Raw genomic sequence first — 137,973 nt, 5'->3', positions numbered from 1 at the left:
TTAGGGCTGATCAGAGCCCTTTCCTCTTTGTCCCCTACCGCTCTGGCTTGCATGGTCCCCCACCCTCACATCCTTCTCTTGCATGGTATTCTGCCCTCTGTCTCCTCATTACAATGAATGGTAAACTTGCACACTTGCTTCACTGTCTGGCTCCCCATTAGAATGTCAGTTCCTTAAGAGCAGGGACCTTCTCTGTTGGCTATTCTTGTGTCCCCAGTGCCCAGCACAGTACCCTCCCTTACTGGGCACACGATCAATACCGACAAAATAAATGAACAGCTCGGCGCCCTGCCCTCAGAGCTGCAGGGCTGATGGCAGGACACTGTGGTCCCCTTCCCTTCTCACCCTCCTTCCCTCCCTTCCTCTCCCCTGTCCAGGCTGAAGAAGGTTCTGAAGTGTCACATCCCAGACCCCTCGGAGTTCTTTTCCCAGCTGAGCTCCGAGCATGGAGGAGATTTCCAGGTAGGAGTCTGGAGGTGGAGGATAGAGTAGGCAGTTGGCACGGGCTGGCCGGAGGGTGGGCAGTGGTGTGGAATGGACGGGGAGGAGGTGCAGGAACAGCGGGTTTTTGCCCTTTGTGGAAGAAGAAATGTAAAGTGAGCTGCCTCGCGGATGGACACGGGCCCCTTTCCCCAGTGTTCTCAGGCTGAATGGCAGCTCCCATCTAAGCCAGAATGCCTGGGCTCTAACCCCGGCTCCACCACTTCCTGGCTGTGTGGCCTTGGGCAAGTTATAGAACCTCTCGGTGTCTCAATGTCCTCACCTGTAAAATGGTGGGTGGTGGGGGGATAATGTTACTATGTGTACGGTCCCAAGGACATTGCCTGGCACACAGCAAGTGCTCACGAAGCTCTAGCCAGAATTACTGGCACCAGGCTGTTGATGGAGCAGGATTTGCCAGGTGCAAGTTCTCTCCACCCCGCTCCCTGTGCAGACCTGCCCCGTGGGGCTAGTGCTTTCCCTGCTCTTGCAAAAACTCCCTGGCCAGGCTCCGTGACTTATCACAGACGTAAGCAAGGCCTCTAGGCATTTCTAGTTACAAAACACAGATTCATTTTAAAAGTGCACACCCACATGTCAGAACACTCAGCGCCATTTAAAGTTTAGTCGTCTCCCCTCCCTCAGCCCACACATGCTTCAGGAAGGAAGTTTCAAGGGGGTAGGGGGATGTGGTGGGCTGCTTCTACCACCCCACCCCCGCTCTAGGCTCCCTGGATTGGTGTTGGTGGAGGGGGGGTGAGGTGGGGGCGGAGAGAAGTCAGGAGGAATGTTGAGGGGCTGGAAAGCCATGCTGGACCAGAGCTGTCAGGAGCTGGCTTTGGTGTTCTCTATCAGGGCTGATCAGAGCCCCTTCTGGAATTCTTCGGAAAACTCCCATGACTGGGGGTAGCTTACCTACAGCACTCTTGATGAGGGGGAATGTATCTCCTTAAAATTCCTCCTTCAGCCCTAAATGTAGTGAGCTCCCCATCAACAGAGGTATTCAAGTCAGCCTTGGCTGACTATGTGTCAGCCACATGGCAGAAGGGATTCCTACATTGGAACCGGCTGGAGGCAGGACTAGATGCATCCTCAGACCTCTTCTGCCTTGAAGTCCTTCTCATTCTATGGGCTTAGGACATTTTGAGGTGGGACTGGGGTCCTTTCTAGAGAGTTGCAAGCCACTCCATCTTCCCACGAGGTCATCCCCAGGTCTAGATGCCTGGCCCAGGCCTGCTGTGTGGAGGGGGTATCCTGAGGAGGCCCTGGGGATGCATGATGTGACTGGGGGCTGGCCAAGAGGGACCCCACCCTCTCCTCTGCATGTGGGTGACAGGCCAGCTGCTCTCTCTCTCTCTGCCCCAGAACCCCCGGCTCCAAGACTGCAAGGCCCACTGCCCTGCCTGTGGGACCTGGGAATGCGTGTGCCAGTGTATATGAAGGGGGATGAGTTTCTTCCTGTGCCCCCCACCCATCTGCGCTTCAGGGCATTGTGGATGGAGGCCTAGGCCCAGGAAGTGCCTGACCACACACACCTCTGAGGGCGGCCCAGCGAGGCCCAGCACACCAGTGCTGGCCCCAGGCCTGCCCTCTTTTTCTTCTGGCCCCTGCTCAGCACTGCTGCCTGGTCCTGCCCTCTGCTGCTGCTTCTAGCGTTGGAGCCACACCTGACCCGGCTCTTTCCCTGCCTCCCTAGCCTGCTATCCCTCTTTGCCATCCTTAGCTTGCCCTCGCTCTCCCTCTCTCTCGGCCTTTTCTCCTGTAACATGAACTCCTGGTTTGGGGGAGGGTGTATATTTTGTCGAGTGGCTCAGCCCCGGGAACTCACTCCGGGAACGGAGAACCAGGATGTTTCTCTTCTGGTCCATTAATTCATCTGCAGAACATCAACTGGGCCCCTAGGCCCTGTGCTGGGCACAAGAGTGCAGGGGGCCTGGTCCCATCAGGCCTGGTCCCTGTGCTGGGGGGACCACAGTCCAGCTGCAGAGGGCTCCCAGGACAGAAGGCTGTTGGGGGTTCTCAAGGGCACCCTCTTGAGGCCCCATCACCCTGACCTGAGGGGTGAACACTCCCCTACACTTCTGCTGGGTAGTGTGCATTTTACCTGTGCCAGGTGTTTCCACCTTCATTTTCTTCTTTAACATCTCTCTGCTGGCCCATAGTGAGGAAGTCAGGAAAGAGGCAGCTAAATGTGGAATTGAGGCTCAGAGAGGTGCAGTGACCTGCCCAGGGTCACACAGCTAGAGAGTGCCAGCGCCAGGGCTGGAACCCAGGTCTCCCTGTTCCTTGCCAGGGCTCTGTGGACTCCAGAGCAACTGAGAAGTGCTCTGATGGGTGCTTTCCTCTCTCTGTGCATGGGGGGTGGAGGGCTGCAGGGCACCAGGAGGGAGTGGTCAACTGGGGGACAATTAGCTCCCCACTGGAGATGGTTCCATGGCAGTGTGAGTGGGGAACCTGGGACCCAGCTCTTCCACCTGCTGGCTGTGTGATCAGGGCCCGGGCACAGGCCCTCTCTGGGCAGCTGTATGGTGACTGTGATGTGCTCTCGGGACCCTTTCTGCTTCAGCAGTGGTTGGTTGGTTCACACACTCTCACTGGTCCCCACCAGACACTCTGAGGATTCTACCAATTGCTATGTTCCCGGGACCGAGAGCGGCACCAGGCTCACAGGAGCTGCTTGATAAACAGTCACACATTGAACCAAGACATCCCCTGGGCACCTACAGCGAGCCAGGAAGGCCTGTGCTGGGCCTGGGAAACAGCCACACCCCTTGGGCTGATGCAGAGGGTTCCCCAAACCAGTGGGCAGGGTTTGTGTGTGTGTGTGTGTGTGTGTTTGGGAGGTGGGGGCTACAGTCAAGGAGGGCTTCCCGGAGGGGGCAGCCCTGAGCGGACTGCTGAAGGAGGACAAGTTAGGGGATGTTGCTGAGTCTGGAAGAGGTGGCCACTCACCCTCCCGCTGCTCTTTCTCCTGGCAGAAGTGGCTCTCCTCGCCCTTCCCCTCATCCTCCTTCAGCCCCAGCGGCCCACTGCCCGAGATCTCCCCACTGGAGGTGCTGGACAGGGACTCCAAGGCCACGCAGCTGCTCCTTCTGCAGCAGCAGGACAAGGGCTCGTCATCCTCAACCGAGACCAGCGGCCACTCGGTGACCAGCTGCTTCACCAACCAGGGCTACTTCTTCTTCCACCTCCCAAACGCCCTGGAGATTGAGGCCTGTCAGGTGTACTTTGCCTACGACCCCTTCATGGAGGAGCCCGATGAGGGTGGGCCCGGGGTGCCGGAGGGGGCTCTTCTCCCACCCTTGCCACCTCCGCCAGGGGAAGAGGATGCCTACTGCACCTTCCCCCCTGGGGACGACCTGCTGCTCTTCTCCCCCAGTCTCCTCGGTGGCCCAGGCCCCCCGAACACTGCCCTGGGGGGCATTGGGGCTGGTGAAGAGAGGCTGCCCTCTGCCCCGCAGGAGGGAGTCCCTGGAGACTGGGCCCCCCAGCCCCTGGGGCCTCCCACCCTGGAAGCCCCTGACCTGGTGGATTTGCAGTCACCCCCGGAGCCTGCGCTGGGAGAAGCAGGAGTGGAGGTGTCTGTCCCCAGCCCGAGGGAGGGGGCCGGCTTCCCCTGGGCCAGCTCTCCTGGGCAAGGCCAAGTCCGGGCCCCCATCTCCTGCCTGACCCTGAACACCGATGTCTACCTGTCCCTCCAAGAGCTCCAGGATCAGGACCCGGCTCACGCAGTGTAGACAGACGGCCAGGGCGGGGAGGCAGGTGGCCTTCCGCTGCTGCACCAAGCCCAGCTGAGGACTCTCTGTCTGTGAGGCTTGTCCACTGCTGATACGCGGTGTCCAGTTGCCCCCGGTCATCTCTGGCCAGAGGGCCCTCACCCAGCCCTGCACACTCGGCTGTTCACTTCCACACCTCATTTGCTGCTCCCTGGTCCTACGGCCCAAGCCAAGAACTTTGCAGGGAGAGGCACTTTGACTCCCCACTCCCTCATCAATCGTGGAGTCCTGCGGGTTTTGCCTCTGAAGCGTCCCTCCTCTCCAGCCCTGCAGCTACTCTTCAGGGAGAATTCGTGGTTCTCCACGGGCCTTCACCCTGGGCTCCTCACAGGGCTTCCTGCCCCAGTCACACCCCCTCACACCCACCCACCACACGACAACCAGAGTGCTCTTTCCAGAACGCAAATAGGGCTATGCTACTCCGGGTTTAAAACCCTGCCTTGGCTCCCACTGCCCTCAGCACCACTTCTTGGCCCTCCCCTTGCCCCTCCAGCATCGTGTTGGGACATTCCCTTCTGGTAGCCTCCCAAGAGTCCTACTGAGCCACTCGGAGCTCCCTCATTCCCCCACACCTTTACACATGCTCTTCCCTGTGCCTGGGGTGCCCTCTCCTCCCTCATCTAGGTGACAAGCTCCCTTTATCCTGCAAGTGTCAGTTCTGCTTCCCTGGGAGGGAAACACCACCTCCTTCAATGTGCCCAAACTTTGAGATTTGGTGCTGGAGGGACAGGCTCTCAGGGTGGCTGGACAAAGTGGCCCTGTCACTTCCCCTTTGGGATCTCTTGTGACCTTTGAATGCTTGGCTACAGCATCCTTAACGCTGTGGCCCAAGTATGGACACAAATGCCCCAGCAAATTGGACACCGGCTGGATCTTTCCACAATGGCTTCACAGTAGCATGCGGCTGGAAAGTAAACCCCTCCTAGTGGCAGGTCCTGATGCTGTCACAGGGAGCCCTCCCTTGGGCCCCTCCTGCTCCACCCTCCACTGGTCTTTTCTGCAGCTCAGGGGCTGGCACACCGCCTCCAGATGGCAGCTCCACTCACTACACTTGGCACAGTGCACTTGGCACTCCATCATATTCCCTGGGTGAATTGATGAACTATCTGGCATCACCTTGCCTGGGCTCCCTGCGCCCAGCTGCCTTCATGCAGGGGGTACCATCCATCTCACAGGAGCACCCCTGGCGCCTTGACATTTCTGAGGTCAAGACTTGGAGAGGTTGCGATCCAGGCCCATTATATTCCAGCATGCCTGCTTCAGCGAGAGGCTCATCCCCTCACGTGGCAGACTCCCCCGCCACACACAGCTAGCCCCTTCCTTCTCGGTGCTCCCCACCACCCATCCACTTCTCTTCCCTCTGTCCCTGGCACTGATCACACCTGTGATGCCTATCACAACCTCCCTTCTTGACTGGAGTTCTTTGGAAGGCAGGGACCCCAGCAGGTCCCAGCTAACCCCAAGGTGTGAAAACACAGTGCCTGCACTTATAGGCCATGCTTGCAGCTGATTGGGCACCTGACACAAGCCCACCCATAGGTTCATCAGCAGCCTATGAGATGGCTTAGAACAGAAGCTCTGTCCAATCAGGGAGGCTGGGCCTGAGCTGGCCAATCAGGTTTCTCTCATTCTTGGGCATTTGAACACAGGGCGGGAGGGTGGCCCCAAGGAGCAGGTGCATGTGGAGAAGAGCCCCAAAAGGCTAGAGAGGAGTTAGCAGAGGGGCCTGGGCTCCTATTACTAATACTCCTGCTCTCCAGGGGGTTACTGCATTTCACTCAGGATTCCTGTTTCTTCTATGTCCAAAATAAACTCCCTTTTCCTGAGGTTGTCTGAGTCTTGGATCCTTACCATGGAATAGCTTAATTACCGGGCCATCCCACTTCCCACCTCCTGCCATATGATGCTGTGTGTTCTGGGCCATAAGTCTCCTCAGTCCTGAGCAGAGCATCAGACCCAAGCTCAGTGCCCACAGCTTTGCTGTGTGTCCTCGGGCAAACCAGGAAATCTCTCTGCAAGTGAATTTCCACTTTGTAGAATTCTTGGGAGAGTTACATTTCTCAGGCTTTGGTCATGTGTGTGTGTGTGTGTATATATATATATATATATATTTTTTTAATGATCTGTGTGTACCATCTTTGTTATTGTTTACTTAATATTTTTCTTTAAATCAATTCACTTTTTGTTTAATACTTTTATTTAAAGAAAAAATTTTATATTGGTTCTGTAAATGGGAAAACTGATATTCACTGTAAATAAAAGGTAATGATACAAAGTAAGTACAGTAAATCAAAATGTTTCAATATATTGCCTCCTGGAAATCTGCTCTATCTCTTAGTTTAAAGGGGAGATAAGCAAGTGCTGGGAAGCTGATGAAGACATGCCAGAACCAAACAGAGACTTCTTCCTTGAGAAAATGCAGAAGGATTGTAAGGGAAATATCTTTTTCACTAAAAGGAGTCAGATTTATCTTATTCGGTGTCCAGGCACCATCTGATATGGTCTCATGGGAAAATATTGCTCTTGATTTTATATCTATCTATCTCAAGTATCCTTGACTCTGAAAAGTTGGACCAGATCATGAATAGCAATATCTGGCATTCATAAATCTGCACTCACGGCAGACATTGCTAATCAATTGCAGTGGTGCCTGGCAGACATTGCTAATTGACCATACTCCTCCTTTCTCTGGAGCTTGGATGCAGCCTTAGTTTCTGTAGGCAGGCCAGATTGATCACAGCTGGTACCTGGTGACATGTCTAGGCCAGATAATCCCTCAGGTTCTTTCCACAACAGAAACTATTGTTCCTGACTCCGATTTTCTAGGCAGGGAAAACTGAGGCTGATATGGTGGAGGCTGGAAAGCTGAGAGGGCCCTATGAGCAGGTACACCCAGGGAATCCAGCTGTCCTTATTGTGTCTGATGGGAGACCTGAGCTGGTAGTGAGTGGCATAAGGGACTGCCTTACACCAAGTGGAGATGGACTGATGGGCCAGAAGCCACAATGTGAATGTCCAGTGTGGATTAGAGTATGGGCCTTGGGAGATGGAGCAAGGAGGGAGCAGCTGGCAGGGGTGGAAGGAATGAAGGAGAGACAGGCTTGCCTGGGTCAGATTGCAGGAGAGAAGAGTGGCACCAGCTGGGGACCAGGCAGCCTAGGGCCTTGGAGAGCTGTCAGATGCAGAGCAGGAAGCAGGAGGCAGTCAGGGCAGATCGGGGTATAAAAGAAAAGGGAGGAGAGGTGGGAGGGCCTTCCAGCCCCTCAGGTCTCCAATTTCTTGAGCTGTATTTGTTCCTTCACTTCCTCAGTCCCCCACTATCTCTGCTCTCCTCCTACCTCTCAATTCCCATTCTAAGCAACTTCCAATGTCTGCAGTTACCAAGCAAATTACGGTGAACCAGTTCATAGCTAGGATGAATAATTTACCACTGGCCTCCTAATTATTGGGGACAACCAGGATAACTTCAAAGATCATCAAGAAGCACATTTAAAAAGTGGGAAGAAAGCTAATATTTATGTTCCAGACACTTTTCAAGCATCATTTCATCACCTGACAAGGACCTTGTGAGGCAGGTGTTATACTCCCCATTTTGCAGATTAGGAAACTGAGGCTCAGGGAAGTTAAGAAATGTAGCTGATTGTTGGTGGATCCAGGATTCAAGACATGGTCACATCTGGCCATGCCACACCCTTGCCTACATCCCCAGGGAAACCCCCAGTGACTCCCTAAACCCTCAGGACACTGGCTGAACTCCTTAATGAAATAGTCAGTGCCGCGGGGACCTCAGGCAGGTCTCATCTGCTTTCATGCCTCAGTCGCTCCATCAGTGAATGGGGTAGTCAGACTGGGTGATTTCTAAGTGCTCTCCTAGCCCTGATAGTCTGTGGTTTCAGGTGCCACATGGAATGTGGCTTGTGGCCATATTTCACTTCAAGAGTGGGAGGCTGGGCCTGCGGGGGGTGGGCATGAGAGCAGGGACCGCAACTGACTCATTTGCTTTGGCACATGCTGCTCCCTGGGTTTGAAACAGTCCTGCCACCCAAACAATCCACTCCTGGACTCTTACACATCCCTCAAGACCTTCAAGCATCCCCACTTGTCGGAGGCCCTCTAATTCATTCCAATTAGGGTTAATTACTTCCTACTACTGTCTCCTCCTGAGACTGCTCTTTTCGAACCATCTTTTGTGCTATGGGCCAGATCCTGTGCTAGATTCTGGGGATACAGGGGTGATAATAATGGCTATGTAAGAAAATCAGCCAGAGCCCCATTAGCACAAGCTTTATTTGGGAATACCAGGCGTAAGAAGACTCTGAAGGAGCTTCTAACTTGGGGAAGGAAGACAAAATTTTGTGCAGGGCTGTAGTAAGGGGCAGCCAGAGTTCAGCTTGTATTGGAAATAATTGTTTGAGGATGGTTCTTGGAAGAGAGAGAAATTGTTCTTACAGATCAGTAGCCACCGTTTGGCAATTTGGATTTTATCAACAGGCAGTGGGGGAGGGACAGCTATGGGGACGAGGACCTGTGAAGGCCACAGTAGAATGTTCTCCATCCTTCAGAGTCTCTTCAAGAGGGGCATTTGAGCACTTAGCAGGCATCCGGCTCTGCTCTAAGTGCATTGTGTTATTAACTCACTTGATCCTTACAACAATGCCACAAGGGAGGGGCTCTTCTTACCCATTTTACAGATGAGGAGACTAAGGCACAGAGTGGTTAATGACTTGCCCAAGGCCACACAGATGGAACACAGTGGAGCAAGGATTTGAACCCAGACAGTCTTTAGCACTCACGGGGGCAAGCTCTTTACTGCTTTAAAGTGTGGTCATTCAGGGATCTCATACAATCTCTCAGCGACCTGGCAAGACAGGAATGACCAAGATTCTGGGTTCTGCGTCACAGATCTGGACAGGCAGCCCTGAGAGGACGGCGCCCTGTACAAGGCAACACAGTAAGTGTGGGTGGAGGGATGACTAGAAACTTGGGGTCTCACCCCTACATCTTGCTGTCTCATGGCCACTGTCTTTGGGGGCAGGGAGGGGGGGTTGGGTTGTTGATTAAACTTGAGCTCAGCACCAGCAGCCTGGGCCTGGCCCCTGTGACAGCCCCGGGACATCCCCTTGGCTGGCTCTGAGACATTTTCCACCACCGCAGATATGACACACATCCCATCGCAGAGCCCAGGAGGGAGGGTGTCGGACAAAGCTGTGAGAAAGCAAGGCCGGAAGTGCTGAGTGGGGGGAGAGTTGCTTGTGGGGAAAAAAGGTACCCAGTCTACAATTCCAGGAAGTCAGGATGCAGAGGGGAGGGAGGAGCTGGCGGGAGATGCATCATCTTCCATTCCTCTGTGCACCTGGCTACACGCCAAGCCCTGGCCACAGAGAGGAGGCTGGCAGCTGCCTGGTCTGCAAAGAGCCCCCAGCCCTGTGGGGGAGGGCATGACCACGGAGGACACAGATAAGCCAACTGACCGTCACAGCCTCCTGCCGCGGAAGGCAGTCAATCAGAGCCTCTATTGAAAATGGTCGACCTGGGAAGGCTCTGGAGTCTCCTAACTCAGGCACGGAGGGTGGAACGTTGTACGGGGCTTTAGCAAGAGGGGCTCAGCCGCATTCGACTAGTTTCAGATACACACATAGTAGTCTCTGCTTATCCGAGAGGGACACAGTCCAGACCCCTAATGGATGCCTGCAACCGAGGATAGTACTGAATCCCGTATATACTATGTTTTTTTCCTATACCTACATATCTATGGTAGATTTTAATTTATAAATGAGGCACAGTAAGAGAATATCTGAACTGCCAGCGTCAATAGTCTTGAGTTTTGGGGCCATTACTTAGTAATATAAGGGTTACTGGACCACAGCTCTGAGATACCGCGACAGTCCATCTGATAACCAAGGTGGCTATGAAGTGACTGACAGGCAGGATATGCTGGACAAAGGAATAATTCACGGCCTGGGTGGGGCAGAGCACAATTGGAAATTTAGGAATTGTTTATTTCTGGAATTTCCCGTTTCATATTTTTGGACGGAGGTTGACCGCGGGTAACTTAAACCTCAGATAAGGGGGGATTTCTGAAGTTGGTCGAGGTTGGCTCTTGGAAGAGGGAGGAATTGTTCTGAGATTCATTCATTCACTCATTGTGCATTTACTGAGAGCTTATTATGGGCAGGGCACGGTGCCAGTTGCCTGGGATGCAGCAGTGGAAGAAACACCATCCAGCCTGTCCTGAGGCCCCTGCAGCCCCTTTGGGACAACCGGGGTGGTGGTTAAAGCACTAACTCTAGACCTAGTGGCCTGGATTAAATCCTGTTTCTGCCACCTACCAGCTGTGACCTTGGGCAAGTGCCTAAACTTCTCTGTGCCTCAGTTTTCTCATCTGTAAAAAGGGAGGAGTACCAGGACTATGGTGAGGATTAAAGAAGTGAGTGCCTATAAAGTACTTAGGAGAGACGAGCTGGCTTCAGGGGAGATGGGACAGGGACAGGGCTGTGACCAGGGGAAACCCAAGGGCCGCAGGTGTGAAGGCAGCTGGCTTGCTGGGCAGCGTCTCAGATGTTCTCTGCTGTCTTGGTGGTGCTGTTCGGGGCGGGGCTGAGCTGGATGCCGCTGCAGTGTCTATCTCCCCCCAAGCACCTGCGTAGGTCTCAGGGGATAGTGGTCTAAAGCGTGACCCTCCCTATGGGTACTCAAATGCCCAAAGGGATGAATCTCTGACAGGGGGATTCCGGGAGGTGTGAGAAAGGCAGAAGGAAAGCTACTGCATCTTCTGCCTGCCTCTCAAATCCATCCATGTGAGCTGCCACCAGCCTAGTCCAGAGCCAAGGGCACTCAGGCTGTCCCACTTGTCCCAACTCTGAGCCACTTGTCCCCTTTGAGGCTCAGTCTCTTCGTCTGTAAATTGGGGTGAAAGGTGTGGGCGAGGGGAAACTGTCTTACCTTGAAGCTTCCTTCTGGCTGAACCAGTCTGTTCTGTGGCCTCCGGAAGGATTGGGATGGGGTCCCCACTCACTCGGCTAAGATGACCCAGAAAATCTGCCATTGCAATTTTCCTCCCCGATCCCCACCTCAATTTTAAATGCCTGGCGGAGCTACTAATTAGGTAAACCTCATGTGACATGATTGGTAGCCCACTCTGCAGCAGGCAACCCATGCCTCATGCATTCTGATAAACTCGTTGAGCTCCTCCTGTGTGCACGGCATTGTTCAAAGTAGACATTTGGATTGGAGGGAGTTGCGCTTGCTTGGGTCAGGGCTTGCTGTTGGTCAACCCCAGTGTTTGAGAGGGTGCCCCTGGCCGAGGGTCCAGTGACTCTTGTAAAGATAGGTGCAGGAGAGCGCCAGATGCGGCAGTCAGAGCAAGCAGCCAGGAGCTAAGTCAGCAAGTGAAGTCTGTTGCTTGTGATTTATGCAAATGTGAAACTAACAATGAAACCCATTACCGCTAGGATCCCAACCCAGATGCTGATGTTGATGTGAGAAGGAGAGGGGGGCAGATAATAGCAACAGTATAGAAGATGATGCCAGCAAAGTGCAGTGAGCACTTAGTAGGTGCAGGCACTGTTCTAAGTTCCCCAAGTAGGTTATCTCTTTCAATTTTCACACCACTATGGTTATTGTCTCATTTTATGTATGAGGAACCAGAGGCACAATAAGATCCAATAACTTGTAACTCAAGGTCATGTGGCTTATAATAAGAGTCAGAGTCAGGACTTGAACCCAGGCTGCTGACTTCAGTACCTGTGTTTTTAGCCCATACAGTGGAGACAGTTGAGAGTGGTGGGGTCTGTGCTGTACTGAAATCACTCAGGGCAGCCACCGCTGATGGCTGCCACGTTGGGAGGTCGACCAGATCTTCGAAACATTTAAGGGAAGCTGGAAATTCAGCTTTTTATGTGTAGTGTCCTGATTTTTAAATATTGGCAACTAACTTTAAAAAAAATTTAAAACACAAGCAGGCCAAGCAAAATGTGTCTGCGTAGGAGGAAGAAAGGAAAGCCATCCTCTGGGATTTATGGCAAAAGGTCGCTTCCCCCTGATCTCGACCGGGCTGGGTGCTCCATCCTCCTGCCCCTGTGCTCTGAGCCACTCTGTGAGCCTTTGCTGGCCCTGATCCTCAAGATCCCATCCATCACGCATCCCAGCACCTGCCACAGGATGTTCATTGAGTGAAGGTGTAGACTGTGAAGGGGAGAGGGGAGGGAGGGGCAGTTACATAGAGGTTCCAAGAACTTGGACTTGCATAGAAATCAGAAACCAACGTGGATGGCCAAAGGGACAGAGCCCACAGGCATTAGGACCTCACGCAGCCCCACCAGCACGAACAGCTGCCCTGATGACATGGAGTATCAGAAGAGAGGCACCATCCAAGGCCGGAGCCAGTGCTGGGGCTGCCTCTGAAGGGCAGCAGGAAAGGGGCTCCTTGGAGAGCAAGGTCCGGACCCTCAAACTCAACTGCCTGTAGGGAGGAGCTCCAGCTGCAACAACATTTGAGGCAAAAAAAAAAAAAAAATATATATATATATATATACACACATACACACACAGAAAAATATATACACAGAAATATATATATAATATATATATAATTGGAATTCTGTGTGCCTTGGCACTTTTTGTTAATTCTCCACCTAAGGACATGCATGTTCAGTAATGATATTGCCCTTCGACCTTATTTTTAAACGTTTAGTTTTGGACAGGATTCAGGGAGGAGCACAGGACTGGGAACCTGGTGATGTGGGTTCCAGCCCCACCCCTGCCTCAGCCTTGCCACATGACCTTGGGTAGTTCCCCACAACCCCCTGCCTGGAACCCCTCCTGCGGGGACCCCACGGTGGAGGAGGCCAGGCTGAATGACACATGGAGAGTTTCCATTCTGGGTCCCCAGCGGCCTGGCTTGAGGCGGCGCTTCTCAAACCTCAAACCCCCGATCAGAAGCCACTCCCCTGATGGCCCGCTGCGAAAGCAGCGAGAGGGCAGGCCAGGGGCCTGTGAGTTCTCCGCCAGCAGACAGAGGCCAGAGGCCAGGGCCCAGGAGGGCCGGGAGGGCCAGGAGGGCCAGGAGGGGAGGGGTGGCAAGCAGGGAGGGACACACACCCAGAGGGGATGACGTCAGAGGGCTCTGAAGTCAGGGGGTCCTGGCTGTGTGACCAAGAGCAAATGACAATTGCTTTCTGAGCCCCACTTTCTCACCCGTCAAATGGGGTAAATGGGACCATTTTTCTTATTAGGGGACGAGACCAGCCCTGTGTCTGGTTAGCAGTAGCATAAAGTCACAGAGTCTTAGCCTCTGTAAGGGTCTCGGAGGCCCTTAGGACCTTGAATCCTTCTGCAGGTGAGGGACCTCAGGCCACCGAGGCGGTGACTCCTGAGAGGTCTCGCATTTGAATAGATGGTAGCCCATCCTGACGGATTCTCCTTCCCTGAGGCACTAAGGAGCGTCCCTAAGTCTACCGAGGACCCTGTCCTCCGTCTACTGCTGTGATGACAGAGTGTCTGCCGTGTGTCCCACTGCCTGTGTCCCCCCGGGCTGGGCTGCATCCCTCATGGGCAGACACTGAGACTTGCTTGTTATCATGGCCTTGGGGTCCACATAGGCCAGCACCGCGTAGGTGCTTGACACCTGTTTAAAGAAGGAGCAAGCGAGTGGACAGAGGTGACAGAGGGTCCCTGGAGGGACCTGCCTGGGCAGCCTCTGAAGGCTTGGTCAAGGCAACGGGAAAGGTGTGTGCAGCTCACGGGGTTTCCTTTCCTCCCAGCCACATGGAGTCTCCAGAGGTCGCACCTGTGTCTGTGTAGGAGAAGGGCGAGGAGGGTAGGAGCTCAGGCGTAGAGAGAGAATAGGCTTCGGAAGTGACGTGAGGACTCAGGGTGACTCGGACCTTTGGAACAGCAGCCCACAGCATTGTCAGTAGCCAGCTGGCTCCCACCCTCTCACCCTGCCTGTAACAGGCTGAACTGTGTCCCCCAAAAGATATGTGGAAATCCCAAGCCCCAGTAGCTCTGGATGTGACCTTATTTGGATATAAGGATCTTTGCCGCTGTGACTAGATGAGGTCACTAGCGTGTGCCCTGATCCAATATGACCGGTGTCCTTGCAGGAAGAGAAGAGACACTGAGAAAGATACACAGGGAGAAGCCCACGCAGTAAAGGAGGCAGAGGTTGAAGTTACGTGGCCACAACCCAAAGCAACACCAAGGAGACCAGCAGTCACCACAGCTGGAAGAGGCAGGAAGGGTCCTCCCTTAGAGCCTTGGGAGCGAGCGTGTTCCTGCCAGCACCTTGATCTTGGACTTGTAGCCTCCAGAACCGTGAGAGAATGAATTTCTGTTGTTTTCAGCCACCCCGTTGGTGGTACTGTGTTAGGACAGTCCTAGGAAACAACTACTCCACCTCGGGGCCTAGAAGAGCTTGGTTTTCCTAGACACTGTCTAGACGGCGTCTGGCAGGGGCACCCGGAGCCCGCCCCTCACCCCTCACCGCAGCCCCAGGGCTGTGAGCCCTGTGCTTCCTCAGAGGGTTTCAGGGGAGGCTCAGCTGGCTGAGATCCTTCTCCAGGGTGGGACCAGAAGGGGAGCTCTCCCGCTGTCTCCCAGCCTGACCCCCCTGGAACAGCACCATCACCCCTGTGCTGGATTGAACAGTGTCCCCAGAACCCATGTCCACCGGGAACCTGTGAACATGACCTTGTTTGGACGCATGGTCTTTGCAGATGTAAGCCAGTGAAGATGAGGTCATCCTGGATTAGAGGGGGCCCTAAGTCCTCTATGACTGGTGTCCATATCTGAAGAAGGAAATTTGGACCCAGAGACACTGACACACAGGAAAGAAGCCACATGACGATAAAGGCAGAGTTTGGAAGGATGCTTCTCCAAGCCAAGAAACGCTAAGGATTGCTGGCAACAGCCAGAAGCTAGGAAGAGGCAAGGGAGGATTCTTTCTTCCTTCAGAGAGAGAATGGACAGACATTTGATTTTGGCCTCCCCTCCTGAATTGTGAGAGAAGAGATGCCTGTTGTTTTAGACCACCCAGTTTATGGTAATTTGTTATGGCAGCCTAGGAAACCGATACACTTCCCATCAAAAAGACCAGTTCCACCCGCCCTGGGCGGTGCATCCTGGGGCAGGCCAACCTCCCCTCTCAGAACCTTGGTCTCTTCTTCTGCTGAGTGGAGACACATAGTCCCACTTCCAAGCCTGGACCTGAGGCTTCACTGTGAAGGGCCCAACTGGGGGCCCAGAGCTCAAAATACTGTGTTATCATCAATGGAGTAGACAGGAACTGTTACTTGTTCACTCAACAAATGTTTGCTTGTCCTGTGTGCTAGGCGGTGTTCTAGGCTGGGATCCAGCAGGGGACCAGACAGACGAACGCTTTGTCTTCACGGGCCTCACGGTCTAGGGGTGGAGAGAGCAGGGGGAGATAATGTCAGAGACACGTTGTGACGCGAGCTGCATCTGGGCTGCTGGAGTTCTCTCTGCGGGGCTTTCCTGAGTTCAGACCAGGTCAGCTTCCCCAGCCTCCTCCACCATGACTGAGCTCAAGACACTGCTAAAAATGCAGATATTTGCCTCTTCAGCCTCTCTGGTGGCCAGCTGTGAGCACTTGCTGTGTTCACACAGCACAAACAGAGTTGCTGTGGCATTTGCCCAGCACCTTGTGTTAGTTTGCCTGGGCTGTGTAACAAAATACCCAAACCAGGCAGCTTTTCCGGCCTCGTGGCATGTGGGATCTTAGTTCCCCAACCAGGTATTGAACCCATGCCCCCTGCAATGGAAGCGCGGAATCCTAACCACTGGACCGCCAGGAAATTCCCGGAACTGAGCAGCTTAAACAATGGCAATGTAATGTCTCACGGTTCTGGAGGTGAGAAGTCCAAGATCAGTTCGCAGGGTTGGTTCTTTCTGGGGGCTGTGAGGAAGAATCCATTCCACGGCTCTTCCCTACTTTCTGCTAGTTTGCTGGCGATCTTTGGCTTGCCTTGGCCAGAAGAAACATCATCCTGATCTCTGCCCTCATGTTCACGTGGAATTCTCTGTGTGTGTGTGTCTGTCTCCAAATTTCCCCTTTTCATAAGGGCATGAATCATATTGCACGAGGGACCCACCCTTCTCCAGTGTGACCTCATCTTAACTGATTACATCTGTGACAACCCTATTTGTAAATAAGGTCATATCCGGAGGTACAGGGGCTTCCATATATGAATTGGGGGGGAGGGCAACACATCACAAGCATCTTCTCTGGACTACCAGGAAGGCAGGCAACACCCATCCCTCTGGGAGGCACCCATCCCGCTGGGAAGCACCCAGGGCTGAGGTCAGGGTTGTGACTTGCCGCCCCCTCGCCTCCCTCTTGGAGTGTCAACTCATCTTCAGAATGTCTTATGAAGGGGGATGCTGATGTCCAACTGTCTTCCTTTCCAACCGAGGACTTTTACCTAACATCCAGCTCTGTTGAGCAGACGTCAGACGTGTCTCCTTCATGTCCCTGTCCCCAGTACCCAGCACAGCCTGACACTTTGTAAGTGCTTAATACATTTGCGTGATTAACAAACCAGGAGTCGTGAGTTCAAATTTCACCAGGGCCTCGTCAGTTTCTGCAAATTGGGGCTAAAAATGGTATCGACAAAAGGGTGGTTGTGAGAAGTAAATGATATAATGCAAGAAGTGCTGGGCACAACGCCTGGTCCATAGTGAGCCCTCCTCACAGCATCGGCCAGGACCTGGAGGGTGAGGGAGGGTGTAGCTGCCTGCCCCTGCCCCTGACTCCACCCTAAGCTTGGATGGAAAGAAAGGCAGCTAATGTTTTTTAAGGGCCTCCCGCATGCCAGGCACAGCGTCTGCCGTTCACATCCAGTTCCGTCTTTCTGCCTTCCACAACCCAGCCTTATCATCCCCGTTCCACAGGTGACAAGACGGCAGCTTGGGGAGGTGATGTGCCTTGCCAGGTCACAGCAGGTGGAAGAACTGAGATTCGGGCCAGGTCCTCTGTTCTCCAGCCCCCAGCTGGATCCTTGTCGCCTGAGTGTGGTGCACATGCTTAAGCCTGTCTCTCCCTGTCCTGCTGGGTCAGCCTGCTGTGCCCCGTGGCCTCCAAGCCTCACCAGCCAGGCCTCCAGGTGGTTTCTCTGTCCCTGCAGACCAAGGGGAGCCAGTGTTAGTGTGAAATGCAGATTCCCAGGGAGCAGAAAGGCCTTCATCTCCTGTTTGTGACCGTGTCCTGCTGCCTCAGGGACGAGAGTCTCCAGGCCATATGGTTGCCCCGTTGACAGAGGGCAGCCTGTCTCAGTGGCAGTCTCCACCCACAGCTCTCTGAGCAACGGGGGAGTTGGCACCCTTGCCCCTGCTTTCAAACGCCTCCCTTAACCCTTTGCTGCCCCCCCCATGCCAGCCCTCCCCCCCAGGCTGTGGCCAATCGATGGCTGGGCGGCAGATAAGTACAGAGGACGTGATTGCACAAGATCTTCTGCTTTTCAAAGACTGTCCAGCTACCAGCCTGCCTGGTCCGGGGGCCTGGGCTGCTTTGGAGGTGGACAGAGGCAAGGCTTGTGGGTGTCTCTACCTGCCCCCCAATGCTCCTTGCTCCCCTCCTAACCACCCGTCCCTTGGAACGTTTGCAGGGGGGCGGGGCCAGGGCCTGAGAGGAGGGGAGACTGGAGGCAGTAGGGAGAATTGTACAGGGCTGCGGGCAATGGAGGGGGGGCAAGGCTGGGGTCCTTGGTCTCAGGTCAGGGTTAGGCCCTGGGCAGAGCTGAGGGGTAGTAGAAGAGGGGGAAGGTGTTCCCACCCACCGAATCTCTAAGGTGTTCCCCACCCAGCCCCTCAGTGTGCCCCCTACCTGAGCCTGAGCCCAGCCATTCCCCTGCCTGGAGGTGGCCATCAGTCTGTACACACCCAGAAAACCCTGGTTCCCAACACATACTTTGGAGCACGGTCATGTCTAAACCCACCAACTCTGCTGCAGCTCCGTTCAATACCACACTTGTGATCCCAGTGTTCTGTTTTGGACAAATGTGATATTTTTTAAAAATTTTATTGAAGTATCCAATGTTCTTGTAGTCACATTAAAAAACATAAAAATAAGCAGGTGAAATGAATTTCAATAATATATTTTATTAACCGTATATAGCTAACATGTTATCATTTCAACATGTGATCAACATAAAAAATGCTTCTTGAGCTTATATTACATTCTTTGCGCTCAGTCTTCGAAACCTGGTATATATCTTGCCCGTGTGGCATGTCTCAGTTCAGACTGGCCACATCCCAGGGGCTCAGAAGCTGCATGTGGCCAGAGGCCACCAAAATGGACAGTACAGCTCTCTAGAATCAGGTAGAAATTCAACTAATTTCCAGTTAAACAGAAAATAGCACCAACGTCACCCCAACTCCATTTTTCTCCCCTCCCGTCCCCAGAGCACAGGGGCCCAGCCTCCTTGTCTCTCTCGGAGGCACTGGCTTCTCTGGTCTCACCTGTCCAGGTAAGGAGACCCGCGTGAGCCCCTGCCCACCCTGCACGGGCCCCCGCACAGCCCCCAGTCCTTGGTCACCCCACTTCATGCTCTAGGGGACCAGGGGCTGTAACCAGGCAACGGGCCTCGGGGGAGAGCTCAGATCTCCTGCACCTGCCCGCCAGCCTCCGGGGTGCCCATGGGGCGGGGTGAGGCGGGGCGGGGCACTGCCTGCCTCCTGCCTCCGGCCTGTTTACGTGCTCAGTCGCAGCGCTGTCCCCAGCCCAACAGGAGGCCCGTGGAGCCTGGGGCCACAGGCCACAGGGGACAAGGGCCAGACACCCCGGCCATGGCTGTGGGCCATTGATCCAGCCCAGGCTGGCTGGGTAGGGGGTGGGGAGACCTTGGTCTGGACAAACAGAGGCTCCGAGGTCTGCGTGCAGCAGGCCCGGCACCCACCTGCCACTCCCAAAGGTAAGCGGGGACCTCCAGGCCAGGGGACCAGGATCTATGAATGACCCGGTGACAGCGTCTACCCGGAGAGCCAGGCCTGGCTCCCTGGGGCTTAAGCCAACTGCCCTGCTCCGAGGCCTGGTCTGCTGGGCCTCACGGGCCAGAGAGTGACCCAGTGCGCAGAAGGCGAGGGGTCCACAGGGCTGGGGTCAGAGGCCAGGTGTGTGGACAGGCGCGGGGCAGTGGAGGGGCTGCAGGTTCCGGGGGCTGGGACGCCTGGGGCTCAGCTGGGGCTGGTGGACTCTGGGGCAGGGACGGGGCAGGGGGGAGGCCTGGTCTGCCAGTCTGAGCACCCCATCCTGATTCTGGGCTGGACAAGCTGCCCCTCTGTACGCAGGTACCCCACCTGGGCTTTCCGGTGCAGGAGGCCGGCCCAGAGCCCCCGGCCACTGCACTATACAGGGGGCAGGCTCAGAGTTGAATGCGGCTGTGTGTGTGTGTGTGTGTGTGTGTGTGTGTGTGTGTGTGTGTGTGAGCAAGCATGCATCTAGCAGTTTGTATGTCACAGATAGCTGCGCGTGTACTTCAGCATGTTTCCATCTATGTACATCTGTGTGTGAGTTTATGAGTTTGTGTACGGCAGGGACTTTCACCCGTTCCCCCCAAGCCTGGGGACTCAGAGTCAAAGCAGCTCATGGTAGGGATTGACTCTAGGCCCGAATGGCCTCCCTGGTAGGTCCTAGATAAGAATCTCAGCTCTACCCCACTCTGCTCTGCCTTACCCTGGCTGAGTGACCTCGAGTACGTCCTTTTCTCTCTCTGTACCTCAGTTTCCCCAACCATTAAGTAGAGACAGCAAGGCTGCTGGAGGTTGACATGGAATTCAGCTGTGGCGACAGCCAGCACGGGCTGGCACGCGGGAGGAGGAACGGCTCTGCCCCAGTGAGCTCAGCCTCCTGCGCACAGACCGAGCACCCACCAATGGTCAGAAGGGCAGGAGGGGGTGAGGAGCAGGTGCCAGGCTGGGGTCCAGGTTCTTGGATCAGGCGAGAAGCCTCAGGCCCCTGTGGAAATTGGGGGTACACCCAGTCCCTCCCTCCAGGCGCTCACCTTCAGGGGGACACGGGGGACAGAAAGAATACCCCCAAGATGAGCTGTGCATTGATAGGCGTGGCCCAGGATGCTTCAGAGAAGCAGCCACCCCTCCAGAGGCACTCTGGGAGGGCTGCCAGGAGGAGGTGAGAGCTGAGCTGAGGTGTGAAGGGGCCAGGTCAGGAGGTGGGCGGGCCGGGTCAGGAGGTGGGCAGCCCAGGCAGAAGGAAGAAAGCAGGTGGTAAGCAAGAACTTTCAGGGTTCAAGAAACAATTGTGTGATGCTCTTCATCTAGCGCAGGCTAAGAACCCTAGATCTGTTAAAGGTTTCTACCATCTTCATTTTTAGAATCAGTCACCGGGAAGTCCAATGTTGCTGGGGTGCAGCAAGAGAAGAGCGGGAGAGGGGAGAAGGAGGCAGAAAAAGTTGGCCAGGCCACACGTGCACCCAGCGCCCCGGCCCAGCAGGAAGGAACCACTCTCTGCTCTCAGTGCAGGGCACACAGGGCAAACAGAAGAAAGCCCCTACTCTGGTGCAGCTTCCAGCCGGGGAGGACACAGACCAAGGACACGGAAGCATATCCTGCCATTTTAGTCTTGAAAAGAGCGATAAAGAAAAATGTAGCAGAGAGAGGGGAGTGGTCAGCGCAGGTCTCACTGAAGAGGTAACATTTGAGCAAAGACTTGAAGGAGGTAAAGGAGCAGGTCATGAGGCAAGACTGAAGGAAAAGCATTTCTGGCAGAGGGAACAGCAAGTGCCAAGGCCCTGAGGTGACCTGTACTCCATCTGTTGAAGGTCAGGAGCTGGGTGTGGCTACAGTAGAAGGAGGGAGAGGACAGAAAGGCGCACAAGGGCCATATCACGGAGTCCCTGGTGGGCTGTGACGAGGGCTTTGGGTTCTGGTCTAGGCGGGGCTTGTGAGCAGGGCACGTGGTGAAGACCCCTCTGGCGGTCACGTGGGAATTGGCTAGTGAGGGTGGCCGGACCGGAGTCAAGGCGACAGATGATATTGACTTGGATGATGGTGGGAGCCACTGAGGTGTCAAGAAGAGGTTGGGTTCTGTGGGTAGTTGGAAGGTAGAGGCACAGACTTTTCTGGTGACTAGACCCTCAAAACAATGGGGGGACCATTATATAATAAGAATAAAAGACAGGAGCTTGGGGTCATCTTCACAACTGTCAGTTGTCACAACTGTCCACCTCCTGCTGGGCTATCAGCCACAAGAGGATGGGAATGAGGTCTCTTATATTCACCAGTGTGACCCTCGTGCCCAGCACAGAGCCTTGGCACCAAGCAGGTGCTCAATAAAAATGGAGGGGCCTGGTGACTGAATCTAGGACCCCAGAGACCAGCACCGTCTTCCATGCCCTTGCTCCTGAAGGCAGCAAGATGTAGGAGAGAACACTGCACTGGGAGTCTGGGGCCCTGGGGGCTCTACTCACCCATTCTTTTTTTTTTTTCTAATTGTATGTTTTTCAATTTTAATTCAGTTTTTAAAGGTGACTTTCTACTCATCCACCCTTTCCCGGAGGATTCGTTCACGTGGCAGGCCCTGTGCTGGGTTCTATGGGGATCCAGAGGTGAATAAGACACAGCCCCGCCTTTTTTGTGGGGGAGAGAAATGAAGCCAAAAGCCAGTCAGATTGTTGATCTGACCAAGGGCTGCCTAGGGGAGGAGGTGGCTTACTCTCCAGGGCCCAGAGCCCCATCGCTAGGCAGGTGGCCTTGGAGCTGGCCTTTAAGGGTCCCACCGTCCTTTAGGCAGAGGGTGTGTCTGTACAAAGGTGCATCTGGTGGACCTGCAGGGTGATGTGCGTGACGGAAGGTAGGGCTCCAGGGGCGAGGGCAGCAGCCTGGCCATGGAGGGTCTTGGGTGCCACGGCAAGGGGTTTGGAGGTGGCTGGGAACTTTGAGGGGATTCTGAGCAGGTGAATGGCTGGAGGTGGGCAGGGAGAGCTCTCTGGTGACAGCGTGGAGGAGGGGCTGGAGGAGGAGCTGGGAGGCAGGAAAGCAGTTGGGAGGCTGCCCCAGGAGTCCAGGTGGGAGGCAATGGGAACCCCAGGTGTATGGTCCCCCAACCAATTTGGGCTGTGTCTAATCTTAGGTTTTCTGAAAATGGGACCTTCTGTATGTAATACTCAAAGTTCTCCCAGATGGATGTGAGAGCCATTTATGAGGGAGGCAAAATCCATGGAGTGAAAGCCTGGCTTGGGGGATGGGGAGAGGAAGGGTGAGGCGTACTGAGCATCCTACCTGGGACTGCTCTCCTAGATGCCTCCTCTAATGGACCTATGACCTTCTCTGAGCCTCAGTTTCCCCTCGTACCCTGTGAGGCAGTAGAGCATAGTGGTCAAGGCGTTATTCTGGAGACAAACTGCTTGCGTTTGCAGCCTGGCTCTGCTGCTAACCAACTGTGGGATCTTGGCCAAGTTGCTCAATCTCTCTGTGCCTCAACTTTCTCATCTGTAAAATGGGGATAATAAGAGAACCTATCCCCCCCCCCCCCCAGGTCTGTGGAAGGCTTACATGAGACAGTGCGTATAAAGCAAGGGAAACAATTCAAATAAATGTCAGCTGTGATCACCTCTGTGCTCCCCGAGTCCCCAGTATCTCCTTGGTGATCCAGACTCAGAGTAAAATAAGGATGTGCCTCTCTGGCAGAGGGAGTGGACCTGGGGCTGAGAGAAGGCAGAAGCCGGCCCGTCACTGGGATCTCCCGGCTCTAGCCACCCACTCAGCTCACGGGGGACAGCCAGTTTCACCAGGGGTGCCCTGGACACTCTGGACAGTGGGCGGGGATGGTGGGGCTGCCTTACCCATCGCAGGATCTTTCCCATCCGTGGCCCTGGCCCCGTGAAAGCCAGCAGGGCCTGATACAGATGTCCAGATGTCCTCTGGTTGGGGTGGAGGGGAGTCCTATACCCAGGTGAGAATCACCAGCAGTCGCCTCCCTTCCTTGCATCCATGGGGGCCACTCAGGAGATCCCTGTGGCTGGAGCCAGAGATCCTTGACTGAGAACCTTTGAGCATCACAAAAGATCCCCGTTTTCAGAAACCCTCTGTGTGAAAATCCAAGACTCAAAGCAAAGGACACCCCACCCACCCACCCACGCACACCTGGTGATGTATTTTAAAGCCGCAGTGGCCTTTTGGGATGTGGTAAGAGGAGGCTAATTTCCCACTTGCTCTGCTGGTGGGTGGGCGAGTGAAGGACCTTCTCTGGACTGTGGGAAAACCTGCCAGAGAAGCCAAATAGCACTCAGAAGTTTGCCTGAGGGTCTAGAGACACAGCCGCAGGTCTGGGGCACTGACCAGGGTGGCATTCAGGTATTATTTCATCATGATTTGTTAATTAACAGCTCATTTACAGGAAGTAGCCCAGAGTAGTGGAAAGAGCAGGGAGTCAGACACCTGGGCTCGACCCCCACTTACCTGCTGTGTGATCTTTGGCGAGTGGCTTAGCTTCTCTGGGCTTCAGTTTTTCCATCTGCAAAATGGGGCTGGTTGTCAATGCCAGACATTCAAATCACATTGGGAAAATGAGGCTAGGAAAACCCTGGACTGAGTTGCTGCTAAAACATCCTGGGTCTTAGTTTCCTCATCTGTTCAATGGGTGCAGAACCTTGAAAGGCTTTTGGAGGTTAAGCAAGATAATACATGTAAAGTGTCTACACAGAGTGGGCTGAGGAAGAGCACGGGGACAATGGTCCCCACATCCTGGTGACCAGAGGATTAAATGGGGTGATATCCGTAAAATGTCTTGCACAGACACTAAATAAATATAGTTTTTGTCTCCTTCTCCTTCCTCTGCCCCTAAGAGACTTTGGGGCAGTGGGGAGACAAGAGGGGCGGCGCCCCTTGGAAGGCAGTCCCTGGCTCAGCACAGAGCCGGCTCAGGGCTTCTGGGGGAGGGCGAAGTGAATGGATTGAATCGATGTCGTGGAAGCTTTGCTGTTGAGAAACAGGAGGAAGGAAAAAACATCCCCTGAATGGGAGGGAAGCTGAGGGCAAGAGGAGCTGGTTTACAGAAACGTGTGCTCCATGTATGCACCCCAGTTCCATCTGCGGGTACCTTGGGGGGTGGGGTTCAGGCAGTGAAACCTCCATCTCTCCTCTGACCGCAGATGCAAAGGTGGGGATTCTGGAGCCAGACCAGGTCCAGCTGGTCATCTGGGCGAGTTGCTCCGAGACGTGCTTCGCTCCTCTGTGAGATGGCTCAGTGCTCACTTTCAATTACTGCTACCTGGCGTTATTCTCCTCCTCCTCCTCCAAAAGGCAGGGGTGCCGTCTTACTTCTGTGCAAGGTCGGCGTTCAGTAAAGGCTCCCTTGCAAATGCCAGGCTGTTTCCAACCCTGGTCTGTTTCCTTGCCAGGATGCCCATGGCCGAGGCCCCCCAGGCGGCTGGCGGGCAGGGCGATGGAGGTGATGGCGAAGAGGCAGAGCCGGAGGGGATGTTTAAGGCCCCTGAGGACTCCAAGAGAAAAGTCCGCGACTACCTCCGCCTGGCTCCCCTGTGGCTGGCCCTGGTCGTGTTGGCTTCAGTGGGGGTCCTGCTCTGGTACTTCCTAGGTAAGTGCAGGGCCCTTGGGAGAGGTACCTGGGGAGGACTTGGGGTGGTCGAGGGGGCACAGCAGGACAGATCAGGATTCCAGGCTCAGCAATGCCTAGAAACCACTGTGCGACCTTGGACATGCACTTCTCTCTGAGTCTCCCTTCCTGTCCTGTGAGATGGGAGTGCAAGTTCCTTGCTGGGGCCCAGTGCCCCCAGTTCCCAGCAGCTGCGGAAGGAGTGCTCTCCCAGTACCCAGTTCTTGTCAAGTGACAAGCTGAAGGAGTGTAAACATTGCCTCCCCTTGCCTGCAGCCCTCCTGGGTTGCCCCTGGGGCTTGGAGCCACCTGGCTCAGCTGGAGGAGGCCCAGTGGTGCCGGTGGTGCTTGGCACCAATTAGTGCTTCTGTTCACTTGAGCCCGACCTGGGAGCTCTTCTAGGGTGGGGACCATAGTTCTATCACCTCTGGGTCTCCAGGGCCCAGCATGAGTGGGAATGAAGGGGAGGGAGTCACAGAACTCAGGTGTCCAAGGGGGTGTCCATGCACACAGATGGCTTTATACCCCAGCATGGGCACATGTGGAATTCAACCCAGAGGGAATGTGGGCGCGGGGGGCAGGGGAGGGCAAGAATGTCCAGGGCAGGTAGCTCAGGCGTCTCCCATGTCCTGAATTTTGGCCCTCCCTCTCTGGTATCACAGCCCTCAACCAGTCCCCTGGAACCCCAGGAGCAACTGGCCCATGTTCTGGATCCATTCGTCCATCCTTCTATTCATTCATTCAGTACTGAGGACCTCCTATATGCCAGCTCTGTGCCAGGTTGTAGAGATAGTTCTGCTCTCACCATAAAGCTTGGCATGTGCTAGGACAGAGAAAGCTGATGGGGCCCCAGTGGAACCCTAGCAGGGACAGCCCACCTTGCCCAAGTGATCAGAGACCTCCCATTAAGCACTCTGCAAAAGTTAGATCATTTTCTTACTGACTGCATCTCCTGGTGGAATTTCAGGTCCACTGAAAGGAATGGGGACCCATTTTGGAGCAGCCACTGGGGAGATCAGCCTCGGCCCAGCTCTAAAGGGGGTCGAGGTGGGGGGTTATTCTGGAACCCCCGGGTCGAAGCTGTTAGGAAGCCTGGGTCTGATGAGGACCCACCTGCCGTGATGCCGGATGGATTGTGATTCCGTTCAGAGCCAAGCAACACAGGCCGGGAGTGGAAGCTGTGTGTATTTCACTACCGGCAGGAAGCCAGTGCCCCAGATAACACGGGGCTGCCGAGGCCTCCTTAGGCTGCGAGATAATTAGTCTTCAGGGGAAACCATAGAGAGTCAGGCTGGAGGCCCAGGAACTCACCTGCCAATTGTCTTTCTTCTCAGAGTCTGATTTCTCCTGATTACACTCCTAGAGTGAATCACTCCCCTGGGGGTGGGTGCTCCGCGGGGCTGAGGACCCAGGGGGTGAGTGCCCCAAAGCCTCCACTGGGGGAAGCCAACCCCTTCCCCAAAGGGATGAGGACAGAGGAGGCACTTTAGGAGATATCTGAACGATTCCTCCCGCGCTGGGCCAGGCTGGGCTCCGGGTACCGGGCACTGGGTGAGGAGATGGATCAGAGACACGCCGTGTCTGGTCTGGAAGGGGAGCTGGACAAGAGGCCTGTTACACTGGAACAGGATAAGCCTGAAGGAGCGAATGACTGGTTAAGTGGCAGCCTGACCCAGAAAGTGGCCCAGGAGAGGAGAGGGTGGGGGCCGGCTTCCCAAGGCCGGTGGGCCCTGGGCTGGTCCACTTGGAGCCCTGTAGTGGGGCCCTTCATGCCGCCCAGCTGTATTTCCCTGGTCTTCTCCTTCTCCTGCTCTCCTGGGCCAGTTTTATGCTTTCTTCTCAAACCTCCCTCACCCCCCCACCCACTTTGCCCCCTGCTTCAATGAGAAAACGGAACCACTCCGAAGAGAAGCCCCATAGATGCCCTCCCAGCTGTACCCACATGCTCGGCGCTCCGCCCATCCCCACGTGTGAACCAACCCTGCCCCATCTAAAGTCAGCTGTCCTCCTGGCCCAGATCCCACTCCCTTTGTCCTCGTGGTGGCCGGGCTCCAGCCATGTCCCCTCTCTCCTCCGGTGGCATCATCCGTCACTGTACAGCGCTTCTCATTGCTCCTGTACCGAATCCCTCTCGTGCCTACACACACACACACACACACACACACACACACACACACACACAGAGCCATTTCTCTACTCCCCTCTGCAGCAAATCCCTGTTGTTTGAAAACGCTTTGGTCTCCCGTTCCACGCCTCTTTCGGGCACCCTTTCCGATCTGACTCCCTGCCCCTCACCCCCGAAACTCCAACAGTGCTTGTCAGGGTCACTAGTCCTCACGTTGCAGAATCCAGCGGTCAGTCCTCGTTGCATTTGTCCCATCGGCAGCACATGACCGGGTGCCTCCCTGCCTCCTCCTTGACACGTTATCCTTACTTGGCTTCCAGGGCGCCCACACTTTCTTTTCCCTCAGTTCATGGTGGCTTCTCCTCCATGTCCTTTCCTGGTGGAGGGACCCTCCTCCTCCCTGCTTCCCCACCCCCGACATTCCCTTATCCCCTGAAGATTCCCAAATTTTCATTTCCAGTCTGGGCCTCTCCCTTGAGCGCCACTGTATCACCGGGGCCTGCCCCTCCTCCAGGATGTCTAAGTTCATCTCAGACCCCACTGACAGTTAACTCTCTTGTGAATTGTCAGTCTACCTTTTGAGTATATTTTAAAGGGGCTTTCATTTTTAATTGATGTTTACCAGTTGTTAATATAAAATGATATTGAGCTATTGATTTTCCATGTTTCAGAGGCAATGTGTGTTTATATATAAGATTTTTAGAAGTTCGAGATGTTGAGAAAATGGTATATAACTTTAGGGTATCATCAATAGTGACCTAAGAAAATCCTTTAAAATTGAAAAAAAAATGGAGAGAACATCCCAGGTGGTGGCCGTTCCATCCTTCCCGTTGCTCCCCTAACTGCTCTCCTTCTTTTACTCCCCAGCCCCAATTTTCCACCAGCACACCTGGTCCTCTCTAACCCCAAAATATACCCTGACTCCAATCACTTCTCTCCCTCTTCACTGTGCAGCCTGGTCCAGTCTCCCCTGGACCACTCTCACTCGGACGACTGCAGGAGCCTCCTGTAGGTCTCTCTGCTTCTGCCCTTGCCTCCTTAGGGCCTGTTCTCAACACAAAGGCAGAGGGATATTTTTACAAAGCAAATGAAATCATCTGACTTCTCTGCTTAGAGCCTCCCAGGGCTCCCGTCTCACTCAGAGCAAAAATCAAAGTCCTCCCAGGGCCGCAAGGCCCTACGTGACCTCCCCCTCGCCCATGTCATCTCCTCCTGCTCTCCCCTAGCCCACTCCTTGCTGTTCCTCAAACATCCAGACAAGCTCCTGCCTCAGGGCCTTTGCACATGCCGGTCTGCTGCCTGAAATGCTCGTCCCATAGATTGACATCCACATGGCTGATACCATCTCCCTCTTCTCTGGCCTCCAAGTTGCAGCCCGCACCTGCCCTTGATTTCCACGCCACTTACACCTCTAACGTGTCATGTCCTATGTTTGTTGTTTATTGTCTGTCTTTCTTGTTAGACTACAAGCTCTGAAGGACAGGCTTGTTTTTTCTTTATTATTTTGTTCATTGTTATACTGGTATATTCCCAAGTGCTCTAGGCCAGTCCCTAAACATAGCAGGTTCTCAATAAATATTTATTGAATGAATGAATAAATGACTGAATAGGGGTATAAACCCTGGGCTGTGAATCTATTGTCTTCACATCAGCCGAAACAATCTTTGCAAAACGGAAATCTGATGACATCATCCCTGATTTTAAACCTTTCATGGTTTCCCTTGCTCATTAGGGAAAGACCAAAATCTTGCCCTGCTGATGTCTCAGTCTCTTATTACCCCTCCCCGCTAACTGATTGCTCCAGCCAAACAAGCTTTTGGCCGTGGTCTTTACCATGATCCCTCTGTCGCAGGGCCTTTGCACATGCTATTCCTGCTGCCCTGAAGGCACTTCCCTCTTTCCCCTCTTCCCAGTTTACTCTCCACTCCTCCCATCTCAGATGGAGGGTCACCCCGGCCCAGGTTTTCTTTGTCATGTCCCCCCCTCAATAGCACCTTGTGCTTCTTCAAGATGCTGCTGGCAGATGAATCCCACAGGTTGTATGGTTACCGGGGGAACATCTGCCTTACCCACTACTGTCAGCTCCACACAGGGAGACCCATCTGTCTTGGTTTATTAGTGTACCCCACATAGTAGGTGCAACCTGAACAACCCGCTGGACAACACAGAGGTGCTAAACCAAGAACTTGACCTTCTGGGCCCATGTGGGTTCCTTGGCATCTATGTCCTGGACTGATCACTGGGTCAGCTTCTGCCTGGGAGCCTCTGGGACACCATTCATCAGTGGGCCTCTCTCCTCCCTGGCGTTGTGGGGCCAGTTTGCACAAACTACACAAACTCTGAATGACAATGACAAAGATGATGATGATGATGATGGTGGTGGTGCCTTGGAGGCCCAAGATGCTGGAGGCTGAGCTGGGGGTTCAGGGTGGCAGAAGAAGGTGTGGGGGACACAGGAGCCGTCCCCATCTGCTCCCTTGCTTAACTTTGCTGGTTTCTTCCTGGGTAGGGTACAAGGCGGAGGTGACGGTCAGCCAGGTGTACTCAGGCAGCCTCCGCGTGGTCAATCGCCACTTCTCCCAGGACCTTGCCCGCCGGGAGTCCAGTGCCTTCCGCAGTGAAACCACCAAAGCTCAGACGATGGTAGGAAGGATTGCGGGGATGGGAGGGAAGGATGGTGGGGACAACAAGGGAGAGGGGAGGGGCCTGATCACGTCAAGCCAGTGGGTTAGTCCATCCAGAATATTCACTGGGATCAGAGCCCTGTTCCAGGCACGATGGAATGGAGGTGATGTAGGGTGGTGGGAAAGTTAATGGGCTCTGGGGTCAAATGCACTTGGACTAAATCCTGATTGTGCCACTTAGTAGAAGCATGACCTTAGGAAATTAGGGCAGTGCAGGGATGCTGCCAGGACCCACCCACACACCCTCTCTTGCCGGGCAATGGCTTACTTCACTGGGATGGTCTCCCACGGCCAGCACCTGCCACTCTTAGGCCGCAGGACAGCACCCTGAAGGGCGGGCCGGAAGTGCTGAGGAGTTATTCCCAGCAGCAACCCTCAGACTTTGAGAGATGGAGAAGGTGGATAAATACCCCGGCTCCCTTGGCCCTTGGCGGGAGCAGTTCTGAAGATGCCCCCGCAGTCACTCAGAGGTCCCTGTCGGATGGCACCTCAGTTGCCCACAGCTCTGGCCGGCGCCTTCACAGCCGTGAACGGCTGCCTCCCTGCCCATCTGTCTTCCCCACTGGTGTTCCTTGGAATCACCTCCAAATAAACCACCTGCCTCAAGACCCGCTTCTGGGAGACCCACCCAAGGCTCTCTTTCCTTTCGTGTAAAGTGGAGTGATAACAACAGTGCCTGTCTGCAGGGTTGTCGTGGGGTTGAAATGAGAGAGGAGAGAGTGTGGACATTACCTCTGTGCCGTTCAGAGTGCTTTAAGAACCCATGGTCCTGCCATTCCACCCTGCCAGCGGCACTGCCACTGAACACGTGCAAAGACCAACCAGCTGAGCTCCCATGGCTGGTGGCTGGGGCTGAGGAGGGGAGCCCAGTGGGGCTTCTCAGAGTCGAGGAGTGACTTTTGATGAGGGGGAGAGGCCACTGGTGGTCTGACTGAGGTCAGAGCTGGTAGACGTGGAGGTGTCAGGGGCAGCGCCCGGGTGTAGGGGGAGGGGTAAAAAGATGGAATGAGGTTTGTTTCCCGGCGTGGCCACTGCCCACCGTGTGACCACGGGCAAGCCTCTCTACCCCGTAGGCTCCTCTGTCAAGCAGGGCTGCTGGGAGGGGCAAAGGGCATCCCAGGGCAGGAGGGGGTTTCTACAGAGGGTCACCAGGAGGCTCTGCTTGTTTCCCCTCCTTTTAGCTCAAGGAGCTCATTGCCAGCACCTGCCTGGGTACTTACTACAACTCCAGCTCCGTCTACTCCTTTGGGTGAGTCTCCCGGGCCCCACGACCGGCCCCTGCTAGAACCTTAGACTCAAAGAATGAGAGACACTGTAGGCTTCTGAGGCAATGGCTTCATGTTTTAAAATGGGGAAACTGAGGCACGGAGAGGAAACTTGGCTTCCTGTGTGTGACCTCCCTTCACCCAGCTTGGCTTTCTCATCTGGAGAATAGGCACAATGGTGTGGTAGGGATTACCCTAGACAGTGGCTGTGGGGCCCTTAGCAACAGCCTGACGGGTATCAGGTGAGGACATGGAGGAGTGGTAGGCAGCTGTCCCATTCACTTATGACAGAGTCTGCAGCACACAACCTAACCTCTCGTGCCTCAGTTTTCTCATCTGTGAAATGGGGCTGTTGACAGCCCCTCCCTCAGAGGTTGTTAGGAGGCTTCCACGTGATAGTGGAGAGCAGAGCCTGGCAAGTAGTAAGCGCTCAATGCGCATGAGCCGCAGTTGGTGTCCTCCCCCAGCTCCCATCAGGAGCAGGGGTCTGGGAGGGGCCCGCACTCCAGGCTCTGCCCCCAGCCCCTCTCACTGCTGCCACATCAGGGAGGGACCGCTCACCTGTTTCTTCTGGTTCATCCTCCAAATCCCCGAGCACCGCCGGCCGATGCTGAGCTCCGAGGTGGTGCGGGCCCTGCTGGTGGAGGAGCTGCTGTCCACGGCCAACAGCTCGGCCCCTGTTCCCTACAGGGCCGAGTATGAGGTGGACCCCGAGGGCCTGGTGATCCTGGGTCAGTACTGGGGACGGGGAACGTGGGACGGTGTGGCAAGGCCTGGGAAGGCTGCCGCCAGGGCTGGGATGCTCTCGGGGATGGGCCCCCCACCGAGTGGCCAGGAGCCAGGACTGAGGGGCGGGGCATGGGGGAGGGTGGGCAGTCAGGGTCAATGTCAGACAGGCTGGCTCTGATAGTCTCTTCTATTTTTATTTTCATTTTGTATTTCATTTTATTTATTTATTTTTGATCTCTGTTTATTTGTTTGTTCGTTTCCTTTTAACAGAAGCCAGTGTGAAAGACATAGTTGCACTGAATTCCACGCTGGGTACGCGACTTTGGTTTTTCCTCCCCACTTTCCTTTTGAGTTGGTGTTTTCCTTGGTTTGGTTGAGTGTCAGGGGTCCACATGGCTTCTATGGGTGCAGGGGGCATGGTCTGGGGTTACCCAGGGGGCACCACGGTGGCCTCAGTGATGGGTCCTGAGCAAGACTGGGAGCTTGTGGGGGGAGGGGAGGAGGTGTTGTGCACGTGTGAACACGTGTGTGTGTGTCTCTTGTACAAAAGTGTGTGTGTGTTGCGTGTGGGGGCTGTGAGCGAGTAGCAGATTCATTTGCACATCAATGTGACCCTACTTTTCTATCATGGAATTCCATTTGCCCACAATCTACCATTTCCACTGATGATAGAAAATAATCTTGCCAATTCGAGGTATATCAATCACCTTGGCTTTAAAACTTGGTCTTTGGGAGATATTTCTGTCACATTCAAGGATACTCCCTCCACCTTTTCCTTCCCTTTCTCAGCCAGCCAGGCTAATCTGCCCTTTCCTCCCACCCCGCCCCCATGCCCTATTGCTAGAGTCACCTTGCTTTTCTCCAAGGGGCTCCAGTCTTCCCACTGAACCCTGGGAAGCAAAGCACCAGCAGGGCCACCATGCTGCACCTCACCACGGAGCACTGCCCACATTATGGTCTGTGTGACTGGAGACTGCTGCACTTGTGCAGTGTATCACCTAGGCTACTGTACCCTGTGGCTCTGAGCGTGAGCTCCAAAATTCCCAGATTCTTCCTAGACTACCTAGGGAGGCAGAGTTGAAATTCAGGTTATACCTTTTCTGACCTTCCTCTCCTCCCATGTGGCTGCTCACATGCTTATTTCCTTGGTGAATGGAGGTGATGGAGTCAAAGGACAATTTTCAAATACTGAAAGTCATGATTCTCATACAAAGATATGAGCACACGTCAAAGATTTATTTAACTCACTGATGAACGGACCAGTAGGATGTTCCCTCCTTGTGTCCAAAGGAGAGCACAAGAAACAGATCTTGTGCTTGTCTATCATCTGTCTATCATCTAACACTGCATTGGTGCACATGTTGCCCTGACCCTTGGTCTGGAATGGGCCTTTCCATTGCCCTTGCCTGTGCTGGGTGTCCACGTGTCCCCAAGTTTCTGGCAGTTGCTTTATAATGATCCTTATTTAGTTCAGTGCATGTCCAGAGCCCCTGCCCTCCTGGAGCGCAATGTCTAATGGGGCGAGGATGACAATTCAAGTCCTCTAAACGGGCTTTTGGGGCAGTTTGTCCATGCCAGGCCCCACGCCTGCTCTGAAGACACCAGTTGACCGTGTCCTCACCCCTGCCCTCGGAGGAGCTCTGAGCCCCATGAGGGAGACAGACACGTAAACAGAATCTCACATCACCAAGTGCCAGGGTTAGAATAGAGGTCCCGGAGGCAGTGCAGGAAGGGAATCGTTCTGCCCTGGGGACAGAGGTGGACCCTGGGGGCTGTGACCCAAAGCGGAGGAAGGGACGTGCCTCTAGAGGGAGGAAGGAGTTGCTCCTGATCGGGGGGTCCTGGAAGCCTTCATGGAGGAGGGGGCAACAGACTCAGGATTGGGGGATAGGTAGGAGTCTGTCAGGTCCAGCGGGGAGGGGGCACTCTGGGCAGAGGCAGGAGCATGAGCAAAGGCCAGGTGAGGAGAACACAGAAGGCAGGTTCATTTACTTTCTCCCAGGCTCCCCAAAGATGTTTCTGATTATCAACAGAGACCAGCACATCCCTCTCCACTTAATTTGCTTCACAAAAAAAGTAATTATTAAAATGGAAAAAGCAAAGCATCAGCTTGGAGCAAGATTTAAAGAACATAAACACCTAGGAACAGCCAAGCACCTTTCCCCAGGGGTCCTGACCCTTCCCCTTGCAGATGTCAGAGGTCTCTCCCTGGGGAGGTCAGCTCCCCAGCTGGAGTCAGGATGGCCAGGGAAGAGGGAGTTGAGCAAGAGGCCGCAGTATCAGAGCAAAGCCTGTTCATTCACCTCCATTCCCTTCCTGGTCCTCAGAACCTCACAGAGAAGGAGGTGGGACAGGGGTTAGTACTGTGTCCATTTGACAGAACTCAGGGTGGCTGAGTGACTGGCCCAGAGTTACATAGCTGATAAGAGGTGGTGCCGGGACGACCACGCAGAGTCTGGACTCCCCGCATACCGGGCTGCCTCCCACATCCGGGGCTTACTCCGGAATCCTTACTGCTTCCTGGCAGAGCACCCATCCTCCCTGCTTCACAGGCTCATGATGAGGTTTAAACGACATACTTAATGGCAGCATACTAGCTTGAGCTCACTTCCTCTACCCGGGCTGCCTCCCAGCCCCACTGGAACACACTCCCTTCTCTCCACCTGACATGAAGCCCTCAGCCCGCTCCCCTTATTGCTTGGCCATCCCACTGGTCTCCCGGCCTCCTCAGCTTTGCTCCCAGTAGCCAGAGGAGTCTGTGATCCAAGCCCGACCGTGTCCCAGCCCTGCCTAACCTTCCATGGCTCCCACGGCCACAGGAGGAAAAGGCTTCTCTCCTGGGTGTGATCTGGGCCCTGCCTCCCTCCTCCCACTTGCCCTCCTGACTCAAAGTCCCCTGTCCGCCCCGGCCTGCGGCCCTTTCCTCACTCTGTGACCTCCCAGGACTTCCCTGGGAGCCCTCCCTTCCGAGCTATTCCGCCCAGTACCTGCATCTTTCCCTGCTACTCTCGTTGCTCCCGGGAAGTGACGGGACCTTTCTCTGGCACTCGCCTGGCATGGAGAGCTCAGTGAGTGCTAAGGGAACGAATGAATGAACCAATGAATGAGTGCATGGTTGAGGAGGCTGGGGATGGAAGCAGGAGGGAAACAGAAAGCTGGGATAGAGCATATCTGGGCTGATCGCCATCCAGCTGCTCTCCCCACCCCACCCCTGCTTGCGTGAGGACCTGACAGGGCTGGGCCCACCGCGGGTCTCTCCTCCCAGCTAACAGGGGTCAGGGGGCCTGTCCCTCTCCCCACTCCAGGCTGCTACCGCTACAGCTACGTGGGCCAGGGCCAGGTCCTCCGGCTGAAGGGGCCCGACCCCCTGGCCTCCAGCTGCCTGTGGCACCTGCAGGGCCCCGAGGATCTCATGCTCAAACTCCGGCTCGAGTGGATGCTGGCTGACTGCCGGGACCGGCTGGCCATGTATGATGTGGCTGGGCCCCTCGAGAGGAGGCTTATCACCTCGTGAGTCCCTGGGAGGGCAGTGGGGGGAAGGTTGGGAAGGGGGTGACGGAGTGGGGTCAAAGCCACACCCAGTGTTCTGAGACAAGGGGCTGTGTGACCCCAGGCCCTGGTATTTGGTATCCGGGAGACAGGCCAGCCCAGAGGGAGATGGTGAGGGGAGACTGGAAATGGCTATGTGCTGTGAGCAATCCCCTTCCCCTCCCCCAGCCTCAGTTTCCCCATTTGTAACAAAACAGGTGTGCTAGATGACCCCTAAGGTCAGCTCTGGGAGGCGACGTGATCTTGTTAGAATGCTCCAGAGTCTGGCAGCCCCAGACTTCCAACCATACTCTACTGCTTTCTAGCAGTGTGCCCTAAGCCAAGTTACTTTGCCTCTCTGCACCTCAGTTTCCTCACCTGTAAAATGGGTGCACAGCCATGCCTACCTTGCAGGGTTATTGTGAGGAGTTAAATCAGACCTGCTGGGCCAGGCTCCTCACACATAGTAATGCTGTCCATTATTACTATACATTAAATGTATCCATTAAACATTCAGTAACTGCTATCCATTACTACTATCAATATATATAGTCGAGTTGGGGCTGGGTCGCGAAGGGCATGGAATGCCAGGAGCAATCTGAACTTTAATACTTGCTAAGTGAGGAACTAACAGAAAGTTCTTGAGCAGAGGAGAAGGGCTTTAGGATATGACATGGAATGCAGAAGGCGGGCAGGTGGTGGGCCGTGGGGAGACCATGAAGGGGCTGGAAATGGCCTTGGCCTCCAGGAGCCTGATCACACCCCCACGGGGTGGGAGAGGGGTGTAGGTCTGTAGGAGGTCAGGCGAGACCCTGGTGCACCGGGTTGCTGCCTTCTCTGTCTTTCTCAGGCACCCAGCTTTCAGCTTTCGGGATGGGGGTGGGACCTGCATGTTCAGATCAAGGGCAGTCCTGAAGGGCGAGCTGGGTGAAGATTCTCCCTGGCCCCCTCCCCCGGGGCCTCTCTGACTCTCCAGGGTCTGAGGCTGCGCTCTCATCTGCAGCCACCCCCACGCCCGCCCCGCCCTGCCACGTGCTGACCGCAATCTGGCATGTGCGTGTGCGTGGGCTGGGTTCCTGGAGGGCTCTGGGGAGCGCAGAGAAGCTAGACACAGCTCATTTCCAGGCCTGATGAGGGTGGGGACGCTTCAGCCCTTTTCCTGGGGCTTCTCCAAGTGCCCCCTGCAGCCTGCTGTTGCAGAGGGGACCTGAGCCGGCTCAGCTCTGTCCCTACTCACTGTGGCACCAAGTGGCTCACTCCGTCTCAGACCCTTGGAGAAGGTGTAAAAATGATGGGTCAGACAAGACTAGGGGGTCCTCAGACTTGCACCCCAGACCATGAAGGGGGAACTTCGGTGGTAATGGGAAGACGGGGGGCGGGGGTGGAGGCTAAGTAAATAAAAGGAATCCCCAATATTAAAAGCAACCATTAAAGGCCACCTCAGGTCCCTCTTAATCCGAATATCTTACCTACCACCTGCTGGAGGAGAGGCGCAGTGGAGGCGGGGAGGGCCTGGTACCGGAGGGTGGACCCCTCCCCTCGCCCCCCACAGTGAGATCAAGCCAGCGGTGGTCGAAGCAGGAGGACGAGGAAGTGGGGACCAGTGCCTGGGCAGGCGGAGGCCAGGGGAAATGCCCCTTCGCAGGCCCCTGGGGCACCAGGACCCTCGTGGGGAAATTCCTGGGATTGCTCAGTCTTCCCTCCACAGCAGCCGAGGTTGCCAGGGCTGCTGTGGGTGGTGTTTTCGAGGCTGTGCTTGGACTTCTCGCACTTCGCTGGGTGCCTGCAGTCCCCCGCATGGCCGCCCACTCCCACTGGTCAGGGCCAGAGCCTCAGAGCCGGCACCCGGCCAGGCAGTACCTTGCAGCTGGATGATAGCGTGCCCCCTGCGGGGGAAGCAGGGTTATTAGCTTTCTGGGAACTGGTCTACCGATTAGCAAGGGCTCCAGAGAATTCTGTCGGAGGCAGGGGGAAGTCTGGCAGAGGCTGGCAAAGAGTGAGGGAGAGGGAAGCCAGGAGCACCCCGCCTGAGATGGGCCGACCATGGGCATGGACACAGCAGGGGTGCCAGGCGCTGTCACAGGCGGTGCCTAGCGTGGGTCTGTCTCTGCTGTGGACCCAGGGTGGGGCCTTGGCACGTTCATGAGCCTGGGTTTCCCCACCTGGAAACCAAGCTGTTGACCTTGACAATCTCTGAAAAGCCTTTTCAGGGCTGACATTCCTCTAAGAGTCTAGAATTCTAAGATACTGCTATTTCCTCTGTGCCTTCCCCATGGCAAGCTCTGGGTAGAATCCTGGGGTGCGCAAGGGATCACCAGATGGCACACCTGTCTTCTCTCTATTCCAGCCCAGAACAGGGCCAGGGGTCAGGTGTGGCCAGCCAGCAGGCATAGTGCCAGTCTGGTCTGCCTGCTGGGCACTCAGGGGTCACAGGGATTCTGAGGGGGTGGAGGGGTGCTATGGGACTGGAATCAGCCATCATAGTCGAATTGTAAGCTCCAGAAGTCTGGGTAACCTCTTGGCTTCTCTCCCCTGAGGAGCTGGCCTGACCCTTACAGGGCCTCCAGTCAGCCCCCTGGGCCAGAGACGGTCAGACACCTGCCTGAGGACACACAGCGGACTAACCGAAGACCCAGATATATAGGCTGCCAGTCCCTCCTCCTCTGCTCCTCCCAGAAACCCGCTGCCCTCCCTGATGCCTGTCTCAGACCCCGCCACCCCCCTCGCCACCTTTCTCTGTCCCACCAGGGTCTATGGCTGCAGTCGCCAGGAGCCCGTGGTGGAGGTCCTGGCATCGGGCGCCATCATGGCGGTGGTCTGGAAGAAGGGCCTGCACAGCTACTATGACCCCTTCGTGCTCTCCGTGCAGCCCGTGGCCTTCCAGGGTGAGGGGTCAGGGGTCCCTAGGGGATGGGAGGGGCACAGTGGCAGAAGCCAGGGGTGCTCCTCGGGCTTGCCTTCACCCTCTTTGCTCTGGTTGGGGATGGGATGGGGGAGGGAAGATTCTGCAAGCGCCTCTGCTCTCCAACCTCACCCCCACCCGTGGACCCCCTTTATCTCTCTCTATTCTCGCTCCATTTCCCCCACCTTCTCCCTCCCCCCCTCCCCTGCCCCTCTCTCCCTCCCTCACTCATCACCCCTCATTCTCTCTCCTGCCCTCTTTCTGATTCTCTTTCCTGAGTTTACTGTCTGTCTTCCCTCCTCTCTCTGTCCTCCCCTGCCCCTCTTCCCTCTGCACCCACCCTGGCTGAGCCTGGAGCGTGGGGTCCGCCAGACAACCCTCTCACACCAAAGGTCAGCCACACAGTCGTCCCTGGAGATGGTGTAGGATGCTCAGGGGAGGGCGGTTCACAGCATTCCTTGGGAAAGGGTCCCCCAGGCTGCCCCACTGAGACTTCCCCACTCTCCTCCTGCTTCCCGATTCCCCCTCCTCCACCGCCTTTCTCAGGAAGAGCACGTCCCACCCTTCACACCCGATGGCTGGCTGCCCTGGGCTGTCCTGGGCTGTCCTGGGCTCAGTGGAAGGGAGGGTTACAAACAGGAGCTACACAAAGAGCCTCTCCCCGCCTCTGCCGTCAGTCTACCTCTTCCCACCGGCTTTCCCCTCCCTCCCCTGGTGTCCACCCCATTGGTCTCCTGCTAGTGACTCAGGTCCACAGGTGACCCCCCCTGGGAGTCCCTGGAGCTAAAGAGGTGCCAGAGCTGCCCGTTCTCATGGGCGTCTCTGACATAGCTCTACGGGGAGGGAATGGGGGGCTTTAGGGCCCCTGACTTCCATAGAAGGTGTTGTGGTAGCTGGGAACACACCTGCTCCCCATGCCTCGCCCTCTCACTGTGTGACCTCAGCCAAGCTGCTCCTCTTCCCCAAACCTCATCTTTGAAAAGGGGAACGATTCTCCCTCCCCAACCCCCATAACTGTGAGGCTGGCGCAGCAGTGAACACATTCAGTAAACCGTGAAGGGTTGCACAGCTGATGTCAGTAGTGAACATTTATTGAGCACTAACTACATACCACGTCTGTTTAATCCACTCAACTACCCTATGAGGTATGTACTATTATTGTCCCTGTTTCACAGATGAGGAAACTGAGGCCCAAGGTCACACATTCACACTCAGTCATCAGGCTGTACTGTTTAGTTGTAGTAGGGGGCGTGGGCTTCAGCTGCCCCCCACCTGCTGGCAGGTGCAGCGGGGTGGGTCCAAGGCACCCTGTGTAACTTCTGTTCTCCGGGCCAAGCCTGTGAGGTGAATCTGACCCTGGAGGGCCGGCTGGAGCTGCAGGGCGTCCTCGGCACGCCATACTTCCCCAGCTACTACTCACCCAGCACCCACTGCTCCTGGCACCTCACGGTGAGCCCACCTACCCTCTTCCCAGAGCACCCTGTAGACCTCCGGGGATCCCAGCTGGGAGGGGAGCACTGTCCTGCCTCTGCTGAAGCACCCACAGGCTGAGCTCTGGGTACCACTCCTTCCAGGGTGGGTGGGATGGCTCTGTTGCCATGGCGATGCCTGTTTGCTGAGTGACTGACAGACCTCAGCCCCAGCTGGCACTGTGTGTTGGCAGGCCTCTTCCCCGCTTTGTTGTCCTGGGGGGCGGGACCACCGCCTGGCCGCAGCCCATGGGCCACCTGGTGACTAGCTCCTCTGTCCCAGGTGCCCTCCCTGGACTACGGCTTGGCCCTCTGGTTTGATGCTTACACCCTGCGGAGGCAGAAATACGACGTGCCGTGCACCCAGGGCCAGTGGACCATCCAGAACCGGAGGTACCCGCCCGGAACCCCCTTCCTGTCCCTGCAGGTAACCCCCCTTGGGAGCCCAAGTCTGGGACCTCAGAGGGGCATCATGAGAAGAGAGCAGAGGTCAGGCCTGTTGCCTCACCCTTGACCCAGTCCCTGTCCCGGCCCCCAACCCAGGCCTCAGCCTCCCCTCCTGCCACCCAGAAGTCTCAGGCACACATTTGTCATCAGCCACCTTAGATGTTGATCCTAGTTAGCGTGAAATGGTTTCACTTCCTTGGGTGCTGTCACCCCAAATGCTTAAATGAGATGATGCAGAGCCACAGGACTCAGCAGCGCTAGGGTGCCTTTCCCAAAACCCACCCAAGTGCAAATGGAGGCATCTCTTGCCTGCTCCCTGCTGTTGGCCAGATTCAAGCGGCTTCCCGACTGTGAAGCTGCAGAGCCGGTGTCCGTGCCGCTTTTGCTAACCTGACCGCTTCGCAGGGCCACCCTGCATCACCCGTGCCCCCTGTGGGGCGCCAGCCCTTGCTATCTGTCCTGCCCTTGGCCCCCCGGTGACAAAGTTCCTGAGGAAGAATTGAGTCCCTTGGGGAGGTGGGCAGGACACAGCGTGCCCAGGCCATCCTCTGGTCAGCGTGCCTGCATTTTGATCAGTAGGATGAAGGCTGGGAAATGCCCACTGCGGCTGGCACTCTGCGGGCCACTGGTGGTCCTGACGGCTGCAGAGGAGTGGGGTGGGCAGGGAAGCAGGGAATGGGGGCAGTGCAGACGAGCTTTCCCTGGTCTGGGGAGTGAAGGAGAGAACTAGGGCATTCAAGGGAGGGGATATTTACAATGGGAGGGGCTCTGTGTCTAAATGCTGTGGGGGAGCGTCCCTTAGAGGCAGAGAGGATGGGTCAGGCACAGGGGATAACGGGGCGGGAGGGGAGTGGGAGGCATGGAGGGAAAGCAGGACACCCTCCCATGGCTCCATTTTTGCAAGGGGGCAGAGGCTTGGGGAGAGAGAAGGGATCTCAAAGTAGCCTTGCAAAACTGGGGAGACCCCTCCCCACCTGCAGTCCAGAGATGCTGAAGAGAAGATTCTACATCTAGTAGCAGATTGGGTCTCTGCTCGCCTTCCAACCCTGAGATCCTAGGGGTCTAACAGAGGCTGGGATTCTAATATGCAAGGTTCTTGATTTCTTGGTTTCACAGATTTTGAGTATCCAAGATTCCAATACACTAAAATTGGAAAGTTCTAGGACTCTGGAATTCTTGGATTCTGGGGTTGGTGTCCACGTTCACCAATGCTTGTATTTTTTTTTTTTTATAAATTTATTTATTTGTCTTTTATTTGTGGCTGCGTTGGGTCTTTGTTGCTGCGCGCGGGCTTTTCTGTAGTTGCAGCGAGTGGGGGCTACTCTTCGTGGCGGTGCACGGGCGTCTCATTGGGTGGCTTCTCTTGTTGCAGAGCACGGACTCTAGGCTTGCGGGCTTCAGTAGTCGTGGCACTCGGGCTCAGTAGTTGTGGCGCACGGGCTTAGTTGCTCCGTGGCATGTTGGGATCTTCCCGGACCAGGGCTCGAACCCGTGTCCCCTGCATTGGCAGGCAGATTCTTAACCACTGCGCCACCAGGGAAGCCCAACGCTTGTATTTTGCTTATCGGTTGATCCTTTTGAAAAGCATCAGCCAGACGAAAGGGGACAGGGATTGATGATGCTCGTCGACTCGTCATCATCCTTTCCAGGGATTTTGCAATTTATCAGGGACCATGATTAAAAGGAAAAAGAAGACATGCTGAGGGTGTGAGTTCAGGCCTGTGCCGTTTGGGGGTGATGTCAAGTGGTGTGACTCTGCCCCGGTGCCTTTTGGAGAGCAGAAGGCATCTTGTTCCACGGGTCCCAGCATGTGGGTGGCATTTCTGGGCTTGGCTGCCTTGATCCTCTGTGGTGCTCCCTCAGGGCCCCTCCCCACCTGCCTGGGGGCTGCGCAGACTGAGGATGGCTGGGCTCACCCCCCAGTGTCAGGAGCCCAGAGTGACCCTGAGAGTGGTCCTTGATTCACGGTTCTCCACATGGTGATAACGTTTTTTCCCGCCACCCTCTCAACCCCAGAGCTGAATCTGATATCTCGACGAGGGGCTAGGAAGGGGTGAGAAGGGCCTGGGTCTGATGCTCCCACACTTACCCCCCACCGCCATGGCTATTCCATTAGCTGGGAGCCGGGCTCTGGCACCAGGCGCCCCATTCCACCTGCTTGGTGCTCAGCACAGGGCATCAGTTCATGGCCCGACAGCCTGTGATGTCAGAGGCATCATCATTCCATTTCCCAGAGAAGGGAATCGAGGCTCAGTGGGATTAAGTAGTACCCAGATGGGTCCGCAGTCAGGGCCTCTCTCCCATGCCCACCACTAGCCATGAACAGCAGGACACACGGTGGTCCACAACGTGCTCCCCTGCAGGGCCTTCTTCCTGCCTCCCTGACGTAGCCAGGAGGGTCGGGCAGAGGTGTGGGCACTGGGTGCTGGGACTTCATGAGCTACCCTTGGGTTTCAGGTGTGGACCGCAGATGGGGAGAGTCTTCATCAGAAGGAATGATAGTGCGAGGGTGAAATTTCAGGCACTGTGACAGAGTCTATCGGGGTTGGAGGGGTCTCACCCTCCCCACTGTCTCAAAGCACCGTTGAGCTATAGAAAGTGGGCTGGGCTGATAATCGAGCCCTACCCTCACCCATTGTACAGGTGGGAAAACTGAGGTCTAGGGAGGACTAAAGACTTGGCTTCTTGTCCTTGTCTTTTTGCACTTTTGAAGTGGTGGCGAGGGACCAGGGTGCAGCTGGGTGGCGGGTGGGGTGAGAGGGTGAGGCTTGACAAGGCCCGGCACTCCCACCCCCTCCTCTCTCTTCTCAAGCCTCCCCCACCTGCTGGGGGGTTGAAGATGTGCTTGTGGGAGTCTGGTTACCTGGTTTCTGCATGTAACTCTGGGTACACCCCCTTCCTCATCTGTAAAACAAGGGGGTTAGGCCTGCCCAGGGTCCAGGGCCCCAACTTTTTATTATTTACCCATCTGAATGATGTCTTCCAATAAGTTGTGTTTATTAGCTCCTAATGAAATGTCATTCCAAGTTGGGCTGGAGAGGTGGAAAGAGCTTAGCTGTTGAAATGAGACACAGCAGTGTTCAAACCCTGGCTCCTCTTCTTCTATTCAGCAAGGACTCACCCCTCTCAGCCTCAGCTAACTCATCTGGAAAGTGGGCATGAAGCAGGTCCCCATCCAGGGAGGAGTAACTGAGATCGTGGGTGGAGGACGCCGGCTCCTGCAGGCCGGGATAGGCAGGAGCTCCAGAAGGCACCGGCCATGAGTTCGTAAGTGGCTCTGGACCCTGCACCAGGCAGGCCCAGAGCTCAGGTGCCGTTTCCTTCATCCTCAGCAACGTGGTGAGGAAGCAGGCCCCGCACTGCCTCCTTCATAGACCGATGAGGGACTGAGGCACAGAGAGGCAAAGGCATTCACACAAAGTCACCCAGCTCGTGACTAGAGAAACCAGAGTTGAGCTAGGCAGTGTGATCCAGAGCGTGTGTGGCGGCGTGCGGGCCTGTGTGCGCACGTCCACGCACGTACGCGTGCTCATCTGTGTGCTCACACTCAAGCAGAATCTTCCTGCAGAGCCTCCGAGCAGCTGTGCCGGCTGTTCCCTCCCTTGGCCAAGCCATCCCGACTAACGCACTGGCATCCTGCTGAGGGGACAGACAGCTTCTGGGGTTCTCCTCTCGCCAGCTCCGAGAGCAGCCTGGGAAGTCCCATCCCTGTCTTCTCAGACCTTCGTTAAGGGTCCGGGGTCCCCCGGTGGGGACTCGTGGCCCCCTGGCCCCAGGCTCCTGCCCGTGTCTGAGTGTGGAAGGGAAGGCAGAGGTGTACCTCCAGACTGTAAGCGCCGGACAAACCATTTCCTCTAGTTCTCATCTTTTTTGATAACCATCAGCCTATGTAGTTTCTGGGAAATTCTTTGAATAAGCATTTGTTGGAAAATCTGCTTGTGTGGGTGGCAAAGACACAAGAGGTCTGGGGAAGGGTGTAGATTTCCAGGCACAGGATTTGTAGGGAGGGGGAGGCACAGTCCTGGGGCCCAGAATGGCCATTGACGAGGAGCGACAGAGGGTGGGTGTGGGGAGAGGGTGTCTCAGCCCTCAGGTGCCAGCACAGTGATCAGGAGAGGCTGGCCCGGGTTCCCTCCACGGACGGGGCATCCTTGGGCACGTCACCTCACTCCCCTGAGCCCTTTCTGCCTTCCCCCCACCTCCCTGTTTTCTCCCCAGTTTCTCCCCAGCAGAGGCCTCATGCCCTTTGAGTGGCCTGGGGGTGTGGGAGGGAGCTGACCTGTGAAATCCGGCTACCAGCTGCTGGGTTTCGCGGAATCCACTCTGGCTGGGAGTCAGTGCGGCACAGGGTTCCCCCTTTCCGGGAACCTGCCTCCTGCCAGCTTCCTCCCCTGTGATGTCACTTTTCTTGTGATCAGCCCAACCATTTCCACTTCACCGATGAGGACAGGCAGAGCCACTGGCTCCTCAGGCCTGCTGGAGCCCCTCAGGCCCGGCCTGGCTATGGGGCGGCCCTTCTGCTCCTTTGATCCCCTGGGCGGCCACAGAGGCTCCTCGGGCACTGCCGGGTGCTGGCGATGAGGACGGAGGAGCTCCAGCTGCTGCCCTTGGTGAGCTCACAGCCCTACGATAGCAGCTGGTTTTCAAAGAAATCATTTCTCACACATGCCATAAAACATCCTACAAGGGAGCTATCACCCCATCTTACAGACGTGAAAATGGGAGCTTGCTGAGGTTGAGCCAGATGCCCAAGGTCACACAGCTGGTTCATGTGGCAGAGCCCAGCCTCAGCCTCAGCTCTGCAGCTTCAGGTCCACCACTCTGGCCACCAAGTGAGACTGCTATCCTCCCTTTTTTAGTGCTTGCCTTCTCTGACTGTCTTTCCCATTTAACCTGTCTTTAGGGAAGGCAATGAATGTATGTGTGTATCCATCCATCTATCCTTCCATCCATCCTTCAATCCTTCCTTCCATCCATCTATCCATCCATCTACCCATCCATTTATCCATCCATCAATACACCAACCCACCCTTCCTTCCTTCTATCCATTCACATCCGTCCATCTACCATCCAATCTTTCTTGAACTCCTCCCTGTGTAGAGTTGCTGACATGCAAGGTTGACCGGATCCCTGCTTGCTGTCTAGGTGAGGCAAGAAGGAAAATTCTCCAAATCCAGAAAAGTGAGAAAGCAAGGCAGGCCCCGGTGCAAAAATGTGCCGTCAGACCCCCAGCACTTTGTAGTTGAGATGAGACGTGGACTCCACAGCTTTCAGACTTCTGGTGCTCCTTGGAGAGGGTTTGTGGGGAGGGGCCAGCATTTGGTGGATGGGGAGGGACTGGAGAGCCAGAGGACGCAAACCCTCATGCAGAAGGCACTGCGGCAAGAACCAGAAACGATGACGTGCAAAGGGGCCAGGCCAGTGCGTAGTTCCTCGAAGCAGGCTGCGTGGGGGAGAGGGAGGGAGGGAGGGACCTGGTTAGCTGGGCCACACGTGCCCTGCCTAATTGGGGCAGCCTCTGATCACTTCCAGCCAGTGTTTCTAGGGCTTATTTTTCAGAAGCAAGAATCTAAGATGTTATGTGAAATTAGCTGGCAACTACATTTGCAAAAAAGTTTTTAATACTGCATAGGCTAAATAGATCATCTTTAGGCTGAGTGATTCAGCCTGAGTTGCCAGATTACAGCCTCTGCCTTGAATTCTTTTCTGGCTCCTGATAACGAAGAGCCTTGCCCCAGGAATTCTGCCACCTCCTGTCTGCCCCAGGCCTCCAGGGTGAGAACTAATGCTGCCCAGGCTGAGCAGGTTCTTGAGTACCAGGCTGAGCCACAAGCTGATCCTGGAATCCTCTCTTGGATGCCAGTAGAGAAATGTCCTATCGGCAGACGCTGGTGCCTTAGAGCCTCTGGCCAAGGCTTGAGGTGACCAGGCAGCCCTCAAATTCTTATAAACTGAAACATTCCACTGCCCTCCAACCCGGCTCTGGTTCCTTCCCTGTCTCTGCACAGTCTCCCGTGACCGTCTGGGGACAGTGCCCCAGGCCCCTGAACCTTAAGCATGTTCAGGAATGCACCTGATTCCTCATTTCCCCCTGCCCGGTATTTCCCAGCCCCCAGATGCCCTGTCCACTCCCCAGGGCAATTCTCTGGGGATAGTAATCCATGATAGCATTTGTTTATCTACTTTAAAAACAAACCACAACCCCCCCCCCCCGCCCCCCGTGCTTCCTTAGTTTTAAAAGGATAAGGACGAGGCTTGTCCAGGAGCGCCCCCTGGTGGCACCTCATCCCACTCTGGTCCCCCTGGGCTGCAGAGCAGTGGTTCTCAAAATTTTCCATCTCAGAACCCCTCTATATTCTTTAAAATTACGGAGCACCCCAGAGAGTTTTATGCCTTGTATAAAAACTATATTTGTAACCTATCTTTACAGTATTAGAAATGAAAACTGAGAACATTTAAAAATATTTATCAGTTCATTTAAAATAATAAGAAACCCATTACATTTTAACATAAAGGCCATATTTTATGAAAAATTAATTATATTTTCCAAAACTAAAAACATTTGGTGAGGAATAATATCACTGTTTTACATTTTTGCAACTTTCTTTAATAATTGGATTAGTAGACCACAACTGAATCCCCACACCTGCTTCCGCATTCAATGGGTTACACATCACATAGTCTCTGGAAAATTCCACTCTATCTTGTGTGAGAAGAGAGTGAAAAAGGCAAATGATACCTGAGAATTATTATAAAAATAATTTTTACTTTGGACCCCAAGGGGTCCCCAGACCATACTTTGAGAACTGTTTCTTGGTGTGGGGGCAAGAATATATGGTCACTGCAGGCAAACAGTATGGGGAAACTAAACCTTAGGCTGGGTCTGAGGGGGTCATGGGGAACATGAGGGCTCAGCCCCCAGAGCTCATGTGGCAGTGAGGGTCAGGGTGCACCTCCCCACAGTGGAGGCTGGGTGGAGCCTCCTGGGTCCTGAGGAGGCTGGATTCTCGTCCAGCTCAGCACTTCCCTTCCTGAGCCTCATCTGCAGAGCGGGAGGAGAACAATTCCTCCTCACAGGGTGGAGTTGCTGTGAGGACCTCAAAATCCCCATGCAATGAGGCCTCCAACTATTATTGACCTATTAAATGCTTGCCGTGTTCTGGAAGTTCTGAGGAAGCCTCTGGCCCCTGGGAATTAGGGGACCAGCTCTGTGGACTGCTGCATCTGCTGCAGGATGTTCCCATCATGCTTTGGGGCACTCCCACTTGCTCTCTTGACTTCCTCCTACCTTCTCTGCCGGGGGCATTTTCACCTCTCTCTGCAGACCTTTCCACCCGTGTTCTGGGTGTTTCCCTCACCTGTAAAGGCATTCCTGCTTGCTCTGTGAGGATACTCCCTTCCCTGTGGGAGGCATTCCTAGGAGCTGATGGGGCCGACCCATCTGTTCTGTTGAGGGTGTCCCGCCGGGGAAGGCAGGGAACCCCAGGCTGAGCTCTGGGGAGGGTCCCGCTGCTTGGGGGGCGTGGCTGCGCCTGCTCCACGAAAGCATGGCCTCTTGCTCTGTAAGGCCAGGTGTGCCCAGGCACTGTGCGGGTGAGCCCCGTGCCCCTCACCCTGGAGTCGGGAGGATTCTTACCTGCTCTCTGCGGGGAATTTCACCTGCTCTGTGGGAACAAGAGCATCATTGGTGGGGACTGGGGGGGGTCCAACAGGGATGTGAGTGTGCGCCCACAGTTGGGGGATGGTCCCACCCGAGTGTGGCCACGCACGGAGAAGGTGCTGCCCGTCAGCATGGCACTGCGGACCCTGGGAGCGGGACTGGTGCCTCCCTCAGGCCCAGAGGGTCACAGGGAAGCCACCAGGGCTGTGGAGGCTTCTCAGTGGGAGCGAAAGGCCTGAATGGGGAGCGAGGCTGCCTTCTCACTCCACACCGAGCACAGGAGGAACATCCCTTCCTCTCTATGGAGAGTAGACCCGTCAAGGACTATTGCTTCCACTGACACGTTGGAGCCTTTTGTCAGATGTCAGGTCAACAGAGGTGATAATTTCCCTTGTTTTACAAGGGAGGAAAGTGAGGCTCAGAGAAGGACTCTGACTTGCTAGACTCTTACAGCTCCTAGGTGACTGGAGCTAGAATCCAGACGTTAAATTTTATCCTGCAGGCAATGGGGAGCCATTGAAGGTTTTTTGTTTTTGTTTTTGTTTTTGTTTTTTACTGAAGGTTTTTGAGCAGGGGAGTGACATAGCCAGGCTGCTTTCTAGATGACTCTGGGGGTGAGTGGCCACCCAAGGGAGAAATCAAGACAGAGGAGGTGGGGGTGGGCTGGGGTTGTGGCTCCCCCTTCCTTTCCGACTGCCCTGTCCTTGCCTTGTCTGTACACGGGGACCCAGGCTGTCCCTTACCTTAGACCAGACCGTGTGGCCCTGAGTCTGTCTCTGGTCACCCCCAGGCTGTGTGGCCTGCGGACCCTGCAGCCCTACGCCGAGAGGATCCCTGTGGTGGCCACCGCTGGCATCACCATCAACTTCACGTCCCAGATCTCCCTCACCGGGCCCGGCGTGCAGGTGCACTACGGCTTGTACAACCAGTCAGATCGTGAGTGTGGCAGGCTGGGGATTGGGGCGGGGACCCCCTAAGCCCCCGCAGCTTCTCTCTGCCTCTTAGCTGTCCCTGGAAGCACCAAGAGGCTGGTCAAAAGGAGTGTGTGTGTGTGCATGCGCGTGCGCATGTGTGCACGAACATATGCAGCTTTGTGTGTGCTCACGTGTGCAAGGCAGCCATACGTGTTCATGAGGTATATACACTCATACATACCCGAGTGTGTGCTGCGTGCATGAGCCCGGACATGTATGCCCACATGGACCGTGTACTCAGGCGTGTGGGTACACACGTGAGCACACGGGTGCCTCGTATCTGCACGTGTTTTCATGATGACGCATGTCCCAATGGCTCCTTCCCTGTCCAGCCTGCCCTGGAGAGTTCCTCTGCTCTGTGAATGGACTCTGTGTGCCCGCCTGCGACGGGGTCAAAGACTGCCCCAACGGCCTGGATGAGAGAAACTGCGGTGAGCAGCCCGCCCACCCCGTCGCTCCTCTCTCCTCACCTCTGTGCTGGGCTGAGCCCACCCTTTCGAAACCCGCCCCCCACAGGCAGCTCCCATTAGCAGTGTCCAGGAAGTAAGGCTCCCTCGCTGTGCTGAGATGGCGTGGTGGAAGCACAGCGTGAGGGCCACCCAGTGGGGCAGTGACAGGGACAAGCTGGGACCCAGGTGTCCTGACTCCCAGCTCAGGGCTTCTCCCCACCAGGCCATCACCCCCAGCCTTCTGCCAGGACAGCTGTCCAAGAAAGAACAGAGCAGATGAGGGAGGGTAGGACCAGAAGGGGGAAGTCTGTCAAGAGAGCCCAGCAGACCCAGGTTGGCCAAGGAGAGGATCCTTTATCTGCCTCCTTTGAGTGGGGTCCTCCACTGCAGGGGTTCAGACTGGAGCTGCCAGCTCTTCCTGGGGTGTGCTCACACTGCCCAGCCCTGGCAGAAGGGGCTCAGGGTCCTGATGGTCCCCAAGCCAGGGCTCTCTCGGATTAATACCTCTGCCTCTGAATCCTGGCTTCTGGCCCCCAGAGTCACCATCAGTACAGCCTGTTCCAGTCTGATCTCCCCAGACCACCTGCATCCCATCAAAGTTTTACATATGTGGGGAGAGAAGCGGGAGGGAAGGGGGATGTGCCTGCCTCTGGGCTGATCCTGCCTTCGTACTCGTGAAGGTGCCTCATATTTGGAACCAGAACATCTGGTTTCAAGTTCTGGCTCAGCCAGGTGACCTTGGAAAAGTCACTTCATTTCTGTTTCCACCGATGAAATGGAGTATCTCACAGGGTTGCAGTGACACTCAGGTGTAAAGTAGCTGAGAAAGAGATTTGTGATCATGACATGCGATACAATGCACAGTCACAGGCGGCGCAAAGTCCCAGCCTGGTGCCTCTGGCTTCCTCCCACCTGTCCCCTCCCTGTGTCCTCATACAGTTTGCAGAGCCACATTCCAGTGCCAAGAGGACAGCACATGCATCTCACTGTCCAGGGTCTGTGACCGGCAGCCTGACTGTCTCAATGGGAGTGATGAAGAGCAGTGCCAGGAAGGTAGGGCGGGGAATGACCAGGTATCTAGAGGGAAACCACAGAATGGGCTCAGCCAGATAGCCCGGCCCTTCTGCATGCTTCTTCCGCAGAGGTTTCTGCCCTCTTGTCCAAATACTTACCAACCCATCTATAAGTATGCCTATATGTCCGTCCATTCATCCATCCATCCATCCATCCATCCATCCATCCATCCATCCATCCATCTTCTGGTCTCCCCAACCATCTTGTCTGTCCATTGATTCATACATCCACTCACTCACTCATCCATCGGCCTGTCCAACCACCTATCTCCCTATCCACTAAGCCATCAATCTACTCACTTGCTGGTTTACCCAACTGCCTCTCTGTATGTCCATTGTTCCATCCTCCATCCATGCATCCATGGATCTCTCTAACTACGTGTTTGTCCATTGGTCCTTACATCCACTCATTTATCCATCCAAATAGCTGCTTGTCAGTTTCTTACCAGACCATCAAGTCACCCATTTGTTGGTCTGCCCAATCTCCTATCTGAGTCTCCAGTGTTTTATCCATTCGTCCATCCATCCATTCATCATCCATCCATCCATCCATCTGACCAACCAGCCTTCACTCACAGACTACCCAGTGATATGCAAGGCAGAGTTGAGAAATGGGAATAAAAGACACCAAAGTGGTCCCTGCCCTCTGGGGATTATCTGATAGTAGAAAAAAAAAAAAATGATGGGTGACTCTCTGGCCCAAACCTTCTGGACATCATGTCCAGTAGCATAAGAAGACTGGAGGAGGAGGAGGAGATCAGGCTGAGAAAGCTTCCTAGAAGAGGTAGGCTTTGAATTGGACCTTGAAGAAGGGTAAAATTTAAGTAGCGAAGGAAAGGAGACCAGGCGAAGACTGGTGGAGAAGAAAGCCCTTCACAGTGAAGGCGGTGAGGAGCTGCTGTGTGGTTGGGCGGGGCAGGGCCTGCAGGGCTGCGAGGCTAGGAGGGGAGCTTAGTCTGACGGGAGGGGCATAGCCGCGCTCTTGGGAGCCTCGCTGGGCTGAAAGTGGAGGCGCGGGTCTGCCTTCAGGTACCATACCTGGGGGGAGGCAGAACCTTACGGTCAGAAGCCCAGGTCTGAGAGGTGAGACACTGCCTTCTCTTAACAGACCAGCGTAGGGGGCGAGGGGTGCGGAGGGGACATGGCCTGCCTTTAGGGGACCTTAAAGGAGCCTCAGGGAACCCTTTAGTGCGGTCAAGAGACCCCTCCCCGGTCGCCTCCTGGCCTCTTCCAGGCTCTGTCTTCCCTGGCCTTGTTTTGGAGGCTCCTTTGGGCTCAGGGACCCACCCTCTAAGCCCTGCCCCCACCCCCTCTATCCCAGGGGTGCCTTGCGGGACCTTCACTTTCCAGTGTGAGGACCGCAGTTGTGTGAAGAAGCCCAACCCACAGTGCGACGGGCACCCCGACTGCAAGGACGGCTCGGACGAGCAGTACTGCGGTGAGCCCTGGGGGCTCCGACAGGCTGGGCTGGGCGGCATTCCCCTCCACCTGCTGGGCCCTCCAGCGGGGGAGGGAGGGAGGTGCCCGCCCTGCGGAGCTGGAGGGGGAGCTCAGCGTCTGTCCACCTGTCTCTCTACCCCGCCTCTGCCCCTGGTGTGGGCCCTGCCCGCCTCCCTCCCTCCCTCGCCCTTTCGTTCTCTTTCCCCGTCCCCTTCATGTCGTTCCTCTGCTCTCCCTTCATGCCTCCCCCTTCTCTTTTTCTCTGCGTCTGTTTCTCTGCGGCCTCTCGCCCTCTGTCCATCCCTGCCCCCTCCTCCACCCCTAGACTGTGGCCTCCAGGGCCCCTCGGGCCGCATCGTGGGCGGGGCTGAGTCCTCGGAGGGTGAGTGGCCCTGGCAGGCCAGCCTCCAGGTTCGGGGCCGACACATCTGTGGGGGGGCCCTCATCGCCGACCGCTGGGTGATCACAGCTGCCCACTGCTTCCAGGAGGACAGGTGAGGGGGACGGCACGGGGACGTGGGCTGCAAGAGGTGGGGTAGGGAAGGCTGTGACGGGGTACAGTGTGTCTGAAACCTAAGCAGACAGAGGGGAGGGCGGTGGGAAGCCCCTCAGACCGGCTGTTCAGACACTTGGGTTCAGCCCTGGCTCCACCACGAGCACACTCTGTGCCCCTGGAGAGGCCGCTCGACCTCTCTGTGCTCTACTTTTCGTATCTTGCTTTCAGCTGGGTCAGTGATTCATTTATTTACTCATTCATCCATTCAACGATATTCGTTGTGCTCCTACTATGTGCCAGGGGCTGTGCTAGACACTGGGGTACAGTAGAAAACAGAACTGCCTGACTTGCTCATAGGTCATGAACCCCCCTCCTCCAGGCATGCCTGTCTGTGACCTGGGGCGGGAGAGGTGGGGCAGAGAAGGCCACAAGAAGGGACATCTCACCCTGCCCCACAGACATCGTCCGCATCTCCGTGGTGGGCTGACAGCACCCCCTCTCCACCCCTTGCCTGATGTCTGGTGCCCCAGACCCGCCCCCAGCACGGCCAGTCGCGGACTCTGTCCCCACACCTTCTCCTCCGTCCTGGGTCTACAGGGTCCGAGCCAAAGGCCTGGAGCCACCAGGGCACCCCTCCCCCTCCCCTCACACTCAGCCAGGCCGCAAGCCCTCCCAGTGGTCTGGACGCATCTTCGGCCACTGCCTGTCCACGCTGCCACCATCACCCCTGGGTCACCCTGGCAGCCCAGAGCCCAGCTCCCTTTTGCATCCTCTGCCCAGGTGCCCGGGTGCCCTTCTGGGTGCGGTCTGACTACCCAGCTTCTTTCACTTCATCCCTGGCTCCCCACTGCCCACAGGTAGAGAAAGACCTGGATGCTGACCGGCCTCCAGGGGTCTGCACAGCCCAGTCTCTGCCAATTCCTCCACACTCAACTCCCTCCCCCTCCTCCTGAGGACCAGCAAGTTGCAGGGCGTTCCCAGCTGCCCCATCTAGAAAGTGCACAGAAAAAAAGGAGAGAATGATCTGCCAGTGCCTGGCACTGTGCTAATTTTTTTACATACACAGTTTTATTGAATTCCCTCAGGAACATATGAGTAGATGATGCTATTCCCATTTTGCAGATGGGGTGACTGAGGCCTAGAGAGGTGCACACACACAACTCGGGAGGGATGACGCTGGAGCTGGAACCCAGGCAGGAGGGCTCCAGGGCCAACACTGAACACCGTACCACCAGCTGCCTGGCCTTCCAGAGCAGGGCGGGGATGGGTTGGAGGCTGGTGTCCCGGGGGAAAGCTGGCTACTCTAGGGATCTGGGATGGGATCGGGGAGGCGGCCGCTGAGCGAGTCCCCCTCCCTGCCCTCAGCATGGCGTCCCCGGCGCTGTGGACTGTGTTCCTGGGCAAAGTGTGGCAGAGCTCTCGCTGGCCGGGTGAGGTGTCCTTCAAGGTGAGCCGCCTGCTGCTGCACCCGTACCATGAGGAGGACAGCCACGACTATGACGTGGCCCTGCTGCAGCTCGACCACCCCGTGGTGCGCTCGGCCTCCGTGCACCCCGTCTGCCTGCCCGCGCGCTCCCACTTCTTCGAGCCGGGCCTGCACTGCTGGATCACGGGCTGGGGTGCCCTGCGCGAGGGCGGTGAGCTGGACTGCGGGCAGGGGAGATGGGATGGGTCCCCCTCACGCAGCTTCTGAGCCTGGAGGTGAACTGGCAAGGGGCCCTGGGGCTCCACTCCAGAGGTCCACTAATCCTGGGATTAAATTGCGCTGGATTTCATGGAAAAAAACAACCTTTAACTATGGCCGTGGGCCTCTCCCCTTCCCTTCCTGCCAGAAGGGCATTTAAGGAGAACCAAGGTCATGGAAGTATATCCTAGGGGATATGTGTGGAGTGATGGGGCAGGCCAGGGACCCCACAGCCCGTGGGCAAGATCCAACCCTCTGCTCCTTGGACAGCGGGGGATGGAGGGGTATGTGTCTGTGTTGGGGGGAGGCTCTTAATTATTAACACCACGTGGAGGTTAGATTTTAGGGGAACATGATTTCATTTAATCCATCCAATAACCCTAGCTATTGGTTATCATGGACCCCATCTTAAGGATGGGGAAACGGAGGCTCAGAGACATTTAGCTGTGACTCAAAGTCACACAGCCAGAGAGGGTTGGAGCAGAGACTAGAACCCAGGACTATCTGACCCCAGAGCCCCTGCTGTTTGGCCGCTGCCTCTCAGAAACATGAGTTTCTCCCCTTCCCTCCTACACTGACCGGAGCTGGCCATCCCTAGAGGCCACCTCTCAGTTCTGTACATAACTACAGCCATGCCCTGCACCCTTCGCGGTGGTGGCTTTAAAAATGCGTCCTGTGCTTTACAGTCTGGAGGTGGGCAGGACTGAGGGATAATTTAAAGACAGAGAAACTGAGGCTCAGGTGAAAAGTGACATGTCCAAGAGGATGATAGAGAATAGTGTCAAACAAGGATTGCTCCACTTCCTCATTCATTCATTCACTGACACATTTATGAGCACCTGCTATATGCCAGGCATCGAGTTGGACAAAGGGAATATAAAGACAAACAGGAAACACTCTTTGGGGAGCTGACACAGATGGGGAGGTACGGGGGGCAGTGGCAGCCCAGAGGAAGGGCGGGCTGAGCTCAGGCTTGGAGGATAGGTCAGCAGTGTCTCAGCGAAGGGGAAAGGCATTTCTGATGAGAGCGCAGGTGGCAACCCAGGGAGCCCTGAGAACACACAGCACCAGAGGGGAGCCGGTGGATCTGGGTGAGGATCTGGAGCCAGGAGTCCTCCTCCTGACCTGCTCGAAGCATCAGGGCTTTGAGAAAAAGCACGGATGTCTGGGCCCACCCCAGCTGAACAGACCGGATCTCCGGGTGGGACTAGGCACGGTATCGATTGAAGCTCCTAGGGAGAAGTGCTGGCTGGAGAGTGGGGAGACGCTGATGAGTTTTAGGGGGGAGTGAAGGGGTGGGATATGTGTTCTGGAAAAATCCCCCAGGGCTGTCACAGAGCGGAGGTGAGGCAGCCAAGAAGCCTCAAGCAGGAGGGGTGGGGGGAGGGAGGACCTAAGGAGGACCCTAGTCCAGATAGGCCCTGGGCAGGGTTGGGGTGGGGTCTGTCACCATGAGCTACTCGGAGAAGGAGCCAGAACAGAGTGATGGAGGTGGAGGGCGGGGATGGGAGGGTGGGCAGAGCAGGAGCGAGGAAGGGGGCTCCTGAGCTGCAAGAGGAATAGCCAAGGGAAGAGTGGGGGCCCCGGGCACCTCAGATCTTCTCACCTCTGTCCCTGACCCCACCGGGCAGGCCCCACCAGCAACGGTCTGCAGAAGGTGGACGTGCAGCTGATCCCGCAGGACTTGTGCAGCGAGGCCTACCGCTACCAGGTGACCCCCCGCATGCTGTGCGCCGGCTACCGCAGGGGCAAGAAGGATGCCTGCCAGGTGACTCCTGCGGGGTGGGCCAGATGGGGGAGGGAGGGCGCTGCTCACATCACCCAGGGCCTGGCCTTCTGCCCACAGTAGCCTGCTGCAGCTTCACGGCAAGGTGGGCTTGGCTGTCCCCACTTTATGGATGAGGAAACTGAGGCTCGGGAGGTTGAGAGACTTGCTCCAGGTTGCAGGCCCCAGATCAGAAGAGACCCCAGGGGGGCAGGTCTGAGGCCCAACCCCAGCTCTGCTCCTTGCCCTCCGCGAGGCACTTTGCCCAAGTGACCCAGCAGAGAGGACTAGACGGAGCCCACAGAAGGCAGGCGGAGCTGGGCAGGGCATGGGGACACACATCCACGCTTCCACGAAAGCCAGGCCCTGCTGGAGGCCAGGCTGGGCTGGTCTGGGCTCCCTCCATTTATCGGAGGCTTCCAAAGGGGATGTGTCACTCAGAACATCCCCAGCGGTCGGGACCCTTGCCTGGAAGGGGCCGCCTCTACCCTGACGTGGCCCTGTCTCTTCCCCTCTTACAGGGTGACTCGGGCGGCCCGCTGGTGTGCAAGGAGCCCAGTGGCCGCTGGTTCCTGGCGGGGCTGGTCAGCTGGGGTCTGGGCTGTGGCCGGCCCAACTATTTTGGCGTCTACACCCGCATCACAGGTGTGATTGGTTGGATCCAGCAGGTGCTGACCTGAGGAACTGCCCCGCCGCAGAGCAAGGGCCCACCTCTTGGACTCAGAGAGCCCAGGGCACCCACCAGGCAGGGGAGCAAATATTCTGCCGGTGGCAGGGCCCCGTGGGGACAGGAGGTGGTGTCTCTCCTCTCCCCCAACCTGTTGCCTGACATCTGCCCCAGTGAGGACACAAGGAGGGAGAAGGGCCATCAGCTGGTGGTCAAGACTTCCCCTGAGGGCCTGGGATGGTCACCAGGCCCGGCTGGGGGGGTTCGCGTCCAGCCTGTCCCCTCCTGATTCTCTCTTCTCCTTCCCCTTCCTCCGCTGCTGACTTTGGTGGGGAAGAGTTGAGCAGCAATCATGTGGCTGCCGGGCCCCTGGCCTGCCCCCGCCCCAGCGCAGAGGCTGCTGGGACAGCATCCTCTCCAGACGGCAGATTCCAGCCTTTGAAGCCCTTGGCCTAACTTGAGGGATGGGGGAGGAAGGTGACCCCGCAGGAAGGGCCCTCAGAGCCCTGGAGACGGCCAAGTGGGCCAGCCGCCACTGCAGGCCAAAGGGTGGGGAGCCCCAGGTCCAGGGTCCTCCCACGCCTACCTGTTCCTTGGGCCTTCACTGCCCATTCTCACCTGGAGGTGAGCTCAACTGCCCTGTGGAATAAAGCTGTCTGACCTGAGGTCCTGTTCTGGGGATTGAATGGGGCCCCGGGCACCAATCTCATGCCTTTGACTGAGCAGCCCCTGTTATCTGCTCAGCCTATTGGCTAAGCATCCAGAAGGCCAAGGGGGGTCAGTGGGGACAGCAGTGGCCTCCAGGGCAGCTGCCTAGGTCCTGGGAGCAACCCCAGGAAGGCAATGGTTTGGTGCCCCTCAGGTCAGAGTGAGGGCTGGGACAAGTGATGCGCTCCTTCTGGAAGCTTGGAAGGAAGCTGAGGGGCAGAGAGTCTCATGATCGCACCAGGGAGGGGTCAGGAGTGGAGCCTGGAGCGGAAGCCCTATCTCCTGATTCCCAGGCTACCACTTCCCCTCTGGCACGGCACTACCTCTGCATTCTGAGTCATTTATTCAGCAAGCAGCTCACAGGCTCCTACCACGTGCCAAGGGCCGCACTGGGGTCACAGAGCTGCACAGAACTTGGCTCCTGATCTCGGGAGGGGTGGGGATGCTGATCCAGGGTGAAGGGGCTTTGGGGTAGCCTGCAACTCGGGAAGGCTGCCTGGAGGAGTCTTGAGTTGGGGTTCAAAGGTGGCCAAGGTGGGGAAGAGCATTCCAGGCAGGGGAACAGCATGTGCAAAGGCAACAGTCCCCAAAGTCAGTGGCCTGTTAGGGAATAGTAAGTTGTTTTTAGTTGGAACAGAGGTTGGCAGGGGTGGTGGTGGGGCTAAAAAGGAATGCATGGGGAGGGTCAAACTGAGATTAGATGGCAAAGAGCTTGGAATGGAGCTATGAATTGACCCTGGGCGCTCTGGGGAGCTGTGGAAGGCTCTAGAGCAGGGAAGTGACACAGGACGGATTCCCATTTTAGAACCACCACCGGTACCAGCCTGGAGGAAGTGGGAGGCAGGGAGGCCAGTAAGGAGGCCACTGCAGAATTCCAGGGAGAAGAGGATGGGGCCTGGACCGAGCAGGGCGATGGGGATGGACATAGGGTCGAAGGACCCTTACTGTCCTCCAGGTGCCTCAGTTGATGGGGTGATGTGAGGGAGGAGTCACCCAGGACCACTCCCACCCAGGGCACCTGGGGAGGGAAAAGCTCTGGGAAGGTGTCATGAACTTGGGATGCTTCTGGGAGGGAGGTGTCCAGGAGGCAGGCGGAGCTTGAGAGAGGTTTGGAGGAGGGATTTTAGAGCCACCCTGCAAGGAAGGTGGTCCAGGGAAGACCGAGGAGGTGGGGGAGACACAGACTGCAGACGTGCGGGTCCGGAGTAGGAGGCTGAGGGGAACTGAGGGGGGTGGAGTCTTAGGGGCCAGGGCTGTGGCCTGAGTGGGAGTGGTCAGGGAGGCCTACAGGGCCGGGCCCTGCTGGAGGCGAGGAAGGGGGTGTCAAGGGCGGACAAGTCTTTCTTGGAGCCTAGCTGGGAGGAGAAGGAATGGGGGAACCTTGGAGGGGGCCTAGTGTCGAGAGGGTTTTCAAAGGTAGACAGGGAACGGCCATCGCATCCATGTGTGGGGAGCCCTCCACCCGCTGGGTCCTGCCTGTGGAGATGGAGCAGACGCTATGGGGGGACACCTTTGGGGTGGGGGCAGGACTACCCCGGGTGGCCTCTCAGGGATCTCAGAGGGGGAGCAGAACACTGCTGGAGGGTGCTTTGCTAAAATGCAAATTCATGGCCTTACCCCAGTCTTAATTAGTAGGAATTAGGGGGGAGGGGGTAATCTGTCCTTTTAACAAAGCTCCTGGTGACTCTTTTGCAAGCAAAGCTGGACACAAAAAGCAAGGTCAACTTCAGAGAGCCGAATGGCCCCAGGGAGAGTGGTGAGGTCCCCCCGGACTGCTGAGTGGGCTGGGGAGGACCTCGGTCAAGAGGAGCACTGCTTTGCAGAGATGTCCCCCGGCAGCGCTGAATTGCTGGGGGGCGGGGCTGGGGAGCAAGGCAGACACTCAGTAGGACCCGGGAGGTGAAGGAACTGGCCAGGTGGGGTGGGGGTCCAGTCAGACTCTGAGAGAAGATGGAGGGGAGACTGGGGGTTGTACTTCCTAGGACTTGGGGCAGAGGGTGGAGGTGACCCGAAGGTATCACAGCAGGAAGCAGAGGGGACGTCCTGCTAGGTTAGGAGGGAGCAGAGGTGGCAGGGTGAAGCCAGGAAGCAGAGCACCTTACCTGAATGGTGAGGTGAGACTGGGAATTGGGATGCAGGGAGCCAGGCTTGGGAGGACCTGGTATTCTGATTCCCAGAGGCCCAGTTGCCTAGCCCTCAGTACCCCAGCTAATCTAGGTCTGCCTGGAGGCCGGAAGAGACCTGCGTGACTCCAGGGGGCGGGGCCTTAGAAGTCACCTGGTCCAACCCCTCACTTTACTGTTGAGGAAACTGAGGCCCAGAGAGGGCAAGGTACTTTCCAGAGTTCACCCAGCAAGGCAGAGTTGGTACCCTCGGTGTCCGGCCACGGGACACAGGATCCAACCGGGATGCTCCTCCCCCCAACACACCGGGAGAGTGACAACAGGGCAGGGTCCCTGGGCTTTATGAAAAAGCCCCATTACCTCCGGGTTGTCTGCACCACCTTAAGTTTAGCCCCTGTCCCCAAACGTGGCCCAGAGAAAGAGAGGGAGACAGCCAGGCTGGCTGTTTCTTTAGGTTTTATTACACGGTGGGGTTGGACACCGCCGAGAAGCAAGTATCCAGCTGGGGAGGCCATAAGCGCAGGAGGCGCCCCTTGCTCAGCCCCTGCCACCCCAGACTCTCCCTTGGGCAGAGGGAGGAGTGTCCCCCTTTCCCTTGTGACCGGTCCTGAGTGGCTCCGCTGCCCCTGCTGAACCAATGCCTGCCCTCCTCCTGGCCAGGGCACTGTGCACCCAGCAGTACAGACAGCAAGGGGGTGGGGAGCAGCCAAGGTGAAGGCCGAGTCACCCATCCCCTCCTTCAACAGGGCTAACCCCACACCCTTCATCCCCCACCAATCCCTCAACCTCCATCCTGGGCCAGGCAGGTCCGAGTCTGCGCTTTGTGCCCTCCCTGAGGGCTTTCGCGGACCTTTGCTCCTCTTGGTAACCTCACAACAAACCTGAGGTAGGTAGGGCAGGAAGTGAACCCATTTGACAGACAGGGAGACTAAGGCTCAAGGAGGTGATGTGACTGGGCTGGGGGGGAGCGTATCTGCCATGCAGCTGGGGGACCTGGGGGATGGGACGTAGGGGCCTGGGAGATACAGCTGGACAGCGCCACACTCTGGCCACCGGCAGGTGGCTCTGCCCAGGGGTCCCAGGGCCCACATCAGGCCTTGCGAGGTACCAGTGGGCCCCCACCCGGCCCCCGGAGGCAGGGGTAAGTCACAGCCCCGCAGGTGTAGACAGAGGTGACAGCGGGGAGAGCTCTTCCTCCGCCTCGGGCTGGGGGCCCACCCCGTGGTACAAAAATAAAGAATTTCAGAACGGAACCCCAAGTCCCTGGAGGCGATCTGGGGCCTCACATCCGGGTGCCTCTGGCTTGTAACAGCTAGAAAATAAGAGGGGGCAGGGAGACGGGGTGGGGGGTGGTCAGAACACCGGGAGGAGGATGAGAGGGCGAGGCCGGTGAGGAGGGGGTAGTGCAGGGCCAGGAGAAGGGCAGAGAGGAGATTGGAATGGAGGGAGGGAGGGGTGGGGAGAGAGGGAGAGAGAAAGAGTCAGGTGAGTCACGAGGTCCTTTCTGGGAGGAAGGAGGGGGGCTGAGGCCCAGAAAAAGTGGATTCAGAGCTGAGGAGGAGGGGGAGCAGGGAGAGGCCCCGGCTCGCCCATCCGGGAGCCCCGCGCCCTGTCTTGGGCCGGGGGGTGGCTGCCTAGGACACGTTCTGCCGAGACCCTGGCCAGCGGGTCAAGGCCCAGAGGCTGGTCAGCACTGTCGCAGGCAGAAGGTCACAGAGAGCAGCCGTCCGTTCCCATTTTAGAGGTAACTGTGGCCCAAAGAGGGACAGTGAATTGCCCAAGGTCAGACGGCAGGCAGATAAGACTGAGTGGGGGCTTGTGGGCACCTGGCCAGGGCTTTTTCTGCCACAGCCCGATCCTCAGCCAGCTCCGGCTGACTCCTCCTAGGCCAAGGGAATCCAAGTGTGGCCTGTCCTTCCCACCCCCGCAGAAATAGGCAACCCAGTGCCTCGAGGCTGTGACGCAGAAGCTCCTGAGCGTGCAGGGATGAGGTCAGGGCCCCTGGCTTCCGTCTCCCTTCCCTCCTTCCCAGCGTGGCTCTGATGCTGATGGGCAGGTGGGAAAGAATTTCCTCCCCCTTTTGTCTCATCTCAGAGCTGCATCCCCAAGGCCAAGATAGGCTGAGAAACTTGGGGGAGGGGAGAAAATCAGCCGGAAGTCCGGCTCAAGTCCAAAAAAGAAGAGCTGAGCACCCTCTTGGCTTCCGCCCCTCCCTCCAGCTCTGCCAAGCTACAAACCAGGCATGGCAGCGCTGGGGGCGGGCGAGGGGCCCGGAGAAGCCCTTACTGCAAGCGCAGCCTCAGGTCTGAGGGGGTGCAGACAGGAACCTGCAAGGAGGAAACGTGAGGAGGAGGCGAGGAGGTGAGGCGCTGCAGCAGGGCGGCCCGACCTCAGATGTGCCCGGCGGGGTCGGCGGGCACCAAGGAGGTGCAGCTGTGCCCCTCCTCCCCGGGCCTGGAGGCGGGAGGTGCCAGAAGGGGTGCAGGAGGCGGCAGGCGGGATGCTCTGGGATGCGGGGCCGGGGCACCTGGGTGGAGGGCACAGGAGGCTGGGACCACAGCAGCCCCGGGATGGAGGTGTGAGCAGGCAGAGAGAAAACCCGGACAGGGGCAGAGAGGGAAGAGGCAGGGTGTAGATGAGATCCAGGAGGAAGAAGAGGTGGATGAAGATGAGGCAGGACCTCCGGCGGGAAGCGGAGGAGGAGGAGGAGGCGGTGGTGAGAGGGAGAAAAGGTTAGCGGGATCCTGAGATGGCTGGGCTGCAAAGAGAAAGTGAGAGAAGGGATGGTTATGCAGGTGAGGCGCCAGGCACGCGGCTGAGCTAACCCTGGTGGGCCCGCCCCCCTCGGCCGTCCCGGGACCCCAGGTTCTGCGGCGGGCTCCAGCCGGGAGCGGGCGGGAGGCACCGGCTTTTATTAGCAATCGTTCTCCTTGGGGGTTGGCTGCACCTTTCTCCTGTGCATCTGCCTCCACCTGCACCTGTGCCACCTCCACCTCCACCTCCTGCTGTCGCTCCTCCAGCTGCTCCTCCGCGCGCTGTGAACCAGCCGGCAGACCCAGGGAAGAAAGAGCGCAGAGCTAACGAGGGGGCCAGGGCCCGCTGGTGGCCGTCCCCGCAGGCCCCCATCTCAGCGTGAAGGGGATGGGCAAGGGGGACCTCCCGGGGAGATGAGCGCTACAGCCACAGAAGCTGGGGCATCTTGTCGGATCCCTTGGGAAGCCTGGGAGGGGCCTGGGGGAACCAGCAGAGCGTGGGGTCCTGCTGAGGATGCTCCCGGATCGGCCTGGCTGCTGGGACGTGGAGCAAGGCTAGGTGAGGGGTGTAAGAGGAAGGGGGTGGGTGTGTGGCTAGGGTAGCCTTGAGGGCTGCCTGGGTAGGCCTCGTTTTAGGAGGACCGACCCAGAGTCAAAGTGAGGCCAGGGAAGGCCCAGGGCAGACACCAGCCAGATCTGAGATGTCAGCACCAGGCTCTGGCATCCCAGGTCTTGAGGTCTCTCCCAGAGAGGCAGGAGCGGGAAGCTCACCTTGCACCCTTGCAAGGCCGTGCCGGCCACTGGCCCCGATGGGGGCGGGGTGGGCAGGGGAAGTCAGCCCAGGGAGGCAGACAGCCAGACGGGAAGCGGAGTTCCTAAGTCTCCAGCACATAGGGACAGGCTCCTAGAAGGAACGGTCTCCCTTCTTCCCAGCCTGCCTAGCTGCCTGCCCCACTGGTCCTACCAAAGGCCCCTCAGGCTTCCGATCGGCTCTGGGTCCAGGCTGGCAGGACCTCCGATTAGCCCCCTCCCCCCAGCCAGCTGATACTGCCTCACAGGCCAGGGTGGAGACACAGGGCCGGACCCCAAGGGCTCCAGGCCCCTCTGCTGCTGAGTCCTAGGAGGGAGCCTGCGGGAGGGGCAGGATTAGCGGATTCGGCTTCCCTGCCCCAGCCCAGGCCCCTGGGAAATGAATTGGCCCTTTGGATCCCAGAAGTTCCAAGCTGGTGGTCCACCCCTCTCACTTCTCTGAGAACACAACCAAGGTGCCCAGAGGGGGCGGGACTTGTCCTAGGTCACACAGAGCGCTCACACAACGCCCAGACCCCTAGTCCAGTGCACTCCCCCTTGTGCCATGCTGCCCCGTGGCCACCATGTGACCACCATCCAAGTGGCATCTAAGTCCACTCTCGCCGCGCCCTGGGGATAATCTCATCTCATTGCCCCCCAAGTCTGGGCCTGGGTAACTGGCGTGAGCAGGCAGGACGGTGGGTGGCATGGGATGGATGGCATCGGCTGTGACCAGGGGATCAGGCGTGTGCAGCGGGAGGGAAAAAGAAGCACGGATGGCTAGGTGGAGGGCAGCGAGGGGAGGGAGGAAAGGCAGGGAGGCCGAGGTCGGGGCAGGGAAGAGGCTGCCCTTGGTTTTGGCAGAGGGCTCACCTTGGTTTTGCGGCTGGACTCGGAGCTCAGCCCGTGCGGGGAGCTGTACAGCTCCTTGGACACCACGCACAGGAACTCTGCCTGGTCCTCGCTGCCGTAGTTGTAGGAGGAGCCGATGTTCACCAGCTGGAGGGGCGGAGCATGGGGAGAAAACGATAGGATGGGGTTGAGGGGACGGGGTGGGCGGACACTGGCACTTGTCAACTGTGCCCTGATCTTGCTGTTCCGTTCAGGCCCATCCCTGGGTTTCCAGAGGACACCTCTGGCGCAAAGTCAGAGTCCTCTCCCCCAACCGCCCCCCCCCCCCCCCACACACACACCTATGCCTCTGGTCTATTTCCAGGGCCAGCCTCCCCACATGGCTTGGCTGGACCTGATCCTTAGAGAAGGAGGATTATCACTGCTGTTCCTCTCCCATATCTCGCAGGCAACGTCCTAAAAGCAGGCAGAGGCCTGTAACGGGCAGGCTGTCTCCCTCTGTCCCAGATGTGGCTGAGGCAGCCCCAGAACCAGGTTGCAGGATGGGGTTGGCATGACCTGGTGGAGCTCCGTAGAATATTCTGTTCACTGTTGGAAGCAGAGGTAGAACAGGTCGCCCGTTCCTTATGCCAGTGGTGCCTGACATGCTTGCTCAGCCTTTGAGAGCCCATGCAATTGCCAGAGACTCCCTTAGGCTTTCAAGAGTGGCCCCACCTTTGTTCTGGGGTCCCTAAAATAACCACACCTGCAGGGCCCCTTCTGGCTGATAAAGGCCCTGCACATGATGGGTCTCATTCGGCCCCCAGGAACCCTCATCCTGCAGATAGAGAGGAAAAATCAGCCCCTTTGGCAGATGAGGCTTGGAGAGGTGGTAAAGTCCCACAGCCAGGAAGAATCTGAATTTGAATGCGGATTCAAATTCAGGATTTGAATCTGGGACCCCGAGTCCTCTCAGGGGTCCTATAGACTTAAATGCTTCTAATAATTCACAGGATGCTAGCTAGCTCCAATGTTTAGAGCCCTACCCTGGGCTAGGGACTTTATCCATGGTCTTTCTAATCTACACAACATTCCTGCAAAGGAAGCACTACTGGTCCATGTCACAGATTAGGAAAACTGAGGCCCAGAGAGATACGACTTGCTCAAGATCACACAGCATGTCAGTGGTGAGACCTAGATATGAATCCAGGCTTCCGGCTCCTGGACTGGGCTTGTTCCTCCATCCTGCCCGGCCATCCTGGGAAGCCTGGCCTTCTTCAACCTCCAGGTGCAAGGGAGCTTGTATGGATAAAGGGTAACCCAACCCTTCCCCTTCTCTAAGGGCAAATTTGACCTTGGGTTAACTTGCTGGCTCTGATCCTCTGGAAACCTGAGAGAGGTGTGACGTCAGCTGCATTACCAGGGCAACACCGTTTATGATAAAAATCTCTCCTGGTGGTAAACTACGTAGGTACTGGGAGGAAGTACAGGTCACCATAAATACCTCATGGGAAGCCGCTGCTCTGGGCTCCCCTGAATGTGGCAATGCTTGGAACTGGGCATGTCCCTCGCGGGGACCTGGAATCTATGCCTATGGAATTGTTACACGAGGTGTGGCCCCAAGGGGACCTCCACTCTCCTATGTGGATCTTGTCTCCTCGCACCAGAGCTGTCGCTTGGGGGCCAGAGACTCACACACTACAGTGTAGACCACTACCTGGTTGCTGGGAGGACTCCCATTAAAGATGATTCTCGGGAGTTGCCCTGTGGCCAGCGGGGCTTCCCGCCTCTCTCCTTCCTGGTCAGTCTGCTGCCAAGTGCGGCCTTTCTTAATCTTGTTTAGTCTCTCTTAAGACCCCGGGTGGGGGCTGCAGTGGGCACCCCAAGGCTGGGGCTGCGGGAAGGGAGGGGCCTGCTTTGCCTGGGGGTGTGGCCCAGCCCACCTGCTCGAAGCGCCAGCCGTCGGACATGGTGGAGACCATCTGCGTGAGCTCCTCCTCCTGGCACTGCAGCACGCGGTACACGTGCTTGGGTGGGACCTGCAGGCAGAGGGGCGACGTGGAGGGCACCTGTGGGAGCGCCAGGCACCCTGGGGGTGGGAAGAGCACCTGTCCTCCCCCCACCATCTACCCCTAAGAAGGACAGAAGTGGGGGAGGGGAGATGGGAGCCATGTTCTGAGTACCTGCTATGTGCCAGGCACTCGACGTGCATGTTCTCACTTAATGCCTCCAAAAACCCTTGGAGTTATGGGATGTTCATGGAAGTTCAGAGAGTGTCAGTTACTTGCCCAAGGTCACCCAGATAAAGAGTAGCAGAGCCAGAATTGGAACAGAGGTGATACAAGTGGGAAAGGAGGAGGGGCTTAGGGGACATCCTGGGGCAGGTCCTCCAGGGGACGTGGGGCACCCTCTCTTCAATCTCCTGCGGCTGGGAGACGGTGCCTCACTACCCATTTCCCACCCTCCACGTCTCCCCCAGGGTGGGCAGAGAATCTCTCCAGCTCCTCCTACAGCTTGGCCACTTAGGCCTAGGGTCCAAGCTCAGAAACGCCAGCTCCAGAAGCTTGTGCCATGACTTCCAGGGGACCACCTGAGCCCATGAAGTGGACGATGTAATAATCCCACATTGCCTCCCATAGGGCCCCCTGTACCTCCACAATGACCCCATTTTGCCTGGGAGGAAGGGAAGGGTGGGCAGTTCTCAGCACCTCTATATTCCACAAGAGGAAATCAAGGTCCAGAGAGGGGTGTGATTGGCCCAAGGTCACACAGCAAACAGAGCCGAGGCAGGGAAAGAACCCAGAGTCCGTCTCCCAGTCTGGGGCTTTGTTGAACGGTTTGGGAGCTGGACAACCACTCCTCCCCTTACAGGAGAGCTTGGCCTCCCCAAGGAAAACTAGCTCTGCCTCTCCCAACCTTCCTCCTGACCCCCCTCCCCCGTCCCCGCCACCCCCTGCCCTGGCCAGGGATGCTGGCCCGCTGCCCTGCAGCCCCCCGACCTGTGTGACGGTATAATCCTTCTCCTCCATCCGGTCTTTGATGATGCGGATCAGCGGGCCGATGTTGTAGAACTCCGCTTCCTCCAGGACCCCTGGCACAGACAGAGCAGCACCCCACCCCCGTCACTCCCACTGCCCCCGCGCCCCGTTCTCACCTTGTCCCCTCCACCTCCACCCCCTGCTCCAGTCACACAAGGGTGATAAGCCTCTGAGTTCAGGGGTCAGGCAAGAGGGAACACGTCCTTCCTTGGGCCCCACACTCTCTGTAGCAGGACTGAGAGGCTGCCATTCAGTGGCACTATATCCCCGCTGTGCTGAGCACAGTGACCCAGGGGTGGCTGCCAGTCCTCTAGTCTGGGGCTAGCCAGAGGCAGTGGGCCCGCTGGGACTGGACCCTATGCCACAGTGAGAAGGGGCTTGGCTGGCCCCCGATTACGTGTTCCCATTTATGAAGCACACGTTAAGTGCCAGGCACCGTACCAGGTATGTTACACTCTTTACCGCAGTTAATTCTCATCACAAGAAGTAGGTACTTTCATCACCCCCACTGAACAAACAGGGAAACCGAGGACCAGGCAAAGCAGCGGCTGTGCAAGGCCACACACCTGGCACTCGGCAGAGCTGGGATTCACACTCAAGTTCCTCTGCCTTCTAAATGCATGATCTTTGTGCATGTGCATCTCTCCAATCACTACACTTCACAGTTTGCAAAGCCCCTCCTGTGCTCGCCACAAGCCCCAGGGTCATGGAGGAAGCAGGCGTTATTGTCCCCATACAGTTAAGGAGACTGAGAGTCTTAGAGACTGAGCGAGTGCGCTCTCCAGTGAAGGGGACAGCCCTTGGCCTTCGGACTCCCCAAAGCTCCTGCGGGGCAGAGACACTTCCTGTCCTTTCCATGACTGGACTCTGGGCTCCCCGGGGACAGGGCCCATGTCTGATGTCCCCGGCGCCCACACCCACCTAATACAGAGGAGGCAGTGAGTGAGTGCTACCGCCAGGATGCCCCCCGTGGAGCCCTGCAGATGACAGACAACTAACTCTGCATCACGGGTCCTCAGTGCCAGGCACCGTGCTAAGTGACGCACTTGCATTAGCTCCTTTTATCCTCACAGCAGCTCAGCAAGGTGGGTGCTATTGTCACCCCGTTCCACAGATGCGGGCACGGAGGCACAGAGGGATAAGTGACTTTCCAGGTGTCACACAACTAGTCAGTTTCCTCCTGGATCCCCTGGCCCCTTGGATCGGGGCTCTAGCCCTGTCTAAAGGTGCTGGGAGTGCCAAGGTTTGACAAACCCAGAACCTGTAAACAGGTGTTGGCCGTGACGCTGGAGTGTTTACCTCCCCTCCCCATGGGACCTACTCCTGGGCCCAGGCCACGCCCATGGTAGCTGCTGTCCCAGGGGCTGCCGGGAAAGCTGTGGGGCTCCGCAGAGACGACGCCTACAGCGGGCTCTGATTTTGAAGCTGTGGCCTTCTGGGGAGCTACCTGGCTTCTAGATCACTGTGTCCCACAGGGGTCAGGAGGGAAGACCGTGGGCCCGAGTGAGGAGGGAGGGGCTGTGCTAGACACCTCCAGGGTACAAGCCCCGGGACTCATGACATCTGTTTTCCCAGAACATGTCCCTAATGTAGATCACCGCCCCTCCTTTATATACACAAGTGGAGACTCAGAAAGGAGAAGTGACATGTCCAAGCTGGCCTGGCTGGGTCAGGTGACCCAGAGCCACACTCTGTGCCCTAAGGAAAAGTGGACTTGGCACCCCTGCTCCTGGCAGGGGCTCTGCCAACAAGCCTTTCTCCCAGGCATGGCTCCCCACTGTCTGCTGGGCCCGGAAGTGGGCATCTACAGGGCCTCAGCCAGCCAGGCCTGGGAGGGACCAAACCCCTGCTGGAGAGCAGGCTCCGCCCACCCCTGCCTCCACCCACAACTGTGCTGCAGGGGCTGCCGGATCTGGGCGAGAAGTCACCCACTGCACCCACCTGCTGACCGTGAGCCCTCACCAGGCATCTGAGATACCCCATCACCCAGAGAAAGAGAGCCACACCTCTCCCCATGGCCATCTCCACCCACAACTGGCTTCCCAGAAGGCCAGGGGAAAGGGCATCCCTGCCCAGCCTCACTGGCTCCCTCTATCCTCTGCTTCGGTGTTTCTGTCACCTCGCCAGCAGCACCCAGTGGAAGCATGGGCCAGTCACCTTGGCACAGTCCCTAGGCTCAGCCTGGGCACAGGCTTTGGGATTCAGTCCTGTCAGGAATGAGAAGAAGCAGGAAACATGGAAGAAAGCAGATGTCCCCTAAGGACGGCAGAAATGGCTTTGGACCTCCACAGGAGGCCCTGGCAGACTGCAGAGGGCAGGGCTAGGACGTGGGCCCCGGCCAGCCCCCTGGACCAACTCACCCTCCTCAGCCATGTCCTTGTCCAGCACCAGCTTGCCATGCCGGAGGAAGTTGAGGATGGGCCCGAAGTAGGTGGGGTCACGGTCGATGAGGTAGGCCCCAGTCTCATCCTACAAAGGCGAGGGGCACAGGCAGTGAGAGAAGAGTGAGCCCCGCTCCCCTGCCTGACCTCTCACTTCAGTCCCAGTAAAGGATCAGAGGGAGGGCGGGAGGGGGCGGAGTGTCTGCTCGTCCCCAGAACAGAGTGTCCTGATGGAGTAAAAAGGCTTTGGGGTCAGATACACCTAGGTTCAAATCCTGCCTCTGCCTTTTCCTGACTGTGTGACCTTGGGCCAGTGATTTGGCCCCTCGGAGCCACCCTCTTCTTTCCCATACTGGGGAGCACTGTGAGCATCCAGTGAGGTCTGAGTGGCACCTGACCCAGCGTAGGGCTCAGGAATTGTCCCTCTTAGAGGTTATTCCCTGAAGCCAGCCCTACACTGTCTCCACCAGATCCCCTGTCATTCTGGGGATGTTTACAAGTTTCCAAAAGAGCCACTATCTCATTGGATACCCTCAGCCTGCAGGGAGGCAGAGCAGGCATCAATACAACTCTACAGAGAGAAAACGGAGACTCCACCAGGTGAGGGGACTTGCCCAAGGTCACAGCATCAGAGGTTCCGGAAACAGGAGAGAGGGGACCTTAGAGGTCATCGCCAGGCCAGCCCACTGGGGTTACAGACAGGAGGCTGAGCAGGGAAGGGTTTGACCCAAGGTCATGCAGGAGGTTTGCAGCAGAGCTGAGATGGGAACCCACAAATGGTGCCCCAGGCCAACGCTCCTACCTGATGAAGCCCAGCTGAGAAGGCACCCCGGGATTTCTCCACCCAGCTCCCTGTACCCCAAGGCTACCCATACCCCAAAGGGCAGGGAGGTGGGGAGAAGCAGACTCAGTAACTCCTTCCGTGGTGCAGGAGTCCAGTTTGGGCAGGAGAGAATGCCCTAGGTGTCTGTCTCTCCCCACAGCCCCAAAGGAGGGGGAGACTCCCCATCCATCAGCCTCCTGGGTTGGGAGCTCAGATCAGCGCTCAAAAACTCCAAATGGCCGCAGCCCGGCGTTGTCCTGTTGCCACGGCAATGGGCACATCCCTCACTCTCCGATCCATTTCCTTCTCCCCTCCTCCGGCCAGTTCTTCCCGCCTCCAGCTCTTCGGAAATAAACCCAGCCGGGTTTCCAGCCCCGCGGGGGGGGCCAGGCTGGACAACCAGATTCCGGCGAGCTAAGGATCCCCGACCGCCGCCCACCCCGCGGGCCTCACCCGGTCAGACTGCAGCTCTTCCCCCTGGCACAGGCGGCTGAGGAAGGACTTCTGCTCGCGGCACAGCGTTTGCCGGGTGGTCAAGAACACCGTGCCCCCCACGTTGAGCCTCACCCACTTGCTCCAGCCGCCCGCCCCCGCCGGCGGCGCTGCCTCGCGGGCCTCCATCCTCATCGCTCTTCCCAGCGTCTGCATCCTCCCGGCAAGGCGGCTGGAGGCGGGCATGTACCGCGCGCTGGGCATGCCGGGAGTTGTAGTCCGCGCCTCCCCGCCTACAGCCCCTGAGTGTGGCCAGGGGTGAGGGTCAGCCAACGCCCTCTATCCCGCCTTCTCCAGCCCCACCCTACTTTGCCCTTCCTGGGAGGCCTACAAACGGGAGTTTCTTAAAAAGCTCTTTGGCCAAGTTATTCTGTGTTTGGGGAAGGTCCAGTTCGAGGTCACTGGGAAAATAGTGATACCCCAAATCAGCGATCCTCCCATTTGGTCTCCACATTGTTTTCCCTTTGTCCAGTTTGGGTTATCAAACAGCTGACAGGAAAAGAAACTTCTCCCTCCCCAAATTCCTATAGCATTTACCTGTATCTGTTTTCTAATATTCTTTCATTCTGCCTTTGGGGGTGGGAGGGGGTGAGGAGAGCTGGGTTCTTTCCCCACATAAATTCTTTGAGGACCACACAGTCGGGCTTGAAAGTTGGCTCAGCACCTTCTATATTCCAGATGCTTTATGCATCTATTATATTGGCTTGGCCAAACAGTTCGTTCGGGTTTTTCCGTAACATCTTACGGAAAACCCAAATGAACTGTTTGGCCAACCCAATAGTATTCATTGGTGCTCTTAGCAGCGCTGTGAGGTCGCTGTTACTGTATCCATTTTACAGATGAGGACACAGAAGTGAAGTGACCTGCTGGGCTCACACAGCTGGTGAGTGGCAGGCTGGCATGAGCCCAGGTGGGTTCCAAGTGCATTTTCACCACCAAGGCCCCTTTCCTGCTCCTTGGGAAAGATTTCTCCGGAGGAAGAGTCAAGAGGGTGCTGGATGAATGTTTGGAGAACTGGGGTTTCATCCTGGCTTTTGTAGGGTGAAGTGCTGGGAGAGGTCTCAGTTTACCCATCTGTAATTCAGGAGGGGGAAGAGGGATTGGTTCTGTGGGTGCCCTTCTGAGCCAGATAACTCAGAGGTGGGACTGCTATCGTGGGCCCTGCAGGATGTGGGAAGGCAGCGGCTCCTCATGTGGTTTGGGACCAGGGAGGGACAAGGGCTGAAGGGAAGCTGTCCTCCTTAACTTCCTTTCCCTCTCACTGTTTCGGTGCTGGTCCGGGATTAAGGGGGGAGGGTCTGAGGCTCCCCTCAGTGATCTCAGTGTCACACACACAGGCCCCACACACTGGACAGCCTGGCCCTGCATGGCAGTGGCGGGGGGCGGGTTCTCTTACCCCTCGGGCTCTGCTTTCTCCATAAACCTTTCCCCTTGGCAGGGAATGGCTCACAGCTGCTAGACTCCTGCTGCTGGGAACTTGTGTTCTCTTAAACACAAATTCAAGTGTGATCTTGAGCAACTTCCTCCCTGGACCTCGGTTTTCTCTTTTGCCAAGTGGGAATTAGAATAGTTGCTACTGGAGAACATTGTTGTTAAGATTAAATTATGTCGGTAAAACACCTGGCATAGTCCATGGCTTTTAGTATACTGAGTAAATGAATGAGTGAATGAATGAAATGGGTTATAGGATATGAACTGGCCTTGGAAGATCAGCGGCACTCCTGGCACTTGGTGAGTCCTCAAGCATTGTCAACTAAAACAAAACCAGAGCAGGGAATATTTCTTTTCCACTTAAGGGGTGTAGGCAGGGAGTGATGTGGTCAGATACGTAACTTGGATCACTCTGGGGGCTGCAGAGGGGATGGTTCGAAGCCCCAAGAGACCAGCCAGGAGGCCACCAGGGTGAGAAGTGGGGAAGCCCCCACCAAGGCGCTGTCAACTGGGCCAGACAGGAGTGGGCGGCTTCAGTGGATACTTGGGAGGCGGAAGTGAAGGTTGAAGGGACTGGGAAGGAGGGAGGAGGAGGAAGGAGGAGGGGCCACACTGACAGCCCTGGCTTCCGGCTTGAACCAACAGTGTTTCCCTGAAGCAGGAGAGGCAGATATGGGGAGTGACCAGCGTTGAGGAGGTCGGTTTGGAGCCTGTATTTGCAGTGCCTGTGGGCCAAGCAAAAATTGTCCTGGTAGGTGTGATACTCAGGAAAGCAGCATGGACTGGAGAGGAGAGGCAGGGCTGTCCCGAGCTTAGGGTGGGGAGGAACCTAGGAAGGCCCTCCCCGGAGGCGGCTCCAGTGGATGAAGAGGATGGGGCAAAGTCTGGAGAGCAAGGAACAAGAGCCATACTCCAGAGACCAAGAGGGGGCCAGTTTGAATGAACAAGTTCATATGAGGAGTGAAAGCTGAGAAGGCAGAAGTGTAGCATCATGGAGCCGCAGGAACCCAGGGCTTGCCTGACCCAACGTGTTGCTGCAGATGTGACAAAGCCGGGGCCGGAGGCATAGAAAACTTGCACGGCGTTACTCAGCGGATGTGGAGCAGCCCCAGGTTTCTTGGGCCAGCCCTCGCCCACCTGGGGCTGCCTCTCCTGGCGAGGAGTGTGGACCACGCAGCACACTTGGACAGCATGGAGCTTTTAAGCTAAGGAGGCATGTTATCCATGTGGCACGTGGGGAAGTTTAATCTGGCGTTGGTGCACAGTCGGGTTGGGGTGAGAGCCTGGGGCCGGGAGGGAGAAATGGGGGTGACCTGCCCAGAGCCCCCTCCTCCTCCCTGCTCATACCCTGTTTTCTTGTGTTTCCCCCACTGCTCAGTGATCATTCTGAGGACAGACACCACCCCTGGGCTGCTGTATCACGGGTGTCACTGGTCCTGGCTCAGGAGGGGCGAATGGAACAAAAACCCCCCAATGCTGGGAGTGTTTTTAGGACAGGGATTGGTCTTCTTCCTTCACACTGGCTTCCGTTGTATTTTAGTTCACTGCTTCAGTGCTTCCTATGTGCCAGATGCTATTCTAAGCGCATCACCCCATGTAACAGGTGTGCTCAGGGAGACAGGTGATAGCAGGAGCTACCCTTTACTCATCTAACATGCCAGAGACCGTGTCCCAGGCATTCTGTAACAGCAGCAGCAGCTGCCACCGATGGAGGGTTTACTCTGGACCAGGTCAAGCCCGTGCATAATTCTCACAGCAGCCCCATGCAGTTGATCCTGTTCCCGCCTCCATCTTATGGAAGATGAGAGAGGCTCCAAGACCATGGGCCTCGCTAAGTGATGCTGGGAATGGCTACCAAGGGCAGAGCCGGCCCCCGAGCCTGTCTCATTGACTCTGAAGTCCAAGCCAACATGGAGTCCCGATGCACCCTTGCACAGGCGTTCTTAACCTCGCCAGGTACAGATGAGGAGACCGCACTCACGTGGGTGGTCCAGGGCAGACCCTCTTAGCCCAGTGCCAGGGCTCATCGCCATCGTGGGCTGGGGTCCTGAAAGTGTCGGGGAGGCTAGGCCAGCACTTTTGGTCCCAGGGTGGAGGGGAAGGCTTTGGATGAGCCAGTCATACCCACCCCCTTCCTCAGAAACCCCCAGCTATCTCTAGACACCAGCATCCCCTCAGTAAGCATCTAAAATGTTCCCACCTGAAGCAACACCCTCCCTCCCACCAACCATCTTTCAGTGCCATGACTGTCTGTTGAGCACCAACTAGGTGACAGACATCGAAACACAGAGATGAAGGCGCCAGAGGCGGTCCCTGCCCTAGATGGGGCTTCGGTTTGGGGGAGGTGAGTCTGAGAGGTTTTGACAAAACATGGAATCCCAGACTGTTCTGCTTGTAATCACAGACTGGTACTCTTCATAGTTTTATGCATGTATTCTCCATTTAGAGGGTAAAACCAAACATCCCTTAGACACTTTCTCTGGAGATTGGTTACCCTGGAGGACAGCCGAACTTCAAATGCCGGCTGGTTGTACTTCCCGCTGCTGTCCTCTTCTGGGAAGAGCAGCTCTCTCGGATGGTTTTTTTGTTTGTTTGTTTTTAAATTAATTTATTTTTTTTAACATCTTTATTGGAGTATAATTGCTTTACAATGGTGTGTTAGTTTCTGCTTTATAACAAAGTGAATCAGTTATACATATACATATGTTCCCATATCTCTTCCCTCTTGAATCTCCCTCCCTCCCACCCTCCCTATCCCACCCCTCTAGGTGGTCACAGAGCACCGAGCTGATCTCCCTGTGCTATGCGGCTGCTTCCCACTAGCTATCTATTTTACGTTTGGTAGTGTATATATGTCCATGCCACTCTCTCACTTTGTCACAGCTTACCCTTCCCCCTCCCCATATCCTCAAGTGCATTCTCTAGTAAGTAGGTCTGTGTCTTTATTCCCGTCTTACCCCTAGGTTCTTCATGACCTTTTTTTTTCTTTTTTCGTAGATTCCATATATATGTGTTAGCATACGGTATTTGTTTTTCTCTTTCTGACTTACTTCACTCTGTATGACAGACTCTAGGTCCATCCACCTCACTACAAATAACTCAATTTCGTTTCTTTTTATGGCTGAGTAATATTCCATTGTGTATATGTGCCACATCTTCTTTATCCATCCATCTGTTGATGGACACTTAGGTTGCTTCCATGTCCTGGCTATTGTAAATAGAGCTGCAATGAACATTTTGGTACGTGACTCTTTTTGAATTATGGTTTTCTCAGGGTATATGCCCAGTAGTGGGATTGCTGGGTCGTATGGTAATTCTATTTTTAGTTTTTTAAGGCACCTCCATACTGTTCTCCATAGTGGCTGTATCAATTTGCATTCCCACCAACAGTGCAAGAGTGTTCCCTTTTCTCCACACCCTCTCCAGCATTTATTGTTTCTAGATTTTTTGATGATGGCCATTCTGACCGGTGTGAGATGATATTTCATTGTAGTTTTGATTTGCATTTCTCTAATGATCAATGATGTTGAGCATTCTTTCATGTGTTTGTTGGCAATCTGTATATCTTCTTTGGAGAAATGTCTATTTAGGTCTTCTGCCCATTTTTGGATTGGGTTGTTTGTTCTTTTGTTATTGAGCTGCATGAGCTGCTTGTAAATTTTGGAGATTAATCCTTTGTCAGTTGCTTCATTTGCAAATATTTTCTCCCATTCTGAGGGTTGTCTTTTGGTCTTGTTTATGGTTTCCTTTGCTGTGCAAAAGCTTTTAAGTTTCATTAGGTCCCATTTGTTTATTTTTGTTTTTATTTCCATTTCTCTAGGAGGTGGGTCAAAAAGGATCTTGCTGTGATTTATGTCATAGAGTGTTCTGCCTATGTTTTCCTCTAAGAGTTTGACAGTGTCTGGCCTTACATCTAGGTCTTTAATCCATTTTGAGTTTATTTTTGTGTATGGTGTTAGGGAGTGTTCTAATTTCATACTTCTACATGTACCTGTCCAGTTTTCCCAGCACCACTTATTGAAGAGGTTGTCTTTTCTCCACTGTACATTCTTGCCTCCTTTATCAAAGATAAGGTGTCCATATGTGCGTGGGTTTATCTCTGGACTTTCTATCCTGTTCCATTGATCTATATTTCTGTTTTTGTGCCAGTACCATACTGTCTTGATTACTGTAGCTTTGTAGTATAGTCTGAAGTCAGGGAGCCTGATTCCTCTAGCTCCATTTTTCGTTCTCAAGATTGCTTTGGCTATTCGGGGTCTTTTGTGTTTCCATACAAATTGTGAAATTTTTTGTTCTAGTTCTGTGAAAAATGCCAGTGGTAGTTTTTTAACATGGCTCTGAAGAGGGCTTGAAAGTGAGACCGGACAGAGAGGTGATTAAGGGGCACAAAGCTCCCAGATAAGGATGCCAGCCCAGGCTTTGTGGCTTGCTAGCTGGGTGACCTTGGGAAAATTACTTAACCTCTCTGAACCTCAGTTCCCCATATCTCAATTGGGAATAATAGTACCTAGCTCATGCAGTTGTTGTGAGGATTCAATAAGCTAACACGTGAAGCCACATGAAGAGCACTCAGCACACTGTCTGGGCAAAGCCTCAGTAAATACTGGCTTTCGTGAAACCAATCCCGCCACTCTGTCTATGGTCGTTTGGGCCAAAGATCAGAGACTGAGCCAAAGGCTGCCCCTTAAGATCCATTTCGGATCGGCCAGGGATGAACCAACCCAACAAACACTTCCCTGCTGGGGTCGGAGGGAGAGGCAGAGAGAAAGGCCACCCCAAATCACCCAGCTTCCAGAACAGATCGGCTGCCATTTCCTCCTGCTAAACCCCCAAGACCTAAACGGACCTGGGAAACTCTCTACTGCCAGATAGAGCTGAAGGAACAGAAAATGCATCCTGAAGTTCTCACCTGAGCACATCACTGTGTCCTATTTTGAACATTTTCATCTTCTAATCAGCATCCCCCGCATCTGAGGGTTTTGTTCACATCTGCTGTCAGTTCCATGACTAAGATGTCATTCATCCCTGCTGGGTTTTTTGGATTCGGTACTCCTCTTCCCCACGTTCAGAATGTCAGAACATTCTGATTAGTCTCAACTCTTCCTTTTTTGTGTGTGGTTTTTCTTTTACATCAAATCCAATCCTATCACTGCTTGGCTGACAGTTCTGCCTCTTATCTTGGAGTGGAGGTTGTTGGTTCTGAGTCAGCACCTTTTCAGGTCACCTGAGCAGAAGAACAGCATATCCAGTGAAAGAGAGTGTGTCCTGACCAGCCAGAAGTATTCAAACACGCTTCCAGAGGCCCATGGTCCAGAGTTTGCATCTCTGCTCCATGGTTCCCTGGCTGTGAGACCTCCCTAATTAGTTATGTAACCTCTTCAACTCTCACTTTACACCATTTGCAATATTTACATCATAATATTATTCATACTTCTTAGTGTTATTACATGCAGTAAATGTTAGCTATTATGACTGAGCACCTACTATGTGCCACACCTGGGCTAGAAGTATTCCAGCCCAGATGGGTATTATTATACCCATTTTACAGACGGGGCTCAGAGATAACTGGTCCACAGACTTGAATATCTATAAGATAACAAGTATGCCACAAGGCATTTACCTGGAACTTCCTCTGATTTGTCAACAAATATTCACAGAGCCTGCCCCAAGTGCTCGATTTTAGCGTTTCCAAAATGGAGATGCGGACCCTACTCCCCTTGAAGAGCCCGTACTGTGGGCCTGTAATGTCTGCAGACTCCAGGGGGCGCCATTCGCATCGCGGAAGGGCAGCCAAGGGTCTGGAGGGAGGTATGCCTTTCTCCAGTTTGCACAAAAGTGCAGCTGGGTTTGAACGTGCCGCTTTCCCAGCCTGGGGCCCGACTGGAAGCCCTCAGCCTGCACGCTGCTCTCTTCCACCAGCGGGCGGGGGCTCAGTGGGCTCCCGGCCGGTCTCGACCCTGCGGGACTGTGGCCGGTGATTCGGCTTCACCGGCAGGGGGCGCACCAGTCTGCCCGGGTCCTTGGGGGCCCTAGCACTGTTACTATTATTCTGTATTTTGATGCTGAAAGTCTAAGAGTTGGTCAATAGGAACTCCTCTAAGCTGGCTCCTGTATCCTTTTTTAAAAAAATACTATCTTAAATAAAATGCTTCACCTTTTAAAAAAATTGTGGTAAAATACACTTAACATAAAACTGACCATTGACGTGGTCCAGAATATGCCACTGTGGGAGAAAAATTATTTTGAGCTGAAGGCATTTGAGAGTAGGCTTTTTCCTGAACTACTTTATCAGCCTAAAAGCAGAGACTCCCCAGAATCTCAGAAGAACTTGTCGTAAATCCCCTCTCCAGGAGCAACCAGGGAAAACTGACTCTTATCCTTGGAGACTGCAAGTCCAAACCACCCCTTTAACAGACATTGTCTCAAAACTAAGGACCCATTTATCTTTCCTAAAAGTAATTTGTGGGCTTCCCTGGTGGCGCAGTGGTTGAGAATCTGCCTGCCAATGCAGGGGACACGGGTTCGAGCCCTGGTCTGGGAAGATCCCACATGCCGCGGAGCAACTAGGCCCGTGAGCCACAATTACTGAGCCTGCGCGTCTGGAGCCTGTGCTCCGCAACAAGAGAGGCCGCGATGGTGAGAGGCCCGCGCACCGCGATGAAGAGTGGCCCCCACTTGCCGCAACTAGAGAAAGCCCTTGCACAGAAACGGAGACCAAACACAGCCATAAATAAATAAATAAGACTTTCTCTCTATTTCACTGTCTTTATTAAAAAAAAAAAAAGTAATTTGTTTTCCCTTCCCTTTCCCTTACTAAAATAGTATTTAAGCCCCAAATTCCCTCCTTGAGTCACACTTCTTTGTGAACTCCCATATGTATGTCTCTGATTAAAATCTGTCTTCTTTCAGGAATTCCCTGGTGGTCCAGAGGTTAGGATTTGGCACTATCACTGCCAGGGCCTGGGTTCAATCCCTGGTCTGGGAACTAAGATCCTGCAAGCCATGAAGCAAAAAAAAAAAAAAACAACCAAAACTCTCTTCTCTTCTCTCTTGCTAATCTGTCTTGGCCCCCAAAACACAAACCTGAGAGGGTAGAGGACAAGTTTTTCCTTGGTACCATCTTCACCATTTTGAAGTGTATAGTTCAGTGGCATTAAGTATATCCACATTATAGCCATATCATCACCACCATCCTTTTTCATCTTGAAAAACTTAAATCTGTATCCATTAAACTAGCGGTTCCCAACCTTTTTGGCACCAGGGGCTGGTTTCCTGGAAGACAATTTTTCCACTGACGGGGTGGGGTTGGGTTGGTGGGATGGTTCAGGCGGTAATGCGAGTGATGGGGAGCAATGGGAAGAGGCAGATGAAGCTTCACTGGCTCGTTCGCCGCTCACCTCCTGCTGTGCCGCCCAGGTCCTAACTGCGGCCCAGGGGTTGGCAACCCCTGCATTAAACAATAACTTCCCCCACCACCACCTTTTCTGTAACCTTTTGACACCTGCCCTTCACTTTTGCTGTGCCAGAACTTCCTTAGCTTCTGGCACAGCAAAATGATCCAGGCTCACATTGGACTTTCCCCACCCTAGCACCTCCAGTTCCTTTTGATGGTAACAGTATTTAGAACCAAAGTAAGCACTAGCTAGGCTCTTTGGACTAGGATGTCATTGCTTCCAGGCTGTCTCATGGAATAGTTCCAGTTAGGAAACATGTGCGCATGCGTGCACGCGTGCACACTTGTCTATTTGTATCTCTATCTCAGAAATCCTGAGTTCACACTGATACCTCCAATTCCAATCCAGCACCACGGATTTCATTCTAGCCTTCAGACTTTCCATGTTTGTTTTCCTCTCTCCAATAGGGAAAATGTCAGTTCCCCGTATCTGCAATATATTTACTTATTTGCTCAGTTGTAATAGTTTCATAACTGGTAACCCATAACGTTGTGAAAAACAAACTTACTAACAAAAGTTCAATATTTATTTTCAGGTTTTTTTTTTCTTCTGTCTTTTGACTGAGAGGATATATATAGTCGAAATAGCCAAAATACCATATTCAGGGAATTCCCTGACGGTCCAGTGGTTAGGTTTCGGTGCTTTCACTGCAGTGGCTCATGTTCAATCCCTGGTCGGGGAACTAAGGTCCCACAAGCCACGTGGCACGGCCAAAAAAAAAAAAAAAGCCATGTTCAAGTTACTTGGAGGGTGGGGGGAGTTACTGGGTTAGTTCTCTTCCCCTATTCAGTGTGGTTATATTATCCATTTGAAGTAGAGGTAGGTTTACTTGTTCTATTGGTATTAACATTTTATTCCACCCATACTTGTTAATCAAATTAATTTTTTTTTATATAAATTCAATTTCATTATTTTTCCAAATCACTATCCAGTGTCCCAGTACTAATTATTTAAAGGTCTATTTTTTTACCTAGTGGATTGAGTTGACACCTTTTTTTTTAACTTTGGGTTTATTTATTTATTTATTTATTTATTTATGGCTGTGTTGGGTCTTCGTTTCTGTGCGAGGGCTTTCTCTAGTTGTGGCAAGCGGGGGCCACTCTTCATCGTGGTGCGCGGGCCTCTCATTATCGCGGCCTCTCCTGTTGCGGAGCACAGGCTCCAGACGCGCAGGCTCAGTAATTGTGGCTCACGGGCCTAGTTGCTCCGCGGCATGTGGGATCTTCCCAGACCAGGGCTCGAACCCGTGTCCCCTGCATTGGCAGGCAGATTCTCAACCACTGCGCCACCAGGGAAGCCTCCAAATTAATTTTTGAGTGTGCAAAACATAACATAGTTCTTAAGGTCAAAACAATGCAAGAAATCATATACAGGGGCCGCAACAAGAGAGGCCGCGATAGTGAGAGGCCCGCGCACCGCGATGAAGAGTGGCCCCCACTTGCCACAACTAGAGAAAGCCCTCGCACAGAAACGAAGACCCAACACAGCCAAAGAAATTAATTAATTAATTAAAAAAAAAAAAAGAAATCATATACAGAAAAGTAGAAAGTGTCCCCCCCATCTGTGCCACACTGTTCCCACCCATCCCCATAGGTAGTCAGTCTCATTAAATAAAGTTTCTGGTTTATTCTTCCTGTATTCTTTTTGCAGGAATTACAGATACATGCATATTTTCTTATTGCCCCTTCTTTCTTACACAAAAAGTAGCATCTTTTCCACTGCTGTATTGCACTTAACAATACAGCCTAGAAATCAGGCCACATCATTTTGTAGAGATCTTCCTCACTCTTCTCACATCTGTACAGCTCTCCACTGTATGGAGGTACCAGAGTTTATTCAACCATTCTCCTATACACGTATATTTAGGTTGTTTCCAATATCTTACAATGACAAATACTGTATTGCTGTAATAAGTAACCCAATTATGCATGTGTTTTCATATTGTTGGAGGTGTATCTTCAGGGAAAATTCCTGGAAGTGGGATGACTGGTTCACAAGGTAAAGGCATATAGTTTCATTTAGTATCTATGTGATTTTTCAAGCCTTTCATGGTTCAGAAGTGGGGAAAAGCCGCAAGAGGCAGGAGTGAGAGGGAGTGGAGGCTGACAGGGGAAGAAGGTGAGAAGAAAGAGTGGACAGGAGCCAGCCTCCCTAGGGGCTGCACCATTGCACTGGTTCCCAGAAGCCTCCCTGGTACTCAGCTCACCTAGGAACTTCTGGAAGGCCCTCCCACCTCATTCTGGGCCACAAAATTCTGCAGTTTATCACATGCTTGCACCTAATTATTGTGCATGGTTTTTAGCACTCAGTGATTGCCTCCTTCCTTGCATTCTTCTCTGCCAACTGCTACTATGTTCTTTAAAGAGAGGAAGTGCATCTTTTTTAAAAAAAATTATTTATTTGGCTGCGCCGGGTCTTAGTTACAACACGTGAGATCTTCATTGTGGTCTGCGGGATCTTTAGTTGCGGCATGAGGGCTCTTAGTTGTGGCATGCAGGATCTAGTTCCCTGACCAGGGATCGAACCTGGTCCCCCTGCATTGGGAGCGCGGAGTCTTAACCACTGGACCGCCAGGGAAGTACATCTTTTATAGAGTCCTGGAGAAACGTATCAGAGTGCACATGTAGCCTGGCAAGCCAGTTAGGCTCTGGTTCCATTATTCCTCACCTGTGAGCAGAGGTGTGAGCATGTGTGCATGTGTGAGTGCGCTTGTACGGGGCTTCTGAAACACCCCCCCCCAGACAGAACCCCCACTCCCGCATCTATGACCCCCTCCCCAGTTCTGTCTCACAATGTTGAAATCATGCCATCCAGAATTCCAATCCCAGCCCTACCTTTCCTGGGACCTCAGGCGAGTCACCTGACCTCTCTAAGCCACCACCTTCCTTACCTGTAAAATAGGGGATATAATAACACCCGTTTCTCGGGGTTGTTGGATTAAGTGGGTACAAAACACTTAGCATCCTCCCTGGACATGGAAAGTGCTAGGTAAAGAGGGATTATTAGGGTCTTTCTTAGCCTGGCTGGGATATTTATGTATATGTCAAACAGGGACTTTCCTGGAGGTCCAGTGGTTAAGACTCTGTGCTTCCACTGCAGGGGGCACAGGGAACTAAGATCGCACATGCCACGCGGCGCGGCCAAAAAATAAATAAATGAATATATACGTCAAACATCTGTGAAGCCCTGACCCGTCACTGTGCTGGGCCAGGAAGAGAACCATGAATAAAATATGTTACTCTCAAGGGCGTCCAGGCTAGCACAGGGAGGCAGGAGCGACCTGAGTAGGACAGAATCTTAGCAATGAATAATGCATGTATGTAGGGCTTACTGTGCAGGCTCTGTTCTCAGTGCTTGTATGAATCTGATCCTGTAAGGTGGGTACTGGATTATTCCATTACAGATGAGGAAATCAAAGCACACTCACAGCCAGGGACCTGGAGGTCCAGATGCCTCCAGAGGCTGGGCTTTAAACCCTACCCCCTGCTGCTTCTCTACATGGAGCGAGGGGGAACGGTCCAGGGGATTCAGAAAGGGGCTACTGGCCTGTGCAGAGCTGCTTCTCAGACCCAGAACCACCGACTCCACCCTCTCCTGTTCCGTTTCATCTCTGATACCCCTCGCCATACCTGCCATGGTCTGTCTGTCTGTCCGCCCCTCTCCACTAGGACAATTCCCCCTCTCAGAGTCTGTCTTTATCCTCCATGCCCCAGATCCTGGTACAAGGCCTGTCCCTGAGGGTGTGTGCTGGAATTAACGACTGGACAGGTTGCATCTATGTGTCTTGGGCACAGGGCCGGGGGACGGGGTGGCGGTGACTCGGACCAAGGCAGTGGGAATAGAGGCAGAAATCACAGGCCTGGGTGTTGATTGGCTGTGGGGAAGGGAGACCAAATCTGGAGAACTGGCTGCCGGGTCTGGGCACAGGTGACCCCTGTGTGGTGGCCATGCACACCGAGACAGGGGACATGGACAGAGGACCAGAATGAGGGGCCCAGCAGGCAGCGGACACCGGGATCTGAGCCCAGCGGGCTGCTGGAAGCCCTGGTTCAACACAGTGGTTTAAGGCCTAGAATAGGGGGCATTATCCAGAGAGAATGGGCCCACCTAGAAGCAGGTGGAGACTCTGCAGAACACAGATAGTAACTGGGAAGGACAGTTGGCAAGGATGATTTGGAGTTGCAAGGATTCGAGGACTGGAAAGTCACAGCAATGGGGGCCATTTAGCTTAGGGGCAAACTGCCCCCACAATAAAGTGATGAAACAGAGCTACAGAGAGTTCGGGTACCCTCAGTACACTGTGCCCCACCCTCTGTTAAATTTGGGGGTGCTTAAAATTATAAAGCTTCAGTTAACCTGAAAATTTCATCTTCTCCCGAATGACTCATTCTCCATGTGTTAAGGATAATAAAGCTCCATGCTGCTTATATAATGACTAGTTGGGGTTATTTCCAGTAGGAATGACCTACAATAGAAAACGCCTTAGAGCTTTCCCTTATCTGACATCACACCCACCCTGTGTGTGACAGGGCAGTTTGCTCCCGTTTTCCAGATGCGATGACTGAGGAAGGGTCTGGAAGGCAGAACTTCTGGGGCCTCGAGAAGTGCCAGGACCAAATAAGCACATCGCTTTGTTGTTCAGCCCACTGCGTGCGGTGGGGGCTTCTTCGGGCCATGATCCCTGGAGGCAACGAGCCAGGGAGTGGACATAATCCAGTGCAGCTGGTGAGACAAGGTTGGCAATCTTCCAACTGTTCCTGACACAGAGGGGGTGCTCGGCAAATATTTGCCAAGTAGACAAAAATTTCATCATCCCCGTTGTCCGATGTTGCAAGTTCCTGCCTGGAACACATGGGGCGGGTGGGACAGGCGCTGGCAGAGGCCTGGACTCTGCAGGGAGTGGTTAATTAATTATTCTGGGAGCTCAGACATGCAGGAGGCAGGGCAGGGCTCGGCTCAGGGCGGCCCTGGGTCTTTCCTAGCCAACTCCTGCAAAGTTGAACCAACCACAGCTCCGAGAAACCTAGAAAGGCACACCTCCATCTCCCTTCTCCCGCTTCTGAACCTGTCCAGATCCATGGAGAACCTTCCCAGGAGGAAAAAGCCCCAGCTCAAATCAGCTGGGGTTCCTTGCTAGCAGGGTAGGGATGGTGGGTCTGGGGAGGGGGGTGGGAGCCTAACCAAATCTCCTTGCTTAAATCTCACGACTCAGCTCAAGGTGTCCCCTTGTGGAGCCGGGGAGACACTTGGCCACCTTCCATGAGCTTGCCATGTGTGTTTCCAAACCCCGAGTTCCACTCCCTTCTCCCCTTGATCCTGAAATTGGGAAAACCAACTCAGGTTTTCCTAACCCACTGGAGAGGCTCCTACCCTGAGAATTCTAACTCCAGTTAGGCTCCTCTCTCAAAATAGCTGTGTGCCCTTAGGCAAATCACTCAACATCTCTGAGTCTGTTGTAAAATAGATCATTTCACTATTTCTCTCTAAAAATATACCACGGGCCAGTTTCTCCTTCCTGGCTGGGAGGCTTTTCCAGGGCAGGGACACAATTCTCATACTCATGTTCCCCGCCCCGCCCTCCACCCTCCCACCCCCCCACTCCCCGCCACAATGCTGGAGGTACAGGAGGCACTGAACATGATGAATAAGTAAAAGCCCTTTAAAAAATAACAAGAACACTTGATACTGACCCTGTGCCTGCCACCAAGCTAAACAGTTTCTATGGATTCTGTCACTGAACCCCCATATTGCTCAAGGAAGGTACGATTACTCCCATTTTAAAGGTGAAGAAACTGAGGCTCAAAGAGGCTCAGCCATGTGTCCAAAGTCAGGCAGCCTTGCATGGGGCAACAGAGCCAGAAGCCAGATCAGAGCCTCACATGTGTTTGCTGACAAACCAAGCTCCTCGAAGAGGCAGAGACATTTCCAGCAGAGAAAATGAGGTCTGTCTGAAACCAGCGCGAAAGGAAGGAAGTTTCTAAACTGTTAAATTCAGCCCCCAGGGGAAGGGGTTTATGACGGGCAGACAGGGGTCCCCTCCACGTGGGGACCCCTGTCTACACTGGTCCTGACTGCTGTGGTCAAGTGTGGCCACTGCTCCTACAGCATTGGTGCTTAACTGGGGGGTGATTTTTGCCTCTCGGGGGATATTTGGTCATATCTGGAGACATTTTTGGTTCTCACAACTGGTTGGTGCTGCTGGCATCTAGTGGGTAGAGGCCAGAAACGCTGCTAAACATCCTCCAATGCACAGGACAGTCCCTACAACAACAAAGAATGATCCAGTCCAAATGTCAGTCGTCCTGAGGTTGAGAAACCCTGAGCTGGAAAGATGGGGCTCAGCACGGGGCTCTTGGCCAAGTCCTTGTCTGAAATCCCTTCTTCTGAAGTACGTATTATTCCCATTTTATAGATAAGAAAGCTGAGGCTCAGAGAGGTGGGGCCTACTTTAGACCTCTTATTCAGAAAACCAGGATTCTGTCCTGTTGGTCCCCCACAAATCCTGTGGTCTTGGGAGACACAACTCAGCCTCAGAGGAAATGTGATGGGGACTGCAGGTGAGAAAGAGTCAATTCTGAGAAATCTGGGTCTGGTTCCAGTTCCGTTGTGAACACATCACTTGACCTTGGGTAAGTCACTGCCCCCTCTGGTTTTTTTTCCTTCTAGGGTTCCCCCCAGTACTGGCTGACACCTGGCCCTTTGCTACCAAGAGGTGCCCCGGGAGCTGGAAGATGGGGAGGGGTAACCCAGGTTCTGACAGGGGGAGCCTGGGGCCTTCTCAGACACCCATGTCTACGTCTGCACAAAGACAAACGCAGAGGGAGGAGAACAGAGGCCCTACTGGGGAAGCCTTGGGGGAAGGGTTCTCCTTGAGCAGAAAGGATCAAACCCCCAGATTGCCCACCCCCAGGTAGCTCCCAGAGGTTAGTCTCCAAGTGTGACTCTCAGAGTCGAGAGCTAGATTCTCCTCCAATTTGGCTAAACTCTGCCCTTCTCCAGAACATCCTGGCTGGGCTGACACAGTACTCCACAGCGTGGGATAGCTTCCCATTAAGTTCTGGAACCACCTCTGTCTTTTTTTTTTTAGAATGTTTTTTTTGCTTATCCCTTTTAAATTTTATTTATTTATTTATTTTTGGCTGTGTTGGGCTTCGTTTCTGTGCGAGGGCTTTCTCCAGTTGTGGCAAGTGGGGGCCACTCTTCATCGCAGTGCGCGGGCCTCTCACTATTGCGGCCTCTCTTGTTGCGGAGCACAGGCTCCAGACGCGCAGGCTCAGTAATTGTGGCTCGTGGGCCCAGCTGCTCCGCGGCATGCGGGATCTTCCGGGACCAGGGCTCAAACCCGTGTCCCCTGCATTGGCAGGCGGATTCTTAACCACTGCGCCACCAGGGAAGCCCCACCATCTCTGTCTTGAAATGAGATGTATGGCTTACCTGCAGTGGGGGGTTTGGGTGTGATTCTAGACAAGAGCACAGCAGATTCACCTTAAACAGCCCAAAAGCCAGAAGGGAGACCCCAGCCATAGAAGTAGAAGTAGAAGACAGTTCGCTGGGAGACATTCAGTCACAGGACTGGAAGGGCTCTGGGACCCCAGCACCGCTCAGAAGGCAGGGACAGCGTCCTCAAGACCCTCCGGCTCCACGAAGCTCCCTCGCTGGGCATGTTGGAACCACTGGCTAAGGAGCCGAGGAGAGCTGAGGCAGCCTCAGTTAGAAGGATTTAGCACTTGACTGTTTTATTTCTCAACAGAGGGGAGGTGGGGCTCCAGCTCAGCACCACGTGGGCAGCTCCCCTCCCCCTGCTCCCACCACCACCTTCTCTGCCGCCTCCACTGAGAGCCCGCGAGGCAGCGGAATTGCTGGCCTCTGGGATGTCACCCTAAGCGCCACCTGGGTTGGAGGAAGAAACCCTATACTGGTCAAAGAAGAGTCAGAACCAACAGGCTGGGCACTGCTGGTGGCTGGGTGTCACCCGAGCTTCCTGTGTCCCGCCACGCCTCAGTGGGTCTTCCCCCGGCCCTCGGAGATGACATCTTCGGGCTGGGCGCGCATGTACCACTCCACCCAGGAGCCGTCATAGAGGGGCACATCGGGCTTGCCGCAGAGGTAGGCCCCCAGTGCCACATGACAGGCTGTGACGCCGGAGCCGCACGTGGCCACCAGGGGCTGGGACAGGTCCACCTTCTTGTCCTGGAAGAGGAGGCGGATCTCCTCGGGGCTCTTCTCCAAGCCCTCCTTGGTCAGGAATTCCGTGAAGGGGATGTTGATAGTGCCGGGGATGTGGCCGGGTTCGATGCCTGCAGCGGGAGAGCAAGATGCAGGGAACAAATACAAGGGCAGTATGAATGGCCCCTGCAGTACTGAGAACCTTCCACGCAGCCACGGTGCTAAACCCTCTATAAGCATCGTCTCATGCAGTCCTCACTGCCAGGAAACCTGTTTAGAGGAATCCCCGTTTTACAGGCGGAGATGCTGAAGTTCGCAACTGTCCAAAGTCACGCATCTAGCAAACTGCTGCCTGGAGTTTGAACCCAGGCCTCAGCTCTCAACCCAGGGTGGCTACTGTCAGAGGAGGGCTGTCCCCATACCTCGAACCCCCCCAAGCAAAGCACGCTTCCCCTCCCTGCCGGACCGATGTGGCACATTAGAGGAGCGCTTGGCCAGGTCTGAGGCTTTGGAGTGGGGACGATGGGGACGGTGATATTCTCCACTGATTTAGACGGAGCCTGTACCCAAATCAGTTCAGCCACCTTGACAACAGGCCTGCTGGGTGTTTACTGTTACCTCCCATTTTACGAATGAGCAAGCACGCTTGAGGTAAGCATTAAGCACCCCTGTAAAGAGCCACAGCCAGGGAAGCACATGTTAATTTTATCACTTCCCGTTTCTTGAGTGCATCCTGTGTGTGCAAACACGGAGCTAAGTGCTTTACACACTTGCTCTCATTTGACCCTCACCGCATCCTTTAAGCTCTGTGTTCTGCCCTGACATTGACATGCAGAAGCTGCAGTTCAGAGATTAGGTGACCTGCCAGATGTCACACAGCCGGTGCAACCTGGGGCAGGGCTCTGAAGCCAGGTGTGGCTCTGGCTCGCTGCCCTATGTTGCTCCACCACCCAGGGGGCTGAGCTGAAGTACCCCACAGGTTCAAGGCGGCATCCCTATTAGGCTGAACCATCTTAAACTGCCACCGATGTAGGTTCAAAACTGGTTGGCTAGCATAGCACAGGGAGATCAGCTCGGTGCTTTGTGACCACCTAGAGGGGTGGGATAGGGAGGGTGGGAGCGAGGGAGACGCCAGAGGGAAGAGATATGGGGATATATGTATATGTATAGCTGATTCACTTTGTTATAAAGCAGAAACTAACACGCCATTGTAAAGCAATTATACTCCAATAAAGATGTTAAAAAAAAAAAAAAAGGTTGGCCATCAGCATTTTCCTGCCGTTTGACCTTATGTCAACAGCTCTGCAGGGTTCCGTGTAGCAGGGACCTTGTGAAATCACCAAACATCTCTGGGGTATTGACTCCGTCCAGCTACCGGGTTAGTCTTCAGGATGTGCTGGGAGCGGGGATGGTCCTTGCCCTCAGGTCACCCCAAACGGTGCCAGGACAGGGTGAACCCAAGCTACTCTAGAAACAAAACAGAAGCTCCATGCAACCCTGACGCAGGGGAACGGGGGATGCCCTTCAGGGAGCGCTTCCCAGAGGAAACGGCAAGATCCTTGCGCCCTCCTTGAAGCAGACACGAGACAAATGGCTGGGGGATTACTGGCTGTTCACTGCAGTTAAAGGTACTGGAGTTCAATGCCTGGCTGCTTCCTGAGATCTGGGGCAAGGTAGCCATTCTAAGGTTCCATTTCCCCTTCGGTATGATAACAGTACCCATCTTGTGGTACCCATCATTAAAAAGCTCACACCAAAGTGGCCACTGACCCACCTGCGTTGTGGGGACCCCTCCCCACCTCTGCTCCTTGCCCGGGGAACCTAGCCCAGGGGCAGAAGGCCCTGCCCCAACCCAGGCGGTCAGCCACACTCTATTCAGTTTCCGCTCCAACCTGGGGCAGCTACCTCCCTCTCTACTTAGCGCCCCCCTATCCTGCCCTCTGCAAGACTTTGGTCCCTCTGAGGGCCTTTCACCCTCCACCCCAGACTCCTCTTCCCCGGCTTCATCCACCTCAGAGATGGTCCTAGACCTGATCAAGCCCCCTCTCTTTGGGGCTCTTCCCCAGCTGGGCCTGCCCACCCCTCCTATTTGGCAGTGACCCCTACATCCATAGTACTGGGGTGGGGCTATTTGGGTTCTCACACTTATACTGGGCCCCCTGGGTTCCCAACTAGTTTGGGGTGGAGGTGGGACAAGTATTATTGCCCCCACTTTAGAATAAAGCCAGTGAGGCGACTAGAAACCAATTCTCGGCCCCTACCCCACGCGGTGGCCTTTAAAGGCAAGGGCGAGGCGAGGGCAGTGCTCAGGGTGCGCCTGACCCCGCACCCCAGGGACCTCCCGGGCTCCTCGCACATAGGTTACCTTCTCGGGGCTCGGGCTCGGTGCCCCGGAAGCGGCCAGCGGCGCGGGCATCCACCACCTGGAAGCGCCGGGATTCGAGGTTCTCCTTGATGTCCTCGTACGCCTTGACGTAGTCGGGGTCCAGCACCGCGTGGAACTCTGCGGGCTCCGGGCGGCTCTTGCCCGCGCTCAGCGGGAGGCCCTGGCGCAACCAGTTGCGGAGGCCGCCGTCGAGAAGCGACACGGTGCGGTGGCCGAAGGCGCGGAACATCCACCAGACGCGCGGCGCCGCGTAGAGGCCCTGATCGCTGGCGTCGTAGACCACGACGTGGGTAGAGGCGCTCACGCCCAGGCGGCCCGCGTACTCGGCGAAGTGCGCAGCCCTGGGCAGCATGTGGTCGTAGGGCGACGTGCGGTCGCTGCACTGGTCGATGTCAAAGAAGGCGGCGCCCGGGATGTGGCGCTCCTCGAACTCGCGGTGCGCGTCGCGGCCCAGCTTGGGCAGGTACCAGGAGGCGTCGAGCAGCCGCAGGGGCTGCCCGGCCCGCGGGGCCCGGAGCGCTTCGGCCACCCACTGCGCCGACACGAGCGCGCGGAAGAGCTGCTGCGAGGCCATGGCGGCGGCGGCGACACTGCGGCTGCAGGCCTGGGCGACAAGGAGGATGTCAGGAGGGAATCGAGGAAGAGGCCGGCCGGGCCGGGGGTGGGAAACGCCTGTGCCGCTGGGACTGGGGCGGGGCTGGGGCCAGGGCCGGAAGGGGCGGTGGAGCCCAGGGAGGTCAGAGTCCAGGGAACCCGGAAAACCAGCGGTGGTGAACCCAGAAGCAGACGTCGGTCACCGGGACCTCCCCTCCGTTTTCCTGCTAAGCCTTGGATATATACACAGAGCAGTGACCGAATGACCGTGACCCCTTGGAGGGGGCCAGGCGGGGGCCCTCACAGGTACTTGCTGCGGGGTGGATAGGGAGAGGGCCCAAGCAGGGGAAGGCCCCGCTGGCACTTTAAGGCAAGTAGGGGCAAAGTCCCTCCCTAAGATGTAGCTCAGCTTTGCTTGCAATCAACCAAGGTCCCTGGTGGAATTCACTCATTCATCAATCATTTATATAAGCAGCCTCAGAGGAATAGCAGCTGGAATTTACTGAGTCCTCCCTATGTGCCCTTTAATTCTCACACCTTACACCACTGCAGGACACAGGGTAGGCTCTCAATTATTTGCTGCATGAGTGGCCTCGAGAAGGTTGCTTTTCTCCTCACTGTTTCACAGAGCGGACACTGAAGTTCACAGAAGTGCACTAACTTGACCAAGGTCAACAGCTAAGAAGTAGTGGTGGTGCCAGGCTTCACACCAGGCAGTCCAGCAAGGTCAGGTTTTGCCCCTGGAGTTTCCTCTCTGGAAATAGTGACTTAGGGCCTCACTCCCTCCCCCCCCCTCCTCTCCCTTGCGGGCCAGTAGCTCAGAGTACAGCAGTTCACCAGCACACCGTGACAAGTCAACTCACGGCCTTCCAGGGCAGAGATGCTCCAGAGATGCTCCAAATGTGCGGAGCGCCTAGGCAAGCCCCTCCCCCGACCCCCCCACCCCGCCCACCGTCCGCCCTGTCCATTAGGTGCCTTTGGGCAGGGTAGAGAAAGGTGCCCCTTCAGCCAGGCAGAGGCAGAGCCTCACCAGGGCATGGGGCTAGGTGAGTGGAGTGTAAGCTGCAGGTCAGCTCCACTCACCCCCCAGCTGTGCACCCCCCGTGCAGGGCGCAACCTTGCATTCATACCACGCAGCCCTGCCGCCAAGGGGAAGGGGGTGGGCAGAGAACGGAGCGTGTTGTGGAGTGCCCCTGCGGGCCATATACTAACGAGCACCACAGCCTTCAGTAGTGACTATGTGGGGCTGCCTGTTTCTGAATAAGACCACTGGTGGCTAGAGATATAAATGCCTTGCCCTCGGTCACAGAGCTGGTCAGGGGCAGCCTCAGGATTTGCAGCCAGGTTGCAACTTCTCAGGCTAGACCTCTTCCCCAGCCCCGGGTCAAGGACGACCAGGGCCTAAGGAGTCCACGGAGGGATTACCTGGTGCCCAGCGCCCTCCTGCAGTCTCGCTGCAGCCTGGCTTTTAGGAACCATGTTTTCCACGTGGCCAGGCCCTATGCTGGACACTGAGAAACTCTTGCCTTTGTCTGGCCCTGGGAGTTAAGGCAGCCACAGGCCTGCTCAAGAGACAACGTAATTGCAGAATTTCTGGAGTTCAGTGGGAGCACAGGGGGGCCGCTAGCTCAGCCTGGGGTGGGAAGGCTGGGGAAGGTGGGAGGAGGGGAAGTCCAAACTGATTTGATGCGCTCAAACTGGAAAGCACAGTTTGACCTTCAGGGTGAGGCTGCCAAAGAGGCTTTGGCTAAGGGGCGGTCCCAGTGCCTGTGGATTCCGCCGCAGATAGACAATTTTGGGGGATACAGCGGGCCCCTACTTGAAGACTCCATTGTGAACCACAGCGGCCCCTGCCTCCTCCCCATTCTTGAGGCTCCTTGGTGTTTTCCCCAAGGATCCATATAGAGTGGAAAGAACCCTGATTTTGGAGCCAGAGCCCCTCCAAATCAGTGCAAATCCCACTCCCCAGCTTAACTAGGAGTGTGAAAGCGGGCATGTGAGGGTCCCTGCGCCATTTCCAGTTCTTATAGTGGAGCTTCCAACCTTCACCTCTTACAGTGAAGGTTAAATAATGAACGTTGAGGCACCACCATAATGCCCTGCAAATGGCTGGTTTTAATCATCATTAAAAACAGCTTCATAAAAATCCCATTATTTCTTCAAAGTTACTTCATAGGTGGCCTTTGAACCATCAGCAGCAAGTCTAGAATCTTAGAGTTTCAGGATTGAGTGGGACTTCAGAGGTCTGAGGTCATCCTGCCACACACACACACACACACACACACACACACACAGCCCCCTATGCTGGATTGGCAGTTCTCAGAAAGGACCGTGGGAGGTAGAGGAGGTTCCCGAAGAGCAGGCTGTGTGTGTCACTGAAGGGTGTGGACCAGGTCCCCATGCGCTTGGCAGGCCTGGATGGCTGTAGATGGGACTGCTCCGGGAGTCGAGGACCCCAAGACAAGCAGGACAGCCCCAGGCCCATCTCCAGAGTGTACACAACTGTGCTAGGGGAAGGGTGAGTCCCAGGCTGCCATCTGGGGTGGGCCCTGGAATAAGAGGGCTCCAGTCAGACTGGGCATTCTGCAAGGCCTTCCCCAGTCTCGTCCTTCCTCGCACCCTCTCTCCCTTGACTGCAAAGCACAAAGCTCAGAGGATTCCCTGGGTAAACGCTTAACAAAGTATGAATTTTTGCAACTTTCGGTGAGAATATAATTGTTTTCAGAATAAAAAGAATTTTTTACAGGGGGATGAGAAGAGCGTTCCGGGCGTGCATAACAGCACATGTAAAAGCTGAGTAGGGGCAGTGGTGTCCCCGCCAGCTCGCAAGAACCAGTTGTTAGATTTTCAGGAATTAGGCCAACTGGTTGTTAAACGCAGCCACTGTTAAAAATTAAATTATATACATTTACAATGAAATAGGTTAAATTAAGGACAAAGGCAGTTTTTTAAAAGTCTGTGGCTTCTGGGATGAGCAAGGTAAACAAAAGCAGCCCCTGCCAGGTGGGTTTCCGATCCGGGATTAACAAACAGCCTGGCCTCAATGCCACCGCAGGCCGCTAGGCAACTCGCTGGGCCTCTCTCTCCGGTCTTTAAATAAGTTTCTGGCCTACTCCGCAGGGTTGTCGTGGGAAGTAAGTGACCCCCGTGGGAGTACCCAGTAAAGTGCCTCGCCAAGCAGGCCTTAACAAATGTTAGTTTCGTTTCACTCTAGCAAGTTCTTTGCCAGTTTGTCCTCCTGGAGCCTCTGGGTCAGCTGGCCTCCCTGGCTTCTCCGTCAGGCTTTATTAGTCCTCCTCCCTCCTACCCTCTCTGCTGGCACCAGGTGATCCCGCCCCCCCCCCCAGGTCCCCCTCCCCCTGCCACTCACCCCGACCCCACCCTGGGGGCCGCCCCCAGCTGCCGCGGACAGCCATCCTTAGGGTGAAGCCAGGGGTGTGCCTTCCCTCCTAGACTGCGGCCCCCTGCGCCGCTCAGGCCCCGCGGGGGAGCCCGGCGCCGCGCACCCCGATGATCGACCTCCCCCTAAAGAAAGGCAAGCGCAGCGCCGCAGCAGTTACCCCAGTCTCGGGCTCCCGGCTTCCGGGTTCGGCCATGGCCCCGCGCAGAGCGCCCCCTCCCCGCGCTCTCAGCTGTCCCCCGCTCCCGCCACCAACCTGCGGCCGGCCAAAGGGAGGAGACTCCGGCACAGCCCACCGCCGAGGCCACTCGGAACCTCAGCTGCCGGCGCCTTCCACTGGCCAGGCCGTGGCGGGGGGGAGATGCCCGCGCCGACCAACCCCGCTCCGCGCCGTCCCCGCACCGCCCGGCGCCCCCGGCGCGTCCTCGGGGGTCCGAGAGGCGCCACGAGCCCGGGGGGTGGCCGGGGGTGGGCGCGGCGCGGCGTCGGGGGCGCGGGGCAAGGCGGGCGGCGCGCGATCCACCCCCGGGCGGCGGCGCGATGGTGTGGGCCGTCCGGGGAGTTGCGGGCTCAGGGTTTGAACCTGCCAACTTCTCCAGCCGGCAGGGGCGAGCGCCGGGGCGGCGGCGAGGGCGAGTGAGTGCGGCGGCGTGGGGCGGAGGCAGGCGCCCGGGCCGCTCGGGATTGGGCCGCCGACCGGACCACCTGCCACCCAGGGGAGGGTCCCGGTGGCGAGAGCGGGGCGGGGTGCCCCGGGAACCCTGGACCCAACTGGGGCAGAGGGCACTGGACCGGGCCGGACTCAGGCATTCAGGAGGCGGGCGAGCCCAGGTTGCTGAGAGGCCGCAGGAAGGTTTGCTAGACGAGAGGCGGGGGCGAGGGCGTGTGCGAACCCTTCCCCATGCGCCCACTCCCCTACCCTCCCAGGAAAGGGGGCTCTAAGCCCAAGATGCCTTCTTCCCCCATCTTGGACATCTTTTCGCCACACTTTCTGGCAGGATCCTGAGGGCGAGTATTGTAGCTTCTGGGGCCAGACACCCTCCCCGCCAGCTCCCCCATCTGGAGCCCGCTTGCCCCACCCCCTTCTGCGCGGGAGGGGGGCGCAGGGAGCGGCGGAAGCAGGCTTTCCTTAGGGAATCTGCAAACCTAACCCCACTGCCTGATTGCTGTAAACACGACACCCGTGGGGGAGTGCAGTGGGCAAAAAGCTCCTCCTCCCAGGCCCCACCCCACTGCACCCACAGTCCTCATGCCGGTCTCTTTCCTGGTTCCCACCCGCGCCAGGTGATACGGAGAGCTGAAACCATGGTTCAGCAGGTGCTGTACCGGGCGCTGGTCTCCACCAAGTGGCTGGCGGAGTCCGTCCGGGCTGGCAAGCTGGGCCCTGGCCTTCGAGTGCTGGACGCCTCCTGGTACTCGCCGGGCACCCGCGAGGCCCGCAAGGAATACCTAGAGCGCCATGTGCCCGGCGCCTCCTTCTTTGACATAGAGGAGTGCCGGGACAGAGCGTCGCCCTACGAGATGATGCTGCCCAGCAAGGCGGGCTTCGCCGACTACGTGGGCAGCCTGGGCATCAGCAACGACACGCATGTGGTGGTGTACGATGGTGACAACTTGGGCAGCTTCTATGCGCCGCGGGTCTGGTGGATGTTCCGTGTGTTTGGCCACCGCACCGTATCCGTGCTCAACGGTGGCTTCCGGAACTGGCTGAAGGAGGGCCACCCGGTGACATCTGAGCCCTCACGCCCAGAGCCAGCTGTCTTCAAAGCCACACTGGACCGCTCCCTGCTCAAGACCTACGAGCAGGTGCTGGAGAACCTCGAATCAAAGAGGTTCCAGCTGGTGGATTCACGGGCCCAAGGGCGGTACCTGGGCACGCAGCCGGAGCCAGATGCAGTAGGTAGGTGTCCCCGTGGTGGGGATGGTCCCTGGGGAGCAATGCCCAATGGAGAGATGGGGAGTAGGATGTCTGAGACCCTCTCCGGGTTTTGCCCTCAGTACCCCCATGCGGGCCTCAGTCTTTCCATCTGTAAAATGAAAGGGTAGAGCCCAACCTAAAGGCTTTTCAAGCTCTGATGCATGAGGACGTACACATGTGTTCCCGTAGCCACATGCTAAGGCGCGACCTAGCATCTGTATGGAGTGGCATCAGCAGAGGTGACTGATGACATATCCACCCACATCCATGCCCAGGCACTAGCTCCACCACATGCCCAAAAGTGTCCGTGAGCCACACATGCGTCGCTGAACAGAAGCTTCCTCAGGACCTCTCTAGTTCTTCAGAAATTCTTAGAGAACAATGCTCTTCCCCAGCACCCCATCCCTCCCTCCAGCTCTCCTGGACCCCCTGACCTTCCTTAAGTTACTTGCTCAGTTAAGTGGCAGAGTCAGGATTTGAACCCAGTGCTGCCTAGTTTCAAACCAGTGCTCTAAACCAGGATGCACCATCATTCTGCCCACTCCCCACCTCCCAGGGCCAGCAGGGAGCCCCTCCGCTAGACATCTTTAGGGAGATGGCTCATGAGTTCTCTCCTTTGGACAAAGGGTGTGTGTGTGGGGGGGGGGGGGGTTTCTACACTGCTGGAGGTGGGGGGAGTCTCAGGAGAGGAAATGCTGCTTTCTAGCTAGAAACTCCTAACAGAGAGGACCACAGAGGTAATGCCATCACCCCTTCTGGGCGCCCTCCAGCCCCTGCCTGGACACCTCTGGTGGCCAGGACCTCACTGCTCTCAGGGCCTCTCGGGGCCCAGGCTGGCTGAGTCTTCAGGATGGCTGGAGGGGGCTGCGGCTCTGTCCTCAATCAGGGCGCCTCTGTGGAATCCAGCTGCTGTGCAACGTTTGGACTAACTTGTTGAAAAATCCCTTCCTTTCTGCGCCTCTGAGGAGAGAGCACTGTGAAAGCTGCTTCCGACACTCTTAGAGCTGGAGGGCCTGAAAAGTCACCTCATCAGTCAGAAGAGAGGCTGTGGTGCACAGAGGAAGGAGTAGGTCAAGGCCACTTGGGTAGTTAGTGGAAAGCGCAGGGCTCTGCCCTCCCCATCGTGGCTTTCTCCGAGCCCCGTGTTCTTCCTGCCCAGCTTGCTCTCTGAAGTTCTGGAGTTGAAGATTCAAGTTTGTTTAGCACCTTCCAGAGACTCCTGGCACGGAGCTCCTGCAGCCTCCTCCTGGCCTTGGTTCAGGCACCTTCTCTCCTTGGGACTTAAGCTGCCGCTGGAGGGAGGAGACGTGGAATTGTTTCTCTAGCTGCTCCCCAGCTTGCTCTGAAGCAGACAGAATCAGTAAAGGGAGAGTTTAGAGATGCCAGATCCCATCTCCTTACTCCCATTTTAGAGATGAGGAAACTGAGGCTCAGAGAGGGGAAAAGCCTGCGGCTGCAGGTAAGACCTCCTGGAAGCCCCGAATTCTAAAGTCCCTCCCCCTCTCTGTGGCCCGCTTCCCCCCTCCTCCAGTTCCCATCTGGAGACCAGGGAGCATGGACCCCAGTTTGAACCCTGCTTCTCCTTTGTGCTGGGACCTCAATCAGTTAATTGCTTGGCCTCTTTGGGTTCCCTTATAAAATGAAAAGAGTAATGCCAGCCCTACCCACCTGGCTGTGTATTTATTAAATGCAGCAGTGGCTGGAAAGGTATTTTGAGAAGGGTGAGGAACTGTGCAAAGGCCGGGCCGCCTGGAAAGCCTCCCGTACAAGACATTTGGGGAATATTAGGGCACGTGAGGCTCTGCTGAGTTCACAGTCCCCCGCTTGTGGTGGGATCACAGAGGCACCCCGTGGGCTCAACTGTCCAGATGTAACACCCAGGGGAGTGTGGAGGTCCCTGGAAGGAATGACCCCCAAGAGGAGCTGGAAACAGGGCCTTAGAAACCCGACAGCCACTTCCTGCCCCTTTCAGGCGAGTAACTTCTCCTCTGGCCTCAGTTTTGTGCCCCCAGTGCCTTCAGTCCTGTTTGTAAGGGGCAAAAGGTGAGAGTCAGACAGACCTGAGTTTACATCCTGGTGTGGCCTCGGGCAGTTCCCTTCACCTCTGAACCCTCCTCCTAATGAAAGGAACACCGCTTACCTTGTAGAAAGAAGCCTTGGGGAAAGGGAGAGAAGAGAGGTGGGAGTTGATCCAGCTCAGTGTCTTTATAAACCTTATTCTCTTTTCCTCCCCACCGCCCACCCCAGGTGGGGGGTCCATGAGGGTGAAGAGGGAGGATATTGACCCCCTAATGCATACTATTATTTGCAGGACACTTTATGTACATTCTCCCCCGGGTACCTACAGCAGCCCGACAGGGGAGGCAGGCGGGGGTTCAAAGTGGTCCCACTTTGCAGGTGGGGAAAGGGAGCAGAAACTTCTCTATCCAGACACAGAGGCCAAGACTTGACCCCAGTCGCAGGATCAAAGTGGCGTTATTTCCCAAGGCCACTGCTGTGTAAGCAAACACGGGGATGGGGTTGGGGGGGGGGGGTTGGGGAAAGGTCATAGCTTCGAGGTGTTGCTTCACATTGCATCATGGGGTTGTATGGCTCCTGCCTTTGTCTCCTCCCAGGGGTGGGGACTGGGGTGGGGGTCGGGGGGAGCGCTGAGCAGCCTCCCAGCCGCCAGGGTTGGGGGCCGCCCACTGGGGCTGCCTGCACTGGGTTCCTTAGTGTCTTTAGGACGAAAGCAAGGAAGAGCTACACAGGTTTTCCTGGCCTTGAAAACCCATACCTGTCAGTGACCTGAGGGATGCCAGCTCACCAACTCGACTAGCATCTCCTTGGCCAAAGCTGGAGCATCACGTCAAGTCCCAGACCTCTGAGCAGGCGTCAGGAGAGGTCATCGCAGCCATTCCCCTGCTTCAGCCACTCTTTCCAGGAAGGCTCAGGGTAGTCAAAGTACACAGGCTTTGGGGTTGGGCACACCTGACTGCACATCACACCTGTGCTGTGTGTCATGGGGCAAGTTACCTCACCTCTCTGGGCCTGGGCCCCCCCCATTCGTGGCAGGAGGCTCATCTCTCTCCCCAGCTCTGTGAGGATTGAGGAAGATAAAGTTCTTGAGATAGCCCATAGGAGGTTTTGAGCTTGGTGGCACACCTGCTGGGGCCAGGGAGAGCCACAAGCCTGCAACCAAAGCTGAACTTGGAGGAGCAGGAGGAGCCCTGGGTGCCAAGCGCCTTTCCCCTCGTCTGCTGTTGCCTGTTCTCCGAGGTTCTCTGGCCAAGTTCATCTCAGCCCTCCCCCCATGAAGGCGGCCAGTTCCTGCTCATTTAAATTCCTCAGACAGGCCCTGAGCCTTTGCTGGCAGAAAGGGAAGGCTCGCACCTCCCAACGCTGGCCCAGTGTGGGGGGCTAGAGTCGGCAGAACACCCTGCCCCCAACTTCTTTACTCAGAGAGGTGCCTTTTATTAATTCGAAGAAAACAATAAAGCTGTTTCATCAGGGATGGGTGGAAAGAAACAAAACAGCGTTCAGGACTCAACAAACACTTGTGCTCTTCAATGCACTTAAATCCAGCCCACGGCCTGGGTACTGAAACTTTGTTTGTTTTTTTTTTTGCGGGATTTCAGTTCCCCGACCAAGGATTGACCTGGGCCCCAGCAGTGAAAGCATGGAATCCTAATCACTAGGCCACCAGGGAACTCCTTGAAACATTTTAAAGTTGGGTTTCTTGGAAAAGAACGCCTTTGAAGCCAACAGACCAATTGCCCTTCATCGGTAGGGTCAGTACACATCTGATCTTAGATCAAAGTTTCCAGACAAAAAGTGAAATCACAACAGGAAGAAATCACTATAATTTTATAAGTCAGGGGACTTCCCTGGTGGCGCAGTGGTTAAGAATCTGCCTGCCAGTGCAGGGGATATGGGTTCGATCCCTGGTCTGGGAAGATCCCACATGCTGCGGAGCAACTAAGCCCGTGCGCCACAACTACTGAACCTGCGCTCTAGAGCCCGTGAGCCACAACTACTGAGCCTGCGTGCCACAACTGCTGAAGCCCCCGCGCCTAGAGCCCGTGCTCTGCAGCAAAGGGAAGCCACTGCAATGAGAAGCCCGCGCACCGCAACGAAGAGTAGCCCCGCTTGCAGCAACTAGAGAAAGCCCGTGCGCAGCAACGAAGACCCAATGCAGGCAAAAAAAGGGAAAAACTTAAAAATAAAAAAAAAAGGAAATCCTTTTAAAAAAAATTTTATAAGTCAGGACATCTAGTCAATCAAAGGAACTCTTGATTCGTGCCAGCAAATTTTGAATCCTCTTTGGCCTCGGGGTGAGGAGAATGGGACTTTGCTGGCATGATTGCTCACCTCCTGGGTGTCCACGGTCATTAGGGGTTTTTATGTGCGGAAGTTGACTTTCCAACAAGCCTGTGAGGAAGGTGGGGTTATCTCCCCATTTCAAAGGTGGGGAACTGAGGCTCAGACGTGCAGGGCATGCCTGACCGCACGCTGGTGCCCTGATTACCCCCGGTCAGGTCCTTTCCCTCCCACTGCTGCCCAGTCTGGTCCTGCCCTGCCCCACAGTCTGGGTTAAGTGGGGAATTTTGGAGGAAGGGGAGCCCAAAGAGACACCCCAACCTTCCTCGGGCCCCACTCCCAGTGCCCAGTCTGCCAGGGTGTAGGGCGCTTGAGGACAAGGAGTGACCTAGGCCTTGGGTCTGCACGTGGCACCAGCTCTGGCCATGGCCCAGCCCCATTTGCCCCACATGCTGGCTATTCTGAAGCCAGATTTGGCAGGGGGCCTTACTGGGTGCAGAGAAGGTTCTGGAATGGACCCTGGAGCTAGCCTAGACCCCCATTCTGCTTCCGTCAAAGCCTCTCAGGGCTGCTAGGAAGGTCCTGAAGGGACCACACTGCCCCCATTCTCACCTGTCCCCCATCGTAGGTGGGGAAGTGGTAGAGAAGCAGCAGCGTCTGAGGGTGGCTCGGCCAGCTGTAGTACGTCGGTGCTTTACCCTATACAACAGCCCTTACACACGCAAACACGCATTCCCACTTAACCCATGGGGACACTGAGGCTCAGAGAGGTTAGTGACTTGCTTGAGGTCACCTTGCCAGTAAGTGGCAGAGCTGGGATTTGAACTTAGTCTAAAACCAAGTCACAGGCTCTTTCCACACTGTGTGCTGGACAGGAAAACCACGGGACTCGGTGTAATCCTGGGTCTGCCTTTACCTCTCTGTGTGGCCTCAGGCTAGCCTTTTCACTTTGCCAAGCCTCAGTGTACTCATCTGTAAAAGGGAGTGACATTATATTTAGTGAATTATGTGGTTATGTGTTTAACCTCTATCTTCCTTGCTAGACTGTAACCTCCCTGAGAGCCTGGGCTGTGTCTCCCCTTCACCACCGTGTTCTCAGCAATAGCCCATAGCATTTGCAGTCATCGTCCCATTTGCTGTTCTCCACAACCCTATGAGATAGGTACGTACCACTGAGCCCATTTTACAGATGAGAAAACTGAGGTTCAGAGAAGTGAAGCAATTTGCCCAAGGTAAAGGTTAGTAGATGGTAGAGCCAAGACTCCTCCCTGTCCTCTCAAGCAGGTAGGACATTCCTACTTCAAGGCAGATTTTGGCGTAGGGGGGTGGTGTCATGAGCACTGGATGTAGGTAGGGCTGGAATAAATTGAGCTCTGAGAAGGGCAAAGCTGTTATTTTTATTTGCAAAGCTCCCTCTCCTTATAGCCACGGTTGATTGTGACCTCCAGGCCCCACTTACCCCCAACCACCGTGTCGCTCCTAACCCTGTCCTTCCCTTTGTCCTCTACCCCTGCCCAGGACTGGACTCGGGCCACATCCGAGGCTCAGTCAACATGCCCTTCATGGACTTCCTGATGGAGGATGGCTTTGAGAAGAGCCCGGAGGAGCTCCGTGCCATGTTCGAGGCCAAGAAGGTGGACCTCGCAAAGCCCATCATCGCCACGTGCCGAAAGGGTGTCACTGCCTGCCACATCGCCCTGGCCGCCTACCTCTGCGGCAAGCCCGATGTGGCCATCTATGACGGCTCCTGGTTCGAGTGGTTCCAGCGGGCCCCCCCGGAGACCCGGGTGTCCCAGGGGAAGGGCGGGAAGGAGTGAGCAGTGGCCTCTCCTACCCTCGCCCACAACTCCTGCCAGTGGAGTGACCCCAGTGTGGCCCGCCGTTGGTCCATGCCTCATCGGCTAAGGAGATGAACAAGTTTTTAGAGTTAATGTGTAGAGCGCTCCTTTTCCCAACAACACTGGAATAAACCTGGCCTTTTCCGAGTAGCTGTGTGAGCCCGTTTCTCCCTTGGTTCCATCCTTACCCCATGTTCCCTTCTCCTTCAGATTCCTTAGAATCCACCGAGGAAGGGAACCTCCACACCCACCCACACGCTGGGGACACCGCTTTATTATTTAGTTTTGGCAAAGGAAGCCGCCTGTTGCCACCTGTCAGATGGAACACGCTGGGACCTTTCCTGGAAGGGGTACCAGGAAGCCAGACAGAGAGTGAAACCTAGGCTAGCCGGCGCACCACCCCTTCCTGCTGTGGGCCCAGCCCTCTAGGAGGAGGGGGTGGGAGGGGAGACAGCTGGTCTTCACTTGAAATGAGTGTTCAAAGAGGTGTCCCGCAGGCCCTGGGGCCTTTCAGAAGAGGCGACGCTCAGAAGCAGGTCAACTCAGTGTTCGCTGCAGCTCTATTCACAATAGCCAAGACACGGAAGCAGCCTAAGTGTCCATCCACAGAGGAATGGATAAAGAAGATGTGGTACATATATACAGCGGAATATTACTCAGCCATAAAAAAAGCATGAAATAATGCCATTTGCAGCAACATGGATGACCTGGAGTTTATCATACTGAGTGAAGTAAGTCAGACAAAGACAAATATCATATATCACTTATATATGGAATCTAAAATACGATACAAATGAACTTATTTACAAAATAGAAACAGACTCACAGTCTTCGAAAAGAAATTTATGGTTACCGAAGGGGGAAGGTGGCGGGGGGATAATTTAGGAGTTTGAGATTAACATATACACACGACTATGTGTAAAAGAGATAATCAACAAGGACCTACTGTATAGCACAGGGAACTCTACTCAACATTCTGTAATAACCTATATGGGAAAAGAATCTGAAAAAGAATGGATATATGTATATGTATAACTGAATCACTTTGCTGTACACCTGAAACTAACACATTGTAAATCAACTCTACCCCAAAATAAAATAAAAATTCAATTTAAAAAAAAGATACAACATTGTAAATCAACTGTATGCCAATAAAATAAAATAAAAAAAAAAAAAAAAAGAAGAAGCAGGCCAAAGGAAGGTGGTCTCTACCTTAGGTGCCCTTCCTGGATCAGAATAAGACCCTTTGGGGAGTGATGGGGGGAGGCGCTGGAGAAGCAGCTTCAGCCCTGGGAGAAGGTCTTCGAGCTCTGGCAGTGGGAATCAGGAAGCTACAGGAGAAGAAAGTAACCTGGTAGACTGGGACCTATGTGACTGGATTTGGAGTTTCCCGGAAACAGGCTGTCTAAACCCTCCTTTGGGGCTTCGAGATGATTCCAGGCCCCACCTAATGGGGATTCTCTGATCCCAGCTGTCCAGTCTTCCTGGGTTAAGTTTGGACAGGAGGAGTAGGGCCAGGGACCAAGGTTGTCAGTGACGGACCCCAGCCCCTAACCCAGCGTTGGGGCCATCATGTGCTCTGTTACTGCTGAGGGTGTTGGGTTAGTGGCAGGGGGCTGAGGGCCCATGGCGTCTGCAGTGGAAGAGGGCTAGGGCAGTCTGGACAGCTGGCCCCTCTTGCCTCCATGCCATCCTTCTCCTACCAGCTTTAGGTCCCTTATTGGAGCTTTTAGGGGCCAAAGAGCCAATCTCAGGGGATGAAGACTCTCCCTCCTCCCCCTCCTCCTTCTCCAGTCCCAGAGCTCATTCCATCAACATGTTTACTGAGCACCTACTGTGAGGTGGGCACTGGTCCAGGTGCTGGTGACATGGCAGTGAACACAATCTCCCTCCTCATGTGTGCTTCACATCCTACATGGGGGAAAGAACAAATGTATATATATATATATATATGGTGTAAGATGGTGACACAAGCGCTGTGGGAAAAAAGAGTAAGGGGAATGGGGAGTGTGGGGTGGGTTAAGATTTGTTTTTTTTAAAGGGTGGTCTGGGAAGGTGAGCAGAGTCCCAAAGGAGGTTGGAAAAGTAAGTCACGTAGATATCTAGGGAAAGAAAGTTGAAGCAAAGGGAATGGCCAGTGCAAAGACCCTGAGGCAGGACTGGGCTTGGTGTGTTTAAGAAACTGAGGAGACCAGCATGGCTGGGGCCAAGGGAGTGACCAGGAGAGGGGGAGGAGATGAGGTCAGAGAAGGGGGTGGACATCTATGGTAGGGCCTTGCAAATCAATGGAAGGACTATAGGTTTTACTCTGGTTGAGATGGGAAGCTACTGGAAGGTTTTGATTAGAGGGGTGACATGATCCAAATAAGTTCTAACAAGATCACTTGGCTGCTGAGGTGGGAAAGAGACTTGGTGGATAGACTCTAGGGTTGTCCCCATAATCTCCACCTCCTGATGTCCAACCCCTGTGCAATCCCCTCCCTTGAGTGTGGGTGGAAACTGCAACTTGCTTTTAACCAACAAAATATAGGAGTGGTGTGGGATGCTGTCTTATCTTGAGCTGCTATAACAGGACTGGCTGGCATAAACAGCAGAGGTTTATTTCTCACAGTTCTGGAGGCTAGAAGTCCAAAATCAAGGTGCCAGTGGATTTGGTTCCTGGTGAGAACTCTCCTCCTGGCTTCTCGTTGATTGTGTCCTCACATATTGGAGAGAGAGAGGGGAAGAGGGGGAGAGCAGTGCTCTGGTCCCCCTTTCTCTTCTTCTAAGGACACCAATTCCATCGTGGGGACCCCCCATGACCTCATCCAAACCTAATTACTTCCCAAAGACCCTACCTCCAAATACCATCACATTGGTAGTTAGGGCTGCAACATATGAATTTAGGGGGGACACAAACATTTAGTCTATAATAGTTGACACTTCTGTGATTATAGTACATGAGATTATAATGCCCATCTTGTGCTGGGCATTTTCCTTTGCTGGCTTGGATGAAGTGAGTGACGTGTTGGAGGCCCACCTAGCAAGGAACCGAGGATGGCCTCTGGCTGAGGCCCTCAGTCCAACAAACCATGAGAAACTGTGTCCTGCCAACAACCTCATGGTCTTGGAAGCAGATCCTTCCCCAGTCGAGCCTCAGATGAGAGCACAGCCCCAGCCAACACCTTGACTGCAGGCTTCTGAGGCTCCAAAGCAGAGAATCCAGTTAAGCCATGCCCAGACCCTGACTCACAGAAACCGTGATAAAGTATGTTAGGCTGCTGAGCCTGTGGTAATGCTGTTATGGAGCAGTAGATAATCAATGCAGGGCACAAGAGCAAAAGAAGGAGACCAGGGAGGAGGCAAATGTGTTAACCCAGGCAAGGGGTGGTGCTGGCTTCTACCAGGGGCCAGGGGGGATGTGGAGGTGGGTAAAGGGGTCTGAGTCTGGTGTATTTTACAGGACTTGCTGATGAATCACTTATGGGGTTGGCTTAGAATTACAGGTGACACCTCACTCTGTGCCAGGCAATGTGCTGGGCACTTCACAGAAATGACTAATCACCCTCTCTACTTAATGCTTGGTAATCCCAAGAACATCCTTCACACTTGATGGCATCTGAGCCCTCTCTGCCTGGCACGGAACCTGGCCTGTGGTGAATACTCAGGGGACGTTTTTAGTGGATGAGAGAGTAAACAACACCTGAAGGCCCCTGATGCCCACTTAGTACTGGCTCTCCCTGGCCTCTGTTCCCCAGGGTGGGCCTATCATTCCTATGAGGTAACAGAGCCCTGTGTACAGTGATTGCCATGGCAACTCCAATGGACGTGGGGGGCTGCCCCCCAGCAACCATCCACTGGTCTCCAGCAGCAGTTGTGCTGCGCAGATCTGCACTCCTGGGCTTCAGCACGCACCAGGGTGGTTCACGGGTTTCTGACATTATGAGAGAGAGTGGAGAGGTGAGGCAGGGACCTTGAGGTGGGCCAGGGGTCTGCCAGGACATGGGGCTTCATCTTCCTTCTCTCTATTCAGAGCTGCTTGTGAGTGGAATGCTCAGACCGTAACAGGATCTACTTTCCCTCCTTCTTTGCCCGACGTCTCTTGGGATTTTCTCTCCAGGTCAGAAACTGACAGTGAGTCTACACTTCTCTTCAAGCCAGTCCAGGCCACTCTGGACCGAGGGTGCTATTGGGGCAGAGGGGCAGCTCCTGTGGACGCATCAGGTGGGTGGCTGGGGATGGGGAATGGGGACAGGAGCAGAAAGAGAACTTGAAGGAGATAGAATTGGGGCTGGGTTTCAGCACCACCTGGGTGAGGTCCTATTTCTTTTCTCAGCCTCATTTTCTCCAACTGTGAAAGAGGGTGAGTTAATACTTTCTCCAAACACCTCACTGAGTCCTTGTGAAGAGAGACTAATCTACTAGATGTGAGAATACTTAACACATGAGCTGTATTTGTCATCTCCTGCTGTATAACAAATCACCCCAAACTTAGTGACTTAAGACAACATTCATTATCTCATCGTTTCTGTGGGTCAGGAATACAGATCTAGCTTCAATGGGCCATCTGTCTCAGGTCTCTCACAGCCTGTGATCAAAATATTGGCCAGGGCTTCAGTCTCATCTCAAAGCTCAACTAGAGAAGGACCCTTTCCATGGCCAGGATTCAGTTCCTCAGACTGTTGAACTGAGGCCCTCAGTTCCTCTTGAGTTGGTGGCAAGAGGCCCTCAGTTCCTTGCCACGTGGGCCTCTCCAGAAGGCAGCTCACAACAAAGAAACTGCCTCCATCAGTGCAAGAAGAGCCGAGAAGAGCCAGAGAGAGTATGAACAAGACAGAAGTCACAATCTTATAACCTCATCTTGGAAGTGGCATTCCATCATTTTCACCATATTCTACTGGTTAGAAGCAAGTCAGTAGGTTCAGCCCATACTCAAAGTGATGGAATTACACAGGTGTGTAAATACTGAGGAATAGGGGTCATTGGGAGCCATGTTACTGCCCACCTCAGTCCACCCTCTAGCCCCCGATGATAAATATCCTTTCCACATGCAAAATACATTCATCCCCTCCCAAGAGCTCCAAAAATCTCATCCTATTACAGAATCAGCTTCAATTTTAGAATCTGGTCCTATAAATCAGGTCCAGGTGTGGATGAGGCTCCTTGAGTGTCATTATTCTCTATCAGTAGATCTGTGAAACTAAGCTATCTGCCTGAACACACCCAATGTACAATGGTGTGGCAGATATAGGATAAGAGCTATAGATATTCCTGTTCAAAAATGAGGAAAATTCAGACATGAAGTATTCACTGGTTCATAGCAATTTTGAAATCCAGTCAGGCAAATGTTGGACTTTCCTTGATTTGGTTTCAAGGTTTGGAGATAATTGTCTATGGCTCTCTGCTCTGCCATATGTATGGACTCTTGCTTTTACTTGATACAATATCTTTTTTTTTTCTTTCTTTCTTTCTTTTTTTTTTAAGGGAACACATGTTTGCAGCTGAGTAGTTTTCTCAGACTGCTTTCTGCCAGTAGAATTTGGGAGTTCACTGATCTCTTTTCCTTTTGTACTATCTCTGTCCCTTTCACTCCATGCTGGCAGTATTTTCACCAACATACTTTTCTCAAAAGCTGTGAACCTTATAGGGATTCTTTCCATTAGACAAAAGTCACATTCTTTTCCACTGGGGCTTCTGTTGAGGGATAGCATCCTTAAGCTTCTGAGAGGCCCTATTGTTCCATTAAGAGGATTTGTGAGGCATGTCCTTATCTCTTTAAAGGGCCTTTTGTGGGACTGAATAATACTCTGATCTTTCATCTTTCGAAGGATATAACAAACAGTCACAGCTGGCTACATTTTACCAACAGTCCTCTGAAGCTATTTCTTAATTTTAGCGTCTTTTGACATCTGGAGAGGATGAGAATTTCCAAAATGACTAAGTCCTGCCTCATTTTTATTTAACAGTCCTTCCTTCAAATTTCTCTCTCTCTTCTCACATTTCACTACAAGCATCAAGAAGAAACCAGGAGGCACCTTCAATACTTTGCTTGGAAATCTTCTTCACTGGATCACCCAGTTCATTAGTCACTTATTCTGCTTTCCACATAACTGCTGATGACAGGGTCACTATGTTTCTGCCACTACATAACAGGAACCAGTCCTCCTCCAGGATCTAAGAACATCTGCCTCACTTCCTTTTGTGCCTTCACTGGCAGCGTCCTCTAAGACCAGACTTCTACTGGTAGTCTGTTTAAGGCAATTTAGGCTTTTTCTATCATGTTGCTCAAAATCCTTCCAGGCTCCACCGACTGCTTGGTTCCAAAGCCACTCCCACATTTTTAGGTGTTTGTTACAGCAGCATCCCACCCTTGGCACCAAAATACATATTATCTATTGCTGCATTTAAAAAATCACCAGAAAGCTTAGTGGCTTAAAATGGTGTGCTTAAAAGAATATACAAATTTATTATCTCACAGTTTCTATGGATCAGGATCCTGGGTGTGGCTTGACTAGGTCCTCTGGCTCAGGGTCTACCATAGGCTACAATTAATGTGCCAGGTGGGCTGTATTCTCATATCAAGGTTCAACTGGGGAGGAACCATTCAGGTGGTAGGATTCATTCAGTTCTTTTTTTTTTTTTTTAATTTTTATTTATTTATTTATTTATTTATTTATTGGCTGCATTGGGTCTTCGTTGCTGTGTGCAGGCTTTCTCTAGTTGCAGCTAGCAGGGGTTACTCTTCGTTACAGTGCGCGGGCTTCTCATTGCGGTGGCTTTTCTTGTTGCGGAGCACGGGCTCTAGGTGCGTGGGCTTCAGTAGTTGTGGCTCGCGGGCTGTAGAGTGCAGGCTCAGTCATTGTGGCGCACGGGCTTAGTTGCTCCACGGCATGTGGGATCTTCCCGGATCAGGGCTCGAATCCATGTCCCCTGCATTGGCAGGCAGATTCTTAACCACTGCGCCACCAGGGAAGTCCCTCATTCAGTTCTTTGAGGACTATTGGAATAAGGGTCTCTGTTCCTTACTAGCTTTGGCCAAAGGCTACCCTCAGTTCTTGCCACATGAGTCTCTTTGTAGGGCAGCTCAAAACATGGTACTGCATCCATCAGAGCGAACAAGGCAAGGAGAGCCAGAGAAAGAGTGTGAACAAGACAGAAGTCACTAACCTAATCCTGGATGTGACATCCTCTCACTTCTCTCATATTCTTTTGATCAGAAGCAAGTCACTAGGTCCAGCCCACACTCAAGTGTTAGGCGGGGAACATAGTGTATGAATACCAGGAGGATAAGGATCATGAAAAGTCATATCAGAAGCAGCACAATCACCAAACAAGTCAGAATTAATGGATTGTTTTGCCTGGTGATTTTTCAAAATTCATCTGATTCTTAACCTGCTCTGAGTTTACCAGCAGACCAACTTGCTGGGTGACCTCAGACAAGTCACTCCTTCTCCCTGGGACCTCAGTTTCTTTACCTGTAAAATGAAGGGACTGGGGTTTCCCTGGTGGCGCAGTGGTTAAGAATCCGCCTGCCAATGCAGGGGACACGGGTTCGAGCCGTGGTCCAGGAAGATCACACATGTCGTGGAGCAACTAAGCCCACACGCCACAACTACTGAGCCCCCGCACCACAACTACTGAAGCCCGCGTGCCTAGAGCCCTTGCTCTGCAACAAGAGAAGCCACCACAATGAGAAGCCTACGCACTGCAACGAAGAGTAGCCCCCGCTTGCTGCAACTAGAGAAAGCCCTTGCGCAGCAACAAAGACCCAACACAACCAAAAATAAAATAGATAAATAAATTTTAAAAATAAATAAATAAATAAATAAAACGAAGGGACTGCATTAGCTAATCTCAAAGATCCCTTCCAGCTCTGACTTGCTGCTTCTATGCTTTCCTTATCCAATTATACAATAAATTGTTTTATCCTAGTTGTATTACAAAATTCACAGAAGCCTTTAAAAAACACATGCAATAAAATAAGAGAATATGAATAAGAAAAAGATCATCTAGGAAAAAGGAACCCAAACTTGAAAGCTGCAGAGGCTTTTGAAGATGCCAGAGCTGACACTCTAATTTGCCCCAAAGGCCTGTTCTTTGGAGGAAAGGCTGAGATTATCCCAGAGTCGGTTCCTGCTCTTGGCTCTCCTCCACATTGGCCAAGCTGGTTCCTTTCCTTGAATGACCAGCTGGTAAAAGAATGGGTAAAATCCTATTTGCAGAGAGGCAAACAGTCACCAGGATGGGGGGCTTGGGGCAATGCCCCTCCCAGCAAGGGGTCTGCTGGGGGCTCCTAGGGGAGTGTTGGGTGGTACAGATGGGGAAGAAAATATTATAGAAGAAAAGGATTGCAAAGGAAGAGGAGGAGTCCCAGGCCCCCAGTCTGTTTGAGAAGGGCCTTTGAGGCACAGGTGATGGGGGTGACCAGGGCTTTCCACAGACGGCACAGCCTGCAAGGGTCCAGGAAGCAGGCCCAGTGCCAGGGGTGGTGGGTGGATGGGGCGGGGGTTCCTTGGTGCCTGAGAGCACTGGAAGCAGCACGGAGGGACCTCTGGTCAGGGGCTGGGCAGATGGTCACTGGCCGCCCTGTTCAGCCCTCTCTGTCATTTGAGATGACCGTGTGTATTTCTTTGTCTGCAGGACTAAGTTTGGAATTACCTGTCCCAGAGCAAGAGCGGATGGAGCTGGACCACCGAGCAGGTAGGACAGGTGAACAGGGACATGCTGAATGCACATGCAGGACTTCTGGAGGGACCCCTTGGGGACAGCAGAGACTAGCCCCCTCCCCCTCTCCCTCAGTCTTGCTTTGGCCTCCAGACCCACTATGTGGCCCTAACTTCCTCGGGGCTTCTGTTTGAAGACAGAAGGAAAAGGGAGGGTATGGAGTATTGCTGAGCCTCTCCCATCTGCCAGGCCTGGGGATTATGACCCCACTGCAGTGTCCCCTCTTGTAACCGAACACAAGTTCATGTGCCCGAGGCACAGTGAGGCCAAACAAACCAAAACATCGGAGTTTGGAGCAGAGAAAGTTTTATTGCAGGGCCAAGCAAGGAGAATGGGTGGCTCATGTTCAAAACCCCCAAATTCATTGATGGTTTTTGGGGAGAAGTTTTTATAGGCAAAATTTAGGGTGAGGGCTGCAGGGTGTGTGGCTTCCTTCTGATTGTTTGGTGGTGGGGTAACAGGGCGGTGCTCCAGGAGTCTTGTGCTTGGCCTGAAGTTACCATCCTCCACCTGCGTGGACACCTTAGTTCCTGAAGAAGAACTGGAAGATATTGTTATGTATATCCCTTGAGGAGGAACCAGGACCCTGCTTTAATCACTGCACTACTGCTTTTTTCTTTTTTTTGGCCGCACCACGTGGCTTGTGGGATTTTATTTCCGGGCCAGGGATTGAACCCGTGCAAGGGTGCAGAGTCCTAACCACTGGACCGCTAGGGAATTCCCTGCACTATTGTTTCTTGATTGTTCCTCTTTTGTTTCTGCATTCCTTCCTGTCCCTGAGTAGCAGCTGTTTGAATCTGCCCTTAGGAACTCAGGGAAGGTCAAGGGAGACTGAAGCCTTTAACTTGCAAATAAGAAATGGGGAACCCAGAAAGGCTTTTATGCCCAGGAGGGCCCTACAGGGTCCTGATCGGCTTCACTCTCAAGGCTCAGAGGCAAAGCAGCAATGCTTTGTGCACCAGAAAGGCAGGATATGGGAGAACACAGCAGGGGCCTGGTCTCTAGGAGTGGAAGGTCCATGTAGGTCCTGAGTGAACCAAACGCAGGGAGCCGTATGGCCCAAGGAAGGGAGGAAATCGTGTCCCAGGCCTGGGGAATAGTGCGGGCAAAGGTCTGGAAGTGAGAGTGGGCTGGTGCTTTGGTGAAGCTGAATGAAATTCAATATGGTTTGAAGGCTGGAGAAGGGAGGTGGGTGAGGAGGCTGGGCTGGGGTCCTGGGACCGATTCCAAGGGCAGGGCCTCTGCCCTGAGGACGAGGGGAAGGGTTTCCATGTAGGAATGACTGGGTCAGGTCAGCTCTGAGAAATGTCCGCACCGGTGAGGGGCTGGCGTCTGGGGCTGGCGGGTGGGATGTGGAGAGAGGCGCATCCAGGGACGCTGGGGCAGGGCTCCTGCTGGAAGCTCTCTCCAAAGACCCGAATGACCTGGAGGCCTAGTTAAACACTCAGATCCCAGCCTCTCCCAAGAAGATTCTGATGCAGCAGCTCTAGGAGGGGCCCAGGAATCTGTATTTCTAATGACTGCCTGCAGGGGATTCTGATAAATGACCCAGCTTGGAGAATTCTGATGACTGATCGCTTGATCCTCACAACAGCAAGTAAAGTAGGATGAACTCTGCCCCGTTGTACAGGGGAAGGGAGTGGAGGAAGCGTGGAATTGCACTGAGATTCTTGGAATGCCAGCTACAGACATTCATTCATTCATTCAACAGACATGTAAGCCCAAGAGGACGGGGGTTGACCCACTTAGCTCACTGTTGGGGCCCCAGTGCCTAGCACAGCACTGACACACAGTAGGTGCTCGCCTGATGGCTGAATTGGTGAAGGTATTGGCTCTCTGAGCCAGGGGACACGAGACACGGTCCTGGCCATTACAGCGCTCCTAAGCCCAAAGGCCAGGTGGAAGGTGAGCCGACAATTACATACACTGTGTTTAGAGGCGGGCAGGAGCACAGCCTGGGAGAAATGGGAGCACACATCCTGGAGTCCTGAGCCCTGAGACCTATGGGCTCAGGAGCCCAGCCTTGCGCTGGGCTTCACTCTCCCCACAAGTACAGGGAGGGGCCGTGGTTGATCAGGCTGGTGCTGAGTGCTCTTAATGTTCTCTGTCTCCATTCTTTTGAGAAGGGTCGCTGTCCCCATCCTGGAAGCCTTAGTTGTCCCCAGAAGCGCCCCTTTGCTTGGCTGTCTGCTTGTTGGGGCAGAACCCAGGACGGGAGGGAGGGTAGGCAGTCTGGTCTCTGGGGAACAGGTTTTTCCTCTTTTGTGTAGATGACGAAAGGGCAGGAACAGGATACTCTGACTTGAGCTCCGTGGGGTGAGGATGGTGAGGAGGAGAAGGGCAAGGAGGAAGCGGGCAGGCCTGGACCTCAGCTTTCTCTGTCTCTACTGCCCTGGGGAAGGGTCTGCAGCCCCCACGGGTGGGCAAGGGGGGCTTGAAATAAAAACCTCTGTGGCCGGCAAAACCTGCCATTTCCAGCAGCTTTCTCTGAAAAAGAAACCTGGAAACATCTGAACATCCACCCGCAGGGCAGCGGCTAAAGCCTGCATGGTTTGAAAGGAAAGTTAGGTCTGTGTTTGTGGCCAAGAATAGATCCCCAAGGCACAGTGTTAAATTTTTAAACAGCAAGTTACAAAGCAATACATGGAATCTGATCGCATTTATAAACCAAAGTGAAGCCAAACTATGCATCTTTCAAGAGCGCTAGGACCCATCTAGAACGTTTTGGAGGGAAGGTCATCAGACAAGCTTACAGTTACAACCTGGGACTGAGGATTGTGGGGACAGAGGCAAGTGCGAGAGGGTGGGGACTGACTCGTTTTCTATATTTTGCCCAGTAAGAAAGAGTTTACATATTACTTGGGTATTATAACGTGTAAAACATTATTCAAAATGTTTATTTTAAGTCTCCATCCAGTGGGTTGTAAGACGCACTGTTACTTACCTGTCACTAAGAAAGAAAACATCGCTGGTTAGACCAGGGCCCACTGATTGTCAGACACAGCCTGATGTCAGCGATGCTAACATGAGAAGAAAGGACGTTTTAGAACTGATGGGGTGCAGGGTGACCCTGGGTCTGACGCCCCTGCAGCCATGTGTTCATTCACTTGCTCACTGATGGGTGTCACCAACATCTCCGGTACACAGGGCTCTGGGGGATGCTGAGGGAGGCCCAGGACTGACTCACCTGTGGACCTGCCTCAGTGACTCCCCTCCTGCATGGAGGAGAGAAAATGAGAGGGTTTGTAGCTCACAAGGTTGGAGAAGGGGAAAATCCAGAGAGTGGAGCGTGCTGGGGACAGAGTTGTGGAGCTGAGAGGAGGCGATGGCCCTGGCAGCTTGGGGTGGGTGTCAGGGAGGACTTCCTGGTGGGGCTGCATTGGAAGGAAGCAGTAGGATTTTGACTTAGGGAAAAAGAGGGGCTGGCCTTCCGGGCAGCGAACTAGCCTGAGCTGACGCTGGGAGGTTGGACATCACAGGGTGTGGTGCGGAAGAAGTGGCGGTCTGTTTGGCTGGAGCCGGGGATGGGGGAAGAGAATGAGGAGGAGACCTGTAAGCTGGGAGCAGGAGATCCTCGGAACTGGGAGTCAGGGCAGGAGTGGGGTGGGGGGAGGGGAGGGGAGTGGTCGAGGTGTGAGAGGCTGGAAGCAGCTGCGGTGACACCGCTCCATTAGCTGGAGAACAGAGGAGGCAAGTGGGGTTGGGGAGCAGCTCTAAGTGGGGAGCAAAGGCCGGCTCAATCCAGCTCTAGTACTTTTCCAGCCGTGCGACTTGGCCAAGCTGAGGGATGCCCTCTGCCAGCTTCCACAGCTGCTGGTTTTCCTGACTGGATTGCTGGGGGGATTCAGGGTGGGGAAGGGAACTAACCAAATGCAGCCAGGTTCACTAAAGCACAGAGAGGTCACAGCCCTTGCTGAAGGTCACACAGCTAGCCTCAAGGCTGGTCAGGCTTGGGCTGCAGTCCCTACTGGCAGAAACAATGAGGGCTGCCCTGTCCAGTGGGAGGCTTGGCAGGCTGAACTACCCTCTCCCTTGGTCTCTCTCCTGATTTCTCACCCATGCTTCTGGCCCCCGTGACTTCTTTCTGTCCCTGTCTTTTTTCCTGCTCTGGATCTCTGGGGCTCCGTGTCTGTCTGTTCCCCCACCCCACCCCCATCCCCGTTTTCCTTCCTGCCCTCCACTCTCTGCATCTGTCTGTCTCCTCTCCTTCCTTCCCTCTCTCTTCCCTTTTTAGGTACAACCACTTTGACCGGGGCCCATCTGAACAACAGCAAGGAAGGCCAGCAGGACACGGACCCCTGGAGAACTGCCCGTAGCCCACTGGATACCTCCAAGTTCAAGTACCAGCTCCCAGTCTCCCCTCAGCCGTCCATGTACCGAGGAGACAGCCCCCGAGGCAGCTCCCTCGGGCAGGCCTCCCTGGAGGAGATCCGGCCTCCACCCCCGAAGGCTGTCAGCCGGGACTCTCCCCAGAGGAACTCACAGCCGGGGTCCCTGAAGAAGGAGAGCTACAGACCCTCCTCGAGGGAGAGCAGGGCCTCCTTCCGAGAGGGGGCTCAGCCGTGCCAGGGGCTGGAGGAAGACCCCAACTTGGGGGCACGGGGCCAGAGTAGCAGCAGTATTCCCAACAACATTCGTCACAAGTTTGGGAGCAACGTGGTGGACCAGCTGATCTCCGAAGAGCAGGTGTCAGAATGGGGCACAGGAGGCTAAGGGCGGCAGGAGAGTCATGCATGGAGACTGACAGTGAGGACCCCTAAGGAAGCTGCTCTTGAGTACAGAGTCCCTGTAACAATATCATCAGAAAGTAGTGTTTACTGAGCACTTGCTCTGTGCCAGCTCCTGTGCACTGTTTAGTCTTCACATCTAACTGTTCAATCTTCCCAGTGAGGGAGGTACTATAATTATCCTCATTTTACAGATTAGAAGCCCAAGGCTTAGCAGGCTTAAGTAAATTAACCAAACTTAAAGAGGATCCAAACTGGCTAGCAGATTCTGGAGCCTTGGCCCATAATGACTTTGCAGTTAGAAGTCTTGTGTTTGAATTAGATGCTTTTAACTCAAGTCTCCTAAAGGGGACAGGATTGACTGGGAATCAGAAGACTTGGGTTTGAATCCTGGCTCTGCCCCAGAATACTGAAAGACTTTGGATAAGTTACTTCTCCTCTCTGGGCTCTAGTCTCTACATCTCTAAAGTGAGGCAGTTAGACTAGATCAGGCTGGCAAATACACAGCATGCATTCCATAACTGTCCTAGCCTGCATTCATGGCAGACATCACTAATCGATTCTGGCACTTTTTCGTACTTGGTACATCATTCTAGGAACTCAATGCTGATCCACTGAAAGTTGAAATGAAACTTATCTGCCATTTCTGGTCAAATGGTCACCTGCTCTGGCATCTTGAGTCATATTTTCAAAGCCACCGTCTCAACCCTCATGGTGACTACATTGAGCAGCAGGCCGGGCAGGAGTCATTGTTTCCTTTTTTAACAGATGGTAAATCTGAGGCTCAGAGAGGTGATATGATCTGCCCAGGGTCACACTGAGCAAGCAGGAGAGCCAGGGTCACAAAGGCTATGGGCGGGACCCCTTTACATTTTGTCATCTTAAGGTGGGGATACTCCCCCCCTCCTCCCCACCAACCTGCTAGTCTGGGAGGTCACAATCCTAAATTCCCTGCCCCACTTGGAGGATCTTGTCCCAACTTAAGGTTGGCTGTATGGTCACTATCTCTCACTGCACCTCCTGGCTTTGGGAAGGTGCCATTTCTCTCTTTGGCCATCGTGGTCCTGGGCTTAATCAAGAGATCTGTTTTGTTTTTTTTTTAAATCCAGCTGTGACCCAAATCACAAGGTCATCAGGCCAGCAAATATCAGAACTGGAAGCTACTTCAAAGGCCACCCAGTTCTGCCCCCACCCTCATTTTATGAGTAGGGGAACTGAGACCCTGAGGCCCAAGCAAAGACTTGCCCAAATCAGCAGCTGGTATATAGCAGAGTTGGGACCCAAACCCAGGTTTAATGGCTCCTAGGCCTGAGCTCAACCACTCCGGGCCTCAGTTTCCCCATTGGTACAAGGAAGGAGCTGCCCCTGGTGAAATATAAGGAGCTACCTAGAGTTGACTTGTGTGATGCTTCCATTGTAGCAGGCAAGCCAGGGCTTTGTTCACCAGCTGTGTGATGGGCAAGTCCCTGCCCTGAGGCACAGTTTCCTTATTTATAAAATGTAGGAATAATATCATCTTATAAAGATGTCCCCTGGTGATGTTCTACAGTATGTACCCAATGTAGGGAGAAGCTTTCACGATCATTCTCATCCTTGATGCCCGAGGCCTATGTGGGAGGTGGGGTGGTGTGGGAGGGTGGAGGGACTTCAGCTATGCCAGCTCCCAGGCCTGGGAGTTGGTTGAAGGCTGCAGGCTAAGGGTGGGGTGAGGGTGGTGGAGGCAGGTTCAGAGGGAGGAGAAATTAGAGGGGAGATACGGGACTTGACTCTGCTTCTCTACCCCTTGTCTCTCCTCCCTCCCTCCCTCCCTACTCAGGCTCGAAGGGCCATTGGTGAAGACTTGGACGGCCAGAAAAGGGCAAGCTCATGGCCCAGCAGGATCCAGAGGCCCGCCGAAATCATCTCCGTCTTTTCAGACTACTATGATCTGGGCTACAACATGCGGTCAAACTTGTTTCAAGGTCAGGCTGAAGGGCAAGGGTGGGGGCTGTGAACACCCATAGTCCCCAAGGCACTGGGCAAGGAAGGACTTGGACCCGCAAAGGAATCTAAGACCCCAGGATACATCTCCAGGGACACTCATTTCACGGCCACCAAGGGCCTCCTCTGTGCCAGGCTCTGTGCCGAGAGCTGGGAATGTCCAGTCCCCTGGCGAGTCTGTCCTCACTGTACAGATGGTCCCTCCCAGTTGGCAGTCAGCCCTTACTCTCCCTGTACCTCTGGTGTCTTAATCTGCCAAGAGGAGGCCGGGGCACCCCTGGTCTGGCCACCTTTGGCTACAGTGACAGTATCAGGCTTCCTGTGTTCAAAGGTCAGCTCAGCCGATGGGTGTGGCCTCGGGCAGGATCCTTAACCTCTGAGCCTCAGCCAATCTTCTTGGTACAATGGGGCTAACAACATGGCAGGACTCTATGGAGGAGCTTGGCCTGCAGCCCCCAGTGAGTCCTCTTTTTTTTTTTTTTGGCTGTGCCTTGAGGCTTGGGATCAAACCTGTGCTCCCTGCAATGGAATTCCACTGGATCGCCAGGGAATTCCCACAGTGAGTACTTAGTAGCTGACAGGCCAGCACTTTTCTTTCTCGGATCCCACTGGTGGCACCTCTGGGCCAAAGTGTGGGTCAGAGGCCCGGACATCTGCAATGTGTCCTGTGGGTCCCCCTCGGTCCTGTTTGTCAGGGGAGTGCTTCTAGCTCCATATCACAGGCAGATGGGAAACAATTTGCCCAGAGTAGTAGGAGGTGGATCTGAAGCTCAAATCCAGGTTTTTCTTCTGCCTCCAAAGTCCCAGAGTCTTTTCCCGGCACTGGATCACCTCCCGAGCTAGGACCCTGTTCCCAAGCGTTTAACCGATTGCTTGGACGCCGGTCCTCGGTCAGCAAGGGGTGGCTTCTCTGCAGCCCCACGTTCTAGTTTGACCTCATTGCAAAAGGTCAAGTCTTTCTGGCCCGCTTCTTTCCTCCATCCTTACTCCATGCCTTCTCCAGTGTCCCCAGGGCCTGTTAAACCTCCTACCTGGCTCAGATCCCCATCACCCGAGGAACCAGACAGCCACTGGAAGCCTTTCTGGGTTTTTCTTTGAGCTTGAAGAAGGGGTGGTGCTTGGGGAGAGAAGAGAGAATACAGCTCAGATTGTCCTGTTCTGGGCCTCAGGAGTCGGCCTTCCACTTGTCTTTAACAATGATCACTCAGTATTTCTTACGTAGGCCTTTATATGGTGATGTCTACATACATTTAAAAGAATGATATAGAAAGCGTCTGTGTACCCCTCACCCAGCCTGAGAAGCACAGCTGTGTCAAGGGGGCAAACCCTTGGAACCAGTGCAACCCAGCTTGCTCCAGCTTCTAAGAGTCGATTGTTAAATTTTACTGAACTGTTGGCATCATGAGAGATCTTTAAATTGACCGTGGTCGTGCAATGGACCTTTGAACAACAGGGGAGTCATGGGTGCCACTTATCCCCGCCTCCACTGCCCCACAGTCAAAAATCCAAGTACTGATATCTTTGACTCAAAAACAAAAGAACTGATAAATGACTCATCCAAGGCCAGGAAGCTGAGATAGTTTGGATAGAATCAGGACTCAAACCCTAGTTCTTTTGATCCCATGTATTGTGACTTCCTACCAAACACAAACTTTCCCCATACCTAGTTAATTTTTAAAGATCTGTAAAAGGAAAATACAGGTACTATATTTATTGAAAAAAAATACACACATAGGTGGACCCGAGCAGTTCAAACCCATGTGGTTCAAGGGTCAACTGCATTGACACTCCACTAATTGGCAAGTGCTACAAATTAGGGCGTTGCTTTCTGCACCCAACTGTCAGTGTGCCTCACCCATGTGTCCCCCTCCGTTTCCATCCGCCCAGGCTGATCTTGGCATTTGCTGCTCCGGGTTGGGGAGGCACTTGTGGCTAGACAGGAGTGAGGGAGGGGAAATCAGAGAGGAAACGGGCTAGGTGGGGAAGGCCACAGGAAGGTCTTAAGCAGAGAAGGGCATTGTTTGACTTAGGTTAAAGGATCACTACTGTTGATATGCTGAGAAGAAAAGTAAGGGAGCTGGGCAGAAACAGGGAAACCAGTGAGGAGGTGATTGCAAAAATCCAGGTGGGGTTAATGATGGAGGCTTGGTCTCGAGAGCAGGGTTGGTGCGTTGCACGACTCTAGTGGATACTATTGTGCAATATGGTGGCACAGGGAGATAATGGTAAAGGTGACCTGATGCAGGAGGAGTCTGGCTATGTGTGTAAGGCAGAGCAAATAGAATGTGTTAATCAGTGGATTTGGGGTGTGTGAGAGAGGAATTAAGGTTGATGTCAAGGTTTTTCTTTTTTTTCATAAATTTATTTATTCATTTTTTTGGCTGCGTTGGGTCTTCGTTGCTGCGCATGGGCTTTCTCTAGTTGCGGCGAGCGAGGGCTACTCTTCCTTGCGGTGCGTGGGCTTCTCATTGCGGAGCATGGGCTCTAGGCGCGTGGGCTTCAGTAGTTGCCGCACGTGGGTTCAGTAGTTGTGGCTCGCGGGCTCTAGGCGCAGGCTCAGTAGTTGTGGTGCACAGGCTTAGTTGCTCCGCGGCATGTGGGATCTTCCCAGACCAGGGCTCGAACCCGTGTCCCCTGCATTGGTGGGCGGATTCTTAACCACTGCGCCACCAGGGAAGTCCAGATGTCAAGGTTTTTGACCTGAACAACTGAAAGGATGGAATTGTTATTTACTGAGATAGAGAAGGTTCCAGGAGGAGTGGGTTGAAGAAATCCTATGCCATGCTGAGTCATAAAGATGATCTTTTACATAGTCTTCTAAAATATTTAGCTTTGCTTTTCACATTTAAGTCTTTAATCCATCTGGAGTTGATTTCTCTTTTCAGTGTGAAGCAGGGATTCATTGTTAATTCCTCCTTTATGTGGATTAGCAATTGTCTCAGTACCTTCTTTTTTTTTTTTTTGTCTCAGTACCTTCTATTGAATAATCTCATCTTTCCCCCCAGTGACCTGCAGTGGTACTGCTGGTATCCATCAAGTTTCCCTATGTGCATGGATCAGTTTCCAGGCTCTCTATTCTGCCCACTGGTTTAATATTACACTTTTAATTATCAAGGTATTATAAGTAGTCTGATATCTGGTTGGGCTGTCCCTACTCCCCACCCCTCCATCACCAGCAGCAGGAGCAGCTAATGTCTTAGCTATTCTAGGTTCTTTGCTCTTCCATATAAATTCTAGAATCAGCTTGTCAATTTCCATGAAAAACCCTGTTGGTATTTTGATTGGAAGAACATTGAACCTGCAGCTCAGTTTAGGGGCAGTTGTCAGCTTTATGATAATGAATTTTCCAATCGATGAGTATGGTCTACAACTCCATTAATTTAAATCTTCCTTCAATATCCATCAATAACATTTTGTAATTTTTTCCTATAAAGATTACACAGCTTTTTGTTAGACTTGTTTTGAAGAATCTCTTATTTATCTATTTTTTTGCTGCTTATTGCAAATAGTATCTTTTTAAAAATCACATTTTCTAACTTTGCTGCTTGTATACATGGAGGCAATTTTAATTTTTGTTCTTTAATCTTATATACAGAAGCCTGACTCAGCTCACCTATTAATTCCAGTAATTTGTTTGTAGATTCTTTGGAACTATTTTTAAATAATAATAATGGCTACATTTATGCATCGCATGTAACATTCACCAAGCCCTGCTCTAAGTACTTCATGTACATTTTAATTCTCACAAGAATCTTATAAAGTGAATGCTATAGTGCTATAATTCCCCCCCACCCCTTTTTTTTTAAAGAAAGGAAAAATGAGGCATGGAAAGGTTAAATAACTTGCCCTTAAGGGCACACAGCTAGGAATAGTCAGAGTTGGGATTGGGATTTGAACTCTGGCAGTCTGAGGCCAGAGTTCACATTATTACCAGGAGGCATTTTTTTTTTTAATAAATTTATTTATTTTGGGGTGTGTTGGGTCTTTGTTGCTGCGCGCAGGCTTTCTCTAGTTGTGGCGAGCAGGGGCTTCTCTTGTTGCAGAGCACGGGCTCTAGGCGCGTGGGCTTCAGTAGCTGTGGCTCGCAGGCTCTAGAGCGCAGGATCAGTAGTTGTGGCGCACGGGCTTAGTTGCTCCACGGCATGTGGGATCTTCCCGGACAAGAGATAGAGCCCATGTGCCCTGAATTGGCAAGCAGATTCTTAACCACTGCCCCACCAGGGAAGCCCACCAGGAGGCTTTTCGCCACCTTTATACCATCTGTTCTGGTTGGCTTGTCAAGGACAATGGTGCAAATAAGCAGGGGAAGCAGGCATCCTCCTCTCCAATTTTTTTTTTTTTTTTTTGGCATGCAGGATCTTATTGCCACACTAAGAGTCTTAAACACTGGACCACCAGGGAAGTACGATAGAATACTTTTTTTTTGGTCCAAGCCATGCAGCATGCAGGATCTTAGTTCCCCAACCAGAGATCAAACCTGGGCCCCCTGCATTGGAATCACAGAGTCTTAACCACTGGACCACCAGGGAAGTCCTCCTCTCCTTCTTGATTCTAACATTTTACCAATAAATGTAATATTTTAAAAAGAATTTGAAGACACCGTTTATCAGATTGAGGGTCCCCTTTATTTCTAGTTATCACTTTAGTTTTTTAAAAAATCATGAATGAGTGTTGAGTTGTATTAACTATTCATATAGCTGTAATTTAGATGATCATATGATTTTTCCTTTGATCTGTTGATGTGGTAAATTATAGTAACTGATTTTTAAATATTAAACCAAACTTGTATTCCTGCATTTAAACCAGTGTAGATGCATTATCTTTTTTTTTTAAAAGCCTGTGTCTTTTTTTTTAAATTATTAACACCTTTAATTATTATCTATTTATTTATTTATTTATTTATTTGGCTGTGTTGGGTCTTCGTTTCTGTGCGAGGTCTTCCTCTAGCTGCAGCAAGCGGGGGCCACTCTTCATCGCGGTGCGCGGGCCTCTCACTATTGTGGCCTCTCTTGTTGCGGAGCACTGGCTCCAGACACGCAGGCTCAGTAGTTGTGGCTCACGGGTCTAGTTGCTCCGCGGCATGTGGGATCTTCCCAGACCAGGGCTCGAACCCGTGTCCCCTGCATTAGCAGGCAGATTCTCAACCACTGCGCCACCAGGGAAGCCCCATTATCTTTTTTAATTGTGAAAACTGCCATGGAGAAGAGTGTATAAAATCTCTGTGTGCACTATAAAGAATAATAATAAATAGCCATGTGCCACCTCCCAGGTCAACAGAGGGTGTTACAGGGACCTCGGAAGCCTCTCTTGTATTTCTCCCAGCTGTGTCACCTGACTTTTGTTTGACTCTTGTTAATGATCCCTTTGCTTTTCTTTATAGTGTCAGACCTCTCTGGGCAGGTGACCTTTGAGAACAGACCAGAAGGATGGGGGCTCAGCCTGTGGCTTGCTGGGGAAGAGTAGTCGGGCACAAGTACCATGTTGAGGATGTAGGCTCTTCCTGGCCTTTTTATTGGGAACCATTGTAGGATTTTGTACCGAGGAGTGACTTATGTTTCCAACGATCCATCTGGCTGTTGTGTTGAGACAGGACAGAACTGCCAGTGGGGCAGGAGTAGAATCAGGGGGACCACTGAGGAGGATCAGATCAGGGGTAGGACTGAAAATGGCTCCAGGGCTTCCCTGGTGGCGCAGTGGTTAAGACTCCGCCTGCCAATGCAGGGGACACGGGTTCGAGCCCTGGTCTGGGAAGATCCCACATGCCGCGGAGCAACTAGACCCGTGAGCCACAACTACTGAGCCTGTGCTCTAGAAGCCCCTGAACCACAACTACCGAGCCCGCGTGCCGCAACTACTGAAGCCCGCGCGCCTAGAGCCCGTGCTCTGCAACAAGAGAAGCCACCGCAATGAGAAGCCCGCGCACTGCAATGAAGAGTAGCCCCCCACTTGCTGCAACTAGAGAAAGCCCGCGTGCAGCAACAAAGACCCACCACAGCCAAAAATAAATAAAATTAAGAAAAAAAAAAGTTGAAAAAAAAGAAAAGAAAATGGCTCCAGGCTGGTCTTCTCTCCACTAGCCCACAGCTGGTCCACGGAAACAGTTGTACATCCTTGCACTTGAGGAAGTATGCCTGGCCCTGGTGCTCTCTCTGTCCCGCTCTCTCAGACCAATGCCTCTTGTTCCAAGCCTTGGTGTCCCCCAAACCCTCGAGCTCCCCAAGTGACCCCACTGAAGGAGTCTGATTCACAGCTCACTTTAATATCTGATCTCTACCATCCTTAGGGCTTCAGTCCAAGTTTTTAACTTAACATTCTGTTATGTAAGCATTTAAAGCCATAAATACGAAACACCATAAAAATTGCTTTAAAAAAAGGGGATTTCTTTCTTGATAGCATCATCGTTAGAGAACACGACCTGTAATGATTTCTGTCCTTTGAAATTGTGGAGCCTTATAACACAGCAGATGGTCAATTTTTATAGATAGATAATCAATATGCATTTGAAAATTCTCTCTTGAGTTCAGGATTCTGTATTTGTCCAATAGAGCAGGCTTGCTAATTATTTCTATACAAATCTTTTAATTCCTTGTTAATATTCTTTGCTTGATCTATTAATTACTAAAAGATGTACCTTTAAGTCTTTCCCTATGATAGCAGACTTGTCAATTTCTCTGTCAATTTTGCTTTACCTATTTTAAGATTATTCTAGTGCAGCTAGTTTAGAATTATTATATCACCTGAATGAACTGGAGTTGTTTTTATTTCTTATAGTGCTTTTGCTTTACAGTCTATTTTGTCTGATATTAGTATAGTATGACCAGATTGCTTTGATTTGTATTTTTGTGGTATTAATCTTTTTCTGTATTTCCATGTTTATCCTCTTTCTGTCCTTTTGCTTTAAATATGCTTTAAATAATATATATCTGGAAAATATTTTCTGTAGCCTGAGCATCTGTTTTTTAATCAGTTGGCCTACTCCATTTATATTTATTTTAATTACTGATATATTCGGATTTATTTTTATGATCTTATTTTGTATCTTTCATTTGTCCTAATTTTTCTATGCTGCTTTCTTTCTCCTTCCCTTGTTTTGGATTTGAGTGAGCTCCCCTTTTTTCCCAATCCAATTTTTGTCCTTACTTTTCCTATTCTCTCAGTGGTTATCTTTGACTTTTTTTTTTTTGGCCACGCCATGTGGCTTGCAGGATCTTAGTTCCCCGACCATGGAAGCGTGGAGTCCTAACCACTGGACTGCCAGGGAATTCCCTATCTTTGACATTTTTACATGCATAGTTAGCAAATTCTAAAGTTAATCAAGGTATTTCAGCTTTTCTGAACAATATAAGGATGTTAGCTTCACATTTATTCTCTCCACCCCCCCATATCAGCTGACATGTTATTATTTTACAGGTTTTTTTTTTTTTTACTATACATAAGCAAAGTAGTTTAAACTGTGGATTCTGGAGCCACAGGTCCAGGTTTGAGTCCTCCATCTTTCACTTACCAGCTGTGTCACTTTAGACAAGTGATTTAGCCTTTCTGTGCTTCAGTGACTTCAACAGCAAGGTGGGGGTAATAATCACCCCCATCTTCTTAGGGTTGATTCAGTGAGTAAGTTCGGTAAAGTTTTGAATGAAAACTGTGCTTAGCATATGTTAAATCTTCAAACATTCTTATCTATCACAGTCATTATTTTGCCCCATATATTCAACATTGGTACTGTTATCATAATTGATGTGTATTTAGATTTATTCAAGGTTTCCACTTTCTTTGCCTACTATTCCTTCTTTTGTCTCAGATTTTCCTTCTGGGATTATTTTTTTTTTCTGAAGTATGTTGTTTAGAAGATATTTGGGGTGAGATTCTGTTGTTGGTAAATTTTAAGCTCAGAAAAGTTTTATTTCATCCTATTCTTGGAAGACAGTTATTGTAAACAGTTCTAGATTGTTGATTTCTTTTTGTAAGCACTTTGATGGTGTTAATTCATTTCCTTCTGGCTTTGATGGTTAATCAAATTCATTGTTATCCTTTGTAACTAATCTGTCTTTTCTCTATGGCTACTTCTAAGATTTCTTTGTCTCTGGTGTTCTAAATTTTACTTGGTTGTACCTAGGTAAGGAATTCTTTTCACTTACACTCACTGGGGAATTTTTATTCTTGAATCTAAAGATTCATATATTTCATCAATTCTGGAAAAATTCCAGCCACTAGCTTTCCAAATATTGCCCCTCCCTGTTTTCTCCACTCTCTCTCCTTCAGAACTACAATTAGACGAATGTTAGGCCTTCTCATTTAATTTTCATTTAACAGCTTTTTCATATTTTCCACATCATTATATCCCCACTCTGTGCTGCATTCTAGTTAATTTCTTTAGATATATCTACCAGTTTACCATTTTTTCTCAGCTGTATCTAATCAGCTCTTTTACCTGTTCATTGAATTTGTTTTTAAACATTATGATGTCAATTTTCAAACTTAGAATAGTTTAATAAATACATGGTGCACTTATCATACAGCTTCAACAATTATCAATATATGACTAATCTTGTTTCATCTTTTTTCCCACCCACCCATTCATTCCCACCCCAGTTTATTTTGAAGCAAATCCCAGGCCTCTTACCATCCATTACCTTTCAACTATTATGTTTCATTTCTGAAATTCCATTTGCTTCTTTTACTAATCTGTCTGTTCTTTCTGGGTAACTTCTTATTCTTTTCTCACACTTTTATTTATTTATTTAATTAAAATTAATTTTTATTGGAGTATAGTTGCTTTACAATATTGTGTTAATTTTTTTTATTGGAGTATAGTTGCTTTACAATGTTGTGTTAGTTTCTTATTCTTTGTTTATACTTTTGTTCTCTTTTTCACAACTTCACACATTAAATTATACTTATTTTATATTCTGTAATGGATCATTCAAATCCTTGTTATCTTTTGGAATTTGGTTCTCTGTTTGATGATTTTTCTGACTTTTGATCATGGTAACTTATTTTCTTGTGTGTGTGTTTTAACTTTACACACAGACATAAACATTTTCTGAAAATACAGGTATCAACTGCCACATGCCAGCTGCTCCAATGAATGTAATCTTCCCAATCTTGTGAGAACATTTTATTCTTTTGAATAGATTAAGAGACCAAAGCTCTGAGACGTTAAAATCTTGTCTGAGGCCACACTGTTCATAAATGATGGAGCTGGCATTTGAGCCTAGGCCAGCCTCCCCTTGCCTAACTCTCCCCACACCCCGCCCTTCCGCAATCCACCATCCATAGGGGAAACTGACATATGAACCCTGGAGTACCTGAACTCTGTTGACTTGGGGCTTCTGGGGATTTCTTCATGGGGTTCCACAGGGGCCCCACAGGAGATGAAGAGCCTGATGAAGGCCTCCTACACCCCTGAGGTGATTGAGAAATCAATGAGGGACTTAGAGCACTGGCATGGCAGGAAGACGGATGATCTGGGTAGGTGGGGAGCTGGGGGCGTGGGAGGGGGGCACTCCCTGGGCAGGGTGTGTTGGCCCCAAGGTCCAGAGAGAAACCACAACAGCAGCTAGAACTCTGGGGTGGGTCCAGAAGACATATGGTTTACCACTGGGGCCTGGACACTCCAGAGGTCCTCTGGGTGATTTGTGCTGGTTCCTTCCCTGCTCTCTGCAGGACGGTGGCACCAGAAGAATGCGGTGAACATGAACTTGCAGAAAGCACTGGATGAGAAAGAAAAGAGCAAAAGCAAGAACTCGAAGTTCTAGATACAACCCAGAAGAGGTGCTCTCCACTCAGAGAAAGTGCTAATAAAGAAAGGCACACATCTGAACCTTCGCCTCTGCTTGGCGTCGCTCTTCAGGCTGGGGGAGGGGGCAATGTGCAGTGCTGGAGAGACCTACTGAGGAAGGACAGACGCTCTAAGGACCCCAACTACCCCCTAGCTCTCCCTCCTGGGGACACACACACACACACACACACACACACACCTTTCCCCCGTAATCCCAGGAAAGGATGTGAGACCTGAGTAGAACTTGGCTCAAGCCCAGGGTGCCTTGCCCTGTGTGGAGGGCTCCTATAGTGGACACTGCTGGATCTTAACCCTGCATGACCTCCCTAGCAGAACCCCAATCATTTCCAGACATCCATTCCTTCCCCAAGACCCAATGGACTTCAGAAGAACTAGCCACGCCCCCTCCAATCCAGGAGTAGTTTTGATTGGTCTCAGGGAATTCTAACCCTTCCCCCTACACACAAAGTGATTGGTTCAGAAAGGGGCATATGACGCAGCTTGGACCAGTAAGATGCAAGGAAAGGCGCGCGCGTATGAAGCGTTCTGGGAAACTCTTTTCTCTACCGGGAAAGCTTGGGAGCCTGCCCTGCGCCTGCTGTAGTGAGTGAAGAACCGTGCAGTGCAGACTGCTCCTGGCAGACACCCTGTGACTGGAGGAACTGCAGACACTGCAGCACAATCTGGGTCCCCCGTGACCTCACTGAACTGCTCCACCCTCCTGGCCAGAAGCGCCCACCACCGCCCACCCTGGACTTCTTATAATGTGCACCTGGGCGTCTTCCTACTGTTTAAGACAAACTTACCTTGAACCGCTAAGGGCCCCTGGTAACAACAGGGGAGGGATCTGGGAATTGGGGCCCCAAGGAAGAATCCCCCAGAGAAGGGGTTCCAGGTTAGACAGTCATGCCTACCGTCTGATCCTGAAGCTTATTACCTGGTGGGTCTCCAAGCCACAGCACACCCCACCCCCGGATCACCGACTTGCACTCTCAGAACATGCTCTGTTTGTGGGTTATTTACCATTTGCTGTGTTCCAAACCAACCCAAAACCTATTAGCTTAAAATGAGCATAATCATTTACCTACTTATGATTGTGCAGTTTGAACAGGGCTCAGTGGGTATGGCTCATTTCTGCCCCACGTGGCACCTGCTGTGAAGATGGCTGCTTTTCTCACATGCCTGGTGCCTCAACTTGGGGCTGGTTGGACATCACTTTGTCTTCGTCGGGTCTCGCCTCTCCTCGTGGCTAGCTTGGACTTCTTCCTGGCATGGTGACTGCGTTCTAAGAAGGGGCTTCTCAAGGAGACAAGACTCAATGTGTAAGACCTTATCATGTCTTAACACTGGCTTGTTAAGTTCCCTGTGGTCAAAGAGACACAGGGTCAAACCGGGCTCATGGTGGGAGGTGGTTGCACAGAGCATTCCTATCAGCAGGAGTGGTTCACTGGGGACTCACCACACTAACAGTCCGCCACAGCGACCATCGTTCTCCGGAAAAATCAAAAGCACATCTCTGCCAGAAAAAAGGGGGACTGCCCCTCCTCCCACAAAAGGGAATGACTTCTTTAAGGTAGGATTGGAGCAGGATGCAGTACAGGGAGATGAATTTGGCTTGATTTAATATTTATTGAGTACCTAACTGTGTAAAGCATTGAGTTCAGCTCCACTTCTTTTTTTAAAAAATTTATTTATATTTAATTTATTTATTTTTGGCTGCGTTGGGTTTTCGTAGCTGCGCGCGGGCTTTCTCTAGTTGCTGCTAGCGGGGGAGCTACTCTTTGCTGCGGTGCGTGGGCTTCTCATTGTGGTGGCTTCTCTTGTTGTGGAGCACGGGCTCTAGGTGCATGGGCTTCAGTAGTTGTGGCTCGCAAGCTCTACAGCGCAGGCTTAGTAGTTGTGGCACACAGGCTTAGTTGCTTCGTGGCATGTGAGATCTTCCCGGACCAGGGATCAAAGCTGTGTCCCCTGCATTGGCAGGCAGATTCCTAACCATTGTGCCACAGGGAAGTCCCTCAGCTCCACTTCTTAATACTGAGTACCTGATTTCTGCAAGACACTGTTCTTGTGCTAGAAAAACCAGACTTCATCTTTATTTATTTATTTATTTATTTTAAAAATATTTATTTATTTATTTATTTGGTTGCATTGGGTGTTAGTTGCGGCAGGTGGGCTCCTTAGTTGTGGCTCACCGGCTCCTTAGCTGTGGCACACGGGCTCCCTAGTTGTGACATGCAAACTCTTAGCTGCGGCATGCACGTGGGATCTAGTTCCCTGACCAGGGATCGAACCTGGGCTCCCTGCATTGGGAGCGTGGAGTCTTATACACTGTGCCACCAGGGAAGTCCCGTCTTTATTGAGTAGCTATTATTTACTCATCATATGTGGCAACTGAAAAAAAAATGAGCCATCTAGAGAATTGTTGCTAAAGCAGACCCCACCCTGTTCTGATGTAGAAATTATAATATGCCAGATGCATACGATTATGTGTCAAATGCTTTACATGCACAGCCTTATTTCATCCTTATGCCAGTCCTCAAAGCTATTATCATCCTCTTCATGAAGATGAGGAAACTGGGGCTTGGAGCAGCCAAGGAACTTGCCCTGGGTTTTACCAACAGGAAGCTGGGACGGAAAGTCCAGGAATTTCTGACCAAAGTCATTTTCTGATCTACCAGGAAATCATACTGTCATGTCAACAAATAGGTACTGAGTGCCACAAACACTTGGCCCTATTAGCCACCGTGGGGGACAGTGGTATGAATTCAATACAGTCCTTGTCCTTAAGAACTTCACAGTCTGCAGAGAACTGATGTGGAAGGAGCTGACCTCAAGGCTCATCCACCCATCCGACGAACATGTACTGTGCATCTACCCTCTGTCCAGCCCTGACCAATGAACCAGGAGTTCAGAGATGGTTAAGACATGGCACCTGTTCTCAAGGAGTCCAGAGTCTGCTGGGGAGACAGATGAGTCATCAGATGCTCAGAAGTTTTACACATGCAGTGAGAAGTTCGTACGGGGCCAGTGGAAGCACAGAGGTGATGCTGAGATGGGAGGGAGGGCTGGGGGTCATAGAAGACCTCATAGAGGAGGAAGCTCTGGAGATGAATCTTGGGACGTGAGTAGGTACGTTTAGGTGGCCTGGAAGAGGTACAGCATTCCAGACAGAAGGCGCTGTGTGAGCACAAACCTAGCGTGGCGGAGCTGCAAGGGGCTTGTTAAACTTGGAGGGTAGGGCTCCAAGGTGGGGCACAGAGGTCAGGTGGGAAAGGTTCACAGAAAGAGAAACTGTACCTGGATGGGGCTGTGTTTTGGATGTGAGACCCAGCCCTCCCTCCAGGAACTGAGAACTGGATGGAACACAAAGAGTTAATAATGACAGAAGAAACCACTCAGCCGAGTTGAAAAGATGCTCAATATCCCCAATAATCAGAGAGATTATTATGCAAATTAAAACAATAAATTCATCGGGTTGGCAAACATTAAAATGCAAGTGTAGGTGAGGAGAGAAATGAGAACTCTCATACACTATGAATCATGGAGTACAGAACAGCAAGGAAGAATTGAGCAACGCTGAAATTAAATTTTACAAGCTAGCACTTCCACTGCTGCATAGCCTAGAGAAACTCTGAAACATGCACACAAGGAACCTCACGCAAAGATAGTCATTGCAGCGTTCTTTGCAACAGCAAAACAACACACACATCTGTTAGGAGAAGAATGGACAAGGGGAGTAATTTATGAGTGGAAAGGGCCGAACCACATCTACATACACCAGCATGGAAGGATCTCCCAATATATCATGGTGGGTGGAAATGACAGTCTGCAGAATGAGCCCTACCGTATGAAACGTGCCATTTAAGTAACCTTCAAAAAGCATACACCCAACCTCTCCATCACTCATCAGAGTATGGAAGGTGGGTTGGAAGGTCACTGCAGAAATTCAACTTCACATTATATTTAGTTTAGCCCTTTTCAGACACAGCTTTGCTTCCTATAACTGCATGAGAGAGCTGGCAAAATGCCCTCCAAGAGAACTCAGATGCTAGAAAGAGCGACCGAGTAACAGAATGCGGGGGAGCTGATTTTAAGTTAAACGAGCAATTTCAATTTGGACAAAATGAACAAATGTGGTACGTTTTATGACTTTGCCTCAGTTAAAGATTTTCTCTCTGGACATTAAGAGAAGCCCTTTTTAATTAAACATTGAATATTTTGGAGAGAGAGAAGCTGTAATCTTGGCAAAATAAAACATGCATAGATTTTAAAACTTAAATAAGACCTTTATTTCGCTGGTGCTGTTTCCAGCAGCATTCCTTGTTCTTTGTGTTCCTGAGGTCACTGGATGGTAGAATTCATGGTGATTCTTAAGTTTCAAGGAGGTACAGGGACCAGGTTTTAAGCAGCATTAACACATATAGTGGAAAAGTTATTCATCCTTCAGTTCATGCAGGGCCTCATTTACTCATAGTGATTCAGATCTGTCTTCATATTTTCTTTTCTTTCTTTTTATTTTTGCTGCGTTGGGTCTTCGTTGCTGTGCACGGGCTTTCTCTAGTTGCCTTGAGCGGGGGTTACTCTTCGTTGCAGTGCGCGGGTTTCTCATTGTGGTGGCTTCTCTTGTTGCGGAGCACAGGCTCTAGGTATGTGGGCTTCAGTAGTTGTGGCACGTGAGCTCAGTAGTTGTGGCACATGAGCTCAGTAGTTGTGGCACATGGGCTTAGTTGCTCCGCGGCATGTGGGATCTTCCCGGACCAGGCGTTGAACCCGTGTCCCCCGGCATTGGCAGGCAGATTCTTAACCATGGCACCGCTAGGGAAGTCCCGGAAGTTGCTTTTATAGGTTCCTCCCTCAGGTGGTACTTGGATATCATAGAAAATGTGAAGTCGGATCTGGAACTTCCCTGGTGGAGCAGTGGTTAAGAATTTGCCTGCCAATACAGGGGACACAGGTTCAAGCCCTGGTCCGGGAAGATCCCACGTGCTGTGGAGCAACAAAGCCCGTGCACCACAACTACTGAGCCTGCACTCTAGAGCCCACGAGCCACAACTACTGAGCCCACGCACCACAACTACTGAAGCCTGCGTGCCTTAGAGCCTGTGCGCCACAACTATTGAGCCCACATACTGCAACTACTGAAGCCCACATGCTCTAGGGCCTGTATGCCGCAACTATGGAGCCCATATACTGCAATTACTGCAGCCCTTGTGCTCCAGGGCCTACACACTGCAACTACTTAAGCCTGTGTGCCTAGAGCCTGTGCTCCACAACAAGCCACCGCAATGAGAAGCCCATGCACCACAACAAAGAGTAGCCCCCACTCGCCAAAACTAGAGAAAAGTCTGTGCGCAACAACGACCCAACGCGGCCAAAAAAAAAATAAGAAAAAAAAGCAACTTCTATTGTTCTCAGGTGACCTGCTTTACCTGGCAGTTATCCTGGCCCAGCTTGCCCCCTGGTGACAGTGTCTCTAAATTGCAGGCAAGGTAGTTAGGTCTTAGAGATCCAGGACGTACATGCTAAGGAGGAGACCTAGAGACCATTTAGTTACATCTTTCTAACCATGCCTTTCCTGCTCCCCACTCATATCTCCATTTTACAGATGAGGAAACTAAAGCCCAATTGAGTGAATTTATGTTTAATTTGCAAGTGAACAGTCCACGTGGTCAGCTTTGCAAATCCAATCTGTCAGTGATGGTCCAGTGTGGCTGGCAGAGACTTTCCCCCTTCTCCCTCCAGGAATCATGGTCTCTGTGGTAAATGGGAGCTAGCAGGAGCTGCAGCAAGTCCAGAGGAACTCCAAGAGGCAACCAGAGACTCTGCAGCCCTAAGTTACTCTCTACCTGGACTCGAGTCCCTGGGAAGACCAACTTGCTTGTCAGAGCCTCGTTCTCATTTACAGCAGGGGTAATAATATCAATCTCAGGTTTGCCTGAGAAAATGCACATCCAGGACAAGGCACAGTGTGTAGCCCTCTTCCAGGCATGTAACAAGTGCTTATTCTTTTCTTTCAGGCCTAGGTTTCCCAACTATGTTTCAAGAAACACTGGGACATGTTAATGGGTATGACGTAAAAAATTGTTCCATTGTCAAATGGATGATGCTGATTTAAATAACACTGAACAGTTTTCTTTGGTACAAGACTTCTTAGGACCTGGAATATGCTAAGATTCATTGTGTCACCCCAAATTATTGTCTAGTGTTCACTGTCCCCCACTATGCTGGTACAGACAGAGCAAGCCACCAAGACCTGTGACAATAAAAATGATTTTGTTAAAATTGCACGTTCAGAAACCTGGGAAGTCATCTGGGGGAGAGGAGCCTTGTTTTTTGGGGGGTGGTGGGTGGACTGATGTGTCAACCAAGATGCTCATTATCAAAGCCTAAGGGCCTGGCCCCCTCCCTCTGGCCAAGCCTGCAGACATTCCACCTAGGGAGCAGATAAGTAATAAGAGAAGGCGTGTGAGCCTGTCCTCAGGACAAGGTGGTGAGTTTGATGGTGGTCCCATGTGAATCAGGCTGAGTGAGGGCTAGCCCAACCTCCTGCTCCCAGTCCTGTACCTCTGGCTTCCCTGGTTTACAAGCTAAAGGGTGACATGATCCAGGCAGTGGCCAGGAGGCAGGCCTATGTCTCTCCTATTTCTAACCTCTCTCCAGTGGGCTTGCATTTACTGAGCACCTAGTATGTGCTGGTGTTTGGCACCGTGGGTGGAGACAGGGATGAGTAGTCCTTGTGCTCAGAGGGCTTCCAGGCTGGGGTGATAATAACGGAGGACATAGGTGAGCAGAATGCTAGGGAGTGTAGAGGGTAAACCCTGAAGGTTGTTTGTTTTTTTTTAATTTATTTATTTAATTTATTTATTTTTGGCTGCGTTGGGTCTTCATTGCTGCGCGCAGGTTTTCTCTAGTTGGGGAGAGCGGGGCTACTCTTCGTTGCAGTGAGCGGGCTTCTCCTTGCGGTGGCTTCTCTCATTGTAGAGCACAGGCTCTAGGCGTGCAGGCTTCAGTAGTTGTGGCACGCGGGCTCAGTAGTTGTGGCTCACGGGCTTAGCTGCTCCGTGGCATGTGGGATCTTCCCGGACCAGGGATGGAACCCGTGTCCCCTTCATTGGCAGGCGGATTCTCAACCACTGCGCCACCAGGGAAGCCCCTGTTTTTTATTCTTTGAATGCAAGGGCTTGATTTAAGCTTTGATTGCAGAGGCATCAACTTCAAAGATGATAACAAATAAACACATTGCCAGCCATACAACTAAATAAAGAGTGAGGTCACCTCCCCCACTGAGGCTCCTGGTCTTAGAGATCTTGATTGATTTCAATCACTGACCATTTGGGTCACTTGTTCCCGTGCTTTAAGTTTCCCCTCTTGGGGACTTCCCTGGCAATACAGTGGTTGGGTCTCTGCACTTCTAATGCAGGGGGCATGGGTTCGATCCCTGGTCAGAGAACTAAGATCCCACATGCCGTGTGGCCAAAAAATTAAAACAAAAAATTTCCCTTCTTGCATTTTAAATTCACCAATAAAGAGTGAGTCCTCAAACCTTAGGCCCCCACTTTCGACCCCAATAAAAGCAGGACCCCAGGCCCTCCTGTTTTCTCTCTCTCTTCCTCCCCAGGACTTCGCTGTATGGCCCCAGTGTACTGTGTAATTTTCTGGTCTTGTAAGTAATAAATCTTTATTTCTTCAACATTTCCTGATGGTTATTGCTGAGGGGCGTCTTGCAATCATAATAAGAATCACATAATAAGAACCACAATGGTGGGTCCAACCACAGCACTGGTTACTGATTGGCTGAGACCAGCATGGAACAGAGTGAGAGGGTCAGGAGATGGTGCAGCAGGATGCTGGGACTGGAAGCTCACTGCCCAGGGCCTCCAGGGTGAGCATGAAAAGCCATGAAGCCCTGCCCCGGCCCCAGGAGACTCAGGGTGAATGTTGATGGAGCCGACCACGGTCCTGGTAGAGACTCAGTGGGGTAGATCATTCCAGATCTGGGGGAAGGAAATCTGTGAGATCTTTTGGAGGTCAGAAGTGAAGACTTCCACCGCTGCTTATTTGCTCCCCAACTGGCTTCCGCAGCCCTTCCCCTCGGCTGTCTCTAAGCCCTCAAGCCCTGTGATTAGAAGGTTCTTCCTTCCATTGACCTGTTGACTGGGGGGGAAAAAAGCACAATTTAGAAGTTGAGAGTTGTGTTTTATTTGGTAGACTTTCTGAGGACTTCAAGCCCCGGGGGACAGACTCTCAGATCACTCTGAGGAACTTCTCCCCAGAGGTGAGGGAGGAGCCAGAATACATAGGGGTTTCTGCAACGAAGACCAGGTAGTCGGAACATCGAAAGATTAGCATTAATGAAAGAAAACCAGACATCTCAAGTTAAGGAATTTAGCATTTTTCTATGTATGAGAAGATGCAAGAGTCTGGGCTCACTGAAATCATTCCTTTGATATGCACCTTTGATATCTAGGGCCAGTATCCCATTCTCTCCCATCCTGAGTCCCCTCAGGGCTCACCATGGGTGGGGGAGCTGTAGTGGCTTGATGGCTGCAACACCCTTTGTTTACTGATACGGCAGGCAACATTTTTCATTCACAGATCTTAACCCATGACCCCTAAGAGATATTCCCTAGGTTTTTGCTTTCCTTTCAGTTTTGTCTATTTACCCCTTTGCCCAGGGTAACTCCCCACTCCTCAACCTCCTTGGAAAAGTCTACCACAGAAGAGGGGAGTCACTGTGGAGAGCCTGTATGTCCTCGAACTTAAGGGACTAGAAACCCAGGGTGACCCCATTTAGAAAATAGCACTGAGAGCTTTACGTGCATCAAGTCAATCACAACACCCCTACCAGGTAGGTTCCTTATTGTCCCCATTTTACAGATCTGGAAATGGAGGCACAGAGAGGTCCAGTGACTTGTCCAAGGTCACACAGCCAGTAAGTGATGGAGCTGGGATTTGAATTCCGAGGGTCCAGCTCTGAAGTCCTCACCCTTAACCACAGGTTTCATTGCTCTGAAGAAATGTAAACGGTGGTTTTCTCAGGAATTAGTGTGGACAGGAGTGAGGCTTCTAGAATGTTTGTATCAGAGTCCAGAGGAGGAAGTTCACACAGAGATTTTCGTGTTTGCTGCTAGTCCTTAAATTCTTCCTGATAATGTAATGCCAGTGATCTTTTAAAGCTGGGTGAAGGAGGAGGAGAGCTACAACGTATTTGATCTGAATGATAGCCAGACAACATCCACAAAGAAAATTAACCTGGGTTATGTTTACAGGCTACCAGGTAGGCAGGGCATCTTGGACTGTGGCCTGAGGTCATCAGACCATGTGCTCCATCCCTAAAAAGGAGCATGAGGGCACAGGCTGGAGGGACTTTAGGTAACCCTTGTACCCCCTTAATTAACAGATGGGGAAACTGAGGCACACAAAATCAAGTGAATTTGATTCACTTCTCCTCTCGATGACCTCTCAGTGACCTTTCTTACCTTTGCTAACTCAACTCATGGTGGCGGGCAGAGCTGGGACTTGGGTCTCAGGATTCTCCCTCGGGATGCCCAGCTCAGCCGCCAAACAGGTGTGAGCCCCTGGGCAGGTTACTTAAGGCTGCTCTGAGCCCTGGGGTCCTCATCTGTAACAGGAAAGTCAGAAAACAAACCTCCTAGGGCAACTGTTGCAGGGGAGGGGGGGCGTCAAAGATAAACAGAGCCTGACATTAGTTAAAGAGGTGAAAACAGATTTTACGCAGTGACTACTGACAGTAGGGAAAGAGCTGAGTCCCTTCTGATTTCTGCAGAGGCAACTGGGCGTTTTAAAGGGAGAATGAGGGGGTGCGGAGGGGGGAAATGGGGCTCAAGTGAAAAGTTGCAAAGGTTTGGGTCAGGTAAACGCGATGAGACAGGGGGTGCCTGGAGGTGGGCAGTCGTACAGGCTGAGATTCTGTCCTCCCACAGATACTGGGAGACAGGACTGGCCTCCCTGGTGATTGCTTTTCAAAGGGATGGTTTTCATTCCGGTCCTTGAGGAAGATACTCCTGGGGTGTAGGAGAAAGAGACATCTCAAAGGGACAGAGGAGGGATTTGTCATGGTGAGCGCTTTCCAGCAACCTCTCTAAGAAACAGAGGACAGGGACCTACGGTTGGGTGTTGGCTGCAAAGGACAGTGCATTCTCCGGGCAGCGTGAACTTTCTCATGCAGGCCTTTCAGTGGGACGCCTGGGGTCATCCTAGGGGCACAGCCTTACTCTGCCAGAAGCCATGGTAGAGTTTGGTCAGCTCTCTTAGTGCAGGGGTTTGCACGAGTCTTTATGCGCTAAGAGTTCTGCAGTTTTGAGCGGCAGCCCAGCTGCCCCTGTTGTATGTGGTACCCAGAGCTGAAATAGTCAAAGGATAGTATGACCTGAGAGGGCTTTAGCAGAAGTTAATTGGTCACGGGGTACTTAGGACTGATGTAGTGGGGCAGCCTATGAAAGTTTTAATCTGTACAAGTGAAAACACTCTTAATGGACAGAGATGTGATTTGAATCACCACACTAGGGAGATTTACCCCCTCGTCCAGTTCCTAGAACTCGGCCAGTTCACAGACCCGGAGCCCCTTGATTGAAGGGAAGGGTGGGTTCCCTCAAGGAAGGACCCTGCTACACTGCCAAATATGTATATAGTAAATGTTTCTTCTAGCCTTCTCCAAAGGGATTGTGCATCAGGGAAAGGAAAAGATCCAGACTTTTGGAAAATACTGGTCCAGGAACAAGGGCCAGAACTGGGACTGGCCTTTCTTAATGGCCCACTGGCAAAAATTTTGTTCCTGTCTCTGCAACGTTGGGTTTTAGTGGTTTAGAGAGCTTAGTTCCCAAGGGAGAAATGCTTCTAACAGGGGACATCAAACAAGGGTTCTGCTGTTCTGGAAGCTGAGGCTGCCACCTGGCCAGTTGGGGTTTCTCACATCACTAAACCAACAGGCAAGAAGGGCGTCACTGTCCTGTAGGGGTGATTAGTTGTGACTCTCAAGGGAGAAGAGGATTGTTATTACACAATGCAGAAGGAAGAGCGCCTCTGGAACCCAGGGCCTTTTTGCAATGCCTCTTAATATTACATGCTCAATGGTAAAAGTTAGAACAAAGCTACAGCAACCCAAGAGAGGCAGAACCACCTTCAAGGATGGTGTGAGTTG

The 137,973-nt window shown here is 53.6% G+C and overlaps 6 protein-coding genes and 1 non-coding gene across 16 annotated transcripts in view; 5 read left to right on the top strand and 2 right to left on the bottom strand.

The window, feature by feature from the left end:
* The window catches only part of IL2RB (interleukin 2 receptor subunit beta), a 17,751-nt gene extending 12,444 nt beyond the window's left edge, over nucleotides 1–5,307 (top strand). The window contains exons 9-10 of the mRNA XM_059934837.1: nucleotides 378–462; nucleotides 3,459–5,307. Of these exons, the coding sequence (XP_059790820.1) occupies nucleotides 378–462; nucleotides 3,459–4,217 (844 nt within the window). The 3' untranslated portion in view covers nucleotides 4,218–5,307. The remainder of the gene's footprint in view (nucleotides 1–377; nucleotides 463–3,458) is intronic.
* Nucleotides 5,308–19,023: 13,716 nt separating this feature from the next.
* TMPRSS6 (transmembrane serine protease 6) lies at nucleotides 19,024–56,865 on the top strand. The gene is made up of 18 exons (XM_059936897.1): nucleotides 19,024–19,183; nucleotides 24,629–24,825; nucleotides 29,478–29,611; nucleotides 30,834–30,901; nucleotides 31,464–31,648; nucleotides 31,917–31,958; nucleotides 34,952–35,156; nucleotides 37,923–38,059; nucleotides 39,413–39,525; nucleotides 39,829–39,938; nucleotides 48,443–48,588; nucleotides 48,959–49,057; nucleotides 50,015–50,128; nucleotides 51,470–51,586; nucleotides 51,914–52,082; nucleotides 53,450–53,721; nucleotides 55,400–55,536; nucleotides 56,055–56,865. The coding sequence occupies exons 2-18, from the start codon at nucleotides 24,630–24,632 to the stop codon at nucleotides 56,211–56,213; spliced, it is 2,403 nt and encodes an 800-aa protein (XP_059792880.1). The 5' UTR covers nucleotides 19,024–19,183; nucleotide 24,629; the 3' UTR covers nucleotides 56,214–56,865.
* A 2,605-nt stretch (nucleotides 56,866–59,470) lies between these two features.
* KCTD17 (potassium channel tetramerization domain containing 17) lies at nucleotides 59,471–70,316 on the bottom strand. Of its 6 annotated transcripts, none has more exons than XM_059936900.1 (7): nucleotides 70,100–70,316; nucleotides 68,803–68,911; nucleotides 66,404–66,495; nucleotides 65,348–65,443; nucleotides 63,447–63,572; nucleotides 61,979–62,066; nucleotides 59,471–60,343 (listed from the first exon to the last, which is right to left on the bottom strand). In XM_059936900.1, the coding sequence occupies exons 1-7, from the start codon at nucleotides 70,292–70,294 to the stop codon at nucleotides 59,967–59,969; spliced, it is 1,083 nt and encodes a 360-aa protein (XP_059792883.1). In that variant the 5' UTR covers nucleotides 70,295–70,316; the 3' UTR covers nucleotides 59,471–59,966. The 6 variants fall into 6 exon arrangements, 4 of the variants coding, with proteins under 4 accessions (XP_059792883.1, XP_059792885.1, XP_059792884.1 ...); XM_059936901.1 differs by having other exon boundaries at nucleotides 60,251–61,789; XR_009505455.1 differs by having other exon boundaries at nucleotides 60,269–60,343; nucleotides 61,359–62,066.
* Nucleotides 70,317–78,482: 8,166 nt separating this feature from the next.
* Nucleotides 78,483–78,554, top strand: TRNAD-AUC (transfer RNA aspartic acid (anticodon AUC)). Its single transcript has one exon. It is a non-coding gene; the product is annotated as a tRNA-Asp (tRNA).
* Nucleotides 78,555–86,733: 8,179 nt separating this feature from the next.
* On the bottom strand, nucleotides 86,734–93,983 carry MPST (mercaptopyruvate sulfurtransferase). Of its 2 annotated transcripts, none has more exons than XM_059936896.1 (3): nucleotides 93,826–93,983; nucleotides 89,555–90,179; nucleotides 86,734–87,320 (listed from the first exon to the last, which is right to left on the bottom strand). In XM_059936896.1, the coding sequence occupies exons 2-3, from the start codon at nucleotides 90,147–90,149 to the stop codon at nucleotides 87,022–87,024; spliced, it is 894 nt and encodes a 297-aa protein (XP_059792879.1). In that variant the 5' UTR covers nucleotides 90,150–90,179; nucleotides 93,826–93,983; the 3' UTR covers nucleotides 86,734–87,021. The 2 variants fall into 2 exon arrangements, with proteins under 2 accessions (XP_059792879.1, XP_059792878.1); XM_059936895.1 differs by lacking the exon at nucleotides 93,826–93,983 and adding an exon at nucleotides 93,730–93,819.
* On the top strand, nucleotides 90,321–101,774 carry TST (thiosulfate sulfurtransferase). Of its 4 annotated transcripts, none has more exons than XM_059936893.1 (3): nucleotides 90,321–90,475; nucleotides 94,854–95,469; nucleotides 101,305–101,774. In XM_059936893.1, the coding sequence occupies exons 2-3, from the start codon at nucleotides 94,875–94,877 to the stop codon at nucleotides 101,601–101,603; spliced, it is 894 nt and encodes a 297-aa protein (XP_059792876.1). In that variant the 5' UTR covers nucleotides 90,321–90,475; nucleotides 94,854–94,874; the 3' UTR covers nucleotides 101,604–101,774. The 4 variants fall into 4 exon arrangements, with proteins under 4 accessions (XP_059792876.1, XP_059792877.1, XP_059792874.1 ...); XM_059936894.1 differs by lacking the exon at nucleotides 90,321–90,475 and adding an exon at nucleotides 93,572–93,704; XM_059936891.1 differs by lacking the exon at nucleotides 90,321–90,475 and adding an exon at nucleotides 94,108–94,205.
* An 8,507-nt stretch (nucleotides 101,775–110,281) lies between these two features.
* CIMIP4 (ciliary microtubule inner protein 4) lies at nucleotides 110,282–126,789 on the top strand. The gene is made up of 5 exons (XM_059934836.1): nucleotides 110,282–110,303; nucleotides 114,562–115,013; nucleotides 116,871–117,015; nucleotides 126,392–126,502; nucleotides 126,698–126,789. The coding sequence occupies exons 1-5, from the start codon at nucleotides 110,282–110,284 to the stop codon at nucleotides 126,787–126,789; spliced, it is 822 nt and encodes a 273-aa protein (XP_059790819.1).
* The last annotated feature ends 11,184 nt before the right edge of the window (nucleotides 126,790–137,973 follow it).

The sequence above is a fragment of the Balaenoptera ricei genome, chromosome 10, assembly GCF_028023285.1.
Source record: "Balaenoptera ricei isolate mBalRic1 chromosome 10, mBalRic1.hap2, whole genome shotgun sequence".
Lineage (NCBI taxonomy): Eukaryota > Metazoa > Chordata > Mammalia > Artiodactyla > Balaenopteridae > Balaenoptera > Balaenoptera ricei.
This window is presented reverse-complemented; position numbering and strand designations above follow the sequence as displayed.

Coding starts and splice junctions, on each gene's coding strand:
- TMPRSS6 (XM_059936897.1), top strand. CDS start 24,630: ATGCCCATGGCCGAGGCCCCCCAGGCGGCTGGCGGGCAGGGCGATGGA. Junction 35,157..37,922: donor GAGAGGAGGCTTATCACCTC/GTGAGTCCCTGG, acceptor CTGTCCCACCAG/GGTCTATGGCTGCAGTCGCC. Junction 39,939..48,442: donor TGGACCATCCAGAACCGGAG/GTACCCGCCCGG, acceptor GGTCACCCCCAG/GCTGTGTGGCCTGCGGACCC.
- KCTD17 (XM_059936899.1), bottom strand. CDS start 70,294: ATGCAGACGCTGGGAAGAGCGATGAGGATGGAGGCCCGCGAGGCAGCG. Junction 68,912..70,213: donor CGGGCGGCTGGAGCAAGTGG/GTGAGGCTCAAC, acceptor TCGCCTTTGTAG/GATGAGACTGGGGCCTACCT. Junction 63,573..65,347: donor ACGGCTGGCGCTTCGAGCAG/GTGGGCTGGGCC, acceptor CCGCCCCTCCAG/CTGGTGAACATCGGCTCCTC.
- MPST (XM_059936895.1), bottom strand. CDS start 93,765: ATGGCCGAACCCGGAAGCCGGGAGCCCGAGACTGGG. Junction 90,180..93,729: donor GCCGGGAGCCCGAGACTGGG/GTAACTGCTGCG, acceptor CTTGTCGCCCAG/GCCTGCAGCCGCAGTGTCGC. Junction 87,321..89,554: donor CGAGCCCGAGCCCCGAGAAG/GTAACCTATGTG, acceptor CTCCCGCTGCAG/GCATCGAACCCGGCCACATC.
- TST (XM_059936891.1), top strand. CDS start 94,110: ATGGTGTGGGCCGTCCGGGGAGTTGCGGGCTCAGGGTTTGAACCTGCC. Junction 94,206..94,853: donor CGGGGCGGCGGCGAGGGCGA/GTGAGTGCGGCG, acceptor CACCCGCGCCAG/GTGATACGGAGAGCTGAAAC. Junction 95,470..101,304: donor GCCGGAGCCAGATGCAGTAG/GTAGGTGTCCCC, acceptor ACCCCTGCCCAG/GACTGGACTCGGGCCACATC.
- CIMIP4 (XM_059934836.1), top strand. CDS start 110,282: ATGGAGCTGGACCACCGAGCAG. Junction 115,014..116,870: donor AGCTGATCTCCGAAGAGCAG/GTGTCAGAATGG, acceptor CTCCCTACTCAG/GCTCGAAGGGCCATTGGTGA. Junction 126,503..126,697: donor CAGGAAGACGGATGATCTGG/GTAGGTGGGGAG, acceptor TGCTCTCTGCAG/GACGGTGGCACCAGAAGAAT.